At 46.3% G+C, this 142098-nt stretch overlaps 4 protein-coding genes and 3 long non-coding RNA genes across 9 annotated transcripts; 3 read left to right on the top strand and 4 right to left on the bottom strand.

Annotated features, from left to right (window-relative positions):
- The first annotated feature begins 2984 nt into the window (after window positions 1-2984).
- Window positions 2985-35314, top strand: DCTN4 (dynactin subunit 4). The gene is made up of 13 exons (XM_081286909.1): window positions 2985-3186; window positions 6322-6392; window positions 8392-8570; window positions 12760-12803; window positions 14896-15003; window positions 16564-16637; window positions 17281-17393; window positions 17695-17804; window positions 22494-22567; window positions 25578-25632; window positions 26749-26856; window positions 28575-28672; window positions 32696-35314. Exons 1-13 carry the CDS (start codon window positions 3052-3054, stop codon window positions 32907-32909), a joined length of 1383 nt encoding a protein of 460 aa, XP_081143035.1. The 5' UTR covers window positions 2985-3051; the 3' UTR covers window positions 32910-35314.
- A 2049-nt stretch (window positions 35315-37363) lies between these two features.
- LOC308649769 lies at window positions 37364-44712 on the bottom strand. The gene is made up of 4 exons (XR_014022165.1): window positions 44284-44712; window positions 42705-42776; window positions 38060-38129; window positions 37364-37507 (listed from the first exon to the last, which is right to left on the bottom strand). It is a non-coding gene; the product is annotated as an uncharacterized lncRNA (long non-coding RNA).
- Window positions 44093-54233, top strand: RBM22 (RNA binding motif protein 22). The gene is made up of 11 exons (XM_081295577.1): window positions 44093-44307; window positions 44742-44795; window positions 45745-45774; window positions 46494-46626; window positions 48497-48597; window positions 48763-48935; window positions 49679-49879; window positions 50870-51034; window positions 52551-52639; window positions 52805-52936; window positions 53960-54233. The coding sequence occupies exons 1-11, from the start codon at window positions 44254-44256 to the stop codon at window positions 54088-54090; spliced, it is 1263 nt and encodes a 420-aa protein (XP_081151703.1). The 5' UTR covers window positions 44093-44253; the 3' UTR covers window positions 54091-54233.
- Window positions 54234-56573: 2340 nt separating this feature from the next.
- Window positions 56574-70096, bottom strand: MYOZ3 (myozenin 3). 2 transcript variants are annotated; one of them, XM_081286800.1, is made up of 7 exons: window positions 69931-70096; window positions 68656-68717; window positions 63406-63560; window positions 62421-62474; window positions 62173-62299; window positions 61642-61804; window positions 56574-58837 (listed from the first exon to the last, which is right to left on the bottom strand). In XM_081286800.1, exons 2-7 carry the CDS (start codon window positions 68714-68716, stop codon window positions 58669-58671), a joined length of 729 nt encoding a protein of 242 aa, XP_081142926.1. In that variant the 5' UTR covers window position 68717; window positions 69931-70096; the 3' UTR covers window positions 56574-58668. The 2 variants fall into 2 exon arrangements, with proteins under 2 accessions (XP_081142926.1, XP_081142925.1); XM_081286799.1 differs by having other exon boundaries at window positions 62400-62474; window positions 69931-70088.
- A 2073-nt stretch (window positions 70097-72169) lies between these two features.
- On the bottom strand, window positions 72170-108735 carry SYNPO (synaptopodin). Of its 2 annotated transcripts, XM_081288589.1 has the most exons (3): window positions 107964-108735; window positions 80009-82410; window positions 72170-74850 (listed from the first exon to the last, which is right to left on the bottom strand). In XM_081288589.1, exons 1-3 carry the CDS (start codon window positions 108379-108381, stop codon window positions 74185-74187), a joined length of 3486 nt encoding a protein of 1161 aa, XP_081144715.1. In that variant the 5' UTR covers window positions 108382-108735; the 3' UTR covers window positions 72170-74184. The 2 variants fall into 2 exon arrangements, 1 of the variants encoding a protein (XP_081144715.1); XR_014021305.1 differs by lacking the exons at window positions 72170-74850; window positions 107964-108735 and adding an exon at window positions 102360-105430 and having other exon boundaries at window positions 82274-82410.
- On the bottom strand, window positions 82419-99533 carry LOC308646071. Its single transcript, XR_014021315.1, has 3 exons — window positions 98915-99533; window positions 92493-98247; window positions 82419-92103 (listed from the first exon to the last, which is right to left on the bottom strand). It is a non-coding gene; the product is annotated as an uncharacterized lncRNA (long non-coding RNA).
- Window positions 100619-107988, top strand: LOC308646062. Its single transcript, XR_014021312.1, has 3 exons — window positions 100619-102301; window positions 107219-107430; window positions 107853-107988. It is a non-coding gene; the product is annotated as an uncharacterized lncRNA (long non-coding RNA).
- Window positions 108736-142098: the final 33363 nt, after the last annotated feature.

A 142098-nucleotide genomic window follows, 5' to 3' on the forward strand; every position in this document is an offset into this window, starting at 1 on the left:
TGAGGAATGTGACATATCCTGTCCAGGCACTGCTGCAAGTAAATTGTTTTTTGGCAAAGAAAACATGTGGAGTCAGTACAGTGGGCCCATTTTATAGAATTATTCTCTTATCCTCGTGTTTCCACATACTCATCCATCTGTCCCCAAACAGAACCATAGAGAATGTATAAAGGCAGAAATGGGGGGACATTAAATCACAGGATTCCACCCTATGGTGGTCAACTTTTACTCCAAAGAATGTTAACTCTTTCACACTTCCAGGTTTGCCAAGTGGATTCTCAGAGGTATCTCAAAACTGTTTTCATGTATTCATTATATATATGTTAAAAAGTTAAAAAGATCAAGGGAAGGCCTCAGCCTAGGTCACTGGAACACAGATCTCCCAAATCTTCAGAGGCCAAAGCTAGGGCTCTGTAGAATTTGAATTATGGAAAATAGAATCCAGGCCCCTTGGAGGTGGGAAGAAGAGCCTGGCAAAAGCCAGGCGAGGTGTTTTAGTTTTCTGCCATGGGAGACTACTATGGCTTGGATCTGGAATGTCTCTCAAAGGCTCAACTGTTGAAGGCTCAATCCCCAGTTCAGCAGTGTTCCCAGGTGGGGTTTGGGGAAAGTATATTAAATTATGAGGCCTCTGACTTTATCAAAGTATTAATCCATTGAGGGATTGGGCTTTGGGAAGTAGTGTAAACTATAGGAGGTGGAAGCTAGTAACTGGAAATGAGTCCTTGGGGCATGCCCTTGGGGATTATATCATGTCTCCAATCCCATGCATGAGTACTAGCACTCTCGCGCATTTTTGCTGGCGTGCTTGCCCTCTGCTTTCATGTTATCATGAGATGAACAGCTTTCCTCGGCTTCATCCTTTTCCCAAGATGTTCTGCCTCACTTTAGGCCCGAAGCAATACAGCCAGTTGAACACAGACTGAAACTTCTGAAATTGTGAATTAAAATAAATCTTTCCTCCTCTAAGTTGCTTTTCTCAAGTATTTTGTCCCAGTGATAGAAAATTGACCAACATAGAAACGTTCCACATTCAATAACACGATGGCCACAAAATTCCTGATATTCTGCTAGTGAATGCTACGAATAACCAGAAGGCAGCAAAGGTAAGGCTCTCCATGCCCAGTCTCAAGGTCAAAGACAGCAAATTTAAGGAGTGATTATCAAAAAGAAGTACTTTTCCACTTTAGTAGGCAGCTTCTTATAAATTTAAATTCTTGGGTCCCATCCCAAAAATTCCTATCTGGGTCTTGGGAATCTACATATATAAATCTATATTTGTAACCTTCAGTTATAAACCCTTTAGGTGATTCCTATGTTGGTGATCTGGAACCACACTTGAGAAACACTGCCCCAGGATCTTGACTCTAAGCCCTATGAATGGAGAAAGTATCTCATTTATCCCTGGTTCCCTCCCAAATACCTGGCATATCCCAGAGACCACATACATTGTTCATTTAATTGTTCAAAGCCAGTCCTCAAGAAAGTGTTTTTTTTTTTTTTTTTTTTTTTTTTTTCACACGGAGCCAGCTCAAGTCTGTGGTCTCTCTGCACCTGCAGATTCTAGGACTTCATTTTACCAGGGGAGATTAGTTCAGGAAAAAGCATCCAAACTCAGCAGAGGCTAACTGATAAACCATAATGCCGAAGAGTTCTTTAACCCAAAGAAAAAACTGCAAATCAGTAGGCTAATAATATATTTTCTCATAAGAGCAAAATCTACTTATGAAATCAGTGCTAGGCGATAGCTTGGTAAACAAGTAAATGGAATTTAATAACTTTTAGGCTTAAATTGATAAAGTAAGACATAATTTGTGAGATAATATATATGAAAGCACTGTATAAATTGAAAGGCATTATATAAACTGTAAGGCATTATTAATATCATATTAGAAAATAAGCTAAAATAAGCTGTAGATATTTTACAGGAAAGTAACGCACATAAACTCCGAAATCAAACAGAACGGGGTTCTACCTCTCTCTATGAAATCTTTTTTTTTTTTTTTTTAAAGAGAGAGAGAGAGAGAATTCTAAATATTTATTTTTTAGTTCTTGGCAGACACAACATCCTTGTTGGTATGTGGTGCTGAGGATCGAACCCGGGCCGCACGCATGCCAGGCAAGCGCGCTACCGCTTGAGCCACATCCCCAGCCCTCTATGAAATCTTAAGACAAGTCACAGCGCTTCCCTAAGCCTCCTTCTCCTGACTTTTTGTGAGAATTCAATGAAAGAATGTACATTAAGTTTGACACAGTAACTTGCACTAATGTTTTCAATAAAGATTTGTTTTCAGTTCCCTTTCTCCTCTATTACCAACACTAATGTCAAATGGGTAATAATACAACACGACACTAGTATAAAAAGAAAATCACAGGCATGGCAGCAGGCAATATGGGATCTAGTCTCTGCTAAGCATCTTAGGTGGTCCTTCAAGCTTTGGTTTACACTTCAGAAATGACGTCTGCCAACTGTTCGTGGATTTAGTTTTTTCATTCATTGATACTTATTGAATGCCCACAATACAGACTTAAATCTAAACACGGAAATAAATGTACCTACTCCGCGTGAGGGTGCATAATAAGTTTCAAACAAAATAATATATGCGAAAGTTTCCTAGGAATAATTGACAAGACTGACTGAAGAAAGTGCTGGTCTTAATTTTCCAGTTCCCAAGGAATCTGTCTCTTTGAGACCTTTGATCGGTCTCCGGCATTTCTGCCTTCAAGGTGAGGAAGGTCCTTCTTCTCTGGAAGAAAATGAAGAAAAGGGAGAGCGCTGAGCCTGTTTGGGTTTGAGCTGCAGGTCTGGGCGTAATCATAGGTCTGAGCTAGCTCCGGGCAGCCGACGCTCACTGAAACTCCGCCGAGCCGGACCTGGGTGGGGACGAAATCTGGGACGCCAGCTGCGGGCCAGCACTTTGATATTCAACCAGAGCAAACCCCAAGTGCGTCAAATTCCACGTAGAGAGACGTAAAGTAGGCGGCGAGGATGCAGCCGGCTCTGTGATCACGTGAGGCGGCGGGAGGGCCGTTGGCTCCTCCCTCTCCAAGATGGCGTCCTTGCTGCAGTCGGAGCGGGTTCTCTATCTAGTCCAAGGAGAAAAGAAGGTTCGGGCTCCGCTTTCGCAGCTCTACTTCTGCCGCTATTGTAGCGAGCTGCGGTCGCTGGAATGTGTGTCTCACGAGGTAACAGTCGTTCCATAGAGAGTGTGTGTGTGTATTGGGGTGGGGGGGGTGTTCATTCTAGTCACTGCGACTGGTGGGGAAGTTCCGCCTGGTGGAGGCGGGCAGTTATTTTACTAGCTTACTGATTGGCTCTGTCTCCCGTCATTCAGCTTGGCCTGCGATTTTATATGCTTATAACCTGTCACTTAGAAAGGAAGTGCGGCCCCGGGTGGGGCTGAGCGGATCTTCTTTTTCTAGAGCGGCCTCTGGTTGGACAAATTTGACTTAGACTCTGGCTGTCTCCTGTGGGCCTTGGTAACTGAGTGGGCTTGGGAGAAAGATCTGGGATGCTTAGTTCAGACCACTTGGACGAAATACCTGTCGTTGCAGGATTGATGGAAGGGAGAGGCAGACATTCTCATTCATGGTCCTCCCAGCTTGGAAGGTCCGCCCTTGTTTTAGCCAGGAAACTGGTTGCTCTTCAACCGGTTGTTTCCTGGCTCAGGTTAAGGCCTACCGCAGGGAAGAGATTAAATTGAGTGGGTGGGTTGAGTGAAAGACACCTAGAATAAAGTGAGAAAGAAGCTCAGAGTTATATTCATGGCGCTTCTCTTGATGGTACTGGTGCTATCCTTCCCAAGCACAAGTGGTCAGTGTGAGAGAATTGCTCAGAAATAGGAGACCTGGCCAGTAAAAAAAAAAAAAAAAGTCACCAAATAACAAAATCCCAAACTTTCAAAGCACTTGACACAATTTAATCATTCAGTGAGCTTTAGGAATTAAATGAGGAATAAGACAAACCCTGCTGTTGATAACTCAGTTTAGTGAAGAAAAAGCTGATAATAATAATAGTTATATTTGTTGGGTACTTGCTATATGGCATATGTATTATGTAATCTCTTCAAACCAATGGGGGGAAAAACATTTTGCTTTAAAAAAAAAACATTTTGCAGGCAAAGGAACGAGTGTTTGCCTATGTCACACAGATAATAATTTGGTGGTGGAAGAAAGAATCAGGATTTGGACCTAAACAACCTGACACACAGAATTTTACTAAAGATCTCTGGACTGTCAGAATGCACCTGAAATGTGTCTTGTACTATAAACTATTTTACACATTCACAGTTATTTTACTGGAGGTAATATTAAGATGAATCAAGGGAAGCAACTGGAAAACACAAGAAAAATCAATGTCATATATATAATGTATTCTCCATTAGCACTGTTCATGTATCTCCTTGGCAGGTCCTTTCTCTCTTAGATGTTTCCCTATTCCATCTCAACCCCAGAACTTACTGGATCAAATTTCCTGTGGCAGATATTACAGAGTTTAGTCTCCATGATCTCTAAGGATCTCTTCAGCTAAGACATTTCAGACTATAACAGCATCTTTTACAATGTGGTGTGTACCTGTGTTGTGGAAGTCATTAGTTTAGGAAGGATGAGGCTACTAAGAGTCAGGAAGTCCAGTAAGCACTAATGGAAAACCTGGGCCTAGATCTGCATGTGAAGGGACAATTTGGAAAAGGGGCAATAAGGAATTAATTGCATTTTGCCTTTTATGATGTCAGTGTGTATTAGCTTTTCATTGCTGTGACCAAAATACCTGACAAGAATAACTTAACAACTTAGGAGCAAAAGTTTTTTATGGCTCATAGCTTCAAAAGTCTTAGTTCATGGTTGACTAACTCCATTTCTCTGGGCCCAAGGTGAGACAACATCATGGTGGAAGGGTGCTGCAGAGAAAAGCTGCTCAATTTATGACAACCAGGAAACAGAGAGAACCAACCAGGGAGCCAGAGATAAAATATAAATCCCAAAAGCATGCTGCCAGGGACCTAACTTCCTCCAGCCATGACAGTCATCACCCAATTAAGCCATTCAAATTATTAATCCATCAAATGAATTAATCTGCTGAGTAGGTAGCAGCTCTTATAATCTAATCATTTCAACTCTAAACTTTGACACAGGAGCCTTTGGGAGATACCTCGATCCAAACCATAACACAGTGGAAATATTAGTTAGCAATATTGTACTTTATATCGAATAGCAATTGTAGTGATCTTTTCAAATTGGGCCTATTTATAGCAGATGGTGAAAAAAAAAAGACAGTTTCTATCACAGTAATTACATTCAAATTACTATCTTTCCAGATGGAGGTGAGTAGAATTCTATAATTGTCGAATAGGATCTACCTGCATTAAAGAAAAGACTTATTCGTGGGCTGGGGATGTGGCTCAGGCGGTAGTGTGCTCGTCTGGCATGCGTGCGGCCCGGGTTCGATCCTCAGCACCACATACCAACAAAGATGTTGTGTCTGCCGAGAACTAAAAAATAAATATTAAAAAATTCTCTCTCTCTCTCTCCTCTCTCACTCTCTCTTTAAAAAAAAGAAAAGACTTATTCAGATCTTTCAGATCTTTAAAAAATATAGTGAATTTAATGTTTGGACTGTGCTTTGCATTAAATATGATAAGATTATCCTATTTAATTTTTCATTTTAAAATAAACCAGTTAAAGCAATTAATTTACGTTTACAAAATATGTTACTTTACTGATGAGAAAACTTTTTTTTTAAGTCTCCCTCAGCAGTTAAAGTGTATTCAAATAAAGCTGAACTAGTCAGGTGCAGTGGCACATGCCTGCAATCCCAGGTACTCAGAAAGCTGAGGCAGGAGGATCACAAGTTTAAGGTCAGCCTGGGCAGCTTAGTGAAATCCTGTCACAAAATTCAAAAAAATTTTAAAGGAATATGGCTGGGGATGTAGCTCAGTGGGAATGTAGCCTAGTAATGGGACCCTGGGTTTTATCCCCAGTACTTCAAAAGAAATAAAAATTTAAAAATAAAGCTGGACTAGATAAGAGGGTATTTGATCACAGCTTTATAATTGCATTGTTTAATTAATCTGTTCATTAAGTTATCATAGAGTTATTCATTTGAAAACTTTAAATTATGATATAGACAACTTTTGACATATCTAACAATAAAAGGGAACAGAAAATATTCAAAATGAAAAACAGAAGGTTTTTTTTTCCCAGATCAGTGATATTTCACCTTTTGCTGGGGTATTTTAAAATTCGTAATTTGACATTTCTACAAACTAAACTGAGCTTCTCTTTTTTTTTTTTTTTTTTTTATTTCTTATTTGCTCTTAGGTGGACTCCCATTATTGTCCCAGTTGCTTAGAAAATATGCCATCAGCTGAAGCCAAACTAAAAAAAAATAGGTAAGAACATAATCAGTTTTTCTGTTTTCCTCAACTATTTTTAAATAGCTGGTAAGGAAGCACATGGAATTACTTTCTTTTTTTAAATTGCTCTTTATTTCATCACTGCCTCAGATCAAATGCCCTTTAATTTTTTTAAAATAAACTTTCTATTTTAGAACAGTTGCAGATTTAAGAATTATTGTAAAGATAGTACAGAGAATTCTTTGTCACCTCCAACCCAGTCTCCCCTGTTGTTAGGAAACCACATTATATTAGTCATATATCCTTGGGCTTCTCTTGACTGTGACAGTTTTTTAGACTTTAAATATGATGACATTAGGAATTTTGAGGAGTACTGGAGAAGAACTTTATAGAATGTACCTCAATTAAAATTTGTGTGATGTTTTCCTCGCCAGACTGAGGGATATGTTTTAGGGAGGGAAGAGGACCACAGAGATAAAGTACCATCTCTCATCACATCGGATCAAGGATGAATTAACTGTCCATATGATTTATCTCTCTGGATGTTAACCTCACTTACCTGGCATGAGCTAGTGTTGTCAGGTTTCTCAACTGTAAGGCTAGTCTTTTTTCCACTCCTTTTCTTTACTCCTTCGAATAAAAAAATCACATCATAGCCCACACTTAGTGGGAAATTTCCCCCTTCTTAATAGCTTTCTGCATAAAATATTTAAAATTTATTTTGCATGAAAGATTTATCTCTTCTCTATTTATTTATTTATCATGTAAATCATATTTCACTTTGAGCTCATGAATATTTATTTTATACCTTGGATTGTAATCCAGTACTGCTTTATTTATATTTTTGCTTGTTGGTTTATTTATTTATTTTGCCCATGTTGTTCCAGCTTTGGCCATGGGGCTCTTTCAGTTTACTTCTGTATTCCTTCAACATACCCCTATAATTGGTAGTTAGGGGAAAGTGTTCTGTTCATTAGTTTGAGTGCTTTATTACTAGTACTACAAAATACTCCATGCTTGTCTCATGTATTTTTCTGTGTCTGTCTTATAACTGGCCATTTCTCAAAGGAACTTTGGTTCCTTTTATTGGAGAATAGTATTAGAAACCAAGATCTGGCTGCTAGACCTGCTCATTGCTACTGGATGATAGTTTTTAGTTTGGCTCGAAAGTCCTTTTGCTACCTGTCACACTTCTATACCTTTATGGATGTGTTATTTATTTTTCCTGCCCCAAGAAAGAGCTCCTGATAACCAGATGCTGTTTTGTTTGTTTCCTACATGTTAATTTTATCATTTTATACTCAGAGGATCTCTGTGAGGTGGATACTATTATACTCACCTAAGGATAATATACAGATGGCAAAATGTTGCAGATAATGGAAGTGATACAAGACTAGAGGTATTGGTAATCTCAGGTGGTGGGAAGGTTAAAAGCAGCAAGGCACAGGACCCCTAGAAGGAAAATCTTGGCTGAGGCTAGGAAGAATAGCATCTGAGAAGAAAAAACCCTGAAAGCATACTGTTTCTGAATCCTTGCAGTTTAGTGGCATTGTTTGGTTTCTGTTTCAGCTCTCTGGCACAGCAATCAAGCCCTTATTTTCTAAATCCAGTTTCACAACTCTTTGAGCTGTTGACTCTGTTTTCCATCATATAATTGGGCTCTCCTTTCAAGGTTTATGCTGTGACAGTTGTCTTTCCCTTAGAAATCTTTGTAACCTGCTAAGCATAAAAAGATTCTGAAATAATGAATTCTACCTGTTAACAGTGATTTCCTCTCTGGAGCAGGATTGGATCAGGTTCTAATACTTCAAAAGCTTTGGTGATAATTGCATACATTTTTTAAAATAATATATAATTCTTTCAAAATGATAAAGTTGAAAACAGGCCCCAGGAATAATTTTTTATCTTTTTTCTTGGGAGATATTCCAAATTGAACATGTACTCTGTTGAATTCCTAACATGTAGAACAGTGTCTGGTACATAGTTTGATAAATATTTGTTGAATGAACAAATGGTTGTGTTTGTCACATTGCAGATGTGCCAACTGCTTTGACTGTCCTGGCTGCATGCACACACTATCCACCCGGGCAACAAGCATCTCCACGCAGCTCCCAGATGACCCAGCCAAAACAACCATGAAGAAAGCCTATTACTTGGCCTGTGGATTTTGTCGCTGGACATCTAGAGATGTGGGCATGGCAGACAAATCTGTAGGTGAGTGAAGTGGACTTGAACATGAGTTCATAAAATGCAACTGTCAGCTCTGTATTCATCCATGTATATGAATCTTTTTTTTTTTTTTAAACATGTTTGGATACTCCAGAATGGATACTTGGATATGGAATTGCCAAGCAGAAGAAATAAAAGCAATTTAAAACTTTTATAGATGTTGTCAAATTGTTCACCATGATGGAAGTGTATGGGAGAACCATTTTTCCTTTTTTGTAGCCAACACTTTATATAACCAAATTTAAAAATTTTTGCCAAATAAAGGAAGTTTTAGCGGGGCGTGGTGCTTCATGCCTGTAATCCCAGTGGCTCAGGAGGCTGAGACTGGAGGATCCTGAGTTCAAAGCCAGCCTCAGCAACTTAGTGAGGCACTAAGCAATTCAGAGAAACCCTGTCTCTAAATAAAATACAAAATAGGGCTGTGGATGTGGCTCAGTGGTCAAGTGCCCCTGAGTTCAATCCTCAGTACACAAAGAAAGGAAGGAAGTTTTAATTTGCATTTCATGAGCATTAATGAACTTGAACCTTTGACATATTTATTGAACATTTTTATTTCCATTTATGAGAGTTGCTGTTCATAATCTTTGCCCATTGTCCTTCTGACTTTTCATTTTTTATTTGTAATGGTTCCACATTTTTGGTTATTCGTTTATAGTCTGTGATATATGATCCAGCTATTTTTCTTGTTTTCAAGTAAAAGAAACACCCAGAAATCCAGATAGATGTCTCAGTTTGTTACTCTGTAAGTGAATGTTTTATATTAGCCTTTTATATTATGAGCCATTAAGGATTGGAGAATTTTTATTTCAGAACTTAAAACTTATGATGACTTCTAGAAGCCTATCTCTTCTGGGGTATCTAGAAGTGATAATTGAATACTCAGAACTCTTAAATAGTATAGATAATTTCATTTCCTCCATGATGTCATTGGTGCCTAAGAAGCCCTGAAACCACTTTTATTTATTTGATTATTTTTAAGTACTTCTCTTTAATGTACAGAGAAAAAATTATAATGACATCATATAGTAGTCTTGTCAAATTGCTGTGGAGAAGAAATTACTAGTTCTAAAGAAGCAAGTAGCTAAAACATATGGATTTTTTTTTTTTTTAACCAGGGATTAAACCCAGGGTTACTTAACCACTGAACCACATCCCCAGCCCTTTTTATTTTTGAGACAGAGTCTCCCTAGGTTGCTTAGGGCCTTGCTAAGTTGCCAAGGCTGGCTTTGAACTCGGGATTTCCTGTCTTAGCCTCCTGAGCCACTGAGAATACAGGCAAGCACCACTGTACCTGACAAAACATTCAGACTTTTAAAAATATTTTTCATGACTGCCTTGAGTAAGACAGCCTCTAAAATACGAATATTGTGCTACAAGGTGTTATTTCAACCATTTTTTGCAAAAGAGTAAAATGCTACCATCAGCAAGGTATTTTAAAGTCCTTTTTGTTGGGGGGGAAGAAATTATTTTTAAATATAGAGTATTTGTGTACTTATCCAGCCTAGGAAATGAAACATAACCAAAGCAGTTTTAAGACCTCTTGTAACCTTTTCCCTACTTTATTCCTCTTGCTCTCTGCCTCATCTTCCTCTCCAGGAAATAATCTCAATCCTGAATTCTGTGTTTGCTAGTGTCCATGCTTGTCTTTATACGTCTCTGTGTAGCCACTAACAAATAGTATTTTTTATATAATCTCTATGTAGCCACTAACAAATAGTATTTTTTAATTTTAAGCAAGGAGAAATATACTGTATAGGTACTGCTACCACATTTTTTCCTCAACATTGTTTCTCCTACATGATTGATTTGCACATGACTTAACCACAGTGTGCTTTATTCAGTTGTTTTCAGTGAACATTTAGGATATTGCAGTTTTTTGCTGTTGAAAACAGTGCTGCTAGAAAAATATGTATGTGTTTATTCAGGCACAAAAAGAAGCATTTTTCTGCCATAACTGGAAGTAAAATTGCCCATCAGAAGATGTAAACTTCCTTTGTTCTCCAAAATGCTATACCAGGTTTTAGGGAAGTTTTTTGGTTTTGCTTTTTTTTTTTTTGGTACCAAGGATTGAACTTGGGCACTAGACCACTAAGCCACATCCCCAATCCTTTTTTTGTATTACATTTAGAGACAGAGTCTCACTGAGTTACTCTTACCAATTTAGGGCTCTTTAAAGTTTTTTCCAAATTTATGGTGTGAAATCATATTTCATTATAGTTTATTTTTATTTAGTCTTGAGATAATTACATATAATGAAGCTTACCAATTTTAAGTGTAGAAATCTGTTCTGCTTAATAAATATGTAGTCATAACCACCACCATAATGATGATACACACCATTTCCATCACTCCAGAGTTGTTTCCTCTATTTCCTTTAATCAGTTCCTTTTCTACATCATTGGTCCCTGACTACCCTGATACACTTTCTTTTCTTTTTTTTACCCCCTTCTTACTGGAGATTAAACCCAAGAGTGCTTAACCACTGAGCCACATACCCAGCCGTTTTTATTTTTTGAGACAGGGTCTCTTGCTAAGTTGCTTAGGGCCTCACTTAGTAGCTGAGGCTAGCCTCGAACTTACCATTCTCCTGCCTCAGCCCCTGAGCCACTGGGATTACAGTATGCACCACCACACCTGGCTGATATGCTTTCTATCACTATGATTTTACCTTTCCTAGAAGCTTATATAATTGGTGTCTTGTAGTCCATAGTCCTTTGTATCTGGCGTCTTTCACTTCAGCATAATATTTTGAGGTTCATCTATATTTTTGCTTCGTAAGATTTCTTTTTTAGTGTTCCTCTTGTTTGGCTATAACACAGATTGTTTATCCATTCTTCATTTGATGAATGTGGGTCGTTTGGCAGTTTGGGCTTAAATGAGTAAAGCTGCTGTGAACATTTGCTTACAAATCTTTGTGTAGGTATATGTTTTATTTTATTTTTTTAATTGAGAAAATACCTAGAAGTGGAATTGCTGGGTCATGGGGTAAGTGTAGCTTAACTTTAACTAGAAACTGCCAACTATTTAACAAAGTGTCTGTGCAGTTTTGGATCCTAATCAGTAAAATAGGAGTTTTAATTCCTTGACAATCCTTGACGCTTTTGATTTCTTCATTTTAACCATTCTGGTACTTGAATAGTGATTCTTCATTGTCTTTAGTTTGTGTTTTTTTTGTGTGTTTATATGCTATCTATTTAGCATATTTAGTGAATTTGTTAGAAATCTTTTGCTCATTTTTTAACAGATCTTTTTCTTTTTTTTCTTTTTGTCTTTGTGTTGAGTTGTAAGAGTTGCATATTCTGGATATAATTCTTTGTCATATATGCATTTTAGAAATATCTTCTAAAGCTCCCCAGTCTGTAGTATGCCTTTATATTTTTTCAGCATTGTCTATTGAAGAACATAAAATTATAAATTCAGTGATGTCTAGTTTATCAGTGTTTTTTTTTTTATACTTTGTGCTGTGTCCAGTTGAAAAAATTTTATCCACTGTCACTAGGATTTACTTCTATGCTTTCTACATGTTAGTTTTAGCTCTTAGAGTTACTAAGTTCTTGTTCTTTTCAGGATAAGTTTTGTACATGTTGTAAGCATTCAGATTCTTTTTTCTTTATTTCATATGTGGTTATTCAATTGTTTTAGCATCATTAGTTGAAATTTTTCATTATGATTTTATTTTCAATTCTCTTGAGTAATCTATTTTTTTATAACTCGAAGTAATAGAATATAGAATCTGTATAATAATGCAGATAATAACTGGGTTTCTGGAATTAGGCTGCTTGCTTCAGTTTAAGCCTAAGACTACCATTTACTATCCATATGACTTTAAGCAAGTTATTTAATCAGCCTCAGTTTTCTATCTGCAAAAATGAAACTAGTAATAAGAGTCCCTTCCTTAGGTTATTATGGGAATAGAAAGAAATTTAATACTTTTCAAATGCCTACTGTGGAGGCTGTGCGTGCTGTAGGAATGAAAGAGGTGGGCATTATCAGCATCATTATAGCTAAAGAAAAAAAATGTTTTTCTGAGCATGCTGGTCTATAAAATTTATAGAATTCTTTCTGGGATTCTTGGACTTTGTCTTTAAGTTTCATTTTATGGCCTACAAATGACCTATTTTTATGAAAATGGTCAAATAATGAAAGTCTCATTTAATGTTTCTTTATTTTCTAGCTAGTGGTGGTTGGCAGGAACCAGAAAATCCTCACACACAACGGGTAAGTAAAGGGTCATATGACCAAAAAAAAAAAAAAAGAAAGAAATAAGAAAATATAGAATAAAAGACTAAACATCTTCCATTTTATCTGTGCATATGACCTATGCCTAGAAGTCCATGATGTCTATTTTGTTATGTTTTACACATAGAAAATGCTTCTCGTTGTAAGACATTAAATCACAACCTCACTTCTTTTAGAAGTTAATGGAAACATCTAGATATAGTTTTAGTTCTGTGTTTGAGTTATATGTCCAAAAAAGGAAAGATAGCATTTTTTCTTTTCTTCACATACCCACCAGGGAGTTAAAGTCTCATTTGTTATCAAATATTTTTGGAAATATAAACATGTAGACATTTCAACCACTGGAAATACTACTGATTTAGAAAATACCTTTGGTCTCAGTAGTGGTTGCTTATAGGATCATGACTTGAGCATCCTTTAGCAATTTGTAGTGAATTGATCTGTGTATTATACCTGATTTTTTTTGTAATCCTCTTGAATTAGAACAATATGAGTAGGGTAATGAACTGCTATAGAAATGAAGTGTCCTGTCAGTACAAATTAAACAGTAATTATTCATCTATAATATCAGCAAAAATTAGAAATATGAAAATATCCTGGGTCAAAGTGTGGGGAAATGGGTTTTCTTTGTTGTACTATTATAATATTAGTGTAGGTTGATATAGATTTCTTGAGCTCCTGGCTGTATATACTTCTTGGATTCTTGCATGAATTATAGAAATGCTTACATGTATGCATACGCGTGTGCACGCACGCGCGCGCACACACACATTTCAGACATAAAAAGTGAATAACTATATGCCAAGGACCATATTGATATATAGTCCCTACTTTCATAGAGTTTAAGTCTAATGAGGGGGGAAAGTCAAATCAATCATTCATATAATTCCCAGATAAAGAGAAAACCATGGTAAGTAATGTGAAGGAGAGAAATTGTGCCATGTGAACATGTGAAGGGGTGAGGGACATCCACTGAGAATTGAGGACAACAGGCACAGAGGGGAAAGAATGTAAGGCAGGGAAACAAAATATGCAAAAACGTTGTAAGTGAAGGAAGCAAAACATATGGTAGGTAAGAAAGGGAGTGTCACTAGAGTGGAGCATAGTCACAACAAAGAGGAATTTAGGGTCTGACCATGCAGGACCAAATTAAGGAGTTTGAGAAACTATTAAGTGGAGGAGATAACAGGATCAGATTAGTGTTCCTAAAAAGTAGTTACTGCTGAATTCAGAGTACAGTCGTGGGCACCATAAGTCTAGTTGATTCAGTTGTAGGAATTGGTTAAATACCTTATAGGGTATCTCTTTCCAATAAGTTACAACCTTTTTTAAAAAATGACATTGATCTATTTGCACTGGATAGAAAGATGAACCCAATGTATTTGTACTGGATAGAAAGTTCAGGATATTTGCAGTGAAAAAGAATGTTATAATTTTCATTCCCTTTTACATGGAAATTCAAGTTGTATGTCTATACACAGGTGTTTTGAAATTATGCAGAATATAATGTGCTATGTCTCTAGTGTATGAGAATGATATCCAAACTGATAGTAGTGGATAACTGAGTAAAGAGGTCAACTTAGGCACACAGAGATGAAAGAGAAGTTTTATGGTTTATTTATGTTTATATATTATTTGAACTGTTTGTAAATAATGTATGCTGCTTTATGATTAAAATACTTTAAAAGTAAGAGTATGATGGAGGAGTATAAAATAGAATATGAAATGTCATATTCTTGGAAATAAATGATTCATGCAGAAAAAAATAGGAGCAATTGGAAGAAGAAATAAGCAGTAAGATAAAACAATGATGAAAAAAAGAACCTGAAATTTTCAAGTCTTTTTATTGCCCATTTCTTTCTGTGGTTGAACTTGAAGGTTTCATTTCGATTCTAAAAGCAGATCATGTAATGAAGAAATTCTCTTTAAAGAAAAAGCACATACTTGCCCATCTTAACTAATTTGTCTTCTCTGTACTGATTATGTAACTAGTCAATATGGTTTATCTATTTTGTATGTTTCCTGTTAGCTTTTTTTGCAAAACAAATACTAAGTCTTTGATTTATTACAGATGAACAAATTGATTGAATATTATCAGCAGCTTGCTCAGAAAGAGAAGGTTGAGCGAGATCGCAAGAAATTGGCACGACGTAGAAACTATATGCCTCTGGCTTTTTCGGTGAGGATTTGGTACCAAAAAAATGGACATTGCAAAACTTGTGGGACATAACATTTCAAAAAGTGGCCATTGTCCTAGATTCCTGAGTGTTGGGTAGCAGACGTTTGAGTCCAAAGGACATTTGTGTTTTTTTCACCATTACTTCTATCTTTTGAATATTTCCCCTCAAAAGGCTACTATTTAATTTTATAGGCACCGCCTAACTCTACTTGCAACTTTTGTGTATTCGAGAAAGTCTGAGAAGAAGAAGGTGGGCAAGTGGTAGATTTTATTGAGATTACCCGTGTAGCCTACCTTTGACACCCTGGTAGTAGTAGTTTCCCAACTCTATAGTGTTTTTTTTGTTTGTTTTTTATAGCTTCCCATATTTCTCCAAAATCAGAAACACTGACTTTTACACAGTGCAGTTGAGTGGTTAAATAGTAATAGATACACATGCAATTTTTTATAGGAATTATTTATGGAAGTTATTCTTTAATCAGTTTTTATACTAGTAGGCAGAAGCAAGAGATGAAAGTTTTGAGTTTTTGTTGTTGTCCCCCAAGTTTTATTTGCTTTTATGGAACAATTTGGTTTCTTTGTGCTTGCTTGAGACCCAACAGATTGACATTCAATAAAGAACATTTATTGAATGTCAGTGATGTGTCAAGCACTGTGCTAAGCACTTTGTTTGTATTATTGAATGTCAATGATGTGTCAAGCACATGCTTAGCACTCTGTTTGTATTATTTTATTTAATCCTCACAACAATCTTGTGGGACAGATAATGTATCCCCATTTTACACTTGACATAATGAGAGCTGGCAGGATGAAGTAACTTGTCATACTGTATCGACATGAGAATGAGTTAAGCCATTAAAACCCTAAAGATTGGTAAGGTTCATATGAAAATATTTAGATTGGAATTTAATAAAACATTGACATTTGCAAAGCAGCCAGATTTTTTTCAAGTCCAAAGGTATAATCAGCACATGCGGTACTATATATTTAGGAGAGGAATTTGAATTAAATGCATTATCCTTCCAACTTTCCCATATACCTGCCTGCTGTATGAGTTTGCTTCTATCTTATGCTGCATTTTTTTGTCTCTGTTGCAACCTGCTGCTATTTGGGGGCTCTACAGCAACATACTATTCATGTAGTGGTAAGTTCTGTTTTATAATTCTTGCTAACCCTGAAGAAGTTAGCAGATGGTCTCTGGTGTTCCAGGATGAAATTCATCACCTGTCTTAGACACTCCACATAGTTCTTACCTGAGCCACAGCTTAGATTTTTTAGCTTAATAGCAAAAACTCACATTTAATTCACTTTTACTGGTATTAATGTAGTTTCAATCTCCATTTTGGTGCTTTTATTATTTTAGGAATAGAATAATAGTGTGGGTTTACAAACCACTGTCTTTAAAAGCAGCTTTTAAATTAGTTTTTGGGTTTGGTTTGGTTTTGTTTTGTGTTTGCTTATTTCCCTAAGCTTCTCATGCTATCCCACCCCAAATTCTTTGTTTCAGTGAATACAATATATAAATGGATTTTCTAATAGGGATTTTTGAATTTTGTTTAGGACAAATATGGTCTTGGAACCAGGCTTCAGCGACCCCGAGCTGGCGCGTCCATCAGTACCCTTGCTGGACTTTCGTAAGTTTGAACATTAGATTTTGAAAAGAAAAGCAGGTATCAAAATTAATATTTAAGGAACTTTTTTTTTGCCAGGCCATGGTGGGTACCAGGGATTGAACTCAGGAGTACTCAACCACTGCACCACATTCCTAGCCCTATTTTGTATTTTATTTAGAGACAGGGTCTCACTGGGTTGCTTATTATATCAGGTTACTGAGGCTGGTTTTGAACTTGTGATCCTCCTGCCTCAGTCCCCCGAGCCACTGCAGGTGTGCCCCCAAAAAGAGAAAAAGGATATATGTCAATGGGGAAAGAGATTTTCATACTTAGAAAAACAAAACAAAACAAAACCAGATGTGGTGGCACAGGCCTGTAATTCCAGCGGCTCTAGAGGCTGAGGTAGGTGGATCATGAGTTTAAAGCCAGTCTCAGCAATTTGGTAAGGCCATAAGCAATTCAGCAAAATGCTGTATCTAAATAAAATATAAAAAGGGCTGGAGATGTGGCTCGATGATTAAGCACCCTGGATTCAATTCCCAGTACCAAAAAAAGAAAAGATCAAAACTAATGAATATTCTACAGTAGAAGAATATGTCAAATATTGATACAACTTGGAGGATGATCATATGGATCCTTGGGAAATTAATCTCTTATCTTTTAGCCTTAAAGAAGGAGAGGACCAGAAAGAGATAAAGATTGAGCCAGCTCAAGCCGTGGATGAAGTAGAACCTTTACCTGAAGACTATTACACAAGACCAGTAAATTTAACAGAGGGTAATTTTACACTGTTTCTATTATACACATACTTACTTTTTGTTATTTATATGCCTGGTGATTGAGATGTTTAACGGACTAGTTGTTAGTGGTAAAATTATACATAGAAAATAAAATAGATGTAATCATTTGAAGAACTATAAAATGTCAATCAAGTTTCTGAATTGTAGTTTTTTGAACGACACTATCTATAATGGTAGTATTGCTCCATGTAACTACTGACTACATAAGTCAGATTTTGAAAGTCACTAAACTAAACATTTTTAAAGTCACTAAACTTAGTTTCTGCCTTTCACGATAGTGACTACCCTTCAGCAGCGCCTCTTACAGCCTGACTTCCAACCAATTTGTGCTTCACAACTCTATCCTCGTCACAAACATCTTCTGATCAAACGGTCCCTGCGCTGCCGAGTAAGTATTCTTTTCTGTAGAGTTGGCATTTGTACAAGAGAAAAGCAGAAATAAATAGAATTGGTATCTGACCAATGTGGTAAATACAGAAAACAGAATATATGAGGAACCCAGTCATTATTTCAGTTGATCTGCTTTCAATATAAACTCAAACCTCACAATCCTATGGAGGTAGATACTGTTGTTATCCTACTTTACAAATGTGGAATCTGAAATATCTGAAGGTTTAATGCACAGTGCTAATCCCTGAAAGAGTGTATAGCTTTTAGGTTGGTAGAGATGGGGGAAAACACTAATACAAAATAAAAAATTTAAAAGAGAGCAAAAAATAAGAAAAATGAGCAAAATTCAGGCTCTAGAAATCTATAGGACAAACAACATCTGAATCTGTACAGTCCAGCATGGTATCCACTAGTCACATATGGACTGAGCACTTGAAATATGATAGTGTAACTAAGACATTAAATCTTTTGCTCATTTAAATAACCACATATGGATACTGAGCTAATGTTACCAAATAATGCAGCTGTTGGTTAAGAGCAACCAAAAAAACTGCACAGACTTTATGTAGATCCTGATTTAAATTAAGAGGAAAAAAAGGGATCTTGAGAGGAAGGGAAAGAGGAAAAAATGAAAGAAAATGTATGAAATCTTTGGAGAAATTTAAACACTGACAGAGTTTTTGATGTTATTAAAGAATTGTTCTTTTTTAACCAGATGTGATGGTGCATATCTATGATTCAAGCTACTCAGGAGGCTAAGGCAGAAGGATCAAAGTTCAAGGCTAGCCTCAGTAACTTAGCAAGACCCTGTCTCAAAATTAAAATATAAATGGACTGGGGATGTCACTTAGTGGTAAAGTGTCCCTGGGTCAATCCCCAGTACCCCCCCAAAAAAAATTGTTGCTTTTTTTTGGTTTGGTTTGGTTTGTTTTAGAGACAATAATAGTATTGCTATTTTTAAAAATAACTTTATCTTTGGGAGATACTGAAATATTTATGGATCAAATGTCATGATGTCTGACATCACAAAGCAAAGCTATTAAGGATAAGGAGTAAGATGAAAGAATAGAAGCAGCAAGATTGGGTATCAAAGTAGTGATGGTTGAAGTTAGATGATAAGGACCTAAGAATTTGTGATACTGACTCTATTTTTGCATGTTCGAAAATTTCCACAATGAAGAACCCTTTTTTTAAAGAAAATAACAGGCAAAATAACCTATATATTGGTGGTTCAGTTAGAAAGCATGTAGTTAGATTAAAAACCAGATATTTTACTATTTACATTTAATACTAATAAACTGAATGCTTCCATTAAAAGATAAAGATTACCACACTAATAAAATGAACAAAATGAAACCACTCATCTTTATGCTGATTACAAGAAACACAAACATTGAGAATTCAGAAAAGTTGAAGTTACAGATATATGGAATAAGATATATTTTATAGACTTTTATAAAAGAATGATAATTTATTAAAAAAATATTTAGTTCACTAAGAAACTAAGAGACTACTTTTTTTTTTTTTTAGTTGTAGGTGGACACAATACCTTTGTTTTATTTATTTATATGTGGTGCTGAGGATCGAACCCAGGGCCTCACACATGTTAGGCGAGTGCTCTACCGCTGAGCCCCAGCCCCACCCAAGAGACTACATTTGTATGTACCAAATAAAATGAAACTCAAAATACATGAAGTAACGTTTGAGAAAATTACATAAATAGACATAAATAATCAGTAACTGAGACCAAACATAAATAATCATTAAGGAATATGGAATCTTTGGACAATTTTATAATCCTGACCAAATGAGCATATATAAAGCATTTACCTAATATCTGCAGAATATGTACATTGATTTTAAATAAACACAGAGCACTTATAAAAAAATGACTATATACTGGATTGTAAAGTAAGTCTCAACATTTTTCAGAAGATAAAATTGTTGAATTACATGATTTAATCATAATATAATTAAGTTAGACATCAGTAAGTCCTGTAGAACAAAGCTTAGAAATTTATAGGTATGTGTAGCTGTGTGTAGAGATACAGATGTAGGTAGGGGTATGTGTGTATATTAAAAAAGTTAAAAGATCCCTTTCTTAGCATCCATTTCAAGAAGTTACAATAGCAAAGTAAATCTAAAGGAACCAGAAAGATGAGCAGGTACTATATTAATGAGTTAAGAAAACAATATAAAATGCAAACAAGAAACAAAATCAAAAGTCACTTCCTTAAAAAAGAGTAAAAATAATAGTAAATTAAATTAATAGATATTGTCAGTTATGTATTATAGCATTAATATACTAATATCTACCAAATGTAAATAAGCAGTTAACCTTTTGTCCTATCAGCCTTACTTCTAGTATTCTACCATGCACTTCCATAAGAATCAACCAAAATAAGCAGAGTTACAGTATATACACCCAATGTATGCTATAAATTTATTAAAAATAATGTATTAATATGAGACATATTTTAAGTAGAGAAAGGGTACATGGAAGATACATGGCTTTATATAAGAAGGGAGAAAAACTAAAGATATGTACAAACATGAAAAAAGAAAACTTTGTATATTATATGTATACATTTTATGTGTATATATACATATATATACATATGTGTGTATACACATATACATATACATACTTATATGTATGTGTATATACACACACATATGTAGATATATATGTAATACCCTATCAGAACAGAATAGAAAAAGTAGAAACAGAACTATGCATGTGAGAAAATTTGATATTTATAAAATATGGTGTTGCAGGTCATTGGGAAAAAGAATAAGATGATTAAATTTTGTCAAGTTAAATGATTATATGAAAAAAAATTGAGTTCATACCTTGACATGAAAGTCAATTTCAGGAACATTTCAAGCAAATGTGAAGCATAAAACCTCTAAGAAGAAAATATAGGTAGGAGAGTGTTCCATAAATAAGACCAAATCGTCAAATATGTAAATTTCTGTAGAGTAATTTTTAAGTTAAAAATTTTTTATTATAGGGGCTGGGGTTGTGGCTCAGTGGTAGAGTGCTTGCCTCGCATGTGTGGGGCACTGGGTTCAATCCTCAACATCACATAAAAATAAATAAATAAAGATATTGTGTTAATCTACAACTAAAAAAATTATTTTTTTAAATTTTTTACTATAAAGTAAAAAGCTGTATATTCGATCACATTAAAAGTAAATTTATGCTCCCATCCCCAAAAAAACCTATTATACAAAAGGCCACAGACTGAGAAGAGTAATTTATAAAGTATTTAATTAACAAACAATTAGTACCCAGAATATATAATGAACTTTAGCAAATCAGCAAAGAAAAGATAGCCCAATATAAAAAATAACCAGTAGATAGTAACATATAAATCATAGCCAAGAAATCCTAATAGCCAGTAAACCTGAAAGATATTCAAACTTACACAGTAATTAGGGAAATGTACATTAAAACTACTGTAAGACACCACTTCATAATTATCTGATTATCAAAAGCTAGCAGTTTGGCAGTATCTATTAATAAATGCATACACTCATTGACCTGGTTTCAGGAAATTATCGTATAGATACGTGTATACATTGGAATGTAAATGAAGTATAAGAATACTCATTGCTGCTTTACCTGTATAGCAAAATAGTGGAAATATACTATATATCCATCAATTCATGTCTGGTTAAATAAATTAACAAAAATTGTTAGAGTGGGACTGAGAGGCTTTTCTTTGTATGCTGGAATGCAATTAATACCAAGCTAGATTAAGTGAAAAAAAGCAGAAGGCAAAAGAATGTATAAAATGTTCTTTTTTGTATTATTGTAAAGAAAGAAAGATCTTATATCTTTATGTGTATAGTCTTATGTAGATTTAGTTTGGCTCTGGAACAAGGAACAAGGGAGGACACAGGTAATGGGTAATCTTTACACTGGATACCTTTTTTGTACAGGTAAAAAAAAAAAAATTTAGACATCATTACCCTAGGTGCATGAATGACTGCACATATGGTGTCACTCCACAACATATAACCAGAGAAATGAAAAGTTGTGCTCCATTTTGTGTATAATGAATCGAATTACAATCTGCTGTCATGTATACCTAATTAGAATAAATCAATTTTTTTAAAAAATTGAACTAGTTTTATATAATTCCCTTTTTTTTAAGGAGATAGTAAAGAGTGCCCAAAAAAGACAACAAAAGTGGTAAATAATCATTATGGTATTTTGAAGCATGGGATTATACTACTGGAATTATGCTACTTGGATTTAAATTTTACTTTCCAACCTTATTGGCTCTGTGAGGTTGTACAGGTTATTTATGCTTCTTGTGTCCCATTTTAATCATCTGTAAAGTGGGAACATTATAGTACTTATACCCACATTATAAGTTTATGTGATGTTTAAATCCATTTAATCCAGTGAGCACATTTTTCAGCATATACAGTAAATACTACTTGCTATGTATGAGTGATTTCAGTAGTTTTTAAGTAGTATAAAGGTATAATAGTATTTGATAGTGTGATCACTTGTCTTTTATAATTTTCAGTTAGCAATAGAATACACTGTATTTCAAAACAGCCTTACAGCAGAATAAAAGAAAATTCTTACTAAATGCCATCCTTCTGAATTTATCAGCTCTGTGGATCAGCAAAGTATATTCTTGTTTTTCTCTGATATATTTCTTTATAGAAATGTGAACATAATTTGAGCAAGCCGGAATTTAATCCAACATCTATCAAATTCAAAATCCAACTGGTTGCTGTGTGAGTATTTGGGGTTGGTGTTAAGTACCTAAGTTTGGGGATAATACTTTCAAAAACTAAAAAATAATAAAGTATAACAAAGAGTATGCCTGAAGCAATGTTAATTTTGAGTGGAATAAAAGTGATTAAAGTAGTGTTAACTCACTGAGGCTTATCAGTAGAAGGAGATTTTGTAAATAAAAATCACCCATCAAATAAGAAAAATATTTTGAAAAATTATGAAAATATTGACTAAATGTAAAAAAATAAGCATTTCCTTCCAAGCAAGGAAAGAAACCACTAAGGAAACACCTTTGACATTGGCAAAATGAAACATGAGCTGTAAAAGATAAAATTAACAGACAGTAGAACAGGAAAGAGTATTTGGCACTCGTGACAAGTTAATAGCCCTGGTTTGTAGAATTTTCACCAATTCCAACATAAAAATAGAAGTAGTGAGATGGGTTGTAAGGGTAAAGGGTTTGAACAGGCAGCATGAGGAGAAATTCAAAATGGCCAGAAGATACATATGAAAAAATGCTAAGATTTAATTGGAAAGGATTTAAAAATAGCATCTAATGCTCATGAGAATGTAGGTAAATATTTATTCACATACATTATTGATAGGATTATGAATTGCTAGAATCTTTTTGGAGAATGGTCTGAGAATATCAAGACAAATTACAGACTTTTTAACCCAAAAGTGCTATCTCAGGAATCTATTCTGTAGAAACAAAAGTAATACATAAGGATTCATTTTACACAGATATATCCTAAAAAATGTATTGTAGCATATTTTTTTTAAGTTGATGCACAGTCTCTCTCTCTCTTTTTTTTTTTTTTTTTTTTTTTTTTGGTAACAGAGATTGAACTCAGAGGTACTTGACGACCAAGCCACATCCATACCCCTATTTTGTATTTTATTTACAGACAGGGTCTCACTGAATTGCTAGGTATCTTGGTTTTGCTGAGGCTGGCTCTGAACTCCAGATCCTCCTGCCTCAGCCTCCCAAGCTGCTGGGAATACAGGCATGCACTATTGCTGGCATATATTGTAGCATTTTAATGGTAAAAACTGGAAACAATTTTCAGTGTCAAACTGATTAGCCATCAGTGAGGAAATTACTTATTAAATTGAGGTACATTCCTACAATACATTATTATACAGCAATTTTTTAAAAAGCCATTGGACTGGATGCAGTGGCAAACACCTGTAATACCAACTACTTAGGAGGCTGAGGCAGGAGGATTCAACTTGGAGGCCAACCTTGGCAATTTAGCAAGACCCTGTCTCAAAATGAAAAACTGAGCTGGGGCCATAAGTCAGTGGTAGAGCACCCCTGGTTTCAGTCTGCAATACTACGAAAAAAGGTGGGGGCGACAAAAACATTGGGAAGTACTAAACTGGTGAGTTAGGAAGTTAGAAGAGTTAGGTGTGGGGTCTCTCACTCTATTTGTCTAAAGTTATTTCCCTCATCTCTGAAATAGGAGTAATGCCTCCCCATGAGGTTGTTGAAAAGAATTATATAAGCTATTTTATTTGCATGTCATGTAACTCTAACTTACCATTTTAAAATATGTTGTTTTAAAAATTAAAAAAAATACATATATATGTTCTTTTTCCTAATTACTCTTTATTTAATATATAACTGGTTAGGATTAAGAGAACTACAAAAATGGCACATGTAAATTCTAGGATTAACTACTTTCTTAATTAAGACTAATTTCATACAGAAACCCTGAATGGTCGACCATGTTTAGCATCACTTTCTTAAGCTTGCTTTGAGAAAAAGTGCTTTTTTTTTCCTTCTATCATCACAGTAGAATCACCTGGCAGTCTTAATACAGATTCCCTAGCTTACATACCTCAGACCAACTGAATCCAAACTCTTTTTAGGGAACCCTTGAAGTTCAGTTAAATTATTCAATTAATCCTGCTGTTTTCTATGACAAATATGTAGCTTGAATTTAAAATATCTTATTTCCTTGATTATAAGATGTGGGTTTTTTCACTTTTAGTGTTGCTGCAGGAGATTTTGTCTTATGTTAATATACATGCACAGCTAACATTTACACGTTTCATTGCAAACACTTTTTGTACATATTATTTAACTTTCCTTCACAAAAGATAAATGCCATTATTATCCTCATTTTATAAATGAAAATTTTGGTATCAAGAGATTGAACCCAGGGGCACTGAACCACAGCCCCAGCCCTTTTTATATTTTAAGACCAGGTCTCACTAAGTTGCTTATTTGGGACTTGCTAAATTGCTGAAGCTGACCTTGAACTCCTAATCCTCCTGCCTCAGCTTCCCATGCCACTGGGATTACAAGCATACGCAATATTCTTTTGTATTATTCAGAAAGGCAGCATAAAACATAGTGATTAAAAGCAAGGTCATTGGAATTAAACTGCCAGAGTTTGAATTCTGGAATTTACCATGCCCAGTTTCTTCAATTTATTCATTTATTTATTTGATAGTGGAGATAATCCCATCTCGTGCAGTTGCAGTGAAGATTGCATTAACCAGTATTTATAAAGTGCTTAGAACATGGCCTGGCATACAAGTGCTATTTAAGTATTTGGTAAGAATGTGTTTTTGTAGGAACTGCAGTGGCACAATTGGTTAGTGTGCAGTACTTGTAAGAATATGTTTTTATAGCCTCAAAACATATTAAATGAGATTTGGATTGTATAAGCAGTTGCCTTCTAGAACTATAAAAATGAAATAAGATCAAAAAATATATATCTAATGAGGAAAATATCAGTCATGAAACATATACAACATAGGCTATAAACTAGCTCTGTACATATAGACTCTGTAACTAAGATTTCAGAAAGCACTTGCTACCAGTTGGGTTTTCGTGTCTTATCTGTTACTGTGGTGATAAGATTCTTTAAAATTTTTTTCTCTTATATTTTCTATTTAACATAAGAAATTCTTTATTTATTTACTACCTTTTTAAAAAGTAATAATAATTTCAAGAGATTCCGGTGAACATTAATGCATTTTTCTATTCATCAATAGCAATTATATTCCAGAAGTGAGAATCATGTCAATTCCCAACCTTCGCTACATGAAGGTTAGTACCTTACTTATTAGCAGAAAGAATTGACTGATTATTGATGTGTGCATGTGTGTTTGCTGTTGGATACAGTGAGCAAGGTGTAGAAAAGGAGTCAGTTTGGAATAATAAAGAATGAGACTTTAAGTTGTTTTAAGCTGGGATTTAAGCAGCAACTTCGGAATGTATATAGGAGCAAGATGCGCATTCTGTAAAGATAGATTTGTAAGTGAGGGAAAGAAAGATGATGGTGGACCCCATAGGCATCTCTCACTCTTCCCAGCCTGGAGATGCTTCATGGTCTTACATGTGTCTAAACATCTGTACCAGGAATCAACTAAATTTCTTCTCTACTGTAGCCCTTTTCTTAAAGTCCTGGTGTATGCCCTTTTCCTCCACACTCCTCTCTCTCACACCTGTGTCTCTCTGTCTCCAGTGAATTATAATATATTCTGTAATATCTGTACAGCTCTTTCCTTTCATGCTGCTAATGAAAACATTTAAATGTAGTCTCTTCATTTGAAAAAGTATTTCGCTGATCTTGAGAATAGCAAACAGAGGTAAGTCACCATGGTTCAAGAAGCCTTAAAAGGGTCTTATCGTCTTGGTGTGTCATTTTTTTCTGTGTTAATACATCTTGCTAGGGCTGGGGTTGTGGCTCAGTGATAGAATGCTTGCCTGTCATGCATGAGGCACTGGGTTTGATCCTCAGCATCACATAAAAATAAATAAAGGTATAGTGTCCATCTACAACTAAAAAAATTTTTTTAAATACATTTTGCTAGCCTGTGGCTCCCATATTTTATTTATGAGGTCCTCCTCTTTTTAGTCTCTAAATGGCCATCTAGGTGGGATGAATATGGATAATACACATTCCTGAGAATTTCTGGAGCTAGTAACTGGAATCTTTCATTTCCTCAGTGAAGTAGCAGGTCCAGAGAACATAGCCTACTATATAGATAATAGAATGGAGATCACTTAACACAGAGAATGCAGTAATGTAGAGGTATAGGTAGGTCTCATTGCTTAGGAGAACTGGAATGATTTTGTGAAATTCTTGGTGTAGCAGCTAAGAAAGTGGACATAGGTGGCAGCAGTGGCACATGTCTGAGAGATGCTTTTCTCATCTTCCAGGAGAGCCAGGTCCTTCTGACTCTTACGAATCCTGTGGAAAACCTTACCCATGTGACTCTGTTTGAGTGTGAGGAGGGGGATCCTGATGATATCAATAGCACTGCTAAGGTAGGAATGTTTTGCCTCATCCTGACACACCCTAACTTTGTCTATGGGAGCCTCATTTGACCTGGCTTAAAAGACTCTGCACTGTCATTTCCACATCTAGTCAGCATCTTCTATTTCCACCTTCTAATTGTTTTTCTTTATCTCCAAACATATTGCCACTGCTCTGTTGGAAGCTCTCATGATTTCTGCCCTAATTTGTGATAGTACTTTCTACCTGACCTCACCATATTTCACATACCCTGCCTCTATTTCAGCCCATCATTTGTATTGCCACCAGGGTGATCTTTCTAAAATCCAACTGCACAGCATGCTGATCATTTATCATCTTTCTGGCTTTAGAATGAAGTCCAAATTCCTTGGCATAGCAGAAGAGCTCTATAATAACATCACTACTTTTCTTCCAGCCTGACCTTCCTCCAGATTCTCAAATTTAGCATTCTCTAGATATTACTACATTAATGATTGTGATCCAAGCAGATCCAGTGAGTTTATAAACTTACATACTGGGGAATGGCATATACTGTTCATTTTACATAGAATGCCTCCTTACATATGTCCCTAGGGTAGATGCCCTTTCAGCCTCAGTCTAATGCATACTCATTCTTCAAGACCCATATAAAATATCATCTTCTTTTAAAGGCTGGGATGTCTCTTCTAGATTTCATCTACTTAAATTGTGCATAGAACTTACTAAATATTAAGATGATGTTTTTGACTCTTTAAAAATTAGTGTAAGTTGAATGAATGAAATACATCCTCCTTATATTTTGCTACTCAGTGATTTTTCTAGTACTGGAAATTTGGGGACAAGAATTTTTCTTTAAAGATCACTTATTACTGATTTGTAATTCAGCATGATATTCAACAAAAATTGGTAAAAAGGATACCTATATCTTTAGCTGTTATTCAAATAATATTACTAAAGAATTTCTTTATCCCTTTTCTTCTGTTTTTAGTAATTTCCTTACTAGCATCACCTCCAGAGAGGCACTTAACTGTCCTTGCTTCATTTTTTTTTTTAATAATACTCATAGGACAGAGACAGAAGTGAGTGCCTGATACAGATACCCAGCTTGAAAATATATATGCCCTCACTCTCTGTTTCTCTATATACCATCCCTGCTACATTTATATCCATAATTAGAAATGTGGTTGGCATTGTTTATATTACACTCTGAGACAGCAAAGTTGAGGCCTAATTGCTACATATAGGTAAGTCTGAAGCCTGCATGACCATAATATACTCTGTCCCTTGTCAGAAAATGTTGTATTGAACTACTGTTTCTCTTTTATGTTTTTTTAAACTGTTGGCGATTTCAGATATACCAAAAAATAGTATAATAAACACCATGTACTAATGTATCCCCTTAGGAAATATTAAAATTAAAAATAATTAAAAGGAAAAAAAAAGAAATGAAACATTAAAGATATAACTAAAGCAATCAGTTCTCCCTGTTGATATCCCTGCTTCAGCTCCAGTGAAGAAGTAAGCAATCAATGTATCATTCCCATAGTTTCTTCATTCTTATTTATTGAAAATACACATATTCCTAAGTAGTGTTTTTAAACTTTGTGTAAGTAGTATATGCTATATAAGTCCTGAAACTTGCTGTTCACCTCTGAATGTCTAGAGCAGTATAATACTTGTCATGTTCTGTTGTATGAGTGTGCAACACCACATTGCTCCTTTCTGAAGCAGGTCTGTCTGTGTTCTCCAGGTGGTGGTGCCTCCCAAAGAGCTCATTTTAGCTGGCAAGGATGCAGCAGCAGAATATGATGAGTTGGCAGAACCCCAGGATTTTCAGGATGATCCTGAGTGAGTGATCTTTTTGTGACCCCCAGAACACAATTGGCTGATATAAGATGTCTATTTACATGCCTAAATTTTCTTATCTGAATATTGAAAATAACTTTTTTTCCTTTCCTGTTTATAAAAATAATCACTGTGTAAACTTTGGGAAATATATCTAAAATCATGAAAACAAAAATAAAATTACCCTACCATCCAAGATGAGCATCTTTTGTATTTTAGCGTTTATCCTTCCTAATATTTTTTCCATCTTTGGGATTATTCTGCGAACAATTTTTAGCTTTTCTTTTTGTTTGTTTGTTTCTTACCAGGGATTGGTCCCAGGAACATTTAACCACTGAGTCATCCCAGCCCTTTTTATTTTATTATTATTTTTTTTATTTTGAGACAGGGTTTCACTAAGTTACTAGGGCCTTGCTAAGTTGCTGAGGCTGGCCTTACCTCAGCTTCCCAAGTCACTAGGATTACAGGCATGTACCACCATGCCTAATCAGCCTTTGTTTTTTTACTTAAATATATTTTCTCACCTTAATAAAAATGTTTCATGTACATGTTTTTAAAATGATTTTGAGTAAGATAAGATATTATTCGATCCCTGTAGATTTATTATTGGATTTGTTCCTCACTCACAGCCCCTTAGAATAATTCATAGTTCCTATTCTCATCCTTAATAATTGAGAAGTAAAATAATAAACTTTTCCTTGGATAGGGAATTCATTAGTAGGATCCAGTCTAAAATCAGAAACTGCATCCATTTTTTGAGCAGAGAGAATTTAATACAAAGAATTGTTAACTTGGCTACTTAAGAGGTTAAAAAGATCTCTGATGCAGCAATTTTATGAAGCAGCCACCACCCTTAGTGCTAAGAGCAAACGGAAATAGTTAGAAATATTAAAATTCAAACTAGAAGAGAGGATTTAAAGGCTTCAAACTCTGAATTATAATGAGATGCAAACAATAATTACCATAATTTGGACAATACCCATTGTGTACATATATTGAAATACCACATTATACCTCATAAATATGTACTGTTTTATTACATGGTAATAAAAAAATATTTTTAAATTTTGCAACATAGAATAGATAGGATTTAATACCAGATCCCAGGTACAGAAAATATTTCTCATTTTGTAATTAAATTCGAAGACCCTTGTTACTCAAAGTGTGGTCTATGGAACAACATGGGTGTCTCCTGAGAGTTTATAAGAAATGTAGACTCAGGTCCCATTCCTGACCTACTGAATCGGAGTGTGCATTTTAACAAGATCCCAGGTGCCTTGTATGCACCATAAAACTGCAGATTTATTCATGTAAATTTGTAGCAGAGCTGGCACTTGTCTTTTGCAGTGATAGCACAAGAACACCAGTATGTAAAGAAAAGCATAACACTTATCTCTCTCCATTTACAAAATAGTGTCTCTGTAGCTAGTGAACTTGCCATAAAATCACAGCACACCAGCTTTCTTAAAAAAAAAAAAAAAAAAAAAAAAAGTGCTAATGCCACTGTAATTTTTAATTACTGTAATAAAATTAAGAGTTCAGAGATAGTAGTAGAATCTATTTTATACTAATCAAATTAAATTTTGCTTGCCAGTAAGTGAATCCTCCTGCACATTAAGTGGGTATTGAAAATTCAAGGTTAAATCTTTGAAAAAAGCTGAATAATAATCAAAAAATGTTTTAGAACAATGTTTGAAATGGAAATTCTAACTAACCTGATTTGATTGTGCATTGTATACATGTATCAGATTATTATACTGTTCCCAAATACGTAGAACTAAAATAACAATAAAATTCAGAATTATTAAAATTTAGAAACTTGAAAGAAGCACCTCATAGAGCTAAAATTCAGACCTAATGGAAAGTACAGGAAACAATATCTTATTGGCATCTCAGAGTGGCATGATAAAGCTAGTCAGAAAAGAATTGGAAATCTTACGTGAATACTGCCACTATCTGGGTAGAGCGATGCTTACAAGAACCACAAGCAAACAGGAAACTGAAATGGAGAAGCAAGACCCTTCTTCCTCTAAGCTTCTGTCTCCTTTAGAGTCCCCTGTTGACAGAACCTAATAGGGAGCCAGCCTACAAAGCGGAATCCTGTCGAAAAGCAAGGTAGAAAAAGCTGGGTTTGGAGCTGAAAAACAGTATCATGACAAACAGTCACAGGGAACATTTAAGGTTTTTTTTATAATAGAATGGTTCAAAAGCTCCCTCCTGGGGAGAAGAGAGAACATGGGATGGGTTGGAAAACTAAGTGAAGGCAAAGGTAAAGATTAGTACAGAGATAGTAAACTTCCATTAGCTTCAGAAGATACCAGGGCAGGTATTCTGTTTTGTTATGTGTGGTATTAAAGACTCCACCCCCAGAGGATCTCTTTAGCAGGTCTAGCTAGAGACCAGAAATCTGAATTTGTTTCGTTTTTTAAAAAACCTGCTAGATATCAGGGGTTGCCTGGAAATTAAAGACAATGAAGGCTTTTTCCCTTTTACTGATTTTTAACTTTTTTTTTTTTGCAAGGATTCCGTTAGTTATTGTAATACAAAATGTGTTGAGTTGATATAATTTAGAATGTATTCTCTGAAATCCTTGTTTTATGTGGGTCCTTCAGTTGGAGTAATTAGGTACAGACATTTGTTAAGCCAGGTGAATGTCTGAGAAGATCATCTGAGATACCAAATTCCAGTCTGAATACATAATAGATTGGTTTTAAAAAATACGTTTTATGTTGTTATACTTAACAGAACATTCAGATATATGGATATACTATATACTACTGTATAAATATGTAAGTTCTTATTCCAGTAACTTTTCTTAGAGTAACAGTAAATTGTTCTTTTAATTGCCTTTTTACTTTTTGAAGATAAGTTATTAAAGAACAAACTTCAGGTACAGGTGAAGGAAAACTGAAATGGGAACCCTAACCAAAGAGACTTTTCTGTTCTAAAAATTCCCAATTTGCACAGGTTTTATAGAAACACACTAATTGAAGGCATTGCCTTAAAGCTTTGTGTTATTAAAACTTCAGACATCAGCCTATGACTGATAGAAATATTATGTGCACGAAGGTGAATGTAAAGGTAAATGGATGTTTACACTCCATGATTATAAGAGAAAAATTGGCAGCAACCCCAGCATACCAGTTGTGATAAATTCATGATGGACTGCTATGCAACAATTGCATGAAATGTAGAAAATTTACGGACACCAATATGGAAAGGTGTTTAGTATAAACCAGAGACAGGGGCGGAGGGAGGGAGCAAGTTAGTCAGCTTTTTCATTGCTGTGACTAAAGGACCCAACCAGCACAATTATAAAGGAGGAAGAGTTAGGACTCAAAGTTTCAGAAGTCTTAGTCATAGAAGGCTGGCTCCATTACTCAGGGTTCAAGGTGAGGCTGAACCCCATGGCAGGAGAGGGTAGCAGAGGGAAGTAGCTCACATCACGGTGATCAGTAAGCAGAGAGAGAGATACTCCACTCTCCAGATGTAGATATATATCCCAAAGTCACGCCCTAATTCCCACCTCCAGCCACACCCTACCACTAAAGTTACCAGTTTTTAATCTCTATCAGGGGATTAATTCACTGATTGGGTTAAGACTTTTACAACCCAATCTTTTCTCCTCTGAACCTTCTTGCATTGTCTCACATGTGAGCTTTTGGGGGCACCTCAGATGCAAACCATAATATAGTATGTCCCATTTGTGTTGGTTAAAAAAGCAGAAAAGTATAAGCTCATGGGAAAATATCTGGTAGGTTAAGAAATAGTGTTTTGAGTTGTCTCTCTGTACTGAATAGAAGGAGAAGAACTTATTTTTTCCTACTTGAATGTTTCTTGACTGTATTTACTTTTGCAGTATTAAGAAAATAAAGAGATCAATATTTACTAGAGAAATTCTTCATTGTTGATAAATAAAATGGTAGTCTTATCAGGGATTCCCCATCGTGCCATAAAATGACTGTAAGTCATAGTGGTTTGGCTGACTTGTGACCTACCTAATACTCTACTTTTTTCTTTCCATAGCATTATAGCCTTCAGAAAGGCCAACAAAGTGGGTATTTTCATCAAAGTTACCCCCCAGCGCGAGGATGGTGAAGTGACCGTGTCCTTCAAGATGAAGCATGATTTTAAAAATCTGGCAGCCCCAATTCGCCCCATTGAAGAAAGTGACCAGAGCACAGAAGTCATCTGGCTCACCCAGCATGTGGAACTCAGCTTGGGCCCGCTTCTTCCTTAAAAGGTTACTTTGGTGGGCAGATTCCACCTAAGACAATGTCACCACAGACCTGTGTTAAAACATGGAAGCTCCTGCTTCATTAGGCTTTGTTTATCATGATGTACCCATGCACTACTCGGTCCTCTTCCCAAGAGTGGGAGCACAAGCCAGGCATCGGGAACACAGGGTAACTGCTGTTCCTCTTGCTGTCACCTCTATTGACACCAGTCAATCTGTGTTTCCCTCACTGAGCCCTGCACGTTGAATAACAGCAACATAGCTCCATCCCAGTAAAGGGGATGGCTGTTCCTCAGAATGGTGTTATATTTACCACCTGAGAAACTGACTATACTATCTCTTGATCTGATCTCACAAAGGATCATAATCCGACAGTTGAAACTTAACAGTGATATCCCAAAGGTGGACCTGCTATTAATGATCCAGCATTGGTCTCAATGTGCCAGCTGCTTTCTGCATTCCAGTATATATCATCTAGCCATCTAAAACTTACCCCTTTATTTGCCAACATGGCTCTCATTTTGTCATAGATTTCTGTTTGGCAAAAGAAAAAAAAATAGAATTGACATATTACCTTTAGTTTTGTGATGTTTGGAAAAACCTGTGAAATAAGGCACTCTCATTTACCCTCTTTCTAGATGAATATAGGACACTAATTTATCAGTTGCTTTTAATTTTTTTCCCAGAACAATATGAAGCTTTTCCTTTTAAGAATGTGAAAGAAGCAAGGAATTACATGTCATATCAAGAGGGTAGCAAATTCCATTTGTTTTAAGTTTTGCCCCAATACCTAGGAATGAATGCTGCCACGGGAGACAGTCTTTGTTCTTACCGCTCATCCTCTCTTTTCTTCTCTGCCTTTTTAATTCAATAAATTGTTCTGAGTATTTGGGACTTGAAAAACTCCGCAGGAAACCTGAGTGGACAAGTTCACTTTGAGACTGTAAAAAACATTTTAAAGGTTAGATTTTTAGTATGACCTGAAATAAAGTACTTTCCACTGATTTGAAGAAGAAATGAACTATTACAATGTCTTGAATCCAAAATTGGATATTAAGATGGGGGGCAAAAAACACCCCTCACTGAGTCTAAGCCTTTTGTCATATGGTGTATCAAATAAGACCATTTTGATTGTAAACCATAACATAATTCAGCAAGTAGCCCAGAGTGCTGGCCTAACAGCAGACCTGCTGTTTTCACCTGGGTCCTTGCTGGGTTGCTAACCTTAATTTCTGTGATGTTTTCTCAAATGAGACTTAATACAGTAAGTAGACCACCAGCTGCACCACATTTTCTCAAAAGTATTCTTGGTGTGTGGTCAACAGACTTTTGAGGAAAGAAAAAATTCCTACTTACCCTAGTTTTGTTTTTAATTTTCAGTCTTAAAAAAAAAATAAGATATATAATCTAGAATAGAGATACATAATACTTGTCAACTCTCCTTGAAAGACAAAGCTATTTGGGAAACTTTTGAAGGACACTAAATTGCACCCTCAAGGTCAATTTTATGAAGCAATATTCTCACAGCCCAATATATTGTGCTGCAACATAAGGGAAAAAATACTCATCTCTAATATTGTGATAATAACTAAAATTTAGCCTCTCGGGAATTGGGGCAGGGAGATGGGTATTATAAGTTTGCAGACTACAAAAAGAGCTTAATTTTTCGTGATCCCATAGAATGTCAAATTAATTTTTATTTCCCCACGTACTAGAGTCTGTTGTGAAACCACTGCTTCATATTTGCCAGTGGAGGAAATGGGCAACAAAGGAGAGAGTAGCTTCATATGTTTACACATTTGCATAGGCTGCTTGCAGTTTTATGTCATGCCTTTATGGCTTGTAGCTGGTATTTGTTCCCAAAAGTAATAATGTTGCAGTAATAGGTCTCCTCACTCCAGTATGATACTGAAACATAAAAACATTTTTGATCATAGAATTTTTTTCTTCTGAAGTCAAATTAACACAGAATAACAAGAGCCACTGGAGTAATGTTTCCTTGAGATGGGTTTTAGTGCAAGTTGATAATTCTGTGTGTTCATAGAGATGATTCAACACCTGCAGCTGGTTAGGAATTTCATCTGTTGCCTTTCTTACATTAGATCAGGTGCAAGGTTTTTAATGCTAGTGTGCACCACCACAGGAGAGTTAGACCTCGTCTGCACTGGAAACTAAAATTTTGGAAATATAAGGCTAAGTTAGTTTGGATTTGTGATTTGATTCACTCACCAAAGTTTTATTTGTTTCAAAGTACATGTTATAGGCATAATGAGCTAAGTGTCATGCATATTGTGAAGAAGCTTCCTTTTTGGTCCCTTTTGAGAATGAGAGGCACTCTTTGGTCTTCATGAAAGGTTACTGTTTTGCCTTATTGCTTAATGTAGTGAAATAAAGCAGACAAAGCTTGAGTGTATCTTTTGTTTCATTTCACAACTGGTTGGAAGTAGCATGGCTGAAACTGAGAAGATGGATGGTCCCTCCCCTTTATTTACATGAACTAAACTAAAACTTCATATAAGGGTAGTTCATTGTAGGTATTGCTTGAGCTACTTATACACATATTCTTATGACCATTATATAATTGTTGTTAGTTATCTGCCAGCTTTTATATCCTGGGTCATTGTTCACAACAATATCCTTTCAAATGTACAAAATGGTCCTGCTTACACAAGTAGACACTCATCCACTTTTTGTGCCCACATAACCCTTCCTGTTGCTACAATTGAGTTATTTCTGTTTCTCCTCTTAATACTCACCTCATCCTCTGAACTATTCAAGTATATCACATTAGCTTAAGCTTCCTTCCTTGTCTGTATCATTTCTGTTGGCATGACTCTCACATCTTAGAGAAGTGGACTTCGCACTCCTGCCACAAAGCCACCCATTGCTTTGCTCTCTTCATAGCAAAACAACTCTTACCTTCCTCCTGCCATCCTCACCCAAGCCCATTCCAGTTAGGCCCTCACTCCTACTGCTTCATCAAAACTTCCCCTGTCAAGGTCACCAGCAATCTCCACACTGTTAAATACAAAGGTCAGTTCTCAGTACTTAATTAGGTAATCTATCTGTGGCATCCAGCAGTTGATCTCTCTCTTCTTCAAAGACTATATTTGCTTCCAGAACACAACACTGGTTTTCTTCTGCCTGACTGGGAACTTGTCTCTCATATCCTTTGCTAGTTCCCTCCTATCTTCCCAGCCTTGCAGTCCAGGTCTCCTTTCTTAACACTTCTTTCTGTGCTTTTTAGTGGTATCACCTCATTTCCAGGCCATCTCCCATATTCAAGTACCACTTCTACAATATTCTCTGAAAGTCCAGAACCATGGTCTGGATTTCTCACCAAATCTGTTCTCCAGGGGTTCCTAAGTTAAATGGCAACTGTATTTTTCAGTTACAGTAAAATAAATAAATAATAATCCCTTGCTTCTTACATGCCATATCCAGTAAGTCAGTAAATTGTGCCAGCTGTCCTCACACCCTGACCACTTGGCACCATCTCCAACATTATTATCCTATCAAGTCACCATCATCTATATACACCCCTAGAATGTTTTTCCAGTGGCATAGAAATCTCCCTGGTCCCTCCACCTACCTTAGTCCACTTCCAACACGAGGCAGAGTGACTAAGTCATTTCTCTGCTTAAAATCCATGAAAGTCATCTTAGCTCACTCAACAACAGTAAACTATAAAATTCCTATGGTGGCATATAAGGTCCTATATGACCTGAAATATTCTCCAACCTCTTCCCAAAATCTATCTCCTATTCCTCCTTGTGCGCATGCCACCCCAGTCTCCCCAGGCAGGCACTCAGGGCCTTTGCACTGGCTACCTCTGCTGTCATAGATACACATAGCACCCTCCCTCACCACAAGGTCTTTGCTCAAATGTTGCCTTCACGTGGCTTTCTCTGACATTGTTTCCTATCCCCCTTGGTTTCATGCCTGCCCCCCAAAGCATTAGTCGCCCTCCAACATAGTATACTCTGGTTTGTTTTCTGTCTTACCATTCTAAAACAGAAGCCCCATTAGGGCTGGTATTTTTGTTTTTCTTTATAACTGTTAATTTTACAAAACAGAATGATGACAAGTAGTGGGCACCCTCTCTTTTTTGAACAGATAAATACTATCCCTATGTAGCTGCTGTATCTGCTTTATTTATTTAGTAGTGCTCGGGATTGAACCCAGGGCCTTGTGCAGGCGAGGCAAGCACTTTACCAACTGAGCTATATTTTTAATAAGCTTTTAGAACAATTTTAGGTTCACAGAAAAATTGGCAAAAACAGATTTCCTGCATACCCTTTGCCTCCACATGTACACAGCCTCCCCCACTAAAGCTTATAACACCATTGTGGTACATCTGTTAAAACAGATGAGCAAAAAAATAATAATAATACCTAGTGTGTTCAATAATGCCTCATGTGATTTTCATTGCTGTGGCCAAAATATCCAACAATAAAAACTTTGAATAGGAGAAGTTTATTTTGGTTCGTGGTTTCAGAGGTCTCGGTCAATGGTTGGTTGATTCCATTGCTCTGAGCCAGAGTGAGGCAGAACATCATGGCAGACAAGTGTGGTAGAGAAAGCTGCTCAGCTCACAGCATCTGGGAAGCAGAGAGAGGAAGGCAGAAGCTGGAGGAAAAAGATAATCCTAAGGGCATGCCCTTAGAGATCTAATTCCTCCAGCCATGCCCCACCTGCTTGCAGTTCCCACCCAATACAGTAATCCTGTGGATTAAACCACTGATTAGGTTATATCTCTTAGAATCTAATCTTTTTTACCTGCATCAGTGCAGGAGCTTCTGAAAGACATCTCATATTTAAACTATAATACCTAGGAATAAATCTAACCTAGCAAGTGAAAAACCTCTACAATGAAAACTATAGAACACAGAAGACACTGAAGAAGACAAAAGGAAATGGAAAGACCCTGCATTTTTGGACAGGCAGAATTAATATCATTAAAATGGCCATATTATCAAAGTGGTCTACAGATTCAATGTAATCTCCATTAAGATATCAGTGACTGGGGCTGAGGCTGTAGCTCAGTGGCAGAGTGTTTGCCTAGCATGTGTGAGGCACTGGGTTTTATCCTTAGCACCACATAAAAATAAACAAATGGGCTGGGGATGTGGCTCAAGCGGTAGCACGCTCACCTGGCATGTGTGCAGCCCGGGTTCGATCCTCAGCACCACATACAAACAAAGATGTTGTGTCCGCCGAAAACTAAAAAAATAAATAATAAATTTTTTTTAAAAAAATAAACAAATAAAGGCATTCTGTCCATCTACAACTACAAATCTTTAAAAAAAAGAAAAGAAAAAAGATATCAATGACATTCTTCACAGAACTGGAAAAAACACTCCTAAAATTCATATGGAAGAATAAAAGACTCAAAATAACCAAAGCAATTCTGAGTAAAAAGAACAATGCTGGAGGCATCACAATACCTGATCTCAAACAATAGGGTTATAGTAACAAAACACCATGGCACTGGAATGAAAATAGACTTGTAAACCAATGGAATAGAAGACAAACAAACTCACACAGACACAATGTCTGATCCTTGACGAAGGCACCAAAAACACACACCAAAGAAAAGACAGCCTCATTAACAAATGGTGCTGGGTGAAATGAGTGTCCATATGTAGAAAAATAGAACTAGATCCCTATCCTTAACCCTGCACAAAATGGATTGAAGACCTAGGAATTAGACCAGAAAACTTTGCAACTGCTAGAAGAAAATAAATGTCAACACATCTATAGGCACAGGCAAATAACTGCCCTCGATAGGACTCCTAAAGCTCAGGAAATAATACCAAGAATTAATACCCAGGATGGCATCAAATCACAAAGCTCCTGCAGAGCAAAGGAAATGAGTGTGAAAAGAGAGCTAATAGAATGGCAGAACATCTTTGCTAGCTACTCTTCTGACAAGATTCATATTGAGAATACACAAAGACTCAAAAAACTGAACACCAAAACAACAATCTAATCAACAAATGGGTAATAGTCACCTCTCAAGAGAAGAAATATAAATGGCCAACAAATGTGTGAAAAATATGTTTAACATCTTTAGAAATCAAGGAAATACAAACCAAAACTACACTGAAATTTCATTTCACTCCAGTTAGAACAGCAATATCAAGAATACACATAAAATGCTGGCAAGAATGTCAGGGGAAAGAAATGCTTCTACACCATTGGTGAGACTGTAAATTAGGAGAGCCACTGTGGAGACCAATAGGGAGGTTCCTCAAGACTAGAAATGAAGCCACAATTTGACCCAGCTACACCACTCTTTGGTATTTATCCAAAATAATTAAAGTGTACATACTATAGTGATATGTGCACGCACACCTGTTTATAAAACGCAGCACAATTGACTGTAGCCAAGTGTCCATCAATAGATGAATGGATAAAGAAAATGTGAGTTTTCTTCAGTCATAAAGAATAAAATTATGTCATGTGTAGCAAAATTGATGGAACTTGAGAGCATTATGTTAAACAAAATAAGCCAGACTCAAAAGTCAAGGGTCAAATATTTTCTCTCAAATGTGAAAGCTAGAGAAAAAAATGGAGGAGGGGGATCTCATGAAAATGGGAGTGAAAAAAGGTAAGCCAAGGGGAGGAAGGAAGAGTGGGGTATGAAACTGACCAATTACATCCTGCATATATAAAAATCACAATGAATTCCACTATTATATATGGTCATAATACACCAATAACAAAAACCCTAATAAGCCTACATTGACATATCATTATCACCCGGAACCCATAGTTCACGAATTCATTCATGTTGTACATTTTGTGCATTTAGGCAAAGATATGCGATAGGTACCCACTATTACAGTACCATCCTCTGTGCTCTGCCCATTTATCCCTCTCATACCCCAACCATAAATCTTTTTACTGCCTCCATAATTTTTGCCTTTTCCAGAATGTTATAGTTGAAATCACAGTATGCAGTCTTGCCAGACTGGCTTCTTTCACTTAGTAATATACATTAAAGGCTTTTCCATGTGTTTTCATGTCTTGATAACTTGGTTGTTGGTGTTTTGTTTTTGTTTTTTGTTTGTTTTTTTAGTGAATATTGATCTTTTATCATTTAAAATATATATACACAAATATGTGTATGTGTTGAATATATGTATATATACAGGGAGGAGGGGGACAGAGACTTTGTCAAAAGTCAAAGGGGACCTGGCACAGTGGTGCACACTTATAATGCCAGCAGCTTAGGAGGCTGAGGCAGGAAGATAGTTCAAAGCCAGCCTCAGCAACTTAGTGAGGTCCTAAGCAACTCAGCGAGATCCTGTCTGTAAATAAAATATACAAAAGGGCTGGGGATGTGTCTCAGTGGTTAAGCGCCTCTGGGTTCAGTCCCTGGTACAAAAAAAAAAAAAAAAGCCAAAGGGCTTCTTACTTTATGCTTTCTTGTTCTGATATTTTTGTTTTTGTTTTGGTACCAAGGACTGAACTCGGGGCACTCGACTACTGAGCCACACCCCCAGCCCTATTTTTTTGTATTTTATTTAGAGACAGGGTCTCATTGAGTTGCTTAGCACCTCGCTTTTGCTGAGGTTGGCTTTGAACTCATGATCCTCCTGCCTCAGCCTCCCAAGCTGCTGGGATTACAGTCGTGCACCACTGTGCTCGGCTGTTCTAGTGTTTTTTATACCTAGGATTCTCTTCCTGCTCTCTGAACTGTTAGGATTACTTCTCTGCTCTCACCTAAATGTGAGAGGTTTTTGTTTGTTTTTGGTTCTGGGAATTGAGCCCAAGTGTGCTTTCCCACTGAGCTTTACTTCTCCCCTATTCATTCATTCATTCATTCATTTAGACAGTCTAAGTTGCTGGCTTCAAACTTGTCATACTCCTGCCTCAGCCTCTGGAGTCATTGGGATTACACTTGTGCACCACCACCCCTGGCCTAAATATGGTCTTAATTCACAAAACTGTACTTCTCCAAGGCAAGTACCTCTTTCTTCCTTTCATTGTAGAGTTTCATATGAGCCTAGCTCATTTATTGGACAGTAGATTCCCTAGGAGCCAAATCCAGGTCCCTTTGCCATCTATTTCTCCCACACACTCGATTCAAAGGGCAGTGTACAGCAAACTCCAAAACTCAAGCTAAGTTGCTTGTTGAATGGCAATTCAGTCATATGCCACATGACATTTTCAGTTAACAATGAACCATATATGTGATAGTGGTCCCCTAAGATTATATTATTTAATGAGATTATAGCCATCTTAGTTTGTGTAAGGTACACTCTATGATATTCATACAATAACAAAACTACAAAGCAATGCATTTCTCAGACTTATTCCTATCATTGAGTGACACATTTTCTGGTAGTCAGGACAGTAAAGTATATTTCACAGTATTCAATTCCTACACAAAGCAACAACTTAAAGTGTTAAATGAAAGTAACATTAAATAATATGGAAATCAAATGGTGGAAGAGTTTTTTTCCTTCTTATTCTCATGCTCCCATCCCCTTTGTGGTTAAGTCAAAGGAAAAAAATATCAGCACTAATGATGTTTATAACATCTAAGAATAAAATGTCCATACTATTATGTTTGTAATAGCTGATACATCCTTGTTTTCTGGGTTTTTTGTTTGTTTTGTTGTTGTTTTGTTTTTTGTTGTTGTTTTTATCAGACTTCTGGATGAAGGCTTTCAAAGTCAACAATAGCACTTGCTAAATAACACTGTTTCACTGTCATTGTACTTGTTTTTAAGGCCACATTTGCAGAAGTGATAGAAATATTCCTCTTAAAATAAATTTAAATAAAATTGGTTGACTCCAGAGTTCTACAGAACTTCTGACTATCATGTAGACATCTATAAAGAATCCTACCCCCACTCAAAACCAAAGAGTGAACAGATGACAAAATCATTACTGTTCTTGGATCTATTGGAGATCTCATGTGACACAGCAACCGAATGGCCTCAATTCCAAGGACAGACAGAGCCCCCAAAGGAGAGAGAGAATGTGCAGACTGCTTCACCTATGGCAGATGTGGGGGACGTGTTAGCCAACATACAAGCAGGTAAGAGGAAATCAACTGAAAAGTTAAAGAATTTCTAAAGGTCAAATACAAGCTACACAACAGCATAACATTCTGGGAGTGCAAGACAAGAAGGGAGCTAGTTTGTGAGCACTCACAAGCTCTTTTAAAACCTCCACCAGGTGTTCATGAGAAAAATGGGCAAGGTAGGAGCTCTAGAGAGTCTTGCTTGGTTAGGAGGGATGTAGGAGGGTTGCGTGTGAGAAAGGTTGTAAAACTTTTCCTCCCTGCCCAGGCCCTTCCCTCATAATGAATGAAAGCCCTAAGCCACTGACAGAGGAACAGAATATCCTGTCTTCCCAGATTATCAGTGCCATTAAAGGGTTCTGCCCAACCCAGAGGCATAGACAGAGGTTTATTTAGGAAAGTACATATATATTGAAGAAAGAATAGGGCAATGTCACAAAGAAGACACCTTTGTGGTAAAACAAAGATTATGCATTTTATCTCTAGAGGGACAGACGGCCCTTAAAGGTCTGTGGAAAGGACAGAAACTCTCCCCTACCATACCAGGCACAGAGTTTAACTGCTAGAGGGAAGAGGGGAAAGAATACTGAGTAAGGAACCATTCCTAAAGCCCAGACACACAAGGCCTAAAGACTTAAGCTGCATTGAATTAGAGCAACAGAGAACCCCTTTATCCCTCCTTCACTAACAGCCTAGTCAGCAGCTAGTAACAACCATCAGTGCTTGGGGGATGGGCAAAGGCACAAAAGGAAACATACCTCTACTGAGCAGCTATGCAGAATAGCTATATGCTCAAGGATGAACTTTCGGAAAAGTTCTCCGGCCCCAGCCTAAAGCAAAAAAAAAAAAAAAAAAAAAAAAAAAAAATGCTAGAGGATGTAAAATCTATGACACTAAAAGCAACCACAACAACAAAACCCAAACTCACTGTAATCCCAGCCTAAAGCATGAGGATCTCAAATTGGAGATCAATTTCAGAAACTTTAGCAAAACCGTGTGTCTAAATAAAAAGGACTGAAGATGTAGGTCAGTGATAAAGTGCTCCTGGGTTCAATCCCCAGTACCAAAAAAAAAAAAAAAGAAAAAAGAAAAAAAAGAAAAAAAGAAAAGAAAGAAAGAAAGAAAAGAAAAAGAAACAAAAACCAGCTCAGTTCCTGAACTGATCGACCAAATTCCAAATAACGGATCTATCAGGACATAATCCTATGTAAAACCAGGAACACAGGCAAAGGATGGTTGCTGTGAGCTGAGTGTAGGAGTAAGTGAATCTTCTACTGGCACCAAGGAGCTCCTTGGAGATGATGGAACTATTCTGTATTTGTGGTGAATGGATGCAAAAATTCAAAGATAAAAACTTACCAAATATAAATTATACTTCAAATAAACTTGATTTTTAAGTTATAAACTTATTAGGTTGTTTAATAAAAGTGACACTAGAATGGCTTGAAGATCATAAAACTATTGGCAGAACTGTTCAGTCATTCCAAAATTGAAAAAATGTATAAGCCCAGCACGGTGGCGGCACGGGAGGCTAAAATGGGAGGTGCCAGAGTTCAATCCCCGGTACTAGCTCTAAGAAAAAATTATATATATATATATATATCCCAAGACCTTCTTGTGTCAGAATTCAGAAAAAAAAATAGTATTAATGCCTTTGCAGTTGTGTTTCGCCATTTTAGCTCCACAGGCAAGGGCCGGTTACTTAATCTTCGAAATCTGTTTCCTTATCTATAAAAGAGGAATCAACATACTATAGGACACCTAGTTAAATATGATTTTTAGATTTTAAAAAAATGACACCAACTTTAGTATAAAATATGTATCAAACGTATTTATGTTGAAAAAAATGATTCCTTGTTTATCTCAAATTCGACTTCACCAGACGTTCTCTATTTGTCGGCTAACACTGGCAACCATACAGAGAGGTCATTGTGAGAATTAAACGAGACTGGCACCGCAAGACGTTCCCCCAGCGTTTGTCATGATTACCGCCCAGTGGTGGCCTGGCCCGTTTGAACCCCAGCCCCAGCCCCTCATTCAGCATCTGCTCCTTCACTCTGCGCGTGGCTTTATCCCAAGTAGACACCAACACGAAGGAAGCGTTGAAGCGTAGGACACAAAAACCCCAACTATTAAGCGAATGTTCCAAGAGAGGTGACGTCACGACGCACAAGGCCCCGCCCCGAGGGCGGCACTAGGCGCGTAAATAAGACGTCGACAGCGGGGCGCCAGCCCCGGGCCTGACGGGATTGTGGCGGTCCTCTCTCCCAACTCGGAAGCTACCGCTGCCCCCCGGACGCTCTCAAGATGGCGACCTCGCTGGGTTCCAACACCTACAACAGGCAGAACTGGGAGGATGCGGTGAGTGTACCCGCCGGAGGAGAACGGCAGGAGGCGGCGAAGCCCAGCCTCAAGCGGGAGGGCTGACTGAGGCTGCGGCGCGACCGAGGGAGCTCCAGGGAGGACCCGATGCTGCGGCCTAACTCGGCGGGAGCAGGAGGCTGGAGCGTGGCCCTCCTGCGGCTTGGAGGGAGGGGACTTAGCCAGGGTCCCAGGACAGCCGCCTTTCCATCCCTGCCCCCTCCAACCTTTTCCAGCTGATTTTCTTTTCTCGCGCCGCCTGCCGGAAGTGCAGACAGCGCCCCCTCCCGCGACCCGGCCCGTGCTGGACCTGGGGTTCCTCCTGCCTTTTCCTCCCGGCTCTCTCTCTCCGCCCTCCCCCGCCCCCACGAGTGGGACTGGGGTTCCAGGATCTTTGGAGCTTGATCCTCATCCATATTTCTCATTTTCACCAGGATTTCCCCATTCTGTGCCAGACTTGTCTTGGAGAAAACCCGTATATCCGAATGGTGAGTGATTTCGCATGTGAACGGGAGTTATTGCATATGTTCTGACATTCTCTGGAAAGTGTTTCCCTTTCCGTCAGAAGAAATGATGCTTTTTCACTAACCCAGAGTGCTAGATGATTTGCAAAGGACTGTCATTCTTACTCTCTCACTTAGGAATTTAGCAGTGATCCTGTAATGTAGGAATCATAACGACTAATATTTGTTGAGCATTTAGCTAGGAAATACGTCTATTCCAGAGACCTAGAGAGCTTATGTCTTCTCATATGGCAAGTAAGGAGTGGAACTAGGATTTAAATTCAGATATTCTGACTTCAGAGACCTCAGCAATTAGGAGGAGAACAAGGATTACATTCCTGACTCCTAAGTCATATGCAATTCAGCCACTGTACTTAGTAGTCTTTCGTGTAAGAGACACTATTCTTAAAAAGACAAGGGTAAAAGAGCAATAGTAATTAAGTTAGAACTCCATTATTGTGATTAGTATATGTTGTATGAATAACTTATGGAAACAGAACCTTTACTCTCTATGCTCTCTATGCCAAGGTATCTGCATAGGCTAGAGTAGTTATCTTCTTACCAAACTTTGTGAAAGGGATCAGCCATAGCTATATCCTGATTTAAGAACTGTAGAAATCATTAGGAATTTAGTTCTTAGGAGCCAGAATGAACCTAGGAGTTATGGCTGTGCAAAGACATTTGCCTGGTATTAGATTCATAGACTCTTGAGAGAGAATAACTCAGAGTATGTTGTTTGAATATTTCCTCTATCCTACTCTCCCTTTTGGGGGAAATATTCTAACTAAACTCTCCTATTTAGTTTGGTTTTGGTTCCCCCCCCCCCCTTTAGGATGCCAGAGATCTCCAGACACATTTCTTGGGTTGTCTATAGGGTAAGCATAGACATTCTTCCTGTAACTAGTTCTTTTCTTTCTTTCTTTTTCTATTTCAGACCAAAGAAAAGTATGGGAAAGAATGCAAAGTAAGTATGTCTGTTAAGAAATAATGATATTTTTTTTCTTTTTCTCTACAAAACTAGCTTTTACATACTAAGCATAAAAGTCAGTACTCTATAACTTTCATATGTCACCGATATATCACTGGCTGGTAACTATTTAGTGTGGGAGATAAAAAAAATGACCTTGTAATGTATTGATTCTTGACCTAGTGATGGTGAATAGGCATTGAACATCGGAAGTCTGTATAATAAGTGTTGTTATGATTGTGCATGTGAGCATTTTAGCTGAGAAGGAAAGTCATAGCTGACATAAGATTCTCAAATGGTTATGTGATATTCCCTATTTCCTCCTCTCTCAGAAAGATTGAAGGATTATTTGTCTTTGTTGTTGTTTTGTGGTACTGGAGATTGTACCCAGGGCCTTGCTCTTGCTAGGCAAATACTCTACCTCTGAGCCACATCCCCGGGCAGAGTCAGATTATTAATGTTGCTCATCTCTAAGGTGGGAGGACTTTTAACTATTTAAATATTTTGTTTCTATGCTATGTGGATTTTTTTAACTATTGGCAAAGTGTGCTGTAAATTGTATTGAAACAGTTGGTATTTAAACAGGTGATTGCTAAGGTCTCTTCTAAATCCTAGATTCAAGAATCCTTTCTTGAATTCCCCGTTGTTATTAAATCTCCTGGGTTGATTATCCAGATCGGAACCCATAACACTCTGTGGCTCTTGTTTGTGTTCAGATCTGTGCCAGGCCATTCACAGTGTTTCGCTGGTGTCCTGGAGTCCGCATGCGCTTCAAGAAGACTGAAGTGTGCCAAACCTGCAGTAAACTGAAGAATGTCTGTCAGACCTGCCTCTTAGACCTAGAGTATGGTATGTTTGCCATGTCCAATAGCTCTGTAAGTGTAAATGTTCCCTAAACAACAAACTTGTCTCTCACTTCTCTCCCTGCCTCTGGCTCTGATCCTACTTTGGAATGTCTGTTGTGGTCTACTTCTCCCAGGAGTAGAATCATAATTAATCCACTCTAGAGTCCTGAACAATATAGTAGGATCTTAAGGAACAGTTGGGAAGTAAAAGAACTGACCTATACCTCCATCTCTGTAGCCAAGGTGAGGTAAAAGACATTGATCCTATAATAGGAAATTCTTGGCCTTGGGCTTTTTTCTTCAGCCAGAGCTTTTTTCCCACAATCCCAATCAGAAGCTCAAAGACTAATTATGCTTTAAACTTTTATCTCAGCTGGGTTGTTAGAACCAAAATACTATATTATTACTGTTTTATAACAGCTACTTTGGGAATTATTTTTTTCTTTTAAACTGTAGGTGACTTTTTAAGAAAAGAAATTTGCCAACAAGAATTCTATATAGCTAAATAAGAGGGGAAAGGAAAACGTGTATTAATATATGTTAAGCTCAGAAAGGACTCTGGTAATCAGACTCCTAACCACATATTGTTTAATAGTATTTATATGTTTATGAGAATTTTGGTCCTGAAGTATAATTACCCTTGTGTGTCTGTGACTATCTGTAGAATCTGTAGGATCAGCCTTGAAATAAATTTCTTTAAGATAAATTTTACGTTTATTTTAAATAAGTTGTGTTAATAAAGTTTAGATACATTATTAATTTTCAGGTCAAATATGACTATAACCCAAGTTTATTTAAAAGATTTTCTAGGGCTGGGTTTGTAGCTCAGTTGCTTATCATGTGTGAGGCACTGGATTCAATCCTAAGTACCACATAAAAATAAAATAAAGGTATTGTGTCCATCTACTATAAAAAATATTAAAAAAAAAAAAAAGATTTTCTAATGCTGGGTGTGATGGCACATGCCTGTATTCCTAGCGACCCCAGAGGCTGAGGCAGGAAGATCATGAATTAGAAGCCAGCCTCAACAACTTAGTGAGGCCCTAAGCAACTTAGCGAAACCTGGTTCTGATCCCACTTTGGAATGTCTATTGTGGTCTACTTCTACATAAAAAGAGCTGGGGATGTGGCTCAGTGGTTAAGCATCCTTGGGTTCAATCCCTAATAACAAAACAAAAAGATTTTCTAAAATATTCACTCCATCAAATTTTATGGCAGCTTAGAAGTTTAGACAGTTCTTTAGAATGCATGTAGCGGTATCAGTCTGGTGGTGCTGAAGAATTTAAATAAAAATATAGTAAAGAGGGCTGGGGATGTGGCTCAAGCGGTAACCTGCTTGCCTGGCATGAGCGGGGTGTTGGGTTTGATCCTCAGCACCACATAAAAATAAAAGATGTGTCCACCGAAAACTGAAAAATAAATATTAAAAAATTATCCCTGGGCTGGGGATGTGGCTCAAGCGGTAGCGCGCTCGCCTAGCGTGCGTGCGGCCCGGGTTGTTCGATCCTCAGCACCACATACCAACAAAGATGTTGTGTCCGCCGAGAACTAAGAAAAAATAAATAAATGTTAAAATTCTCTGTCCCCCTCTCTCTCTCACTCTCTCTAAAAAATAAATAAATAAATAAATAAAATAAAATAAAAAATAAAGATAAAAAAAAATTATCCCTCTCTCTCTCTCTCTCTCCTCTCTCTCTCTCCTCTCTCTCCTCTCTCTCTCTCCTGTCTCTCTCTCTCTCTCTCTAAAATATATATAAAGTGTCTGATACCAAGTAGGACAAAGAGAAAGGAAGAATTTTTATTCTGTTTGTTTATTTAATATGGACATGTTTTTAAATATATTTGAGGTTTTCTTCTCTATTCCTTTGTACCAGGCCTGCCCATCCAGGTTCGTGATGCAGGATTGTCTTTTAAAGATGACATGCCAAAGTCAGATGTCAACAAAGAGTACTACACACAAAACATGGAAAGAGAAGTATGCTGGCACTTTCATGATGTATTTTTCGGGGGGGGGGGAGGTGGTGTTTATTTGTTTTTCTAGTGCTGGAGATTGAGCCTAGACCTTCTTGACTTCTTGACTTTTGTATTTGATTAAAATACTAATAAATTGACAGTCTACAAATTTGTCATCCCCATATAGATTTCTAATTCTGATGGAACACGGCCAGTTGGCATGCTTGGGAAAGCCACATCCACTAGTGACATGCTGCTCAAATTGGCCCGGACTACACCCTACTACAAAAGGAATCGGCCCCACATTTGCTCCTTCTGGGTAAAAGGAGAGTGTAAAAGAGGAGAAGAATGTCCATACAGGCAAGAGCTGAGACAAACTTTCAGTATTTGCTTTTGCATAATGAGTTTGTACTTTAAAATTTAAAGCTCATGAAGCTAGTGTACTGCCTCATAGAACTTACTAAATTTAGAAGAGCTTGATTAAATTATGAGTTTGACTTATACTGAAACTTGGGAAACTACATTGCTATGCAGTGTAAAGTAGATTCTAACCCTGAAAGTTTCTGCATAAGAAAGGAATCCTCACTGTCATCATATAATGGCCTAAATCTCAATGTAGAGTGGAAGTCAAAATGAGCCAGACTACAAAAGGGTGTGTATATTTCCAGTTAAGACCACCAAGCATCTGGATTAGGAGTTCTTAACTTGAGTTTGATTAACTCCACTCCCCTAAAAATTAAGCAAGCCATTTTTCTGGGGCTAGGTCCCTAGCTTTCTTCAGAGTCTCAGTAGATACAAGACCTCAAATATGTTAAGAACCATTGACATAGAAAGGGGTGATCACTTGCCCCTTTTTATTTTGAGATGAATTGTGCCAAGAGTATTTATAAGGAAAGTCTCACACCCTAAATGACCATTAAAATGGATTTTAGGAGACTGGGAAAGACTGATAGACTAAAACCCTTGGTATCAACTCTGTTTGATAATTATATTTCGGTATGGCCCTGGTTTCTAGTTCAAAAGGCATAGGACTTTACTATGTAGTTATTATTGGGTAATATCTGCATTTTTTCACCTTTATATGCATTATTTTTTTCTCATAGACATGAGAAGCCTACAGATCCAGATGACCCCCTTGCTGATCAGAATATTAAAGATCGGTATTATGGAATCAATGACCCTGTAGCAGATAAGCTTCTCAAGCGGGCTTCAACAATGCCTCGTCTGGACCCACCGGAGGATAAAACTATCACCACACTATACGTTGGTGGCCTGGGCGATACTATTACTGAGACAGATCTCAGGTTTGTGGGTATAATTTTAAGAACTATTTTGCTTTTAACTGCCTTAAAATTATTTATTTGCAAAAACACAAGAATGATCATCTATATAAAGTACTTTTTTTTTAACTGTTCTGTAGTTAATATCATGCTGACTCAAATTTTTATAAAATTATCTTTTATGAAGCCAGAGGAATTTGTAATGTTCATCAGGAGTGCTTATCTATCCTTGTATATGATAATAATTACATGGAACCTAATAGCTGATTAGAATTTTTAAAGAATGGCACACTTCCAAGTATGATCAGTTACATAGGGGAGGGAGAGCTTTGTGATTCTAAAACTCTTATGGTTTAAATTGTTGGCTTTTTTAAGAGAGACTGGTATTTCATAAATTTGTGTTATTTTTGGCTTGTATTATGCTTGGCTAGATGAGACATCTGGGCAGATAGTAATGGAAATTACCTCTTCCAAAGAGATAAAGTGGAGAAGAAACTCCTGTAAGTTTATAACCTGCCCTTGATAGCCTGTCTCCATTAAACCCTATCTTAGTGAACTAGATAATCCCCAGGGGTTGGCAGACTTTCTATGAAAGGCTAGAGAGTGAATATTTTTAGACTTTGTGGGCCTCATACAGTCTTTCTCTCTTCTATTTTCCCTTTCAACTTTATGAAAAGAAAAAAACCATTCTTGGTTCATGGGCCATGAGCACTGTACTTTGCCAACATTGTATATAGGGCTTAGGGTCCTTAAGGAATTTATTAGAGCCCCCTTTCTTCCATGGGAACAACACTGAGATGTTTGAGAACCCTGCTTATTCTTTTTCCCCCCATCTTAGTAATCTGCAATTACAGAAGGGCAAGATATGGAGGGGAAACAGCTGCAAGTAGTTAGGTACATAATCATGGGGCCCACCTGCCTAGTGGTGAGTCAGAGAAAGACTTCATATCCATTGTCAATCTAGTGGGCACGTCTGTTTTGTTGACCTTTCTCTTTCTGCCTGTGTCCCTTCAGAAATCATTTCTACCAGTTCGGAGAGATTCGAACAATCACGGTTGTACAGAGACAGCAGTGTGCTTTCATCCAGTTTGCCACAAGGCAGGCTGCAGAAGTGGCTGCTGAGAAGTCCTTTAATAAGTTGATTGTCAATGGACGCAGACTCAATGTGAAATGGGGAAGGTAAGAATGGACTATATATTGAGACTTTTTTCCTTTTGGTACCGAGAATTGAACCCCTGTGCTTAACCACTGAGCCACATCCCCAGCCTCAGCCCATTTTACATTTTATTTAGAGATAGGGTTTGAGTTGTAGGGCCTTGCTCAGTTGCTTAGGGTCTCGCTAAGTTGCTGAGGCTGGCTTTGAACTACTTGTGATCCTCCTGCCTCGGCCTCCAGAGTCACTGGGATTACAGGCATGCACCACCGCACTTGGCTATATTGAATCTTTTAATAAATTATTTCATTATTTGGAAAGCAGTAAGCTTTTGGTAAATAGGCTTTAATCAACAGGATCTTTAGAAAGATCTTAAGAAGGTCATTCTCTAATTCCCATGGGGTGTTAGAAGAGTTCTGCTTTGGAAATGTATTCAGGGTTTTGCTGTTAGTAATCTGCCTCTGTGAAGGTTCATGTTTTTTTGACCACCTATCATAGACCAATTATATTGCCTAGGCATAAAATGATAGATAGATTCAAGGGTTTATAGAATCTATAGACCTAGATTCTACTTCAGAAACTGGGGGAGAAGATAAAACAGAAGAATATCTATTTTAAGTTTGAAAGTGATGGTTACATAAGAAAGACACAGTAATTGTGTAAGAGATACAGATAAAACACTCTGAATTTTAAGTTCAGAGGGAGAACTTACTTCCAGCTTGGAACCAAGGAGGAGGTGACTAATAGCAACAGCTCTTATGTGCTAAATAAGCACTTTGCCAAACACATATATGTTGTGGGAGACCAACCTCATATGTGACTGAGTTAACTCCCCTGCTGAGCGATGTGGCGTCAGGCATCCATGCTGCTAGACTGCCCTGCCCTTCTAGGGTTTGAGTGATTATGTCTTCCTACAGCCCCATGGGTGAAGCTATGCTCACCTGTTCCTTTGTAATATAACCCCTTGCCCTGTTTATAGGGTGGAATCTTCCATGGAAGTGCCTTGTGTGTGTCCCCTTCTCTTACTATGCCCCTGGGTGTGGCCTACCCAGATGTTAGTCAACCTGCTGACAGTGAACATCATGAAGATAGACTCAGCCCCCTGAAACCTGACCCCTTGCCTCATTTGAATAGATTCTCCTCAATAAAAGGGGTCAGCACATGCTCTCGCTCTCTCTTCCTGCGAACCCTTAAGGTCAGAGGAGCCGTCACAGCAACCCCAAAGAAAAAAGTATTTGTATCTCTTGTGTGGTTATTTTGCGCAGCCCAGTTAGCCCAGTTCAACTGGATTGACCCCTGAGCCTTTTAGTCTCGAGAACAAAAACCTGGCAAACTGGTTCTAGAAAGTTTTGAACCCAGATCTTTCTGCCTTCAAAACCATCGCTCTTATCCACTCTGCACTTCGGTATTTATGGGAAGACTGCTTGCTGAAGAGGAGGCAAGGAGTGAAGGAACTCCATTTGACTGGGGAACTTGACAAGCAGAGGTATGAGAGAAGGTGGGACAAGGTGCTAATGTCCTGTGTGCGTGCATATCTCCCAGATCCCAGGCAGCCAGAGGAAAAGAAAAAGAGAAGGACGGAACCACAGACTCTGGGATCAAACTGGAGCCAGTTCCAGGACTTCCAGGAGGTAAGTGCAGACTTGTGCTAACCACTGAAGCTATTTGCCCAATGTTCCTCTATTAGAAGAGAAGCAACTCTCACTTCTAGAGAGCCCTTTTGAGGACATTAGGTGATAGAAACAGTGTTGCCAATTGTCTTCCCTTCTGAGTGTTGCCTGTTTTCTCTTCTCCAGCTCTTCCTCCTCCTCCTGCAGCAGAAGAGGAAGCCTCTGCCAACTACTTCAACCTCCCTCCAAGTGGTCCTCCCGCGGTGGTAAACATTGCCCTGCCACCACCCCCTGGGATTGCCCCGCCCCCACCCCCAGGTAACTTCCTTCTTCCTTCCCGGAAGTTCTGTGAAAGTCCTACACCTCACCACCATGTCTAAGACAGTGAAATCCTTTGCATTTGCCCTGAAAAAGTTTATAGGTAATGCTGATAGGTTGAGAGTTCTAATATTTCATTTTTTTCCTAGCCTGCCAAGGAGAGGAAAAGCACCAGTTTTCTGAAAATTTGAATATATGTGTTATCAAGATAGGAATTACTGGGATTACAGTGATCTGCCACTAATTTGTTATCTGTTCTGAACTAAATCCTAACTGATGCCCCTGTAGCACTGTTGCTCAAAGTATGGGCTGCTCTTGATTGTCATTTCACAAAGTATTAACTATCTACAGTAAGGTCTTTAGCTTGTGCCAGGATGTAAAGCAATGAGCCACTTTTTTTCGTTAGAAAGTCTCATTCCAAAAAAAAGATCATTCATAAGCAGCATACTTGATCGTGTAATTGAGTTACATTTTGGCTCCACATCTTTATCTTGTCCAAGGTAGTAATAAACAATTTAGAGAACTAGCACTTTGTATAGCGCACTGCTCTAGAAAATGTCAGTGACAGTATGAACAGTGTAAGCAAATCCCATGTGGCCAATTGTGTGGCAGAGAGCACATATCTTTAAAGTGGTGTCTGAACACCTTTCATCCTGGTATCAAGCATTGAAGTTAATGATGACAGGGTCTTGCCATTGGCCTGATTTCTTGTTCACTTCCCACATCCTGAATGAGTCTTGTTTGGTAGGATCTGGCATGTTTGATACATAGCAGAGGTTCACATGATATGCTAGCAGAAGCCTTGAGTCCTGAGGAGTATTCTGGACTGAGGGGAAACGTTTTAAAACCAAGGAAATAATACACGTAGATATTCCCTAAGCAAGTCTGGTGGAGTGATGTTCATTTAAGCCCATGTCAGCTTTGATTTATATGTAGGTAGTTTTGATCTTAGGAAGATTCAAACATATGAAAGGTTGTCAAAGGAACAACAAACCTAACAAATTTATTCTCTCCCATGTACAGGTTTTGGGCCACACATGTTCCACCCAATGGGACCACCCCCTCCTTTCATGAGAGCTCCAGGACCAATCCACTATCCTTCTCAAGACCCTCAGAGGATGGGAGCACATGCTGGAAAACACAGCAGCCCCTAGCACATTGCCAGCATTCTGGGGCTCCATGGAAGAAAGGGCGCTTTAAAATCCCAGTAAATGGATCTTGGAATAAATATATTTTTCCTTCCTTCGTAGTTTCCATGGTAGCTGAATGTGTTCAGATGTGGGCAGTTGGAGAAGCATAGCCTTGCTTCCCTACATATATTGAAAGGATCAGTGGACCTCAAATAAACTGCCACGAACACAGCTAGTTACCATGATTATATTACTAAGAAAACCTACTGCTAGTCCCCTAAACCTGTATGGGGGCGAGCAGATGGGTAAATTGGAATAGCCAATGGAGTTACCATCCCAATTATATGTTCATTTTGTACCTTTTGGGGTGGGGGCAGCAAAAATTGACCTGCGGTAAAAAACCTTTTGACCATTTTTATGTCTATTGGGTATTTTCTTTTTTTATCATCTAAAAAAAAAAAAATAGTACTAATCATCGTAGTGGCATAAGTGTGATTTAACTCTTCTGAAGTCACATGCTCAGACAAGAAGAAACCAGGACCCAGCACAGCCCAGAATTTTTCTTTTCTTCATTTTTAAAAGGAATCTGATAGTTTTACTCCTCTGTGTCACCAAAAAAGGGGCAAAAGTAAGAGTTACTTTTTATTCCTATCAGAAACACAAATTTTATGCATCTATCATTGAAGAAATCTGGTATCTGGAATGAAATTATTTCAAAGAACTTCCCATAAAATTCCATCTGTAACAAACTAAAAGGCAAACTTTGGAGTGTGTTTGAACAGAAGACTCATGAGCTACCACTGGAACTCTGATCTTCAGCATTCACCTTCATGTGTCTTCAGCGTCCCCTGTGATCCCCTGCTTCTGGGCAGAGGACTGTTGGTCTTAGAATGTTTGGATATAACTGAATTGTAGATGATAAGGGAAATTTGATGTTGTGTTGTATTGTTTTTAAATGATTAAAACGGGTCAATTTTCCAAATATTGTTGGCTTATTTCTAGATTTCTGTTTTGTTCGTCCTTCAGTAGTTAAATTAGTGGAAGTTAAAAGACAATTTATACATAAATGTGAAGTTTTTAAATCTTGTTTTAGACTGTCTTGATTTTTATCTTTAAATCTGTTTCATAATGGTAATAAAGACCAGGTCTTTTTAGTTCTTGTGTCAGAAGTTGGTTGTGAGGTTAAAATAATGCACATATCCCAGAACCTGACATGTTGATAAATGCAGCCTTAAAAGGCATCCTTATACAAGTCATTTTAAAAGGAAACAAACAAGGGGCCAGGATTGTGGCTTAGTGGTACAGTGCTTGCCTATCACGTGCAAGGCCCTGGGTTTGATTCTTGGCACCAAATATAAATAAATAAAGGTATTGTGTCCCAACTACAACTAAATAAATATTTTTAAAAAGGAAACATGAAATTTATGTAATCCCCCTTACTTAAAGCCAATCCTATGTCCCTTTTATCTAAAATGTCTACTTACAGATGACCATGCATCAGAGCAGAGAACAAGTTTCCCCTTCTGCATTTTCAATTCCATGCAGGCTCCCCACCTATTGGATGTTCTGCCACACTCGGGGGGTCTCCCCTAGTTAGTTCACTGACCCACACTTCAGTCTTCTCTGGAAACCCTCTCATAGACACACTCAGAAGTGACAACCAAGATTAACCATCACACTTCTTCAAGATGATTTTCTATTATGTTGGAAAACATTGCTATTATGAGCATTTTCATATTCTCCATGTCTTCTAAACTATTTCATATTTTCCATTTTTTCAACTGTGTGATGCTTTGTAGGTACTCTTAGTTCCCTAATTCCTCATGTATGTCTAATCTGCTATTAATCTGTTCATTAACTTTTTTGAAAGGCATTGGTAAAATATGCACAGGAAAATGCGTAAAATCGGTGTAAAATTAAATATTTTAAAGTAACATTCATGTGATAATCACCCAGGTCTAGAAGTAGAAAACTTGCAGTTACCCCAGAGGCATTTATGAGTCTGTTCACATTTGTAAATCCTTCCTTCCAATTACTACTATTCTGACTTTTATCTTAAACATTTCCTTGTACTCATAAACATGTATTTGCCGTATCTTACCATTATATTTCTGAGATACATCCATGTGGCTACATGTAATAGTAGTTTGATGTTCATTCTCTGCCGTGTCTAATGTCAGGTTTCTCAGTGTTTGGGCTCATTTTGGCCCTTTTTTGTTTATATAAAGAACAAAAAGAGGCAAAATAGTTTCATTTGAAGGTTACTTTCCCAGATTATATGAAAGGTTAATTACCTGATTTTTCAGGATCTAAATTTTACTTGCTGAATGAAGAGTAATAGTCCATTAAAACAAAGATATAGCCATATACCTACACACGGGTATAAATTCACAGAAATTTATAATTCTAAAAGGACCAAACTTTCAAGTGGTTGTCTCTAATACACAGGAACAGAAACGAATGCAGAAGGGTGGGAAGAGGAATGAATGTACATGAGAGCAACTGTGTTGGGCAGATACTTTCACATTTTACTTTTATTTTTTACAGTAAGCCTTTTTTTAACATCAGCAATTCACATGATCAGAGGAAGGGAATGAGGATCCACTTTTGACTGCAGGAGTCTCCCCCAGTTTCTTCTGTGCCTGGCAGTGGTAGTTACCCTCCAGAGCACGGTAGAACCAACCCAAGACAATCCATGTCCCCTCTTCTACTTGCCAGACACTTTGATGCTTGGTCTTACGCTCATAAAGCCTAGCTCTAAACAATGGCCCTTAAATCCTAGAGAACACACCATTGCAAACAATCCTAAGAGTCTGCTGGCCCTTTGGGATCCAGGAAAGGAACAAAACTCCAGACCAAAAGGAAAATGCAACCACTCTCTCATCAGGCCTGGAGTTGGAGAAGAGGAATTCCCATCCAAAGGGACCCCTGCAGTGATGGGAGGGTTTCCTTCAGGTGGCAGCTTTTCTGACCCCAATGCCATCCTGGCAGCTGACTTCTCAAGCTACACCCATTGCAAGAACCATAGATTCCGGCCAAGAACGGTGCTTGCAAGAAACCTAACAATGACTGAACCCTCATGACTGTGACCTGCACCCCCTACAGGAGTTTCTCTACTCATCTTACAGATGGAGAAACAGAGTCTCAGGTGTGAAATGACTGGCCCAAGTTCACAAGGCTTGCAATGGCAGAATCAGACCCCATCCCATCCCATCAGGTGGCCCAGTCTCCACTCAACCTGTGAGCTCCAAGGCAAGGCACCACCATCAGTGCTTTCAGAGTGAATGGGCATTGGCTTGGCCACCCAATATAGTAAAAAGAGTAAAACAGGTCCCCATTTTGACTCTGCCCCCAGCTAAGACATTTCCCTCTTTTCAGCTTGAACATTCACATCTGTAAATTGAGAACAAAAATACCTTTCTCTCAGGCTATATTGAGAACTAGGAACCAGGTGTGTCAAGAACCCAGCCCAAGCACTAGACACTCAATAAAAAGCACCACCACCACCATCCTCCTTCCTAGAACTAAGGGACCTACTCAGATGGAGGGTGGAAGGGAGTCCTTATAAGAACTTCATTCCACTCCTCTCTTGTAAAGTGCCCAGTAGGGCAACCCCTCCTTTGGATCTCCATGGCCACACCTCTATCCAGGCCTCACCCCTTGCAGACTCCCTGGTTCTCAGCACTACTCCTCTTCAATGTGTCCCCCACAGCAACCAGAAAAATCCATTGCTAAAACCTCCCCATTTCTTAAAACCCCACTTCTGGACCTCACTGACCCCTAATATAACCTCTCTCTTCCCCAGAACAACCTGCATCTATGCTCAGTGCCACACCCCACCTCTGCACGTGCCGATCCACTTGTCAGGAAAGCCCTCCCATCGCACCTCTTTCCTTAATGAATTCGCCTTCCTTCTGCAAGACCCCACTCAAATCCTCTGGGAAACTTCTGGAATCCCACCCCACCACCAGGTTTGGGGACCCTTCCCCTGCTCCACGACATCCGGTTCCTCCATTGTCAAATGAGCTGTAGAGAAAACTAAGGTGATTTACTCCTTCGCAAATCGGCTCTCTCCACCATCTTTTCCTCCTGAAGGCCTGGGCCTGGCACACTGTCTGGCACATAGTAGGTACTTAGTAAACACTTAGAGCATGCACAGATGAAGACCAACTGCAACTCAGTAAAAGGGAAAACTTTCTAATTATCAGAGATATCCTCAGGTAGATGGGCTGCTAGTGAGTGCACCACCATCAGGGAACGGAGTGTAAGCTGCATGGGTGTGGATTCCTAAAGACACTAACTGTGGCCCCGTCGCACAGGAATCACCTGGAGTATTGGTTACTGATAGAAATTCTCCACTCACGAAATCCTGATGCTACAGGTCTAGGGCAGGCCAGAAATCTGTGTTAGGACCAAGGTCCCCAGGTGATTTTTGAAGCATATCTGCATTTGGGGACTATTGAACTTTGTGACCTTTGAGGCCATTTGCAATAATGGTTTGTGTGTGAAGGCTCTTCATAAACTGTGAAGTGCTGTCCACGAGTCTTGGCTTCAGATACTACCTGAGCCTGGAGACTGAGGAATTGAAGCTTCAGCCTGGGACTACAGCTCCTCGGATTCTGGGAGGTTGCGGACCCAGCCCTGAGCCACCCTGTTGAAGCTGGGTCTGAGGCGGAGGAGTTCCAAGCCACTGAAGGGCTCCGAGACAAAAGGGGTGCCTGCCCTGGGAATGGTCTCTCCCATGAGGGGTCCTCCAAATGGCACTGGGGTCCTGGGAAAAGAGCAACAGGAAAGGTGGGCTGTGTGGAGCAGAGATGACAGAACACTGACATTCAGGTCACATGTGGCCCCTACCTGCCTCTCTCTGGACCTTGTATACAGCAAAGATTTTTCACTATGGTTAACAGGTTTCTCCAGTTCTGCCCTCTACCAAGTCTGCCCCTAGTGGGGAAGGAGTAAGAGATTTTCCTTCCTCTTGTTACCTCAACTTAGAACAAAATACCCACAAATTGGAGAGAGAAGGAAGGATCCAAAAGAGCAGCAAGAATCGGGGAAATGCAAATCACCACAGAGATTTGCTATTTCTCCCCCAAAAGACTGGCAAAAGGAAATAACTTGATAATGAGGCAACATTGATGAGGGTGTAGGGGCGGTTTCACTCGTAGTCGGGTGGTTAGAGCGCAAATTGGTGCTGCTACCTTGGAGAACAATTCAGTGGGATCTTCTGAACCTTGAATCTATGTCAACTCTGTCACTCAGCAACTCCATCTCTAAGCGTGGAGCTCAGGGAGGCTCATGCATGTAAGCACAAGGAAGTAGACATGAATGGTGTATTAGTGACAAGCAGAAACAACTCAGATGTCCCCTGGCAGAGGAGCGGACAAGACAGAAATTGTGTGTCACAGGACAGAATTCTTGCAGCTTAAAAGGAAAGAACTAGATTTACAGGTATCAGTGTGGTAGATTTCAAAAGCGTATGTTGGATGAAAAAAAGCCAGTTACAGAATAAAATACAAAGTATCAAAACACTTGCATACTCACAAACCAAAGCCACAAGCTGTATAGTATGCCATGGCCTTAACAATGTGTTCCAAAAACACACAGGCCAACCGCACAACAGGGCTACCTTTAGAAAGGGCCCTGGGAAAGGGACCTGGGGGACAGTAAACAAAGGGCCCTGCTTTTATTTGAAGTTGCCTATTTTTTTTTTTCAAAGAGAATGAATGTGTGTGATTTTAAAACAATGTTTTAATCCTAAGGAAAACATAAAGCACTGCTCCTGTGGTGTTTGCCTGCAGCAGGGCCAGAGGGGAGAGGGGTGGAAAGACACACCATGGGCCAGAGCCTGGGATCCTGCCAGGAAAGCACTGCTGCCTGGACCACCCCAGCTTTGGCAGCAACAGCCAGGCCCTGCGGGAACAGGCTGGGCAGTGTCCAAGCCAAGCAGGCCTCACAGTCGGGGCCTTGACTGGAAGCCCAGAGCCCAGCATTCTGAGTCCCACTGGGCCCCCAATACCGCTGTCCCTTCTCTCTACGCCTCAGTTCCTCCTTCTGTCTCAGATGAGGTCTGGGCCCAGGACTCCCTACAGCCTTCCCCCTGCTGAAGGCTGGTGGGAATGTGCCTCCGCCTGTCAATCAGAGGCCTGAGATGGGTAGGAGATGTGCCCAGAGCCAGCCAGCCTGGAAGCTGGCTGCCAGCACTGTGTCGGGTTTTAAATAGCAAGGCAGGCGGGATCTGAGGGCCCAGGAGGAGGACAGGGCCGCCCTGGCTGGCAGGGAGGTCAGAATGTCTGCCAATGGCTCGTGGCTCACACAGCGCCTGTTGGGCCTGATTCTTCCCATCAGGGCCTCCCTGGGTATTGTCACCTTTCTCCTGAGCCATCTCTTCTCAAGGCTGATCACCCCCCCATTCCCACCCTTCAGTCCTCCCTAAAAGTGCCTCAAAACGTCCTAGCCAGGCCCTGGAGTGCACCCATCTGTCTCTATCAGACAGACACAGTGTCCACGTGTGGTCTGAGGAGGTGCCAGAAGAGCTGGACTGTGGCCTCCTCTCTGTGGACACTTCTTTTCCTCACTTAATATAGCCTAAGCCAAAGGAGTAGGTTCAAAAATAGATGTGGACTGAGGAAGCCAACTGCAACTGAAATGCACCCCCAGTCCAAAGCCCGCCTCCAAGTCAAGCTCCAGTCTTGACTCCTATGGTCTGCTTTTGGATTCCCAGGGCAAAATACTATTGAAGTTCTCCCTTTTTAGCTCTTCCAACCATCATTTCAGCCTGCAGTAACAGTAGTAGTAGTACCTGTAGCTAACGTTTATTGAGAACTTATTACTTGCCAGAACTTTGCCTATGGCTTCTCATGTCATCCTCATGGCAATGCTGTGAAGTAGGACAGGTGGGGCAATGGAGACTCAGAGAGGTTAAATTGCTTACCCAAGTTCACACAGCCAGGCCTGGAGTCTGCATTTAAACCCACATGGAGAACTTATGCACTAAACCAATCATCTATGACACTCCTTTGTGGCCCTGACCTCTGGCCCCACTCCCAGCTTTGGGCAGCCTAACAGCCACGTTTGAGGTCTCTTCCACACCCTTGATGCAAGTAAAGAGAGGCTGGGTTGGCATTGGAATGGGGAGATCTGGGGCTCTCCAGGACAGAACTTGATGTCCATCATAGAGGTGGCCCACAGCAGTGAGAACAAGACACCAGCCCTGGAGTCAAACAAACCCAGGCTTGAATCCCAGTCCTGCTGCTCCCTCCTTGTTCTGAGACTTTGGGCAGGTCGTTCCTGAACCTCGGTCTCTTCATTGGCAGAACAGAGGAAATCAAGGCATGCAACCCCATCTTGTGGGAATACAAGAAGACTGGGGCACGTTCACCATTCATTCTTCCTACGTTTATGAAGCACCTACTAGGTGCTGAGGCACTGTTCTAGCAGGACCTCAATAAGTACATATGAAGTGCTGGAACTAGAACTTGCCTGTGGAAAGTACTAGGAAATTCGGGCTACTGCTATGGTACCCTGTGCGTCCTGGGCTCTCCCCCAAACTGCCCGTGCCGCCCCGCCTGGCCTTACTTGTTGAAATTCCGATAGTCTCGCAGGTTGGGGGTGTAACTAGGGCCATCGCTCAGGTAGTCCCGGTAGCTGATGAACTCCTGCCACGGGCAGCGATAGCCCTTGGGGATGGCGGTGTGGTTGAACCTCTCAGGCGGCACGCCTTTCAGGGGCTCCGCATAGCCTGCGGGAGAAGCAGCTGTGGGTGCCCCGCGGGAGGTGAAGAAGCGGGTGCCTGGGCTGTGTCTCCACCGCCCCACTCCCATCCCCACCCACCTGACGAGGTTGGGGGCGGAAGGCTGGAGTTAGGAGGAGTGGAGAATGGAATGTCAAAGTTGCTCCAGCAAAGGGGACCCTCCCTCATCCCAGGAAGGACCTGAGCAAGTGAACCTAGGGTTCTTCTAGTTTGGGATCGGATTCTGACTCGCTGTGTGACCTTGGGCGCACTGCTGCCACTCTCTGGGCTTGTGTTCTGACCTGGTGTGTTGGGGGGGGGGGCGGTCGCTCCCTGCGTTTCAGCCCTGGTGGCCAGGACTCAAAGCGGCCACTCACCTGGCGCCAGAGCGCTTGGGCTATGGGCCGACACCGCTGCTGGGTGGGAGTCCTCGGAACCCCCGGGCAAAGCTGGGAAGACGTGGAGCTCGGAGCGGTAGTTCGGCCCCTCGGGGCCATTGGCAACCTGGGCACAGGACAGGGCGCTCAGAGGCTCGGACAGCTACAGACAGCTGCCCCGCCCCTTCCCGCAGCTGCCCCTCCCGAGGGTCTCCCTCTGCGCTCACCATTCCCCACTCCGCGCTCACCATTCCCGCCTCCGCGGTTCCAGTTACTCTCCTCTTGGCGCTTCCGGCCAGGATCTGTGGGGGTGGGAGGATAAACCACAGGGAGGCTCAGGGGGTACGGTGCCAGGGTTCTCCTCCACCCAAGAGAGAGAGAGAGAGAGGGAAAGGGCAAGCACAATTGCATTCATCTCCAGAGCATGTTAGAAGGATGGATAGTTACAACACTAGGCTCAGTGCCTGGAACAGAAGAACGCTCGCTGTTCCCTGCACTTGTCATGGAGTCTCAACAAGATGCTTCCCTGAGCCCCAGTTCTCTTCTCTTTCAAGTGGGCATCACCATGATGATGGTATCTACCTCTGAGCACTCCATGCAAGGATAAACTGGAAAGCGCTTGGCTAGCACTGTCTGGTGCACAGCAGAGGTAGGTGTTTTGGCATTCTTATTGTTCCCGTCACATCGTTCCCTCTCCGTGGCCTCTTGTGTGGCTCAGAAATGGAGTGGAGTACGGATAAAGTACTTCTGTTTTCACTACAAGTACCTGAAACTGCCTGCAGCCTTTTCCAAGCCTGGGAATAAACCATTCCCACCCTCCTTTTCTGCCAGCAGATTGTTCCATGACCTTTTTCTTCTTCAAGTAGAAAGACAAAATTTTAAAAAGCATCATGCGTTTTCCATCTTAGATCAAGCCGAAGTCTGAACTAACTCCTGCCCACTGCAATTTAGCCCAGAGCACACGGCCAGCCGGCTGTTCTTTATCAGTTTCTGTACCCCCAGGACTGCACAGCTCCTCCTCCCAATTCACTTTGTGGTTTGTCTCTGGGAGAGATGCCTGCAGGAGAACCCTTTTCAAGAATCACACAGCAAAGCAGGGGCTCAGTTGGATGGGGGCACCCCAGTCTCCCCAGCTGCAGAGACTCTCCAGGAGCCAGAGGTCCTTGGCCAGGCTCTCTGTCTGGCTCTTTCTTGGCCTCAGTTTCTCCATGAGCACAATGGAGACCTACTCACCGCCCGCTGACTCTCCTCCAGCTCGAAGGTGAACCTTTGCACCCGGCGCTGCCTCTTCTGGAAGAGGAGGGATCCTGGGTTGTTGCGAAGTGACAGCTCCTCTATCATCAGGTCCTGGGGCACGCTCAGCTTCTTCCCCAGGTCCAGCGTAGGGACTGCCGGGAGAGGCCAGAGAGAGCTTTACTACCCAACCCCCAAGGCACTCCTGGCCACTGCCTTGAAGGCACCTGTCACAGCATCGTATGCTGTGTACCAGAACGGCTGCTCCACTCACACTTGATGACGCTGGGAGTCGCAGCGTTCTGGACTCCCTGCCCACCTGATGATGGTTTGCCCTGCTCAGAACTGAATTATTTGAGCATGATACTCTGTTCTTTGGCCATTTGTACCTATGTCATAAATCTCTCATGCAGGTTCTTGCCCACCGTGGTGAAGGTGTGAGAAATGGTCAGATTCTAAACTTTTTAAATAAACCACAGGTGCGGGGTGTGAGGAGAGAGTTAACTGCAAGATTTCTGACCTGAGTCAGCAGAAGGGGCTGAGCGAGATGGAAAAGGATGAGGGAAGAGAAACACCAGAAGTCTGATTTTAGACATCTGTCTTTTAAATTTTTTTTTATTATTATTATTTGTGGTGCTGGGGATTGAACCCAGAGCCGTGTGCATGCAAGGCAAGCACTCTACCAACTGAGCTGTATCCCCAGACCCTTAATTTTTTTTTTTAAGAGATGGGGCTTCATATGTTGCCCAGACTGACCTTGAACTTGTAATCTTCCTGCCTCAAACTCCTGAGGCATGTGCTACCATGTCCAGCTCTCTTTTAAGCTTTAAATAGTCTCTTATTATTATAAAAACATAAATATGCATTTTAAAAGTTAGAAAATTTAGGCATAAGTTAAAAAAAAAGAAAAAGAAAAATCATTATCTGTCACTCAAAGATTGCCAGTATTAACGCTGCAGTGTATGACATTTCATGTCCTTGTTTTTTTTTCTTTCTTTCTTTTCTTTTTTTTTTTTTTTTTTTAGAGACAGGGTCTCACTGAGTTGCTTAGGGCCTTGCTTTTGCTGAGGCTGGCCTTGAACTTGTGATCCAGCTGCCTCAGTCTCCCAAGCTGCTGGATTGTAGGTATACGTCACCACACCCGGCTTCAAGTCTTTTAATAACTACATATTCATATGTGAGTTCTTAGTGAAATCATAGCAAACATGCTTTGTAACTTGTTTTTATCAATTAAAGAGACATCACTTTTCCAAATGAACATATTTTGTTTTTTTCTAATATATCTAGTCTATATTTAAACTCCCAATTGTGTTCAAAATTCAGTTTGAGGAGCCTTGCAGACATCCAAGAAATGCTGAGTAGGGCATGTGTCTCTGATGTTCATGAAAGAAAACTGACCTGCAGATTTTAAAAAATCAGAGACTTGTGAGCTTATAAATGGTATTTTGTTGCTGTTGTTTTTCAATGCAGAACATTACATTTCTTTCCCTTCTGATGGTTAGGATTTGTCATCTGGCTGATGACTGTCCTTAGTAGTGTGGGATCCATCCCCCAAATCTGTGCTTTCCCTGCCGACAAAATGCAAACTTTTACATTTGACTAAGGAGAAAAGCTTTTTGGTGGACAGAGTGAGAGGAGAGCAGAAGGCATGTCACCAGCATGGTCAATGTTGTCCAACTGAAATCAGATACAGGGCAGGAGGTGTAGCTCAGTGGCAGAACACTTACCTAGCATGGGCAAGGCCCTGGGTTCAAATCCCAGCCAGAAGAAAATTAATGAATTAACTAACTTATTAAAATAAAATCGGAATCACACAGGCTCATGTGCCAGCTCTATAAAATTATATTTTAAACCAGGAAGCTGAAAAAGATCAGGAAGAAATGAGAAAAGATAAAGAGAGTCAACACCGAGCCCTGAGGTTTCCAACATTTAGATGAGAGGAACCTGGAGCCTGGGAAGGAGCAGTTAGCTGGTGAGGGAGAAAAAAAAAATCTAAAGAGGATGGTGTCCTGGAAATTAAATGCTAGAAGATTTCTGGGATAACAAAATGACCAAGAGGTCAAGTGCTGCTGAAAATTGACTCTCGTATTTAGTAACATAGAGTCCCTGGTAATCTTCACTAACACTGTTTCTATGGAGCATTTGGGTGTGAAAGTCTGATTGGAGAGGGTTCAAGAGAAAATGGACAGAGAACAAGCTTACACATCCCACAGGGGAGCGGTGGGCACGGCCAGGACTTGGAACGTTCTACATACAGGGCAACTGGCCTGTTTTCTTCAAACAAGTCAATGACATGGGGAAAGGGGGCGGGTTGTTTTAGATTAAAAGAGATTTAAGAGGCATGGCAACCAAATAAAAACTATGACCCTTGTTTAGATCCTGATTAAAATAAACTAGAAAACTGGAGAAAGCTGAATATGGGACTGGCTAGTAGATGTTGTTAAATCATTACTGCTAATTTTGCTGAATGTGCTAATATTTTTTAGTGGCATGTAAGGAAATGTCTTTTTTCTTATTTTCATGGATGCTGAAGAATTTAGGGGATGCCATGAAGTGCTCTTTGGTATTTGCTTGGGGATCCAGGAATAAAGGGTGGCACCCTCTACTTACGTGTGTGTTTGGAAACTGGCATATGACGTGTTAAAAAGACAGAATGGGAAGAAAAGCTTCGACAACGGCTTGCAGAAGCTGTGCTTTCAAGGCCTGTGGCAGCAGGCTGCATGGGATCCAGGGATCTTGTTTGTAACGGGGAGATAATGGCCTGAGTGTTAGCTGTGGGGACCATCTGATAATGCACAAGGGAGAAATGCTGAAGGAATGTCCTTGAGCCTGAGAAGGGGCAGAGCAGGGTGTCCTGTCCAGCTAGAAGGGCTGGCACCAGACAGGTATGAGGAGCGTTCATCACCCTCTCAGGCAAAGAAGGATTGAGAACAGATGCAAGCCAGTGCACAGATGTGGCAAAGGGGGCTTGCAGATGTTTTCTTTGAGCTACTATATTTTTCTCAGCGAAAACTATAGTAGCAAGGTCACTAGCTGAGAGTGAAAGTGGGGGAAGAGGTACTGGAGGCTTTGGGTCGCCAAAGTCACCTGAGAGAGTAAGTCATCTGGAAGGGTGTCCAGGCTGGGGAGAGGAATGTAGCTGCCAGCAGCAATAAGGGCCACCCAGGTGCTGTGGTTTACCTGCACAAGACTCCTGGGCTCTACTCCTAAGGATTCCACCCTCACGACCCCCATTAAAGGTTGATTAAATATAAATGACATGTTCACACACAGGGGAACTTAGGGGAGGGAGGCAGTAAGATAAGTCAAGGTAGTGTGCAAAGGAATCCGTGATATGTTGCTAAGTGTAAAAAGGAAGTAGCCGAAGAACACAGTAAACAGTATTTAGCCTATGTGTATGTGCATCTATATAAACATATCATATGTAGACAGAAGAACTTACACAAAAACGTTAACAGTGATCATCTACAGATAGTTCCATTATGAAGAACTTTCACTGTCAAAGTCGTTCATGGTGTTTTCTCTGAATAGATTTAAAAATGGATGTATTCTGCCAGATATGGTGACACATGCCTGTAATCTCAGCAGCTCGGGAGGTTGAGGCAGGCGGATTGCAAGTTCAAAGCCAGCCTCAGCAACTTAGAAAGGCCCTAAGCAACTCAGTGAGACCCTATCTCAAAATAAAAAAATAAAAAGGGCTGGGGATGTGGCTCAGTGGCTAAGCACCCCTGGGTTCAGTCCCTGGTGTGAAAAAAAAAAAAAGAAAAAGAAAAAGATGTATTCTCTGCATAATCACATAGAAGAAGCAATTTTGGAGACAGAAATTGCAAATCAAATTTCAGCTCTGTTACCCAGAGGTGTGCAGAAACCTCACTCCTTGAGTCAAAATTTTTTTCATCTGCAGAATGGGAATAATATCTAACTTGTAGAATTGTTTTGGGGCTCAAATGACAAGATGCAAATCTCCTAGCACACTGACCCAGTAACCATCCAATAAGGATGGTGTTTTTATTATTACTATTTTTAAATGACTTTTTAAGTGGTGAGACCGTGAGATTTCTTTTTCTTTCCTATTTTTCTTTCATTTCAAAATCTTCTTTAATTAGTGGCTTAGCAATTCTCAACTAGTTATACATTTCAAGTGTGGCATAAATGATGTGTGTCAATGTTTAGAGGACTCTAATTAATTACTCAGACAACAGAAATGAGGAGGCACTGCCCGACTCTTCCTACTGAAGTATGAGTATCTCACAATGTTTGCATATTTCAGCACACAAAATCGGGGGGGGGGGCTAAAAGAAACACAACACCAACAATAGGAGGCAAGAACACACAAACTAGCTAGGTTAAAGGTTTGCATATAAAGCACAACTTGATTGATTGCTTCTTAGGACTGACAGAGGCCAACTGCACAGGGGCCCTTGGACAAGCATTTCTCAGAGGGAGCTCACTGTCACCAGCTTTGAAGTCACCTTAACACTTGTCCAAAAGGCAAATGTATGCCCCCCCCAAAGGTCTATGAAATCAGAGACCCTGGGGGTAGATGTTGTGAATCTTTATTTTTAATCAAAAACATGGAACCACTATGACCCACACTAAAGCTTGAGGGTCCCCCCTGAGTTGAATTCATTTTTAAAATATTTGAAATGCTCTAATGTAGACCAAATAAGCAGACTTCAAAATTATGGCAGGAGTTCATGTAGAGGTCTTACAAGGTTGATAAACATGGTTTTAGATGATTTATTCTTTAGATGAGCCAGCTTTGAAGTAAGATGGTTTGAGTTTGATGGAGTGGCCTGCTCTGGCTCTCCTGCCATGCTATCCCCCACCACTAGTGTTGAGCCCTGGGCTGGGCCGCCTGGGTCATCCTGAGGCCCATGAGAGGCCTGTAGGTACCATTAGCAGGAACAAGTAGGCCAGAACTTGTGGCTACAGTTGATCTGGGACCAGAGCCTTGAAGGATTGATTTAAGGCAGAAGGAAGGCCTTAGCTGGGACCAAGGCCAGGGTCATCTTGGGGTCAGAACCCACTATGGGGCATTTAACCTCAGCTCCTGGCCTGTGGACATAAGGGCAGGGCCCCTTCAAAGCCTCAGGAAATGCCTGGGCCCAGGTGGCAGATTCCACAGGCACTCCCTCAGGGCTCTGGAACTCACACCTGCTTGCTAGACTGGGGCCAGCAGGCCTGAGTGACCACAATCTGGGACCAAGAGAGGAGTTTGAGGAAAGCATAGGACTGGGCCCATCTTACCTGGTCCAGCAAGGTCCCCCATGACAGCCATCACTGGCTCCTTCTGCTCCTTGGGGATCATCCTGTGGAGGAGACACTCCCACAGATAGGCCAGGCTGTCCCCTTCCTCCCTGAACCTCTCCCTCTCAAGGCTTCCTCCAAGTCCCCGGTCCATCCAGCCCCAGCCCTGGACAGTCTTGACCCACCCCCAAATCAATAGCAAGGGTGAAAGGGCCTTTCAGGTCTTTTTTTAGAAGGGAGGAGATTGAGACTCAGGGAGGACAGGGGAGGTGCTTGAGGACAGACAAATTGGGTCCATGTTGCTAGGGAGGCACTAAGAGCCATCATGGGTCCTCCCCCAGTGCCCACCCTGCACTGACTTCCACAGTGTTCTTTTCTCCCTCAACCCTCCTCTTCTTCTTCCTCCATCTCCCCTTTTTCATCTCATGGGCACTTTCCAGGAATCTTGGAGACCATTTGTCTTTAAAATAAGCCCTAGAGCCTCAGAGAACCCTTGCAGGCCCCAAACCCAGATTACCCAACTTTTTCCCAGGGAAGGAGGCAGCACCCTTGGGTTCTCTGGCTGACCACCTACCCCAGCCCCCCTCTCCTTTGATTCCAGGTCTTACCATATTCCTTCCCTCAGGAAAAAATTTGCCCCTATCTGTGTCCCCCCCACACATACCTGCAAGGACCCTGGGTTAGTCAGTGGACACTAAGCTAAGCAACCTGCAACTGTGAACAAGTAGCTCTCCAGCTCTGTGCCTCGGTTGCCCCCTATGTGATTTAAGAGGGTTGGGCTAATCATAGGGATCCATGCTGAGCTTTGGGGTATCATGAACACTTAAAACTGTAAGTAAACATGAGTGTGACCACACACATTTGGGGTGATCAAGAGTTGATAGAGAGTGCCCCCACTCTGATCTTTAGAATACCACAGTCCCCAGATCTATTTCTGGATAAACACTCCCCTTACCAGAATTGACAGGTGCTGGGAAGGGGTCCTATTTACAGACAGGAATCAACTTCCCTTCGCTGCCTAATGACCCTGAAGTTCTGGGCAAAGCCATCATCTATCCCCAACCTTTAATCCTAGTCGCCCCCTCCCCATTTAATGGAGAGAACCTAGAACTTGTTCCCATCCTCCCAACCAGGATCCAGGCTTTCATGAGGCCCCAAACTCCCCAGATCCTCTGCAGGGCCCTGTCCCTGCTGGGGGAAGAGGTCCTCTGGGAATCGCCTAGCCTCCTCCACCCACTCCCCACGGCTCCCCCAGCTCCCTTAGGATCCTGGTACCTGAGAGGGTGAAACCACAGTGGTCAGGAAGGAGTATCCGACCCTCAAGATTAACACCTCTGTCGGGAAGCTGAGAGTTGCGTGGTCAGTGTCTGTCACAGTCGGCGGTCAGCGGTCAGTGATCAGGGTGTGCCCTGTAGCCAGCTCTGGCTTCAGCTGACGAGAATCATTCTTGCCTTGTCGTGGGTCACAGCCTTATTTCGGGCTGCAACAGGAGCTGGGGCCAGATGCTAAAAGAAAGCACCAGGCCCTAGGGAAGACAGGTGCTCCGGCAGCAGGCCCTTGCAGACAGAAGGGCTTGCACCCACGGGTACACATGCACAAGCGCACATGTCCAGGTCACCTGGAAATACTGAGAATCAGCTGCTGCTCACTTCAACTTGTTAACTGTCATGTTCTTAGGCCTACAACAGTTTTGGATAGGAGCTCAATAGATATCTGTTGGATAAATGAATGTGTGGATGGATGAATGAACTCTTCCTGATATTTTTGCTTGACTTATCCTTTGTCTCCTTCCTTCCTCCTCTCTTCGCTCCCTCCCTCCACCTTCTCACATTCTCTAAGCCTCTCTCTTGAACTGAAAATAATAAGCCAGGGCCCTGTCCTCAAAGAGCTCTCTCAGGCCACAAGCCTTGTGATGCATCATGGGAAAGTCTTTGGGAGAGCCCAGGGGAGCAGGGGAACCTGTCACCAACTCAGCCTGGAGGGTGAGGAGGCTTTCCACAAAGGGAGACATTTGACTTGGGCCTTGAAGGATGAGTGAGAGTTCCTGGGACAGAGGTGGGTAAAGGCAGTGCAGGTGAAGGACACAGCACTGGTAAAGATGGTAAGAGGTTGGCCAGTAGAACCAGAGCCAGGGCTGTGGGGCCATGGTGTGAGATGAGGCCCAACTGGTGGGCAGGCGTGAGATCACAGCAGGCTTCTCAGAAGGAAGCTGTTATGAAGGCCGCTGAGGAAACTCACTGGTGAAGTGGAGTGGTCAGATTGGCATTTGCCACAGATATCTGGCTACCAAGGGGAGCAAGGTGAGACAGGGATGGCTAGCCTGGGCAGGGACAGAGGGGATGGAGAAGAGAAGGGGCATCAAGGGTACTTGGAGAATCCACAGGTCTCATTGAGGGATTGAAAGTGAAAGGGGAGAAATGGGAGCTGCCCCTGACTTCTGTGTCTGACTCGGGAACTAAGGTAAGAAACGGGCAGGAGCAGGGTGGGGCGGGGGCAGAGACAGCTCTGTTGGGAGGAGCTCAGTTTGAGATGTCGGGTACTAAGGTGAAATCAACTGTAAGCAGTACTTTAGAGGTTCCATCTGAAGTTGTGGCTGGGTCAGAGGCATACAAACCACTCCTGAGAAAGTGTGGGCACAGGAGGGACAGGAACACCCATGCCTATGTTTTGGTGAAGTTGTTCCAGGGCATAATTCTGACACCTGGTAGGGACAGAAGACTGGAGTCTGCTGTGGTCCTGTCCCCTGGGCATCTCTGCTCAGTGTCTGCTGGGCCTGAGCATCTAGAGAAGAAAGGCAAGTGATGTCCGCCAGGAAGGCTTGCCCTCACCTGCGAGTGGGCCACAATCTTCTTCTTTAGGCAAAGGATATGGGAGAAGACTACTCCTGAAAGTCTGGGTCCTGGCCTCACTAGTGTCCAGACTCAGATGTGACTCTTCATAATGGCTCCTGTTCCGGCCCTGGATCCCTGACCTTCCACAAGGAAGCAGCCCCAGAACACCCTGACCCAGGTAGGCCCTGCCCACTCCAGTGTCAGTGACATCAAGTCAGGGCCTGGACAATATCACCCTGAGATATTATCTGATCTAACTCTCTCATTACAAAGATGGGGAAGCTGAGGGCTGGGGCTGTAGCTCAGTGGCAGAGTGCTTGTTGCGCATGTGTGAGGCACTGGATTGATCCTCAGCACCACATAAACAAATACATAAAGGCAAACTACCCATTTTTTTTTAAATTTAAAAAGAGGGGAGAGTTGAGACCTGCTGGAGTGGGCTCACTCAGAGCCACCTAACTAGTCAATGATGGAACCAGGATTTCAACCCAGGGACAACACAACTTCTATGGTTCTAAGTTTTTCCATTGTTCACCATCTCTCCTCAGGGCTGCATACCCCCAAGTTCTCAGTCCATGTGTCTCAGATATCCCCCCCCCCCCCCAGTGTCCCATGGACTATGCCACATCTGGGGAGAAGGGAAGGGCTTTAGCTAAGCCAAAAATGACACAGGAGGCAGAAGAATGCAGGAAGCATTTATTTAGCTGAATTCTACTGGAGATTAGAGGCAGTACACAAGCAATCTCTTATAACGGTTAGAGGAGAGGGTCAGGGAGAAGGCAATCCTAAGGAGAGAACAGTCAGAGAAAGAACTGCAGCTTCCCAAGGCTGTCTCCTGCTGGCTCTGTGGAGAAATGCATTTAGAAATGGTTCCTCTTTGCCACGGCATCAGCCAGAGGCCTCAGTTTCTCTTCTCTAGGAGGAGGTACTCATAGCCCTGGTTTCCTATGCTACAAGGGTCCCTGCAGGTAGGGGGCTTTGATAAATGTAGTCACTTATTAAATGAGGAGGAGTCCCATCTCATCTTCCTACCAACAGGGCATATGTCCCCAGGCCCTAAGAACCCTCTGGGATCACTCCTTTATTCCAAAGTGTGCCCCATCCCAATCCTGATTCTCTTCCATCATGACCCTTGCTTTCCCTAGCCTTACATGGAAGATTCTATGACTAATGTTACTCTGCTGGGTGGGTAAGTCTACCCTTAACCCCAAATCATACTGTTCCTCACCTTTAGCAACATCCTAATATTCTTTCTCCTACATATACTTGATCCTCAACCAGTTTCAGCTACCACTCTGCTGCATCCTGGCAAAGTATTCTGAATCTGATCATCTGAACTTCTAGAGGACCCCACCACTCAGCTCTGGAAACTACAGAACAGACACATTCCTCTCCAGTTCCCTCCTAGGGACTAGAATCAGCTAAGAAGGATGGCTAGAGCCTATAGGTAGGCTCCTCATCACTGGGACCAGGCATGAGCTAGGCCAGACTGCAATGATAAAGAGTTGGGTGGGACAGTGCCTACTCTTCTGGTTATGATAAGGACACTGGGGCTGTGGCCTAAAACTGAAGAGGGAGGCACTTCCTAAGTGGCCAGAACCTAGGCTGACTCTGGCCTAATCCTTCACTTACTACCTAAGCTCATCTGCCCCTGAATTCAAGCTCAGCCGATCTGTGACAACCACCCTTCCCACTTCCTAATACCATGTAACACATCTGAGGACTGGGAGAGCCCTTGGAGGTGATCTGAGACAATCTATCTCCTGTTAGACTCTCCTTTGTGCATCCTGGCCGCAGCTTCCATACTTTATATAACAAGGTACTTTTTGCCTCTCTCTTTCCAAATGGGCAGCTCCAAACTGAGGGCAATAGGTAAGGCCAGAGGGTAATTCTATTTCTTCTTCTCTCTTCAGCCCAGCTAGAGACCAGAACCTGCCATGAACAGGCCCAGAAGACAGGCAGGTTGGAGGCCCAAGACTGCAGAAAATTATTGTCCTGGCTGCAGAAGAGATGACCTGAGATGGAGAAAGTAGTGTGACAAGACCCAAGAAGAATCTTCCTGCTCCTTTTCTCCAGAGGAACTAGTAAGGCACCTTGAGCTGGCTTGGGAGATCTCTCTAAAGGTCACTGGGTAAAAATAGAACTTGTCTGAGAAGTGATGGAAAACAGCTGCTCCTGCCTGGGACTTGGTGCCAGGGAGCTGGGTGGTCAAGTCAGGGCCTGGACTGGGGACATAGCCTAGGTTCTTATGAATATACCCCTTATTTGCTCCAGAGAGCAAAGAGCCAAGAAGGGGTGTGGAACCCTGGAATGCAGCAAGTCCAAGGGTCCATATGCACAACTGAACCCTCCAAGGCACGTGTGTGTGTGTGTGTGTGTGTGTGTGTGTGTGTGTGAGTGTTTGAAAGAAGGGGAAATTTAGATGTTTGGCAACGGCCTTGTCCAAAGCTGCATTAAACAGATGAGAAAGCTGAGGGTCAGACAGAGGAAAGGTCTAGCCCAGGGTCATACCACTGAATGATACAGCATGGATTAAAACCCAAGCTTGGGTACCTACTCCATCCCCAAGCCCAAAACGCTCCTTTCTGACCACTTAGCTCTGGGGCTATTCAATGAGGCCAGATCCGTTGGGGTCGTGGTGCGGGGATTCCCCAACACTGATGACTTCTCTTACTGCTGGGCCCTCCCGGGTGGGGCTTTAGGTGGTGCAGGAGGTCTCGGTGGGGAGGCTGCCGCGTTTGAGCCTCAGGCTACCGTTCCATCCTCGGGGACAGATGTTGTAGCCGAGGATGCCAGGCGATTTAACCCCAGAGTCCTCGGAATCAAGGGACACGTCGGAGTCCGTGGGTGAGCGGCGGTAGGGAAAGGGCCTAGGCGGCGCAGGCACTGGGCTCCGGGGACTGGCGCAGGACCCGGGCCCGGCCAGCAAGGGGCTCGGCGGAATGGGCGTGAACGCCGCCCCCCTCGCTACCCCTGGGTTGGAGCGGGTGGGCTGCGGCGAGCGCATGCGCGGTGGTGGCGGCGGCGGCGGCACCCCGGGAGGAGAGAAGGGCCTCAGACTCTCGGCGCCCGCTGGCCGCGGGGAGGCGCTCTTGCGCCGGGCCGCGTTGATGATGTTTCGCGCCAGGAGCGCTTGCAGCTGGCGGCTGGGCGGACGCACCTCGGTCTCGGTTCTCAGCGGAGATACTGAACGCTCGCTCCACGAGGGAGACATGGGCGGCGGCGGCAGCGGCGGGGGGCTTCCCATGCTGCTCCCGCGGCCCGGCTCCCACGGTCCTGGGCTCACCCAGCCGTCCAGGCTGCTGGGGGGCCGGGACGCGCTGGGAGTCCAGGGCGGGGAAGTGGGCAGGCTCTCTTGGCGGTCCTGGGGAGAAAACAGAGAGGGTGAGGGCAGGTTTTTAGTGCTGGTTTTGGAAGGGACTGAGTCTGATTTGTATTTTCTATAAGGATAGAAATGCACTGACCAAAGTCAGGCAGAACCTGCAATGAAACCCAGGTGACCCAACTCCCAGCCCAGAATGTTTTTAAAAGCCCACGCTATCGGGGTCAGCCTCTGCTTTTAAACGGAGGACAAGGGGAAGGGACGATGATGACTAGGGTTAAAGAACGCTAGCTTTGGAGACAGACTTGTTAATTTATTGGCAAGCTCTTGCTCCCTCTGGGCTTTAGTTTCCTCCTCTGTAAAATGGTACACTGTAGAGTCCTTGTGAGAGAGAGAGGTGACTCGTGTAAAAGACAGTTACATGTATTAGCATATTGCTTATAGGAAAGTGCTCAATAGATGTTAGTTACCATAAAGAGATAGTGGAGAGGTACATATGAAACTAACCGAAATGGTTACCTGTTAGGAAATAGTTTTATCAGTAGAGTCAGAGCATACAGCCTCAGGGGAGTGGGTCCGAGGCTTTTTAAGGTATTACTTTCTATAGAAGTTTAGATTTTTTTATGTGCATATATTATCTTTTTCAAAACAGTTAAATTTAAGGGCTGGAATGTGGCTCAATGATACAGCACTTAGCTAGTGTGCACCAGGCCCTGGGTTCAATTTCTGGCACACACACACAAAAAAAGAGTTAAATTTAAAACTATTAGCTACTATTATTAAAGTTGGACTTAATGAAAGACTCCCTCAGCCCCAAACCATTTGCTATGTTGCTATAATGACCTCCTTATTTTTCCTTGATGCCTAAGATGGGAGGGAGTTCCTACTGACAGATGAAAGGCCAGTCGTCTTCCCTAGGCAGCACATTCCCCTTTGTTGGACTTTTTGCTGGCACCAGGAGAGGAATGTGACTCCAGGTGGTGAACATGCTTGAGGCTATAAAGCACTACTTTGCCATGCACTCTGCCATACCTGTTTCCTCCGTTCAAGGACTTGCCTGTCTGCAAGGTTGTTTCTCATCCTATATCTCTCGTTGATTCCTCACAACAAAGTGGTGAGGAGGTAGCGGGCATAGTCACACCCAATTTCCTAATGATGAAAATGAAGCTCAGAGGTGTATATAGCAGCCCAGTATATTCTGCCATCCCCCCTCCCCTGAAATGTATGTGTAACTCTCTGCTGCTCAAAGGCTACCTCCCGTGTCACCAGTTTTATCTGGCTTGGAAGTGGAGGACTTGGAAATCCATTCCAAGCTTATATTTCTCTAACCATGGCACTGATGATCCTGTTGATCCAATCAGATTCCAGCAATAACCAGTCTACTAGGGCTGCAATCCAATCCAAATTCACCAACAACCATCCATCCATCTGAGTCCCTAGTTAGTCAGTCCATTCATTGGTTGCCTCGTACCCAATCAAATCTAGACCCACCCACAAGATCATTCTTTTCTCCAATCAGCAATCAGCCACAGTCAAGCCAGTCATCCTTTCAGCCTATTGAAAAATCTAGTTTCTCCCAGAAAAAGGAAGCAATAGGCAGAGATTATACTGTTCTCCAAACACAAGGCAGCAGTGCTAGTTGAGCCCAGACTCTCGGAATAGAGCCCTTTAACCTAAAGAGGAACGTCATGCAACAGCCTGGAGAGGAAGTTTTTCATGGTGCCTTGGACTTTAGAGACCTCCTGAGGACATCCAAGCTTCAACCATGAATAGAGAGGTTACAACTCAGCATGAGAACCCTCTTTCAGGGTCAGGAGTTGTGCAGAGTTTGAGCTGGAGACCCTGAGAGCGGCTCTATGTCTGACACATCCGGGGAAGTGTGCATCGAGCCACCTGTGGAAGCAGAGCCCATGTCACAGGGAAAGGAGCTTACAGGGAGGTCCTGGCCACATAGGAAGGAGTAGAAGCTCAACCCAGAGTTTCAGGGTGTGCTCGGGCATGTCCTATGCCCAACTACCATGCCCTCCTGAGCAGGAAGGTGGGGACAAGAGCTCATGACCTGAGAAGAGCCATCAAGGCAGAAGAACAGGCTCTTCAACCAGAAAAGGAGGCCGGGCCAGGGGGAGCTACAATAACTGTCAAAAACTCTCAAATGTTGTCTTTGCCTTTTGTGGCCACAAGGGGATTGCCGGGTCCAACAAGAAGAGGGAGTAACAGGATTAGCCAGGACCCTGAAAGCCAGCAGCTCGAGCAGAGGGTGGGATGTTGTGGGTAGTGGTGAGCAGCTCCTCAGCCTCTGGAGGACGGCCAGGTCTGACCTCATAATAACTCCATGTCCAGGGACTGACTCTGCATGGGGGTTGGGGGGGGCGGTTCACAATACAAAAAGGCTGCAGAAAATCAGAACTGTTCACTTTCTGCCAAAGTAGAAATGCACCATATATGCCGATCTACTTGGAAATGCACTAGGGGAAAATTCAGAGAGTAGCACCCAGTCAACCCTGCCCCAGTCCCACAACAGAGCACATGTTTGGGGTAAAGGCAGAGCAGTCAGCCATTGGCTAGCATAGACCAAACAGAGCTCCCACCTTCGACACTCCTATCAGCACAGAAGGAAAAACTGAGGCCAGAGATGGGAAGGGTTGTGCAAGGCCACACAGGAACCAGGTACACATCTAGCAGTTCTTCCCTCTCCAGCAGGGGCAGAAACTTGGTGTTTTGAGGAGCCAGGCGGTGATGGTGATGAATGTGGGAAATCGCCAAATTTAGATAATAGGAAGGGGGAGGGGACGTGTAGAAACTGAAGAGCAAATGCTCTGGTGAAAGGCATTTCAATTTCATTTTTCAAGAACCCAAACAAGGGCTGGAGATGTGACTCAGTGGCAGAGAGCTTCCATAGTGTGCACAAGGTCCCAAGTTCAATCCCCAGCACCAGTAAGTAAGTAAGTAAGTAAGTAAGTAAGTAAATAAATAAATAAATAAATAAATAAATCTGGGCCATAAGGGGCAGCATGTTTCCCCCCTGTTCAACGGCCATTTTGGTCAGACTCTGAGGGAAGGAGGAAGCAGAACAGGAGTCTGGGTCTCTGTGAATTAACCTGGGGAAAAGACCTCAGCCTTCACTACCCAGGTAGCACCTAACTACGTAGCCCTAGCAGATCCAAACACACGAGGACACACTACACTCACACACAGTAGCTGACCAGTCCACTCCACGGCCCAGGCCAGAACCAGGAGCAAGGGAGCCATGACCCAGCAGCAGCAGAGAATAAAGAAAGAAGCAAGATGGATTTGAGGCAGAGTGTATTGAGAACAGGAGAGAAAACAAAGTTGGGAGAAGAGCTCAGCCCAGCCATAGGATGGAAGGTGGGCTCCTCCACGGTTGGCCCCCCAGGGTTGAAGGGAGCAAGGGTCCAGGGCAGGGGGCTTCACCCTGTTCTGGGGGGGATGTGGCATGAAGGAACTAAGCTCCTTTACAGCTCCCCAAGCATGCCCCCTCAGTTTGTGGTTCATGCAGAATGAGCTCACTGAGAAGGCACCCCTGTTCCCATGGAGACGAGCCCTGAGCTCACGAAAACTGCAGGCTCAGCCCAGCATGGCACCGCCTCCACCACCCCTCGCCCCTCTGGGAGCCCAGAAATAGGACTGGGAAAAAGGAAGTGGGTGGTCCTCGGCCCCCAGTCTTGGGCAGCTTCCATCTGAATCCTGCGGCTGGTATCTGTCTTTTCTTATCCCCCACAAAGTGTAGTTTGGGGGATGCATCATATCAAAGGGCGTAGGGGGGTGTGGGGATGTCTGGCTACTTGACTCAACACCTTCACTGTGTGAATGGGGAAACTGAGACCCAAAGATTCACACCAAGTCATTTCATTAGAATCCAGGTCTAAGTCCAAGACTTCCCTCAAAGCCTTAGGGTCTTTACTGTCCCTTCCCCCGGAGCTGCTGTGGGCCTATCCCAGCCAACATCATTTCCACAGGCAATTCCGACCTAAGTCACCCCAGCCCAGGCTTCTGAGCCTTTGGCCTCCTGCAGCAGCTCATCCCAACCATACCTCACCAGGTCATCCTCACAGACATCTAACTCCATCTATCCTGTTTCCTTTTTCTGTCTTCCCAGGGACTATCTTGTCACTCACAAGCCCTTCCTCGCAAAGCACCAGCCTATCCTTTCAATCCTCACAGCTTATCATGGGGAGGAGCCTTTATTGTATAGATGAGAAAACTGAGGCTCAGAGAGGGAAGTGACTTGGCCAAAGTCACACAGCAAGTGGAAGGCCTGGATGGGACCTCCTCCTCTGCCTTTCTCCCTGGGGCCTGAGCCCACGATACCTCACACAGGAGCTGCCCTCCTAGCAGTACACACACATTTGTACATCATTCCCTCAGGGATCCCCTGGGATGTCCCCCGCCCCCCAACAGAAGGGCAAGCCAGGTGGAGCAAGACTGAGGCCTAGGCCAGGAGTCTTCCTCAAGTGGAGCCAGGTCTCAGAGAAGGTGCAGAGGCAGCTGGGGAGAGCAGGAAGAACAGCAGCAGACAGCAGTGGTGGGCCAAGTCCGCGTCCAGCAGGAAGCCCCGGGAGAGAAGAAAGGGTGGAGGCCAGGCAGGCTGTCTGAAGCAGTGGAGAGGAGACGTCCAGAGGCAGAGGGAGAGACAGGCCTGCAGAGGGGAGAATCCAGCAACAGGAAGGAAGATGCCAGGAGCATGGGCCACCTGGGGAGGCCTCCAGCTGGCTGAGCAGGCAGACCCCTGGCTGGCAGAATCCTCGGCACTGGTGGCTCTGTCTGCTCCAGAAGTCCCCCTTAGCATCCCCTGTCCTGGCCATTCCCCAGCGAGTCGCTGGCCTCAGACTGGCAGCCCTGCAGCTCGCCAAGGCTGGAAGAAGCCGCTTGGCCTTATCATGGCCTGCCAGCGGGAAGCTCTCTCTGTGACCCTCCTTCCCACCCCGACATGGAGTCCAGGACCCCTTGTAGTGGAGAAGAGGCTGCTGTAGCTCAGAGAGGGGGATGCAGCTTGCCCAAGGTCACATAGCTAGCTGGTGACAGTGCAGACCTTGAACCATGGACTCCCCATCCTCCTCACTAGGCTCTGGGCTGCTTCCTGCCACCTGTGCTCTCCACCTGGCCCTTGGAGAAGGGGCCTGGACAGGCAGTGGGACCCTTGTGGGGTCCGTTACTTGAAGCAGAAAGAAGGCTTCCACACCTGAGCCTCGATCCCTGCGTTCCGGGTAGAGAAGGAGGGCCTGGGAGCCTGCTTGGCGCGGGGAGACCATGCCCGGGAGGGAGACACCGGGGAGATATCGCTGCTGTAGGTGGGGCTCACGGCAGTGGGCTGGAGGCCGTCCTGGCCAGGTGAGGTGTAGAGGCCTGGGGAGGATCGCGAAGGCCGAGGCAGTGCAGGAGACGGTGGGAGACCCGCCTTGGGCAGGTTGGGCACTAGGTCCAGGGAGCTGGGCTTGGCAGGGGAGGCGGCTCTTGGTGAAGAGGCTCTTGAGGAGGCAGCTCTTGATGAGGCAGCTCGAGGGGAGGCCTTGGCAGGTTCCTTGATGGGTGAGAGGACAAAGAGAGAGGGCCGCATCTGGTATGGGGGCTGCTGCTTGGTGGGCTCTGGGCGTAGGACCCCATTCTCAGGCAGGTAGCCATGGTAGAGGGAGGCAGGGGGCGTCCGCGCTGGGCTTAGGGATGCCACGCGGAAGCCGGGGGCATTCGTGGAGTATTTCCAGGAGGAAGGCAGGGACATGGTGGGTGAAGGGCAGCGGGCCAGCTCAGTGTGGCCTGAAGATTCAATGACATACTTCTCCATCCGCGACTGGCGACGGGCGTAAAGCTCAGCCCCCTTCCCGGAGGCCTCCGAGAGGTTCTGGTTGGGTTTGGGCTTGGGCTTGGCCTGGATACGGGGCGACTTGAGGCAGGAAGCCCACTCGGGGACAGCCTCCTCCGCGGCTGCAGGGCTGCCCCTGTCCCGAGGGACTGGCTCCTGCTGGAAGTTGGACGCCTCGGCCCCCAGCGCGAAGGGCTCCTCCTCCACGCCGGCCTCGCCTTGGTCCCTCTGCCTCCGCTTCTCATCCGCGGTCTGTACCAGGTCCAGCAGGTCTGGATTGGGGGTGACCTTTGGCTTCTCCACAAAGGTGAACATGGATTTTCGACTGCCTCTGCGGATCATCGACTCCTCCAAAATGCCCGTCTTGCTGGCGGGAACCGCCTGGCCCTTCAGATGAGAAGGCTTGGGGTCGGAGCTAGGGTACAGGGCAGAATAAGACGGGGGAGACCTAACCCGGGAAGCCGGGGGTGCCGCGGACAAAGTCTCTGCATAGGTGGGCGGTGGGGTGAAGTTCCCCAAGGGGCGTCTCTCCAAGGCCGGGCTTCGCTGCCCCACCAGCCTCCTTTCCACCATGGGGCTGTGGGACATGACATGTCTCTGTGGCCGGGGACTCCTATCTACCATGGTGGGGTGCTGGGGAGCAGGGGCCTTCTCCCCAAAGTGTCGTCTCTCCAGCATGGGGCTCCGCTCTATTTGGTTAGTGCCCCCTGGTGCCTGGATCCCAAAAGGCCTGGCCGTCCTGTTCACCACCGACTGGGGCTTGGCCAGCGTGAGATGGACCTCGCTGTACACCTTGGTGGGTGTAGTGGCTGCTGGCCGTGCAGTCATCTCTTGTTCCGTTGACATCACTAGGGTGCTGGGCTGCACATCGATGAGCAGGGAGCTGGACATGAAATCTGAGGTCAGCGGCCCAGAGCCCTGGATGGGAGTAGCTTCTCTGGAGCAGGTGCTGGTGGCAGAAGGTAGAGTCGAGACCTTGTCAATCAGGAGCATACCGGATCTCACCTCCTCCAGCGGTGCCTGGGGCTGCCCATCTGCACACAGGGTGCTGGGTTTGGAATCTGGCACCGTGCCATTCTGTGAGCACTGTGCCTCAGCGGAATTCTGTTGGGTGCTAGAACGCGGCAGGCTCTGGGGGGTGACGGTTGCTGGGGGATTCTGATTGACATCGGTGGCTGGCAGGTTGTGGTTGCTGTTAGGAGCTGGTGTGGTGAGCACCGCACTGGGCGAGGAAAGGTTTTGGTTGACATCTGTAGCTGGGCTGTGGACTTCCGCTGGAGGAGGGCTGGGCGAGGACTCTTGGGTCTCTCGGTTCTGGGACAGATGAAGCCCATTGGCGGTCAACAGGGCTGCGTTTTCCTTTAAATAAACCACCAGTGGTACCTCTTCCTCCTCACTGGCCATCTTCTCCAGGTGCTGCAGCAAGCTGGTCTCTTCTGAGTACCCCTCCATCCTGGGTGCAGAGACCCCTCTGTGGCGGGTCTCGGGGTCTGGGTGCCTGGAAGGGCCTGGCTTGGGCAGCAAGGTGGAACTCAAGTTGAGACCTGGGGCATGGCCTGGGGGGCTTGCAGAGGGCTCTCTGGGGGACTCCTGGACAGGCTTCTGTACCCTCTGGCCGTGGCTTTCCAAAGTGAACTCGTTCACTCTCTGCCGGCGCCTGTTGAAGAGCTGGACACCTCGGGAATTGGAGCTGGGAGGGGTGGTCAGCTGGGCTGCAATCTGCTGGCTCAGAGCCTTGGCCTCTTTCAGATCCTTCTCAGTGAAGCTAGTGCTCCGGCCCAGTGCTGCAGGGAGGAACAGAGGCCCGGTTAGGAAATGGGAATGCAGCGCCACAGGGGCATGCAGACAGGTGGTCATCCACGCCCTCCTACACATGACCTTTTCCTCTAGAATTTGATCTTTACTCACAGTTTCCTAGAACCAGCTCATGACCCAATTGAAGATACATGTCCCAACTTAAACACTACCACCTTGGGGAAGCCTGCTGTGATTTCCTTTTCAGTATTAACTGTCCCTTCATTTGGATTGCCCCCAAAATCTGTTGATGCAGCACATCACCAAACTGAGCCTGAACACCTTGTTCTAGAAGTCAAGACCCCATTGAGCGCCGATGCCTCCTCCACCACCCTCTCCTCTCCACACTCTGCTGCTTTCTTTTTGTCCCTTGAAAATGGCATGAGTGGTCCTGCCCCAGAGCCTTTGTTCATGCTATTCCCTCGGCTTGCAATAAGATCTTTCCCTAGATGACACTCCCTGATGGTTCCTTCTTGCTACTCAGGTCTCAGTTTGGATGCCACCTCTCTGGAGAGGCCTTCCGTTCTCCTATCCCATCTCTCTGCTTTATTTTGTTCCTAGCATTCACCACAATTTGAAATGGTCTTCTGTGTATTTCCTTGATTATCATGGTCTCCTCACCTAGAGCATAGCTGCAAGGAGATGATGGCCTTGCCCAACTCGCTTATCTTTCTAACCCTGTCCCCTAGTGTGGTGCCTGGCCTAAAGTGGGCACAGAGTAAGATCGCTGACGGTAGGGCTGGGGTTGTGGCTCAGTGGCAGAGCACTTGCCTAGCATGTGTGAGGCACTGGGTTCAATTCTCAGCACTGCATATAAATAAATAAAATGAAGGTCCATTGACAACTAAAAAATATTTTAAAAAGATTGCTGACCGTACAAAAGAGTCCCAGGAGTATTTTCTATGTGCCGTCATCCCTCCCTCTCTTTCTCTCTCTTTTTTCAGTATTAGAGATTGAACACAGGAGTGCTCTACCACTGAGCTACACCCCTAGCTCTTTTTTTATATTTTATTTTAAGAAAGTGTCTCCCTAAGTTTCCAGACTGGCTTTGAACTTGGGATCCTCCTGCCTCAGCCTCCTCAGTCACTGGGATTATGGGTGTATGCCATCACCCCCGACTCTATGTCCCTTTCTTAGGTTCCTTTACACTTTCAAGCTCATGGTAATTTTCTTTGATCTTATAGAGTTGCCACTAACATTTCTTTATAGAATAGGTGATACATTCACATTTCATTTGTAAAAATAAAGACATAAAAATGGTCTTCAGTGAAAAGCATCCATTCCTGATTACTCCACATCACAATCACAGAGCCACTGTCGTCTGTTTCTTCTATGTCCTTCCAGGGTTACTTCCTGTTTTTATCTAAATGGTCATTTAAAAATTCACATATTTTAACATTAGAAAAGTATTAAATCAGGCTAATTTAGCAGGGACCTCACTAGAACATTGCATCCTTTCATTTGCCCACCACGATACAAATGTTAGTTGCCCCTGTTTTGCAGAACAGAAAACCAAGGTTCGGAGACTTGTAAGTAACTGACACCAAGGTCACACAGCTAAGGGTGGCAAAGCTGGAATCAGTTCACAGCCCACGCTCGAAGTCCCTTGGGAAAGCAGGAGGGGGACAGATCAGTGCAGGGTGCAGGTCCAGTCTGGCTCACTGTGGGCAACCATTTCTCTTTCTCTCCCCAGTGCCCACTTGGTACACAGTCAGTGCTCAATTTGTGCTTGTTGAACAACGCACGGACAAATGGACACATGAACAAATGAACCGACGGACAGATGGATGGATCAGCCTGTGGCCAGGGTCATGGGCTTTGTCAATGGCTGAGAAAATTCCTTCCTCCGTCACCCCTTTCCCCGATACTGTGGGAAGCTAATTAGTTCTTGAGGAATGTGACCCTGCCCTCCCTCCCACTTGCCCTCATTAGTGCTGGCCATGACGTGCTGAGTGGGTCTCCAGGGACAGTCTTTCTAGGCACCCTGCCAGCCTGGCTCAGAATTCCAGAACTCTGGGGGCTGCAAGGGCCCTGAGAGAAGAGCTACTTCATTGCCACTCCATTTTATAGATGGGGAAACTGAGGTCCAGAGAGTAGCTCAGGGTAGAGCCTCTGACTCTGGAGTCAAGGGGGAGGCCAATAGAGGATCTATGCTGGTTTCACTGGATCCAGGCCAAGTAGCCACAGGCTTTGAGGCCCCAACACCTTCTACCCTGCTTCCCTTAAGGCCTGGATCTCCCCCACTTGTTGGACACTGTGAACACGCACAGTCCACCCCACCTGCCCACGATACCTGCAGCCCCTGGGAGGACTTCTCTCCTGTTTGTGTCACCTCATCAGTAAAAAAATGAAGGGCGAGAGCGGGGGATATAGCTCAGTGATAGAGCACTTGCCTTGCATGTGAAGTACTAGGTTCGATCCTTAGCACCACAAAAAAAATAAATAAATAAATAAATATATTTTTTAAAATGAAGGATGCAGTGGTGAACGCCTGTAATCCCAGTGGCTCAGGAGTCTGAGGCAAGAGGATCACAGGTTCAAAGCCAGCCTCAGCAACTGCAAGGCACTAAGCAACTCAGTGAGACCCTGTCTCTAAATAAAATACAAGATAGGGCTGAGGATGTGGCTCAGTGGTTGAGTGCCCCTGAGTTCAATCCCCAGTATCCCCCATCCAGCAAAAAAAAAAAAAAGAAGAAGAAGAAGAAGAAGGGTTAAAACCAGGCTCAGTGGCTCATGCCTGTAATTGTAATTCCAGCTACTCAGGAGGCAGAGGCAGGAGAATCGCAAGTCTGACGCCAACCTGAGCATCTAAGCAAAACCCTGTTTCAGAAAACCAGAGGGCTGGGATTTAACTCCGTGGTAAGAGGGCCCATGGGTTTAATCTCCCAGACCACAAAAAAAGAAAGAAAACAAGGTCCAGCTAGGATGCCCCCCAGGGAGCTGTGATGCAGGACACCAGCCACACAGGGGCCAGGAGAGGCTGCTCCGCCCATGCAGTGTGTGTTCCTGCTCTGCTTGGAACCCAGACCTCCTGCCTGAATCCAAGCCATTTGCTAGCTGTGTGACCTAAGCAGGCTCCTGCATCTCAGAGCCACGGTCTCTGTAACTGAGAAGGGGGTGAAAGCACTTGATGTCAGTGTTGGAAGGTCACATGAAGTCATGAATACCAAGGGCTTAAAGTCATCAAGCCCGGGTGGACAGAGCAGAGGGCTCATGCCACCCTGGGAAGAGTTGGCAATTGGTGACCCTACACTACTCCCTGAAAGGGGTCAGATGTGCTTCTAGCAAAGGAGATTTGCCTTTGCTAGGATACCACAGCAGAGGATCCCAGAATTATGGGGAAGAAGAGTTTCTGACCCCAAATCACAGAATCTCAGTGGCAACCAGCACAGGGTCCAATTCCCTCACAATTTCTGCATCTCCCAAAACACACCCCTTGACATGGGTTCCCTACCCTAGGGAAGTGCTGTCCACCCGTGTACATTCTTCAGTAATAAACTGCCACTCACTTCCACCACTAGGTGTGTCTCCGCACCCCCAGCACCACACAGATATGAAAGGTTTCTCCTTCCAGCCTGACAACCCTGCACACATTCACAAATTCAAATCACAGGACAAGGTCAGGATAATCAAGTTCCACCAATGTTTCTTATGACCCAATGGCAATGACAGCAGCTAAGTTTTATTGGGCACAGACTATGTCCCTCTACACATAGTATTTAATTCTCCCAACAATCCAATCAGGTACCAATGTGTTACTATGCATGTTTTAATGATAAGAAAACCAAGGCTCAGAGAGGTAAAGTGAGCTGCCCAACATCACAGAGCCAGAAGAGGAGTAGAGCTGGGTTCACACGTAGCTCCATATGGCTGCAGAGTGCCCAGCTCCTGACTGGCAGGTGCCCACAGAGTGAGACTCATAAGAAGTGCTTCAGGGTGGGAATCTTCAGACCTCCCAATGGTCTGCATCTTTCTGCTTCAATCTCATCCCACAGGCCGGCTCTAAAAGGCCGTGGATTTAGAAAATCCTCAAATGCCAGAGTGTGACAGGCCCTCAGGAATAAGCTTGTCCTGGGAGGCTCAGAGGGACAGGGTCACAGAGGAGGACATGCGCTCAGCACCCAGGTCTAAGTTGGGCTTCATGCACAGCCCAAATGCTGCTGCTGACCCCTTCCCACACCTCTCTGAGCTTGTAACTGTCCCTCAAGGCACTGGACGGAGACAGGAGGAGCAGCAGAAAAGGTCAGAGGGAGTGAGCTCTGCCCCCCAGGACAGCTCCCGCACCCCCACACCAGCCTGCAGTGACTGCACAGAAAAGGAATTCAGCAGGAGGTCTGGACCAGGCCCAGCCAACAAACCAGATGATTTTTGCCACCCTGCACAAACAAAGCTGAACGAAGGGGGAGGGCTTGACCAAACACAGCCACCCTCAGTCCCTTGTCCAGGGCTCCAGGGAGCAGCTCCATCTAAAATTCCCCAGCCTAGGGAGAGGAAAAGGAGGAACTAGGGAATGCAATTGACCAAATTACGTTGTGTGTTTGTACAAACCCGCAGCAATGAAGCCCACGGTTACGTATAATTATAATGCACCAATAAAAAAAAATCTTTAAAATTAAAAATATAATTTAAAAAATTTCCCCAGACTAGGGAACCTGTAACAACAGTCACTTGGACCAACACTGGGCTCCTTAGTGTCCGAGAGGCAAGAGAGGACCAAGGGCCACAGGAGACAGACACCTCACTGAGCCCTCAATCTGCCTGGCTGGGGCCTGCACCTGTGTAGGTCATAAGGTCTCAGCCTCTGCAGGGCCAGGTTGGGATGCTAGCCCTTTAAAGACTCACCCAGGATGTTGGATCAGGCCCTAAAGAGAGGAAGGGTGGAGGGCAGATGCAAGGAAGAGCTACCTGAGGTCAGCAGACGGGGTCCAAGAGGGTAAGCCCCCAGGTGGGGGAGGAGTAGATAGCCCCAAGTGCTGCTCTAGGAGGCCTGCAGCAGTTGCCCAGTCACCCGACCTCACTACGGTGCCCTTAATACTCCTGGCCTTCCAGCCTTCCAACCCCAAGAAATAAATACTGGTCATTCTCCCATGTTACACATGAAACCCAGGCGGAGGTACCTGCCCAAGGTCATTCCACTTATACGTAGCAGAGCTGGAATTCAAAACTCAGAAAAGTCTGGCTGCGAAGTCTCATGTCTTAACCACTCTGCCTTCCAGACCAGCCCAAGGGAGGAGCATCAATAAAGGCTGCAGGGCTCCCGGATGATGAGCTGCACAGCCCTGTTTCCTCATCCCATGATGGATGCCTTCGGCTGTGCCCTCTCCCCTGAAAACTCAGCTGCCTACAACAACTCGTGCATTCTCTCCCTTCTTCCTCTCAGTGGGAGAGCTGAAAACTCATTCTTACTAAGGTAGAAATGACTGATAGGGTATGAAAAACTAGTGGAGTGGAAAGACCATGAGGTTGGGAATCAGGAGACCCCAGGTTCTAGTTTTTCCCAGCAGAGACGAGAGCTTTCTCACATCCCTCTCACCCTCTGCGGGCAGCTGCCTGTGTTGCCGTTTACTGAGGCTGCCTGGACCCAGACCCTGAAGGAAGGGGGTGCGGCAGGGCCAGGGAGGCCAGAGAGGAAGTTTGGACAGGGAGAATTAAAGGAAATGCTTCTTCACACAGCTGCCGTCAATGGAAATGTCCAGGCCCAGGTCGAGAGGGGCAGACAGGGAGCCAGAGGTGGGAACAGAGACTGGCGTGGGGCCGCCCATTGTGGAGTCTTGGCAGCAGGCTGGGTAAACAGGCTGGGTAAGCTGCTCCCCTGGTGGGATCAGGAAGGAACCAATGGCTGGCCTCTGCACAACCTCTGGCTTGGCTGGGGGCAGGAAGATGAAGAGGCCTGAGTAATGGCCTGGCTACCTAGCCAGCCCCGGCCCAGCATCCTCCCCACCGAAAGGAGGAAATGACACATTCGCTGAGCCCCAGGAGCTCTCCAGCCCTCAGTGGACAGGGGAGTGCAACCCGACTGAGGCCAGCAGATGGCCAGATCTCCTTGCTGGAGAAAACTGCTACTTGGGTGGGAAGAACGGCAGGCACAGGGACACAGGAGTGGAAGTGGGGAGCCCAGCCTGGCCACCAGTGGGCTGATGGAAGTCACCCGTATGCATCCCCCTTGATGCCCAAAAGGGAAACTAAGATCAAGAAAGGGATGCCACATGCCCTGAGTCACACCCCCAGCCACAAAGGCACCTCTGAGTGTTCCTCTTACTCACTCTGGCTGGGTCCTTCCTGCAGCCCCGCTTCCCCCTGGGTGCTCCCGCTGGCTGCAGAGACGCGGTTCTCAGGGCCTCCAGGAAAGGCACCCAGTCACCCAGTCCACGAAGAAGAGAGGAAAATCCCACCTCGACAGCCACACGGAGAAGCTGGATATGACTTCTCTCCTCCACAGATGACTCAGCCCAGCTCTTTATCAGGAAAACTGATTTTGCAACAGCCTTTTAAATGGCCTCTCCACCCCCAGCCTCTTCCCCCGCCAATCAACCCACCCCACGCAGCCAGATTCACCTTCCCAGCTCCACTCTTATTTCTCTCCTGCTCAAAATCCTTGCTATCTCCCCAGGACACGGGGGATGGGGGGGGGGGATCGAGAAGAGGGTCCAGCTCATTCTGACATTCAAAGCCCTTGACGTCAGGGCCTGCGGGAGCTCACTAGCGCACTCTCTGCGCCCTAAGCAATGGCGGAGGGAGTTCACAGCTCAGAGTTCCCACGCCTGCCCTGGGACTTCCTGCTGGCAGAGCACCTTTTGCACAGACCTCCCCTTCTCTGTTTCACATTCTTTTTATGTACCCTAATCCCCCAGCCTCCCGACTGACTCAAACCCTACCGCCCCTTCCCCAAAGCCTTCCCTGACCACCCATGTTTTATCCGCACCATTTTGTGCATTATTCATTTTAGTTAAAATTACCCTTCAGGCTGCGCTCACCACGTGCCAGGCCCCATCACAGGCCCACGACTCACTGAGCAACCCAAAACTGGCTCAGGGGGCACAGTAACTTGTTCAGGGTCACACAGTCTCAGAGGCACAGTTAGCTTTCAAACCCAGAATAGCCCATAGAGCCTAGGGCCTGTCCCAGGGCCTGCACCGCGTCTCCAAGGTTTAGCTCTGTAGCCATTATGATCTGGGTCTTGGCCACCCCCTACCCCCAATAGACTATAGGAGCCTTGAGGGCAGGGTCTCAACCATCTCCCTCCTGTATCCCACCCATCTTCCATAGCCGCTTGCAGAATAATAATGAAGTTGGTCGGGATGACGGTAGCCAGCGTTTTGGGAGCACCAGATGCTGTAAGTGAGGGGTTCAATATGTTTTTCTTCGAATCCTCACAGCAACTCATAAAGGCACTTGCTTTACGGCCGTTTTAGAGATGAGGAGGCCAAGTGCTGGAGAGTTACTAACTCATTCAGTGTCTCACAGCCTGCAAGGGGCAGAGAGCTGGAGCAGGGACAGTCTGATCCCAAGCTTGGGCGCCTTCCTTCTGGAGAGCTCTGCCTGCAATGTGCACTCTCCCCACTCACCTGTCCCAGCTGCCACCTCTTCCAGGGAGCCCTCATCAATCCATCCAGACTCCAGCAGGAGTGGGGCTCAGAGGAAACGGCAGGCTAAGAAAGCTCAGAAGCCACTGAGGAGGGCGGCTGGGTCTGGTTGGACTCTTGGCTTTTCTCTGCTGACAGGGGAATGGGATCAAGGAGGGCACAGATGGGGGAGGAGGAGAGACAAAGATGTGGGGTCCCAAATCAACGCAGGCTGAGCTGGGGGCTATCCCTACAGGCGATAAGCACTGTCCAAACTGCTGGGTTACCAGGACCTGCCTCAGTGTCCTGGCCAGGAACCAGGAGTCAGGACCAGAGCATCCTTCCTGCCTGTTCTGCTGGCTGAGTCACTAATACAATCAGTAGATTTTAGAAAGTTAGAAACTTAAAGAGGCAGTTTCAGTTCTAGGCAGATGGCAAACTGGAGGTCGGTTTCCCAGAAGGCCAGTGTCAGAGCCCAACTCCCAGCTCCCATCTCCTTACCGGCCCTTTGGATGCCAGGCCTGCCTCCAAGCCCCCTGCTATTGTGTTACTCCTCCACCCCAGATCCCTGGAAGCCTTGGGAGACTAACAGGACTATTGCACTCCAGCCTTCCAGAGAAGACACACCATCCAGGAGATGCAAAGGTGGCGAACCAGGGCAGAGAAGAGGTGGATTCCCTGAGTCTGTGTTTCTGCCAGGAGCAGGCCAAAGCCTAGGTCATCTGTGAGTCCCCACCATTGTCCGAGGGCCCAGCACACTCTGGGTCCTGCACAACGATGTGACTCTTCCCCTTAGCTGTGCCAGCCCAGGGCCAAAGCCAGTCTTCCTTTCTCTAACTGCCCCCAGAGAGCAGAGGTCTTTACCAGGAAGGCTTCAATAACTGCTGACTAAATTAGCCACTGGGGAGGAACACTCCCACATCCAAAGCCTCAAACAGCTTCATAATTGCTCCACCATTTGTCCCTGGAGCCTGATTCTAGATCCTTCAAGATTCTAGACTGGAGATCTTGAGGATGGTTCTTCAGGAAGGGGGAGCGGTGGTGGTGGTGGTAGTGGAGAGCACCAAGTCTGAGGGTGGAGAGAGAGATGAAACCTCAAGTTGCTGTGTTGGACCTAAGAGGCAGAATGTTCCATAAGGTGCCAGGAGAACATGGAGTCCCAGAGGGAAATTAATTAAGAGGGAGCAATCAGGAAGGCTCCCTGGAGGGGGCGGCATTTACTGCAAGTCTTGGAAGATGATCTAAGGATCTAAGCAATGGGAATAGCGCTGCAAGGGGTGAAAGGCTCTAGGTAATCCCCACACTTCCTTACCCACCCCCATTCCCCAAATCTAGAGCAGCTGGAGAGGAAGGGACCTTTGACTGGACCACGCCCATCGGGTTTGCGCAGAGGCAGAGGCAGAGGCTGAACGGGGTGAGGCAGGCACAGTTCCACCGGGCCATGAGTATTGCAAGGCCCATGCCCCCGAACCCAGGCGCACCGTGTCCCTGCCCTGGGTCTGCGGGTGGGTTACGTAACGCCCACTGCTCCAGACTCCGAGCCCGCGGGACCCTGCGCCGCCTCCCCTCTCCTGCCATCTGTCTCGGCCGCTTCCTTCTCATAGAAGAGGCCGCTGTACCGCCGAAAACGAAGGCCAGCGCCCTGCGGTAAATTCCCCACATTCCTTCCTCCCAGAAAAATAAATAACCCGGGAGGAAAAAACGCAGGAGGAATGGTAATGATGGCCCAAGCCCGCTGGGGACCAGCGCGGGCTCGCGGGGCAGACAGCGAGGGGGCCGGCGCCCTCCTGGGACGCACTTTCTCAAATGTCGCTGGAGCACCGACTTGGGCTCCGGAGGACGGACCCGCCCCCTCGCCCCGCGCCCCCGCGGGACCCCCAGGCAGCGCGTGTCCTCGCCTGGTCCCAGCTCGCTCGCACCTGCCAACGAAGACACCGGCTTTCTTGGGCGGATGACGAGGGGTCACCCTGGGCAGACGTGGCAGGGGCCGATGCCTTCACTTCACTCAGGCTGCTGCCTCCGTGCGCACGTCTGTGCGTGAGCGATTCCACCATTACCATTTGTATGATGTCTGATTTTATCCTGGCGTGCTGCTAGGTAGGGAGTGCGCTTCTCTCCATTCTGCATATGAGGAAGCTTGAGGCTCAGAAAAGTCGGGGAATTCACCAAAGTATTTGGCCAGCGAGTTGAAGGCGGGTTCCTGGGCGCCTGCCTTTCATTCCTATATCCCTCCAACTGCCTACTCCTCCCCAGACGGCCCTCCTTCACCAAATTCAACCCGTTCTTCTCCTCTCTGTGGTTCAACAGGGCATCCCATTCAACCTGCTGAGCTCCCTTAGGTAAATCACTTCACCTCTGTCAATCTCAACTTCCCCATCAGTAAAACAAGAACGAAACTATCTGCTTAAAGAGTGGCTACTGAGCAAATAAGATCCAGACATGATTTAAAAGTATAAAGCACTGTGCACACCTGAGGGGAATTTCAACTTTGGCCTTTTGCATACCCCTACCTCTGCATAACTCTCCAAGGCTGGGGCTCTAGCTGTCTCCTTCCCTCTTTCCTCTTCACCAGCTGGGTCAGGGTCTGTTCTCCCACTTCTGTTCACATCAGTCACCTCCTGGTCCCCGCCCCCCCCCCACCATCCCTCACAGCATCTTCTGCACAGGAGACCTCAGCATTGACTTTTATCTGGTGTGCTGTAAAGAGAGAGAGCAGGTTTTGAATCCCTGGCCCCCAGGGGCAGACCCCAGAGGGACTTCTGGGAGGGAAAGAGCAACCTGTGCTGGCTGGGGGACCAAAAGGGCTCCATGGTTCATCACCAACCATCAACAACTGGGAGCTGGCCAGCGGCTGGAGGCTGCCGACCCTGCCCCTTCCCAGGAGTTCTGGTCTCTCCCGGAAGGGCTAAATCATCCAGTCCTGCTCTCCCCTTTTCCCTCAAACTATAAAAGAAGACTGGAGGTCAAGACATTTGGTTCCACTGTCTGTCCATCACAGTTTGGATGACATTTGGCTAGTCCCTAAGCCTCTTTGAGGCCCAGTTTACTCATCTGTTCAAAGGGACAATTGGACTGAACCAGTGAGTCCCAAAGTATGGTGCCCTGTCTCCTCTGATGAAAGCAAAAAAGATTTCAGGTGGAATCCTAACATTTAAAAGCCTTGATAGCTATGTAAGTTTCAAATGCATATTGGAAAATATACACCAAACCTGTGGTCTCAGGTATATTACTACTGCGGGGGAGGCTAAAGTGGATATTTCAGTAACAAAATTAGACAATTTAAAGAAAATAAATCCAGGTGGTACATGGACTCATTCATTCAACCCATAGTTATAACGACTAAGCACCAGGCACTGTTCACAGCCATGGAGAGAAACAGATCCCCCCCCCCCCCCCCCGCAAAAAATCTGCTTGTTCCAGTAGGTACAGAAGTGGCACACACTGTAATCCCGGTTACTTGGGAGGCTGAAGCAGGAGGAGTGCAAGTTTGAGGCCAGCCAGAGCAACTTAGTGAGGCCCTAAGCCACATAGCAAGGCCCTATCTCAAAATCAAAAATGTTTAAAAAAGCGCTGGGGATGTGGCTCAGTGGCTAATCCCAGGTATGAATGAATGAATGAATGAATGAATGAATAAATAAATAAATAAATAAATAAATAGATGCATTCTAGTAGGGAGCCAGGATAATAAATGTATGGTTAACTCAGAAGGCAAATGCTATGGGGAAAAAAAAAAAACATGGATGGAATGTACATACGGAGTGGGAAGTGGTTTGTAAAGGTAGATACAGTAATCAGAATTGTTCTCACTGAGATGGCACATCTGACTGAAGGACCGAGGAAGGTGAGGGAGTGAGGCATGGGCACATCTAGGGGAAGAGAGGCAGGCGGAGCAGCTAGCACTAAGGTCCTTGAGGCAGGCTACACCGGGCAGATTGGAGGATGGTATGGCGTTGGAACACAAATAAGGAAAGGGGGTTCTCTAAGTGGAGCTCTACTTCTGCTCTTTGAGATCCATAGGATCCCTCTGGGTTGCATCCATTGGCTCTCTCCCTCTCACTTCCTAATGCTGGAGAGACTCCAGCCAGCAGCAGCACAGCTCTTCTGCACATGTGCGCATGCGCAGAAGGGCTGCTTGCGTCAAGCCTGCCTTACATGCATGTGTACACTACACGGCGGGAGCAAGACGCACACACATACGTGCGCACGCTGAGCACCGGAGGACATGCACATGGAGGAATGTGGGTATAGTGCATCAGGTGCCCACCTGTGGGAGGTTGCCTTTTCCCTCCTGCCAGCCTGCCCTGTAGACAGGTGGCAAGTTCCCAGACAACACGTGCCTCGAGTGCACGTGCTTCTGGAGAGGGGGAAAGGGTGGTGTGGCTTCAAATTCCTGTCTCAGTATCTCTGAACCTCAGTCATAGTCTCCCTTCCCAGGGGTCCATCCAAATCTGCCACCTAATGCTCAAGGGACCCAGGGATCATGCTGCTGAGGATAATGTCCCCTTTTTACCCCTACAGCGATGAAACAGGATAAACCATGTGAAATGCCTAGCACAGCATTGTAACGTTAGCAGCGACCTTCAAAGTCTCCCCATTCCTTTAGATGCTTGGGGACAGCTGAAGAACAAGAGAAAAGGACCAGACCAGGTGCTGGAGGCCTGGAGTTTAGCCTCAACCTGGTCTCCAACTCAGTGCGAGGCCTCGCTTGGCATGTTCCTTCCCCTCTCCTGCTCAGACCAGAAACTCACAGGTGCATCAGAATCCCTCAGGGCATTAGTTCAACATGCAAATCCCTGGGCCCCAACCTAGGCCCATGACAACACAGGATATGCATCGGCTCTCACTGGCCTTTAGAGTCAATAATTTTATAAATAATCTATAGTAAGTGAACACATCTGTGTGGTCAGCACATAGAAAAACTCCATAATGTTAACAAAACACACATTGAATAAAATATATTGATAATTACATATAGTAAATGTATGCTGTTCTTTGAATACATGCAACACTTTTGTAATTTTCCTAGCACTGTTTATCTATCAGAAACAGAAGCAGAAGCTGTATGTAATGGTGCATGCCTGTAATCCCAGCTACTTGGAAGGCTGAGGCAAAAGGATCACAAGTTCGAGGCTAGACTCAGCAACTTAGTGAGACCCTGCCTCAAAATTAAAAAAAAAAAAAAATGAACGGGTCTGTGGATATAGCTGGGTGCTAGAGCATCACTGGATTCAATGCCTAATACCACCAAAAAAAAGGAAGGAAGAAAGGAATGAATGAATAGAGGCAGAGGAGGGACTGTCAGACTGTTTTACAGACTAGAAAACTGGGACAGAGAAAGGCCAAGGAACCTTCCTGGGATTTCAGCACCCAGGGACACAGGTCTTTGGCTCCCAGCCTCACAAGATGTGCCACCTTGGGGTCTCATACACTCGCCCCCTATGATTTTGACCTCCAGCCCACAGCACAGCAGACCCTCCATCCAGGCTCGTGAAAACTAGACACACACAACTTCCTCAGCAACTCAGGATCCATTAAGAACAGGACAATCTCAACCAGCTGACTTCCCTTCAGCAGAAAGATCCCTCTCATGGGGCAGAACAGGGGTTCCCAAAGCCTTCCCTTCACACCACCATTTGATCTAAGTTACTTGTTTTGTCCTAGCCAATCTGAGTCCCATCTGATCATGAGCAGTGGTGACTGTGAGCAAGCCTTGTGTATGCTGAGCCTCAGTTTCCTCCTCTGTTAAAGGGTCTCCTAATTCCTGCCCTCCTAAGTGGTTGCACAGACCAGCTGTGCCAAGTGCCCAGCATCAAGCCTGTGCACACGCAGTGGTGATGACGGAGCACGCTGACTCGCTGGCTAACGTGTGAGCTTCCCGAAGACAAGAACTTTGTTTCATTCATCAGGGCGCCCACGCCTGCTGCATGTAACCCCTGCTCCATAAACATGTGCTGAGTGAATGAAAAATGAAATCATGTCACCAAGCAACTTTCTCCCAGTCCTAGATAACCATTCTATTCCATTTCCCTGCTAAAGGGCCAAGGAGGGAGGGATGGGCTGTGGGTCTGGGAAGTTGCCCTCCCCTCCGCACAGACACACTGATGAAGGCCATTCTGTGAGGGCCATGTCCCAGGAGGCCTGAAGGTAACCCCGTTGACTCAGAAGCATAAATAATGCACTAGTATGTTCTCTGCTCACCATCCTGACACTCTAAGAATAGCACCGGCTACCCTTTCAGGGACTCCAAAGGGAAGAGGGCAGGACACCAAGATGGGGACAAGCAGGAAAGCTGTCACTGGGCTGTGGACTCTCACACAGCCCCACTGCAAGTGCACCTTTACAAACTCCTAAGACAGAGAGCCCTGGAGGTCAGAGCCAAGAGGGCTCTCAAAGGCCACCTGGGCAGGAGTTCTCCCAGGGGTCAAGAGAGGCCCAAAAAGATGCCCCCACCCCCATAGTGTTTATCTTTTCCTCCTCCCCCTGATGCTCTTCCTAGTAATGTCTATGCTTCTAATTTACCCCTCCTCACTCCTGGGATGAATATACAGTGGCTAGGTCTCCTCTTATGTATTTCATATTAAACACTTTGGAGAGGGAAGATTGTATGGATTTTAGTCTTTTTTTTTTAAGTTTAAAAATGACTGGCCCAGGGGCTGGGGTGCTGGCTCAGTGGTAGAGAGCTTCCCTCGCATGTGTGCGGCACCAGGTTCAATCTTCAGCACCACATAAGATAAATAAATAAAAAAAAAGAATGACTGGCCTAGAACGGTGCTCCTCATAATTTAAGTACCTAGGAATTGTCCACGGGTGTTGTTGAACTGCACATCCTGATTCAGGAGGTCTGCGGTGGGGCCTGATTCTGCATTTCCAACAACAAATTGTCAGTGATGTGGACACTTCATCCATGGGCCACATTTGAGTACAGAAAAACCAGGGTACTTCCTGTTACAGATGGGGAAACCAAGGCCCCTAGAGAAAGGGATATGGCCAAGAGCACATGGCAGAGCTGGGCTCAGTACACAAGCATCTGGACCTCCTTCCCAGGGCTTTGGCTTCAGGGGCCCTCAGCTACCAGATGTCATTATTCTGCCAATTCTTGAGGCCCAGAGAGGGACAGGGCTTCATTCAAAGCCACAGAGCCAGTGTGTGGTGACACCAGACCTCCCTGGCATAGCTTAGAGACAAGAGCTTCGCTTCAGGCCCACCCAAGCTCAATGGGAGCACCATCTGCCTGGAGACTGGGCAGGGGTGGAGGAGAGGAGAGGGTGCCTGGAGAGTGATGAGCCTCAGGCCCACAGCCAGTGGGAGGTGGGTGGGGCCTCCAGTAGGAGATCTGAGTGGGGCCCGGCAGCTGGGCATGGGGGAGCCAGCTGGCTCAGGAGGGCTAGTGGCATGCTTGCTCCCCGTGCGCGTGACAGTCTATTTTTTTAATCGGTAGCCTCCCCATCCCCCAACTCCCAAAGAGGCCTGTATCAGGAGTCAAGCTCTGGCTGAGATCAGGGCCACCCTGGGGATCATTGGAAAGGCACCCCAAGTCCCATCTCTCCATGCTTAGCACTAAGCAGCCCCAAATGCAGAGCAGGCGAAGCAGGGATGAAGAGTTCCCTCCTCTGTGTGGCCTTGACTGGTCCCTGGACTCTTCAGCCTCAGTTTCCCCTGTCTATACCATGATGGGGCTATGCCAACCCCCAGGGGAGCACTATACCTCGAGCGTTCGAATCTACTCCAGCCCCATAACATTAACAATGCTCACTCATCAGGCCCTGGCAGGGCCTCCCATGCTCACGGTGCCCACAGGGCACACTTAATCCTCACTGACCTAATCCTAGGAGAAGAGGGGAAGGGAAAAAAAGATGCTGAACTGGTTCAAATGCCAACCTCAGAGCCCTCTGCCTCAGACCTAGTGAGTTTCCTCCTTCCAGGACCTGCGGAACAGAAATGATGCAGCTCAAGAACGCTGTGTGTTCTCAAGCAAGAGACTTGGTCTCTCTGTCTTTGGCATTCCATCTAAAACAAAAGAGTTTGTGTTGTATACTAGTGGAGATCACAGCCTTTGGTGTCAGACAGCCTGGATTGGCATCTAGCCACTTACTAGCTGTGTGAGCCTGGGAGCTCACTTATCCAACCTTTGTGCCTCAGCTTCCCATATATAAAATGATGATAATGCAGTACTCACCTCATAGAGTGGTTGATGTGTAAAGATCTTGGAATAGAACTGGGGATATAGCTCAGTTGGTAGAGTGCTTGCCTTGTATGCACAAGGCCCTGGGTTCAATTCCCAGAACCATAAAAAAAAAAAAAAGATCCATTTTATTCTAGAGGATTAGGTACAAGGGTCTCAGGGAGCCCACTGTCTTGTATTGCTCATCCAATTGTCCCTTCCTTGACCCCATGTTTTCGGTGCCTTTCACACCTGTGATCGTAAATCCTTACTGCCCATTTCACAGCAGCTCAGAACTGAAGCTTGAGAACTAAAGGTTTGCCCAAGACCACCACCCTGTTAGCCATTCCTGAGGCTCCATCCAGACCCCTTCCCGTTGGGCTTGTGTCCATCCTCCCGCCATCAAAACCTGTTCCTGGAAAAACATCAAATAATTTACACTGAGATAGGATGAGTCTTGGGCCCCAGTCCATCTCCTCAAAGGATTGCTATTTTCACAGAGATCAAAATACGATAATACTATTAATAAGGAGCAGCTCATTTTTAAAGCATTTTCACTCATTTCACTTTTATAACAACAGTATAGTACAATCAGAAAAATGAGAATTTATACCCCAATTGATTCAAATGTATGAATCACCAAGATCATTGTAATGTCATGTGTAGCTAATAAAAAAAATAAAAATAAATAAATTAATTAAAAAAAACAGTATAAGGGTCTATTATTGTCTCTGTTTTATAGATGAGGAAACAAAAGTCCAGAGAGCTTACATAATGTGCTCCAGATCTCTAGCTGACCAGGACTGGAAGCCAGGGGTCCTCCACAGCCCTTGTGCATTAATCTCAGGGAAGTGGGTAACACAGGAGCGGATGGACTCTCGCTCCACCTGCAGCACCCTGGGAGGCTGGGAGGCAGGGCAGGACAGGGTCAGCCCAGTACCACACCAGCCTGCCTCACCAAGTGGAAAAGATGAAGCCAGGACCGAGGAATTCCGGGCAGCAGCCAGTGGTAACGGTTTCATTCCAGAGAGAGGGCTTTTTGTGAGCCTCTGGAATTGCAGGGCCAGATTGACTCCTCCTCTGGCCACACTGAGCAGCAATTGAACCCCAGTGCCCTAGGACAGGGCATCGTCACAAAGGACTCTGTACACACACACACTGGCCTAACTTGCAGAGACTTCCCCTAGGCCCTGGGTTGAATCCCCAGCACCACAAAAAAGATCTCAGGCCCAACTCCTTGGGGACTGCAGTTGACAGCATGGGGAGTTGAGGGATATAACCAACACCCACCCACTCCCATTAGGCCATTTACCACCCTCTGCCACACACTTCCTCCCAACCACACTCCCTCCCATTCTTCTGGACCCCAGGAAGCTTTGATCAGCCTCAAACACCATTTAGACTTCTGTCCCCCCCCCCTTCTTCTCCCCGCCCAGAAAGACCTTCTCTAACCACTGACCCAAAGTAGCTCTTCTTGCTGTTCTTAAGAGCACAACATTTTTTTCCATGCTAGTTTACCTATCTGGAATCACCTTGACATGTACTTGCTTCCTTGGTTTTTCTTTTCTTTCTCTTTCTTTCTTTTGTCTTATCCCCTCAATTAAAATGCAAGCTCCTTGGGGGCAGGAACCTGCCTGTCCTATTTACTACTACCCCAGTTCCAAGCACCCACCCACCCATGGCTAGCCAGAGACACCCAGGTCCCTAGAGGGCAAGCGATTCGCCCAAGGTCACATAACCAGTAAGCAGGTGGCAGAGGTCAGCCTGGCACTGCAGCCTGAGCACTTGACCTTTCCCCACTCTCTCCCCGCTGACCCTCAGCCAGCCTGTCTTGCCCCTGCCTCCTCATTACAGTAGGGTCACAGCCTGCAGGTCCTTGCCAACAGTGTCCCCTTTATTTGCCTGGGGACCCATAATGCCCCTATCTAGGAAGCCCTGCCTGCTTCCCCTCTGTCCCTCATCCCTCCCTTCCTGGCATCAGCGGCTCCGATGAGCTCATGTCTGGAAGGTTGGGAGCTGCCCTGAAGGAAAAGGTGCCTTCCGGGCCAGGACTCTGGGGCTGGAGGTGTGCTGAGACTGTGGGAAGGCAGCCCTGGCAGGGGGACGGAGCCTGCTGACCCCCACCTAGTCTGCCTCCTGGAGCTCTGGAGAGCTCAGGGAGACATTCCTCCACACCAGATCACCATGACAAGGTGTGGAAGGGAGATGGAGTAGGCTCCTCCTGTGCTTCTCCCCTCCCTCCAGATGCTCCACTGTCACTGTGTACCCTCCCACCTATCAAGAATTTGCTCTTTCCCAAGGAGAAAGTCTTCTGCCTTCTACCTACAGAATCGCCCTGGGCAAATTGCTTCCCTTCCTTGGTCTCCATCTCCTCTCCCCAACTCAAAAATGGAGACTAGGTAAAATGACTCAAGAGGCTAGCCAGGAACCAAGCACCAGAATGCCACAGGTTTGTGCTCCCCACCCCCACCCCACCCCCCAGCTTAGGGAAAGAATAGAGAAGGGAAATAGCTGACCAGGGAGAGAAAGAGTTCAAGACCTTATTTTAACTACGTAAATGCTGTGATTGGAAAAAATCACAACTTAGTTCAAGTGCTAATTGGCGGTGGGGGCCCTGGAGTTGGCTGGTGGCTTGCAAAATGGGAGCAGACCTGAAAGGTCGAGGCCACAAGCCAGGGTGACATAGCAGCAATGATTTATGTAGGAGAAGTTCTTCAAATATCAAACTTGACTGATCCTATTTCATCCTCGTGCACAGATGAGAAACTGAGGATCAGAGAGAAGGAATCATCCCAAGATCTCATTGGGAGAATAAGGCAGCAGATGCTCCTACCACGCAAACAGGGCGTTTCCAACTCTCTTGAGGGGGGGTCTCAGCCTCTTTCTGAAGCAATACCGTAAGTAGTTGGGGGAGTGAATCATCAAGTTCAGTTTGTGCCTTCACCCCTCAAGACGTAATGGGGGTCAGTCCTGGGGCTGGTGAGCAGGCAGGCTTGGGCCAGCAAGGCTTCCACTCCCTTGCCCCAGTGTACCCTCCTTCCCCTAATTAGCATCCCATCTCACCCTCCACTTTCCAACAGGACAGGATTGGAGCACTGACTATTCCTACAACCACCAGCACTGTCCCAGTGCAGCTCCCCCCCCCCCCCCAGTGACCATCCTGCCAGCCTTCCCACTGGGAGCCCCAGAGAGCAAGGGGCTTACTCCAAGATCATGCAGCAAGCTGGTGTGTTCCAGTGCCACCTGCCAATCAGGGTAGGGTGGAAGGGGGAATGGGACACATGCTGCTTTCCACTCAGTTCCTATCCCTTCTTTGAAAATTCAGACATGGAACAGAGAGGGTCCCTGTCCCCATCCCAAATAAGCATATAACTTGGGGGTAGTGTGGGGAAATGAAAGGAGATCTTTTCCCCAAATTCCTCTAAGGTCTTGCCAGGACCATGAATGATGCTTTCCCACCGCCTATTCCACAGCACGGAGGTTAGAAAGGAGCCCCGCCCTCCACTCACTTCACCTTTGGGGCCCCGATTCTCAGCAAATAGGGGCAATCGTAAGGGTGTTGTAAAAATTTGATGTGAAAAGCCCAGGGGTTTCCCTCAGCGGGAGGGCACTCTGGAAAGCCCATGATTTCCCCAGGTGGGGTTGAGCCCGGTGGTCCACAGCGTAGCCGGTTTCGCGTTTGGCGTCCCCGAGCTCCAGCCAGACCCCGGTGCCCGGCTGCCCCGCCCGCGGGAGGTGGGGGTGCAGGCCCAGCGCAGGCCGTTCCGCTGCCCCACAGGCGCCCATGTTGGTCCACCCGGGCAGCGCCCCACCCGCCATTCCCCTGGATCAAGCCAGCCGCACTTTCCCAAAGCGCCCGTGGGGCGCAGACCCCGGGCTTCTTGCCATCCGTGAGCCGGGGGCTGCCTTGACCCGCGATCAGCTGGAGGAAAGGGGCGCGAGGGCTGGTGACCCCGCACCCCAGAGAAGAGCTTCGCGTGGTCAAGCGTCCTGCGGCTCCGGAGCTGCGGGAGAACCCGAGATCCCTCCAGCCTCCACCACACAGGTGGGGAAACTGAGGCCCAGAGTGGAGGAGCAACTTGGCCAAGGTCACTCCGCGTTCGGCGACTGGAGCCCAGATGTGCCACCGCCTCCAGCGCGGTGCCACCAACTGCGCAGGTGGGAAGGGCGAGGCGCCAGGCGCCCGCACCCCGCCAGGCCAGCGCCCCTCACTCACCTCCAGCCTCTGCGCTCGGTCCCCGAGCTCCCGGGCGCCGCCGCCTCGGCACACCTGGCCGTGTCGGTCAACGCGCCCCGCCCCGAGGTCCCCGCACCCCTGCTCCGCGCCAGGCGCGGGCTTTGCGCCCGAAGCCCCCTCCTCGCCTCCGCCACCACCGCCGCCGCCGCCGCCGCTGCCGCCGGGAGGGCTGCTCGGACCGGAGCCGGGAGATGCGAGCGGGCGGGCGGGCGGGCCCGCAGCTCTCCTGCCGCCCGCTCCCCGGGGCCCTAGCGCCGCCCCTCCCGGCCGCCCCGCCCAGCCCCTGGGGGTACGACTCCCCTCTTCGCTGGCTCAGCCTCCGGTCTCCAGGCGGGTCCCCCTTTCTCTCCCTTTTTCCTCTCTCGCAGTGCCTCCCTTTCTGCTGCCTGATTGCCTGTCTCTCCCATGTCCTCATCATTTTCCATCTCCTGGTTTGTCGGTCTGTCCTCAAATCCTATTCTCTTTCTGACCCGACGTGTTTGGCCGGCTCATTTCCCCCTTGTCTTTCCCACTAGTCCCTCCTCCCTTAAATCTATCTCTGGGATTCCGTGGGGCACAAGTGACACCACCTCCCATACCAGAAAAAGTTCCCTCGGGGCCATCTCCCACCACTTTCATCTCAGCCTTAATAACCAAAATAACTCTTTACCCTGGCAGAACTAGGCAAATGGGGACTGAGGAGGGTTGCCACCTCGCTCACCATCAGCCAGCTGCTGTTCCCGATTTACTAGTGGGTCAGCAACAAAGGCACGGGGGCTGTGCTTCCATCTTTCCCTGAAGGGGATTCCGTTCGCATGGAGCTCAGCAGAGTCTCAAGGCGGTGCTCAGTCTGCTTCAGAGTCCCCCATGGGGATGCTATTAAAAGCCCACATTCCCACATTCCAGTCCCCCTCCCTAGGGGAGAGGTTGGTGGGCTTGGAAACAAGACTAAACAGTCACCCTCCACTCTTCCAAAAATTCTGAAGTAGATTACACTTGGAAAAATGCTGGCCTGAGCAAGAGTACAGTGGTGCCCACCTGTAATCCCAGCTACTCTGAAGGCTGAGGCAGGAGGATGAAAGGTTCAGGCCAGCCTCAGCAACTTAGTAAGACCCTGTCTCAAAATAAAATAGGAAAGGCTGAGAGTGTAGCTCACTGGTAGAGTGCTTGCTTATACTGTGCGTGTTAGGCCCTGGATTTGATCCCCAGTATAAGAACAACAACCAAAAATTTAAAAAAAAAAAAATGTTGGGCTGGGTTTTCACAAGTTTCCTGGGTTTCTCACCCTTTGAACCAAGGTGGTTCCACTTTCATCTGTCTTTTGTATCAAGAGCTCTGTGTTTAGATTTCTGCAAAAGGAAGTTAGAAATGTGCAGATATAAGCCCATCCCACCCAAGGTTTTCTGAAACACTGACCTATAGGTGTTGGGGGACTTGGTTGTTCCCTGTTCACTGTGGGCTGGCTCAGAGTGCAGGAGGTCAGGTGACGGAGGAGACAAACCCTCTCTGGCCAATCCCTTCCCACTGCCTGGTCTCAAGGGCCTCAGAGAATTCCTCTAACCCTGTTTTGCTGGGGTTGGGGGCAGAAGATTGGCAGCAGGTAGAGTATTGCTTACCCTGAGAGAGCGCTTTGCTGGAGAAGTGGTTGCAGCCCAGCCTGTGGGAAACCAGGAAACAAACTGTGTGGGTGAGAGGGAAAGAGAGACAGAGGCTAGGATTACTGCGTGGGTGGGTATGAAAAAGAAAGAGATGGGGAAAAGAAAGAAGGAGAGAAAATGGTTCTGTCTGTACGTAGGTGTGTGACCGTGGGTGTGCAAGAGTGGATGTGCCTGTAGGAGAGAATGGGAACGCAAGAGAGCTTTCAAAGTGTAGGTGTGTAGCAGAAGAACACAGAAAAGAACAAGCTTTAACCTGTATCTGTGTATGAGAAAGCGGGCACATGTCTGCTATGTGTTTTCAGGTGGAACTGTTGCTCTGTAAGCAAATCTAAAGCACATGTCCACATGTGACAGGCATGATGGGTGACAGGGCCTTCAGGAGGGTGCGTGCCAGTGTCTACCCATTGTCCAGATGTGTGAGTGCCTGAGGGTATTCATGTGTACAGCACTGTATCTATGGATACGTGTGTATGTGTGAGTGCACAGTGAGGTATATTGGTGTGGGGGTGGAAAGGGCAGTGGGCAACTTTCTGCTCAGCCTGAGCCTGAAAAGCAAGGACCTTGTCCTTGACCCGTGACTACTCTCAGCTTGTAGCCTGGGTGCAGGCTTTTCTAGTTTAATCAAAATCAGTGCGCAGCCAGGAGTGTGACTCATCTGACAGCCTAGACCCCCACTCTCACCCCAAGACCATCCTGAGGCTCAGAACAGTGTCCACTAGAGTGGTGAGGCCTCCACACCCTCTAAATACCCCCACTCCCAAAACATAAAGGTCACCAGCAAGGGAGACGCCACCTCAGCAGTGGGTCTCAGGCCTCCCCCATGCATCTGAAGAGGAGAGAGAATGTGGTTTGTCCAAATCCCCCCACCTACTCCCAGAGCCTGAACAACCTTTTACCAGCCCCAGGTGGGTGGAAGAACACGGCCTGCTGCCTCGTCTCCATGGAGACAATGCAGCCAAGAGGGTGTTTAAAAACATGGGGCCAGACCTCTCAGGGTTCAAATCTCAGTTCCTCCACCCACGGATTGTGAGAGTTTTGATGATTCCTTTAAATTCTATATATCTTAGTTTCCTCATCTGTAAAACAGAGATAAGAGACGTATGAACTGCAGAGGGCTGTTTAGAGCATGAAATGAAGTAGTCCATACGAAGCATCTACACAGTGCCTGGCAACCAAACAGTGAGGTAGAAGCCAGGGTTCCAGCCTTTAGCTTTGCCACCAATTTACTGTGTGACTTTGGACAAGTCGATTGTTCTCTGGGCTTCAGAGCCTCCCTCTGCAATGATAATCTCAGTGAGCTCAGTTATAACCAGCTGAGACTTTAGAAAGGATGGCTCCAGCATGGGGCTTTCTTGGTGAGTTGTGGACCAACTGGTTTGGCTAAGACCTGATTGTGAGCCCTGTTACATTTTCCTTCCCACATATATGCTCCCAAGTTGGAGGCAGCTGGTGACAAGAAACTTGAGCTTCAGGCTGCTGCCCACCTAGGCTGCCTGCAGCCCCTCCCCTTCCAGCCTGCCAGATGGTATTCAGACCTTGGAGAAATGGTACCAGTACCCACTGACCCCAAGTGAAGATCTCTGCAAAAGATGCCATGATCATACTTAAAAAACACCAGGGAACACTCCAAGAGGCAGGTATAATTGCAAAAGGATGGGTGTAATTGTCTGATGATGCTTATAATCCTTTGGCAGTAATGGAGGAAGCTTTAAAAGGAAGCCTTAATCCACTAATAACCTGGCGGTACCATAGGCTTTTTAGGCAGAGGGAAGCGACTCCGGCCACACCCTTTCCCCAGGGAGCAGAAAGTCCAGTGTGGGCTCTGACCCAAGACCACCTGAATTTTGTCTCTCCTGCAAGACCCAGCTTCCTTCCTGTCCCCACCTCTGAGAAATCTACCCATTCTATCTTCCTGAGGTCACTCCTGTCCCTAGAAATGTTCAGACTAGAACTAGGTGACCAGCTGATTGGACATGAAAGGAAAAAAGAACCAGGCTGTTCAAGGCAAAGAACAGCATCATGGTCTCAGTGCAGGTACTGACTGTTGCCTTGGGCAGGCGACTTGAATCTGTGAGCCTCAGTTGCTTCATCTGTAAAGAATTATTTCAGAGAGTAGAGAAGGAGAATGACCCCAACGTGGGACACTGATGGGTTACATGCAAGGTCATCCTTTCTCCTCTCCTCTCTACCCATGCTCTTCCACCCCAGGTTTCCACAGACAACACACACAATTCCAGAACACAGTGATGGCTAAGAGCACATGCCCGTATTCAAAACACTGTGGTTGAAACATGTCCTAGCATCTTGCTAGGACAAATGCCCCGCATCTCGGACAAATCCCTTACATTCTCTGAGCCTCAGTCTTTTCATCTGTACAATGGAGATGATAACACTGCATCCCTGGGGGACGCCATCCGACTGAATGAAGTAATACAGGTAAAGCTCTTTGCACAACAGGCTTAGCACAAGAAACCTCAGCAAACAGTCTACTTGTTGAGTTGATGATGATCATTTCAATTGTTATCAATGTCCCCACATACATATCCAGATGACTATAAAATTTCCAAAACTTTGCCACCTCCAAAGTCAGTGCGACCTCACAACAGCTTTATGAGGTAGATAGGATTCATAGTTTTATTTCACTTTCACAGATGAAAACACTGAAAGTCACCAAGGGACTTGCTAGGGTTTGGCCAGTGAGCATCAGGCCCAGACCCAGGATCCCTGTGTCCTGACCCTGAGCCCTGGTCTATGTGAGGAGAGGCAGCAGAACCTGGGGTCTCAGGCTCCAGGGGGCCCAGTTTGGACTGGCTCTGGAGTGGGGGCCCACCTCCCCAATTTAAGTCTGGTGAGCCTCGCTGGTGCCCTCCTCCTGCCCCGGAGGCACTGAAGGCCCCTCTTTGCTGCTGCCCAGCTCTCTGGGTGACCCAAGTCTGGGTGGGAACAGTGTTCATGGGGGGCGATCAGAGACTGGAGAGAATTATTTCAGAGAGTAGAGTAGGCGGGAAGGCTGGTGAGATGCCAGCCTGGGCGTCAGCAACGCCTGCAGAGAAATGAAGTGTTCCTTCAGTTTCCTGACGCACGAGCCCTCCCAGGACTATGTCCCCCACAAGCCCTGCACCCCTGAGATCTGCTGGCAGCAGTTCCTGCCTGAGCTGAGCATGGCCTGGCTCACGTCCTCCCCATCTGGACCCACTTCAGGTTTCCATGGGCCCCGGTGGTGGAGGTGATTCAGCGTGAGTCTCCCTGCCCCGCCCTGCTCTGCAGACTCCAGTGCCAGAGGGGAAAAGGATCCTCCTGCCTTCCTTCCTCCATGCCACACCTGCAATGCTCCCCACACGCTGTCACTGGATCCCACTGTAGCCGGGTGACATGAATTGTCCTTTGTCATCTCTAACAGATGGGAAACCTAGGTGAGGAATATGGACCCAGCTCAGCCACTAATTGGCCAAGTAACCTCTGTCAGTCTCTTGCTCACTCTGGGTCTGTTTCCCCACTGGGATTGGATTAGATGAAGGGCTTTGGTGGCTAGCTTGAGGGCAGGGACCACATCTGCTTGTCCAGTCTGCATCCTCATATGCCCAAGTCACTTGAACTCTCTTCATTTAATGAGGGGTCCTGCCCCATCAGATGATTGGGACTTTCATGGTCATTCATTCCCTAATCATTAAAGGGCAGCTGAGACTGAGAAACGGACTTTTTTCCAACCAAGCATGATAACGTGGTTTTCTTTCACTGCTTGCTCACGTGCCCTCTTTGGCAGAAAAAGAAGTGAAGTTAGACACTGTACAGCTGGACCTGCCCGTAACCCACAGCTGCTTCTCTCTCTCCACAGCTGCCAATCTGGGCATGCTTGAGGGACTTCGACAGATTGTCATGTTTCCTGGGAAAATATACAGAGGAACCCCTGCTGAAGGACCTCTGGGGAGAAGGAATGCAAGCTTACCTGGTTTCTGGGCCACCCTGGGCCCAGGGCCGGGGCTGGGGCTGACTGTCACCACCTGCCGGGCCTTCACCACATCCCAATCCTGGTTGGCCCTGTTGTCATGCTGGGACCCCTCTCGTGCTTCCCTGGAGCAGCTGGATGGCTGAATGCCCAGGGCTCTGGACATCTGTGGCAGCCCTTGGGTGGCTCTGCAGGCAGAGTTGTCCCTGCTGCTGTTGCTGTTGCTGCTGCTGCTGGCCACCTTGTTGTCTTCCAGGTCCATGGGCCCCACCTCTCCCTGCAGGCCCTCTTCACTGCCGCTCTCCTCGGCCTCCAGGGCCAGGCACCTGTAGCTCCCATCGGGGATCTGGAAGGTGCAGGGGGTAGGCCTCCCTTCTCCAGGCCCCAGGGGCTGTGATGGGAAGTGAGGGCCCAGCATGAGGCTGCCTTTCCTGATGAGCAGGCGCTGGCCCTGGACTGGGGCAACTGCCTGAGCGCTGCTCTGGGCTCCTCTCGGTGGTGTCCTCCGGGTCTCTGCAGATCCACCTTCACAGAGTTGGAGCGAGGTCCAGCTGAGAAGTAAGATAAGTCCTTTCTGAGCTGGGTGAGGAGGTGGGCCCCCAACACCTTCTTCTTAACCCTTCTTGACCTCTGGAATGAGAGGGCCCTTCAGGGAGATCTATCTGTACAGGGAGAAAAGGAACCACGCATGAGACAGCTCACCCAGTGTTCTGGGCTGAATTCCTAAGACCTGTCCATCTGAGGGTGGGCCTGAGAATTGACTGGGGTTTGAGGTAAGGGCCCCACACATGCACAGGGAAGTGTTGCCCAAGCTTCAGTCACTCAGCATTCTAGATTGGCACCATATGTGTGTGCTACCTGACACTCTACGGACTTCATTTTTTCCTTCAATCAACTTATATAACTTACTTTAATACTTTAGACTTTCTTAAGCAATAATTACAGAAAAATCAAAAGTGTATTGTGCTAAGTCATTTCCCCTGATTCACATTAAATAAATATCTAGTTATTTTTAAATATTTATCTGAGCATGACTGAGAAAGAATTCTTTGACATTCCACCCAAAGTACATACACAACAGTAATCACAGGAACAGCGGGTGAGGATACAAGACTGGGGACATATACTTTCCCCCATAATGTTCCAGAGGCCTTACCACAGGCCCAGAGCAATAAACCCAGTAGACCATGGACTGAAACCTCTAAAACCATGAACCAAAATGAATCTTTTCTCCTTTAATTTTCTCAGGTATTTGTCCCAGTAACAAACACTAACCCAGAGGGGTCACCATGGTGTGCACTTATATGCCTGGGCTCTGAGTTTGACCTGTGATGGTCTCTGAACCTCCACTTCCCCACCTTCAAAATGGGTATTGTAATACAGGTGGATCATCCCTAAACTGGAAATCCAAAATCCTAAACATTTCAAGACCAAAACTTTTGGTGGGAACAACAGGATACCGCAAGTCCACATTCCACGCCTGACCTCATGTGACGGTCGCAGTAAAAACACAGGCACACTAAAAATACTGTGCAAAATCTTATGCATATATGAAACAAAAATGAATTTCAGTTTTAGACTCGGGTCTCCTCACCAAGATGCCTCATTATGTATATGCAAATACTCCAACAAAATCTGAAAACATCAGAAACAGTACTGGTTCCAAGTTTTTCAGATAAAAGATAACTCAACCTGTCTCTCCAGTGTCACATTGAAAGTTAAACTGTCTCAGTGTTCCACTGAGGGTTAAATGAAAAAATGCATGCAGAGGACTGAGCACGGTTTCTAAAGCATATCTTTGTACATTTTGGCTATTCTCTCTTTCCACAAAAAGTTCTTAAGCTCTTATTCTATTTCAGATATCATAAAAATTCCTGGGGATTTAGTGATGATAAAGAAGATATGGTATTCTGCCTCATGAGCCTTAAAATCTGGTGGTAAGAGCTGTGAATGATAATAAGGACAATAATAATAATAGTATGATTATTTATAAACGTTAAGAGTGATGAGAGTCAGCGGAGAGGGGACAGAGGCTTCCTGAAGAGATGGCGAGGAGGAGATAGATGGGAGAGGTTCTTGGGCGGAAGAATTGGCCAGGCCTGGAAGCAGATGGAGAGTGGGTGTGGAGGAAGGGGGAGGAGCCCAGGATACAGCGCAGGTCCCCAGCTCTGGTGACAGAGTGATTTTGTTAATAGAGATCAGGAATACACGGGAAGGAGCTGGTGGTGTTCAGTGGAGCAGGGAGATGAGTTTGATTTTTGAATTTTCAGGGGGAGGTGAGCAGTAGGTCCACAGATGGGGGAGAGTTCCAGATTGGGATGGAAGGTTTGGAAAGCATTTGTGGGGGCGGAGTGTGGAAGCAGACGGGATCCTGTAGGTTGAGCAGGTAGCACTTCAGAGAGGGCTCAGGGCCGATTGCACTTCATCATATTGAATGACTTGATCCCTCATGACTTAGCTGTGTGGACTCTCTAAGTCTCATGCATCCTGTTGGAAAATGGGGAGAGAGCCACATGCCATGAAATCTGTAGACGTGGATGACCTCAGGGGCTGGACCGACCTCAGTGGCAGCACTCACTCCTCCATCCCGAGCAGAGGTCATGCACCCCCGCCCCACTGCAGCAAGCTGGGTGGAGGCCTTGGCTGTTGGTTGGGGCTGGGCCAGGAGAGTCTGGTAGGCATGCCGAGAGATAAGTGCATCACCAGGCGCTGGGACAAATCAGAGCCAACCAGGGCAAAGGCAAACATACGTCAGAATCAGAAAGATAACCAGGCACCTGTTAGAGCAGCCTGGGCACCGGGAATCAGGAGAAAGTCTGGGGAGGAACAGAAGCTCCCAGGCTGAGCACCTACCCTGATCCAGGTGGGTCCAATGCTTAGGTTATTACCATAAATTCTCACAAGCCTCCAAGACAGGCACTTTATTATTATCTCATCTCAGAGGTGAGGACGTCAAGGCTCAGAGAGGTGAAGCAACACATCCATTAAGGGACAGGGCTGGGATTGGGACCTAACTGTGACACCTTGACAGTAATGCTGGAGCCAGGGACACAGAGGAGATGGCAGCAGGCCCTCAGTCCTCTCCTGGAGCGTTCTCACTCACCAGCTGCTGCCACACTTCTCCCATTTGAGCTTCAAAGATCTTAGCATCTCTTGAAGGGCCAGGAGAATTCTGAAGAGACCTAAATGGCTATGTGATCCTGGGCAGATGGCCTTGCACTCTGGAGTCAGTTTCCCCAAGGGCACAATTTAGGGTTGAGACAGATGGTGCTGGAGGGGCCCTATGCTCTGGCGTTGCAGGATCCCATGATTCTAAGCTCTGGAGTCAGCCACCCCCACCGCCACCAGAGCCAGATGGCAGGAGGCAGAGGGAGTGGGCGAGGGGAGGGGGCAGGGCTCTCCGACTCCCTGCAGGGGCCTCGCCTCACTCTATCCCTGCTTCTGTTTTGCTGCATTTGACAGTGGCCACGGTTTCCAGGAAAGAAGAGAGAGGCGGAAAAGTTAACTTTCCGCCACCCACACAAATATTTTTGGCTGGCTGTTGTCTTTGGGCTGCCAAGCCAGGAGGGAGGGGTTGGCAGGAGCACTCCAATTCAAGCCTCCCTCCCCTGGAGGGAGGACTCCCAACCCTGCTGGAAGGTGTGGGCAGGCCCTGCACAGGCCTGAGCCCTGGAACACCCATCCTTGGTGCCCAGGACCCAGTGATAATGGTAACTGCCACTTCCAAGTGCTGGGCCAGCCCCTGACCATTCACTCCTGTGAGGCAGGTGGATGAGCACGGTCCACAGATGAGGAAACTGAGGCACGGGGAGGAAAACATAGGGGTGAGGGGCAAAGCGGGGTGTGAGTCAAGGTTGCTGGGATCTGTGCTCCACCTACTGCTCTCTGGCTGTGGACTCTGTCTCCAGGGGTCCCCACAGCCCCTAAGGCTGCTGAGTTGGATGGCAGGCCCATCAGTGTGAGCCAGTCCCCTCCGTAGGCAAGAGAGGACCACCTCTGGCCTCAGCAGAAGTGGAGAGGGTCCTTCCAAGCTCTGGTTCCATTTCTACCCACTTGCATACCCCTCATCTAACCCTAAAGCTCTAAAACTCCTGAGCTTTGGCAGCCAGGGCTGGTAGAGCCCTCAGAACTGCTGATCTCATCTCAGAAGGGAACACTGAGGTTATATAAGGTTATATAAGGCAGGCTCTGGGGCACCGGTTGTAGCACCAGAGGCACAGCTGAGCATCAGAGGCCCCGTGGTCTGAAGGCCTGACTGGACATGCTGGGGCTTCTGTTGTTGGCTTCTGGATGGGTGGGCCCAGGGATCGTGGCCTTGAGACCCTCACATTCTTTCCAGGGCTTCTTTTGGAGTGGGGGAAGGGCACTGGCTTGGAGTCAGACCCAGGTTCTAATTCCGACTCCACCATCCGGTGGCTGCCTGATCCTGGGCCAGTGCCTTATTTTTCTGAGCTACAGTTTCTCTGCAGAACAGGGTTTGAAATGAGGCCTACTTCCCAGGGTTGTTGCAGGGATTAATAGAGAAAACATAGGCTCATTGCAGCACCTAGCAGGGCAGGAGAAGGCACTGCTGTGTGCTCACCCGCTGGGGAGCTGCTCCTTGGAGCCTGTGCTCAGGCTGCAGTGAGCACAAAGCATGTCCCGCCTCCCTCAGGTGCCCCACAGGCGGGAAGAGCATGGATATAGCTGCAGAGGAAGCTAAAGGGAATGAGGAGCTCTGAGCAGCAGGGCACAAATAGGTACGTGACAGGGGTCGGCCATGGAGTCCTTGTTTTATCTCTTTTGTGGCCTTGCTGGGTCATGCTAGGGAAATCACAGCATCTGATTTCACACATGGAAGACAAAAGTAGGCTGAGAGGAGAGAAGTAGCCAATTCACTCCTTCCAAGGCCCTTCTGCCAGAATTCTCCCTACCTGACCTCCCTCCACCTATAGTTTTCTTCCTTGTCTCTATACTATTATAGTCTGACCCCTTTTCCCAAAGTGCAGCTCTGAATGTGTTGCTCACCTGCTCAAGAGCATCCCGTGGCTCCCCACTGCTCACAGAATAAAATCATGTTGCCAACAAAGGGAAATGCGAATTTCAAGGCAGATTTCATGATTCTTGATTGAGGGGAATGAAGGAGGGTTTCCTCAGGAAGAATACCTATCAAGGCCCAGGGAGAACAAGAAGGCAGGGCCACTGGGGATAAATCCAGTGTAGAGAGTCTGAGGCAGCAGCATGTTTGAAAAGATGAAGAGAATTAGGGCTAAGAGAGAAGGGGGCCAGATCGTGACAGGCTTGGATGACCTGGACTCTCTCCTGCTGGCTGAAGAGAGATGATGAAGAGACTGTAGGCTGGGGAACTGGGCAAGAGTGTCCCATGGGTGGGGGCTGAAGGCAGTGAGGCCAGAGCAGATAGCAGGAGGCTGAAGCAAGGGCTGACCTAGAGGGATCCCTGGGAGAGGAGAATGTTGGGGCAAGCTCCTCAGCACCTGGAACAGTGCCAGGCGGATAAAACAATGACGATGATCGTAGCTGACGGCCATGAACGTGTACTCTGTCAGGTGCTATTCCAGACACTGAGTGTGCGTGAACTCATCGGATCCTCATCACGAGCCTGGAAGGAAGGTGCTATTATTATCCCCATTCTACAGATAAGGAAGTCGCGCTTCCAGGCCTGCCAAGCTCACTCAGAGAGCATGGCCAAGTCCTGCTTCATATCCTGATCCTGATTGTCTGGCTCCAGGTATCACTCATCTACCAGCCTGCATTGTCCCAGCCACAACGAATAAATGAGAGGATGGATGAATAAAGAGAAGGAGGGGAAGATGGAAGGATGGAAGATGGGGAAGGAGGACTCTCTCCAGAACCTTGTAGGCACCCATTAAGTGAAACAAGGAATGTGGAGAAACCAAGGTAGAGCTGTTTCTGTATCCCACGGTCAAAATGATCGCCCCAGGGACTGAGGTAGCTCAGAACAGGTTCAGATGCCTCAGGGCGCCTCTGCCTCCCCACCCCCCAACTGCCAGCAGCAGCGTTAGCCTGAGGGTGTGCGAGGGACAGTGTCTGGCCTGTCCAGTTGCTCCTGCCACTGGGAAGAGAACTTGAGCTGTCCTCAAGGATCCGATTTGAGAGGACGTTCCTCCTGTTCCTCTCCCAAGGGAAGTACAGGAGGCGAGGGAGGGGCTTCCTTCTACCTGGCGCCCAAGGTAAGATCCCAAGCCCGTCCCCACATTAGCACTGCCAGGCACAGGGGAATTCAGCCTCTGCCACTTCTTTGCTATGCATTCTTGCAAGTGTCACCTCCTGTCACTGGGCCTCTGTCTCCCCAATTGGAAAAGCCCGTGGCTGACGGGAGCAGAGGCAGCCAGGGTTGATGCTGCTCCTGACTCCTTCTGGCACCTGCCCCCACGCCCTGTCTTCCAAGGGATGAGTGCAGTCACAGAGGAATGTGCAAGTGGTGACCCCACATTGCCAACCCAGCTCCTCATCCTGCAGGATGAACTGAGGGGTGCTGGCCTCTTCCCTCCCTGTCTCAGCAGCCTTCAGCCTCTACAGTTGGCAGCACAGCCCACCGGGACCTCTCCTCCCTTCTTCCCTCCATTCCTGTCCACGTCTTGCAGCAGAAGGGGCCAGTGGTGGATGGGCAGTGTGTGGAGCCGGGGGAGCTCCCCAGGGAGCAGCAGAAAACCCTCTCTGGCACGAGGGGCCGAGAAGAACTCCTGGCTGGCCCTCTGGGTGGGCTCGAGAGCCCCGCGTGCCAGCCAGGTCTCAGCTCAGCCTCACGAGAGCTGAGCAACTTTGGATGAGTCATTTCATCTCCGTGAATGTCAGATGCCCTCTTGGCAGCACGGGGGACTCAGTCATTCATTTATCCCCTCGTTCACTCAGCACACACTCACCCAACGCCTGCTCTATGCCGTTGCTATTTTCAGCGCCGGCAGTACACAGTGAACAAAAGAGAAAGAAACCCTGCCCACGGGAAGCTCACATGTTAGTTGGGATGGACAGATAATAAATAAATAAGAAAGCATATCAGATGGTGCTAAATGGCATGGAAAAATAATTAAGCAGGAAAAAAGATGGGCGGGGAGGCGGGGTGCTGTGGATCACCACCGTAGAGGAAACCGTGAGAAACCTCGACAGATGTCTTTCTGGGCTTTGCTTGGCATGTGTATTTCAAGTTCGCTATTATGTTAAATTCTCATATGCAACTGTTACAAACATAAAATCAATATTAGGTAGCAAACTCAGAAACGTAAGCCCTGAAAATTCCCTGGGAGTTGTATTTTTTTTTAATATCTTTATTTTATTTATTTATTTTTATGTGGTGCTGAGGCTCGAACCCAGTTCCTCTCTTGTGTGTGTGTGTGTGTGTGTGTGTGTGTGTGTGTGTGTGTGTGAGCCACAACCCCAGCCCCAGGGGAGGTGAGTTTTTATGCTAATATGTCGATTATACAATTGCTCACCACTGTAGAACCTTCTATTCCACGATGACTATGCTGACCATTTAGGATATGATGTTTTTGTAATCTATATATAAACATACTGTTTCATATATTAGCATTTTTTTTTTCCTTGAGAATATTCTCTTCCAAGTTCATTAAATTGATAGGGCATCTCCTGAAGAATGACATCGTACTGGGAAAGTTAAATAAGTGCTCAACGAGATGGTGCGATTGTCCCTGTCATAAAAATTACTTTGGTGAGGGGGTGACTCAGGACACAATAAGAACAAAAGCCGCCACCTGTTGAACATGCCAGTGTGCTGGGCACTGTACTGGCCCACAGTGTCAAATGTGACCTTGTTGATTCCTCACAGTAGCATTCTGGGATTACCTACTACTATTCCCAATTAACAGATGAGGGAAGAGAGACTCAGGCCCTGTCCAGAGCAAGGAAATGACCAAGCTGGAACCTGACGGGTGCCTGGGACAAGGGGTGGTCCTTGGGGTTCCTCATTTCATGCTGCACAAAGAACACGTCACTTTGGCATGGCTCTGCCACACCCTCTATGACTCTGGCCACATCCCTCCATTCCTGGATCACTGTGACCCCCACTGTACAATCACAGGGCTGGGCTTGAATCTCAAAGCCCCCTTCCAGCTCAGGATCGCCTGTGGAACCTGACACCTAAGGACTCGAGCCCGATCCAAATGGACTCACGGAATCCAGCTTGTTCACAAATCACCTAAGTCCCCTGCACGTCACATCTATTTCTGCCCCGCTGGGTTTATAAATACATGGGCCAGGGAACCAGCTTCAACAGAACTGGAGGAACTGAAGTCATGGCTATAAATACAGGCCTGAGGCTGGCTGGGGTCTGGTAGGTTGTGTCAGGTCCAAGGCCATCCTGGGAAAGCACACCCAGGGGTCTCTTCCTGACTAAGGGAGGAAATGGAGCCCAGATAGGGAGGGACTTGCCCAAGGTGAGGGGGCCAGTGAGGGTCAAGGGTGGGCATGGAGCATAAGGCCCCCAACTCTCAGGCTTATTACAGCCACCCTCACCCTGCGCTATGGGCTCAAATGGGGGTTAGCCCCATTGGAACCAGCAGCATGACAGTATGATTGAAGTTTCTGATACTTTTGCTGATGCCACATTTCATCTGTTGTATATGTTGGGGTTCTCAAATATTCATTAGCTAAAAGAGTCTAGGATAAAACATCCAGAGAATTCCTAACCATTTCTCCCACCCACATGATAGGACTGAGGCTACCCTGCTGACTTCTCAGAAAATCTTTTCCCACCTCTGCACCTAGGGGATGTCACTTGGTAGCTTAGCATAGGCGATGGTGGGAGTAGTTACACCATGGAAACGGGCAGATGATGAAAACCAAGGCCCTTGTTTTCCCTAGAGCACCCGCTGTGGTGATTATCAGCACGGCACTGCTTAAAACCCTGGCCAGCGAATCCCAAGCAAGCTCGTGTCCTGGAGGTCTGAACTTGAGCCAGTTCCTTGACCTCGCTAAGCCTCATGGGTAATGGGAACCCATACCACACCTGTATCACACCTATTGTGAGGACTACCTGAGCATGTGCCCCAAGGGATAGTACAAGGTTCCCAAACTTGCCCACACATTAAAATCACCCAGGGATCTTTGATATGTTCCCAAACCACTGCCACACCCAGGGGAGTTTAATCATAACCTCTGGGAAGAGGATCTGGCCACTGGCAATCTTTGATGCTTCCAGGGTGATCCCCGTGTTCTTTGGGAGCCACTGGTTCTTTGCAAGCACTCTTTGGCTCTCTTAGGACCACAGACAGGAGGGGACAGTGCAGACCCTACATCCCTGCTCCATTTATTAATTCATGGGGTTTCCATTAAAAAAATCAACATTAAGGGGCTGGGGTTGTGGCTCAGCAGTAGAGCGCTCGTCTAGCACGTGTGAGGTGCTAGGTTTGATCCTCAGCACCACGTAAAATAAATAAAATAAAGGCATTGTGTCCAACTACAACAACAAAAAAATATTTTAAAAAAACAACATTAAACAGGGATGATAGGCGGGAGGGAAAGGGAGAGAGAAGGGAAATTGCATGGAATTGGAAGGTGAGCCTCAGGGTTATACACAATTACATATAAGAGGAAAGGAGGGGTAGGAGAAAAATTATACAAGTGGAAGAAACGATTTATAGTAGAGGGGGTGGAGAGAGAGAAGGGGTGGGGAGGGGAGGGGAGGGGAGAGGGGATAGTGGAGAATGGGATAGACAGCAGAATACATCAGTCACTAGAAAGGCAATTTGTAAATCAATGGAAATGTAACTGATGTGACACAGCAATCTGTATACGGGGTAAAAATGGAAGTTCATAACCCACTTGAATCAATCTGTGAAATATGGTATATTAAGAACTATGTAATGTTTTGAACAACCAACAATAAAATAAAAAAAAACAACATTAAAGATAGTGAGTGTTTGTTTGTTTGTTGTTCCCCTGTTAAAGTCCTAGCTGGCTGAAGGCATGCAGGAACCTGAGAAGGAGAGGTCTTTGTCCCCTCCCTTGCAGCTGTGGACCTGGTCACCAGCACAACCCAGAGCAGATGGGCCTCAGGCTCAGACCCCCTAGGAGGCCTCACTTCATTGTGGTACCCGGCTGGCCAGCAGGGATATGAGGGGTCTCGATCAGCCTCTCCTCCCCTCTTAGAGAGTCAAGCTGGGTCTTCTCAACCCACAGGCCAAAGGTTCATGAAGTTGGCTGAGCCTAGGAGGCATCAAGCTCTTGGCCTGGAGGATTAAGTCTAGGGACATCAGTGTACAGTTTATGCCAAGGGCTTGGCACCTCTACCCAGGGTCTTCCTGGACCAACAACAACCAGTGGTAAAAATAATCATACAAGTGGATGACATTTATTGGGTACTTCCTGTGCCCTAGGGTATTCCACAGTAAGGACCCTGAAAGGCCATACAGTATGAAACTGTGCTGTCCACAGCCACATGTAACATAAGCACTTGAACTGTGGCCAGTTGGAGTCAAGATGTGTGTATAAAGAATACACACCATATTCCCAAGGCTTAGTATAAAAAGGACAGTTTAAAATGTCTCATGAATAACTTTTACAAGTTTATTGCTTGTTGAAATGATGTTATTTGGTTTTTAAATAAATGCATTATTAAAAAATGATTTCACTGACTTTTTATAAAACCTTTTATTGTGACGGCTAGAAACTAAAGTTACATATGCAGTCATATTATATTTTGGTGGCTAGCACTGGTACAGAGCCCAGGGGGGTATGCTCTCTGATGCCACACCCCTGGGCTTCAAATCACATTCTGCATTCTGCCATTTACCAGCTGAGAGACTTTGGATGGGTCATATGACCCCTGCCTCTCCATTTCCTCATTTGTAAGAGTTAGATGATAACAGTACCTACTTCTCACAGCTGTGGCGCAGGTTCAACTGTGCTGGGCATGGAGAAAGACTAGGACCAGGGCCAATAGCACACACCTGTAATCCCAGTGGCTCAGGAGGCTGAGGCAGGAGGATCACAAGTTCAAAGCCAGCTTCAGCAACTTAGCAAGGCGTTAAGCAACTCAGAGAGACCACCGTCTCTAAATAAAATGCAAAAAAAGGCTGGGGATGTGGCTCAGTGGTTAAGCACCCCTGGGTTCAATCCCCAGTGCCAAAAAAAAAAAAAAAAAAGATTAGGACCCAGGACCACATGGTACCGGTAGGTGATTTTCTTAGATTGTCACATGTCCCAGTAGATACAGAGCTCCCTTCACCAGTGGGGAACAAGCAGAGCCTGGGAAGGACGTCATCAGCTTTCCCTGGACAAAGTCCAAACAAGGAACCTGGGACTTTGCACTGGGCAATGGTCTTTGAGGATGGCATCCAGCAAACACGCTAGGCAGGAAGGCTGGCCTCCGCCCCTGCTGGCCTCCGCCCCTGCTGATATCCACCCCTGCCTGGCGTCTGCCACTCATCCTCCCTTACCTGCCTCGTGCCCTTTTCCCTTCCCCAGATTTCATTCAGTCCAACTGAACGGGATAAACTCCTACAGGTCCCACTGGGCCGGCATCCCACAGGACGCTGGGGAGGACAGAGGGAAGGCAGCTGTGCTCCTGCCTTCAATCACTCTAGAAGGGACAGGAGGGCATGATGCAGGGACTTGAGTGTCTTTGATCAAGGTAGGAGGTGACAAGGCTGTGAGCAGCCACTTAACCATTGGCCTCCATTTCCTCATCTGTAAAATGGGGCCAAGGACTGTGCTGGCACCCAGGCTCTGTTACAGGAATGAAATGAGCAGATGCAGGAAAAGCCAGACACCACTCGAGGCCCAGGGTTGGGCTGGGGAAGACTGTTATTCCATGCCCTGTGGGTGGACCGTGGAGGTTTCCTCAGCCATCCATGCATTGGGCAAGTCGTTTTGGAACGTGGACTGCAGGCAGGGAGTGCTCTGAGAGCTGGGGGCCTGGGGCGGGGCCCGTCCTGCACTGCAGAGCGCTGGGAGGAGGGCAGGGGAGACGAGCTAGGAGGCTGCTACCCCTGCCAGGTAACCTTAGAAAATGAAAAGTACTCCCAAGGCGGCAGGGCAGGAGGACAGTGTCACTTCCTCCTCTGGTCTGGCAGTCACCGGGTCCCTAGACCTACTCCACTGCTGGCCTGGTATCTAGTAGGTGCTCGATAAGTGCATGAGAACAGATTGCAAACAAGAAACGTCCTGGGGTGTGGGAAAGAGAGGGGCGGATTCTTCCTGGACGCCTTCTCGGATGGGGGAGTCAGATTTTCTGTCCCCCGGTGCCCTGCCAGGCCGGGAGCCGGGAGCCAGGGCTGCAGACCTGCTCTGCCACCTCCTGGGAGCCCTCTGACTTCAAGACAGCTCCCTCAGTCGCCGCAGTTTGCTCTTCCATAAAGTGAGGGGGTAGACAAGGTGCTCACCAAGGGCTCCCCGACTTTGGGAGTCTGGGGATCTCCCCTGCCTAAGACCCTGTCCTGGTCCTGGGGCAGAGGGACAGTGGGATGGGCATGTGAGCAGAGGCCGTGCGGCACACAGAGACTGGAGGTGGCAGGGCCTGGCCAGATCTCCCCAGGGGGCAGGCGTCCTCAGCACGGAGCATGGAGAGAGCCAGGAGCCAGGAGTCGCGAGTCACGGACTCAAGGTGGTGAAATGTTGGGACAGGTCAGGAGCAAACCCGTGACAGTTGAACCCCTTTCACTCAGACACCCAACCCCAGCTTGTTCACCTGTGGGTGAGGGGGAGCAAACTCAGGCATTCCATCCATAGAATCCCCCCCTTTTTTTGGTACTGGAGATTGAACCTAGGGGTGCCTACCCACTGAGCCACATCCCCAGCCCTTTTTCATATTTTATTTAGAGACAGGGTCTCACCGAGTTGCTGAGTCTGGCTTTCAACTTGAGATCCTCCTGCCTCAGCCTCCCAAGGCACTGGGATTACAGACATGTGCCATGTGCTGCTAAATTCCCTTTTCTATAAAGGTGACATCTCCCTCCTGGAGGCTCCCCATTCCCACCACTGACAATCCCATCCTTAGAGGATATCCAGAACAACTCACCCCTCTTTTCTTTTTCCTCCCTCCCTCCCTCCAGCTAAACCTCAGTACCCTTGCCTACTCCATACCGGAAAGAATTTTCAGAGCTCTTCGCATGCTCTTCCTGCTCCCTGCAACCAGCCCCCTTTGTCAGTTTCTCAGAATTGAACTGAATACAACATTCCAGGAAAACCAAGCCTGCACAGGGTATGGCAAGACCATGACCTCCCTTCTTCTGAGACTTCTACCTTTATTAATACACCTAACATCACACTAGTGTTTGTTTGCTTGTTTGTTTCTTCTTCTTTCAACAATTCTTTCCCTGCTAGATCTTACTATGGTCCACAAAGACCTCACGGTACAATTGGTATTCTTATGCCATATCTTCCACATTCCATATCTGTGCAGTTGGCATTTTTAGCCCAATGGAGGACTTGACAAATATTTTAGTTAATTTGACTCCCTGTGGGCAAAGACTCTCAGTAAGGGATGAAGTCAAGACTCAAGCCTATCAAAAGAAGAGACCCCCCACCACCACCCACCAGGCCGAAACAAAGTAACAGGAGAGAAATGTGTTGGGTCAACTGTTCCCGACTTACTATTAAGGAAGCTCAGTTGGGCAATGTCCAGCCGAGTAAACAAGATACTGGACGGGTCAGGTCCAGGGGCCAGGTACAGCCCCCGGGCTGGGGCAGGTAGAGGAGAGCAGTCTGGGGCAGAGGCTGCAGGAGGAGGCGTGGGGCGCAGGCCGAGCTGCAGGCCTGAGAGTTCCGCACCCCCGCCTCCCCCACTCCTCTTCACTGAAGCCTCAGCTTGGCACACACCAAGACGTCCTGTCCTCATCTGTCCATGCTCTGTGACCAAGGGCAGGTCACTCCCCACCCTGGGCCTGAGAAAGGTCAGATTCTATTGCTGCTTCACAGGGAGCCATGGCAGAGGTGAACAGCTGTTCCCAGAGCAAGAGCCTGGTGCCCCAGAGAGTCGAACGGTCGTCAGCCTGTACACCAGTCTGCCTCTGGGTTACACGCGTGTGTGTGCACTGCGTGTATGTGTGCACATGTGTTTCTGGTGCCATGTTTTGGAGTAGCTGCTAAACAAACTGTGTTACCCTGGGAAAGTTGATTTCCCTCTCTGAGCCTCAGTTAGGGCTAATCTCAGTGCCCACCTCATGGGGATCATGAGGATTAAATTAGTCCATATCAGAGAGGAGTTAGAGTCCGGCGCAGGGTAGGGGCTCACTACATGGTGGATGTTCTCCTTGCTGCAGTGAAGGGGTTGACTTGGTACCAATTGTTGGCACGGAGGGGCGGGAAGAGATTGAGCTGGAAGGAGTTTCAGAAACCCTCCAGCCTGGCAGCGGCCCTCCAGCATGGAGCCTCTCCACTGTGTGTCTGTGCACATGTGTGAGTGTCTGCACGTGGGTCTGCATGTGCACGTGTGCATTGTTTTACGTGTGCATGTCTGTTTCTATGTGTATCTGCATGTGCCTGTGCGTGTCTCCGTGTGGCTGTGTATGCATCCGTGTGTCCACGTGCGCATGTTCAGTCCACACGTACCTCTATGTCTCGTCCATACGTGCGTCTGTGTGTGCACCTGTGTAACTGTCGTCCTGCGTGTCTATGATTGTGCACGTGTGTTGTGTGTGTGTCTGAGTATGTGTGTATCTCTGTATATCCATGTGTGTGTCTGTGTGCCTGTGGGTCTGTGTGTGTCTGTGATGTTGGTACATCTGTACGCCTGGATGTAGCTGTATGTTTGTGTCTTTGTGTGTCTCTGTGTGTGTGTCTGTGTGATGTGCACATCTGTTGGTGTGTGTGTGACTGTGTGTACACACACTCACATGGCGGGCTGCGGGGAGTGGCCCTGGTGGTGGCTGGGCTGGGTCAAGCACCCCAGTGAGTGAGCTCCAGCTTTTCTGTTTGCTTTCCTCCTTTTCCCCTTTAACCCATTGCTGCTTCCAGGGGAGCAGGAGGGAGCAGCCGCCAGGAAGGTCCCGGCCCTTCTGCCCTCTCCGCAAGGTCTTCTCACCTCCCTTCTCTGGTCCCCGCCCACACAGGCCCCCTCCCTTGCTGAGACTCAGTTTCCCCAGCTTCCTCGTTCTCTTCATACCCTTCAGGTCAGCCCTGTCCCCTCTGCCCGCTCTCAGTGATAGTGAGGAGCTCCCTGTGACCACCTGCCATCGCAGGAGGCTCGAGGCAGAACATTCCAGGAGGCATTCCTTACGGCAAGATTCGAGACCCCAAAGGGCCCCACTGGGGGTCCCGGAGTCTCTGGGCGCCTGGCCTCACTGCTGACAAGGGCTGAGCCGACAGGGAACTATGCAGGGGATCAGTTTGAGGAGCAAACTCCTCCAGGTCCCCGTTCAGCTAGTGTTTGCGGAGCACCGAACCGTGTGCCCAGAGCTTTCGGTGGGCTCATTTCGCCTTCTTAGCCACTGTGGGGTGGGTGCAGCCCCTGCTCAGCTGTCCAGATGAGGAAACCGAGACTCGGGTGTTCAGTAACCTGCTGGAAGTCGCGAGCCAGCAGGGGCAGGGCTGGGACTGGACAGGCCTGGGAAGGAGCTGGCACTCTTCCCTCATCCTGCCCAGGGCTGGCGTCTCCCTGTGCCTCTGTGGGGGATGCTCACCTCCCTCCTGAAGCTGGCGGGGCTAATGGTGGGACTGATACCTCGGGCTTCTGTTCACCCCGGGCCAGCCACAGGGTGTGCCAGGGCTTCTCTACTGTGCCCTCGTGACCCTTCCTGACGACCCATTTCACAGGTCGGGAAAGGAGAGCTCGGGGACACGCAGAGCCTGGCAAGCCCCACAGCTGTGCCCGAGTGCAGAGCCCGTTCACTGGAGTCCGTTCTGCTTTTTTTATTTCTTCCTCACACGACAGCAAACTTCCGTCTTGCTTTGCCTGAGGTTGAAACTGTCACCAGTAGGAGCAGTGGGACTTTATAGGGACACTCCCTTGTCAACCAGTCCACAGTGCCTCTACCAAACCCAGGAAAGCAGAATCAAGATGCAATCTAAGGAAGTGGGCGTCCAGTGTCACTGTGGGTGGGTAACTCTGGGGGACTCCGACTGCTGCTCTCTCTGAACCCCTTGCGCAGCCCGCTGCGGCCGACTCCCTTACTTCATGGTAGCATGAACGGCTTCATCTTCTACATGGTGTTTCCTTGGGGAGGAGCCGCCATTTCAGCTCCCATGTTCCCACTCCCTGGCCAGGCAGACCTCTATAATGATGACCAAGCCGCCCAGGGCAGCATCAAGCCCATCTCTGTTTGCCCTTGGCCTTGGGTGTAGCTGTTGGTGGTTCAGCAGGACTCACAAGGACACTGAAGGCCAGTTCAATTGTTAAGTTCCATAGGCAGGGACTGTGCCCCTGACCCTGGCCAGCTGCTTCCTCAAGGTTTAAAATAGCTGGCATGGGCCCCTGGGAACATAGGCCTAAGGAGTGTGGGCAATTTCCATGCTTCAGGGAGCCCAACCCCCAAACACAGGTTTTTTCCAACCAGAGAAAGTACCCATCTGGAGGAACAAGAATCCCCAGGGCAGAGCTAGAGAATCACTTCAGCCTCATCAAGGACAACCACCTGAGGTCAGAGAAAAGAAGGGCCAGAGAGGGTAAGGAGCTTGCCCAGGACCACACAGCATGTTCGCAGCAAAGTTAAAATGAACCTATCCCTGGTCTCGTTACTTGGAACCTGCTACCTCCCGCAAAGGGGTCATGAATTCACCCCTGGCCAAGAGTGCTATTCATGTCTTTGAACTTTCACATCCCTACCTGTTACAGGATGAGACAAGAAAGAACAGTTCTAGAAGTTGCCCCTTCAGCCCCAGAGCAGAACAGGGCTCCTCTAAGGAGCTGGTAATGAAACATCACCAGGGAAGATCCACACGCAAGCAACCATCAAGAAATAATAACAGCCACCATGAACCGCGCAGGAGGGAGAGGGCTGTGTCCTCAAGGGTGGCAGCTCCGACAAGTTCAGCCTGGAGAAGTGACTTTTCCCTCTGCCAAGGGTGGGGGGCGCGTCCAATAGCCCCTGACCCCTCCAGTGAACCCCACCTGGGCCAGTCCTGGATGGGCAGATAGATTGCAGCCAGGTGGCCTGCAGCCCAGGCTGAATGGCAGGAAAGGCGAGAGCCAGGGTGGCCTCCCAGCTACCCACCACCCCTACAATTCAAAGCATGGCTGAGGCTAGACAAAGTACTTGAAAATTTTACTCAGAGGACACTCTCTTTCCCAAGGTCCTGCCTTTAACCTTGTGCATCTGACCCCCCAGCTCTGCTCGGACCACCCCTGCCCCTTCCCACACAGCATATGCCACGCACACCCAAGGTGGTAACTGGGCTTTCTACTCTGTAATCACAGAATTACTGGGCTGCTAATTTGTGGGGGCCAAGAAACAGTCTACACAGAAGATCATACCCCCTGGCCCTAGACAGCCAGAACCAACACTTTTCTTGCGGGGGGAGAGGGTATTGGGGATTGAACCCAGGGGTACTCTACCACGGAGCTGTATCTCCAGCCCTTTTGATTTTTTTGGACATGGTCTTGCTAAGTTACCCAGGCTGGTCTTGAACTTGTGATCCTCCTGACTCAGCCTCCCCAGTGACTGGGATTACAAATGTGCACCAGCACACCCAGCAGCCACACCCTTAAAAAACGTTTGAAATGGTGAAAGCATGAAGAGAGCCCAAGGCCACAATGGACAGGACCCAGAGGACTTTCTACTGGTCCCTAGGCTTCATTCGTCTGAGCAATTTAAATCTACTCACTGGTTGGACGTTATGCTACTTCTATATTTGCCCCCAATGTGGGTAAAGTAACACACATTCCTTATTAAAATGAAAACTCACAGTCCACAGGGCGTCGTAGACGAGCTGCCAGAGGTGTGCCCACTGGGCTTCGGAAACACCACCCTGGCCCAACCCTGCCAACACCGAGGGGAAAGGGGGCCGGGATGGGAAGGGACCTGTCCAACATCCACAGCAAGGCACTGGCAAGGCCACCAACAGAACCAGCTCCCAGCAAGGCTCATTCTTTAGGGAGAGATTCTCCAGGGTCACCTGGGCCCCTCAGGAATGAGCCCATTTGCCAGGGAACCTGAGCACAGGCCCCCCAATTTTCCCCTACTCCCAGGAATCCCTCGGGATGGGTCTGGACACCCCCACTCCTTGCCACGGTCTCCCTGACAGCGATGGGCAAGTTGTCCCTTGCACAGGCTTGGTTTCCTCACCTTCCAGGGCTACAGTGACGACGCCAGACTCCTGGAAGGCAGAGGACTACGCTGCAAACCAGGAAAGCAGATGTGGAAGGTGGGATTGTCCTCACCCCCTCACTCTGCTTCTCGGCGTCTCCCTCTGGGAGGTGGGCAGAGCCCGTGCAGGTGCGAGGAGACGGACTGGGATGGAAGGAAGGGGACGGAGGGAATCGTGGGTGGGAGGCAGCCCATACCGGGGTCCCACCCACTCAGCTGGACTGTCGCCTCCCCCCAGGCAGCCAGCAGACTCCCAAGTTCTAGGTGACAGGTGAGAGTCTGCCCAGCACTTGTGCCACAGGAGGCCAAGAGGGAGGCCACACTGGCCCAGTGAGTGGGGACACTCCTCCGACCTGCAAATGGGCTCATGTACGTAGACTTGTGCATGTGTACACACACATACACACACACATGCACACATGCACACACGACCGACATCCCCGACACTCCTGGACACACTCTCGTGGTACAAAGGCAACGACCCCAAGCCGCCGGCACAGCCCCTCACCCACTCCGGGGCACACATGGGGCCATCCTGCCTCTCGCTCCCCCCAGTCCCAAGCCCCAGGCCTGGCGGCGTCCTGGTCCCGCTGCCTGGGAGACACATGTGGTTTCAGTTAGCGGCAGAGCGGGCATTTCCGTCCCAGACAGCGGAGCCCTGCCAGGGCCCCAGCCCCACTGGAGCCCTCGAGAAGGGCCACCTCAGCCCTCGCTCCCCACTGGCCATCCCAGGGACCCTCAGCCCCTCTCCCCTGGAAGACTGTGCCATTCCTTCCTGCAGTCACCCCTCACCTGGAGCCAGACTCTGCACCCACTCAATGGGGACCGGCTGTGCCCAGCCTGCGTCCACGGCTGCCCCGCTGCCCGCCAGCCTCCTCACTCCCGCTCTGTCTCCAGCAGGCTGAAGGGATGGGAGGAGGGCAGGGTGTCAGGGGGCGGGCGGGAGGGAGGGGAGGGGGCGTGTGGAAATGAAACTTTAATAACAGAGCCCCTTTTGTTTCCGAGCATATGGGATATTTCATACATACTGAAGACATTAGCCGTCTATATTTTTAAGGGCTCGGGCTAAAGGATGAATAAATACAGCCCATATTCTGCTCAGCAAACACACATGCAGGGCGCTGACTTCTGGAGCATTTCAAACCCAAAGAAAAAGCCTCCAGTGACACGGGACACTTAAAAATAAATATGCTTCCAAACCTCGGGCTCGGCTTGCCCCCCGCTCGGAGCCACCTGGAAGCCCTGGGGCTCCGTTTCCCCCACAGCACTCCCCCGCCAAGCTCCTACACCTTCTGCTCCATGTGGGAAAGAAGTCCTGGATTCAGCCCCCTCTCCCAATTTCTTTTTCCAGGACCCCAGACCCCCATCCGATCCCAGAGCGTCAAAGTTCCAAGAGAGCCTGGAAATCTCTGTGTTCCTCATTACAGAAACCGGGGCCAAGGCGCAGAAAGGGGCAGGGACTTGCCTGAGGTCACACAGCCAACAAATCAGGATCTTGGGCCAAGGGGCAGTGCTTCTTCTTTCGACAGGAGGCATCCCCCACTTCCTCACCTCGGGGGTAAAGGTGGGGAGACCCCAGGGCCTTGGAAGGAAGACCAGCGTGTGGGCTGGGAGTGTGCCCGCCTGCCTTTCCCACTGGTGTACTGCTCTGGGCACCCCCCAACTCCGGGCACCCATCCAAAGACGACGTCAGCAGGGCTGGGAACTGGGCCGGCCCCAGGAAATCCCCTTCAGGCCTGCAGATCCCAACAGGCCGAGAGGCCTCAGGTGCAAGAGCCTCCTTCCCTGACAGCTCCACTCCTGGTCCTCTGGTGCCCTCCATCTGTCCTCCGGGAAGGAAAACAGACGCCCAGAGGAGAATGGACCTTCAAAGTCACACAGCAAGACGACAGCAGGCAGAAAACTGAACCCGGATCTTCAGGCCTATGCCTGGGGCCTGGCTTTCTTGCTCAGCAGATCTCCAATTCTCTCCAGCTGGGACCACTTCCTCCTAGTCTGCACAGAGTCCCCCCACCATGTCTAGCCATCCTCCAGAGGTGGCCTTAGCTCCCTCCTCCTGTTCATGCGCATTCAGTCTCATTTTACTGTCCAGTGTGCACTTCCTAAGCGGGTAGCGCGGCACTTAGAAAGTGTTCATTAAAAACACAAACCCTAGAGGATGCCGATAGGGACTGAGTTTTTGCTGTGCCTAAGTCTGTGCCCAGCATTGAGGCTGTGAGTTACCTTGAGATGAGCCCACAGCTCCCCACGCTCACAGTGCGGATGTCACCTCCATCTTCAAGGGTGGCTGCTCAGGGATCCTCCACTCACACTTTGCCTTGGGCACCGCAGTCACTCCCATCAGGGGCAACTGAGGCTCAGAGCACTGCAGAGCTCCTCAGGCCACAGTGGTGGTGAGCGACAGGCTGGGCCGCCAGCCAGGTCCTGAGTCTGGAGCCGGTGCACATGACCTTCTTGTGGCTCACTTATTGTTTGTCCCCAGCCTTGGGCCTAGAACTGCACAGCACCTCTCTGAGCCTCTCTACGCGTCATAGCCCTGCCAGGCAGAGCGCCCCCAAGCCCTCCGTGAAAAGGGGGCACTGGCACAGGAGCTGGACACCTGGCTTTTCGGCCTCTTCGGCAGCCATCGAGCTGTGAGTGGTCCCTTCTCTGAGGACGTGGTTTTTCTCATGGATGAAGCAGAGAGAACCCATTTCGCCAGCAACAATCACATGACACAAGGATGTGTGAAGGGCTTGGCCCGGTACGTGGTGATTTCCCTGTCTGGGATCTCGTGATAGATGGATCCTGGCACTAATTCTGTCTGGGTTCCAACAGGCCCCGACAGGCCTCCTTGCCCATGGGTGGCCCTGCACCAGCCCCCAGAGCCAGCTTCCTGAAGAAGCCTTTCCATCTTGACACCCCAACAGTGAACCGACAGCAGCTCTGGTTGCCCCAGGACAACTCATGGGCCCAGGAGAGCCTTCAAGACCCCTGTGAACTTGGACCCTCTCTTCCCCACCCAGACCCTCTACCCACATCAGCCTGGCCCTCAGACCTCCAGGACACCACGCACTGTCACCTGCCCATCCCTCCCACCTCCGTCACCAACTCACTGTTGAGGAAAGTCCACGCCCTTTGCCGCTTGGATGTGGAATCTGTTGGTGAACACAGGGGCCTTTCTAGATCAGGACTTCTCTAAATTCTGGGCTGGGTCCTGCGTCAGGAGGTTTTCCAGGGCGAGAGACTACAGTCTCGATGTGAGGTTTTCATAAAATAATAATAACACTGCTGTTGGTGAAGTGCTGGTTCTGCTGGCAACCTGCTCAGTCCTCCCGTTCCTGACCACCGTGGAAGTAGGAGGGAGGCTACGCTGCCGGCCTGAAGCCCCCCAGCCTGCACCACGGAGCTGGGATGCAAGTGTCACACCAACCCGCAGCCTGCGCTCCCCACTGCGCAAGACTGACTCTGGGTCAGCCTTTTCTAGCCCCAGTGACGGCTCGAGTCCCGGGGGCGTAGGACTCAACCTTGGACCCCGTTTCTGTCTGCAGCAGAGCTGAGCAGTGAGGTTTAGATGAGCGTGAGGTTTAAACCCGCTGTCACCTAAGCCAGGTCACCCCTTGAGCAATATGATGATCCCCCACTCCTGAGACCATCGTTGTTGGTTTTTTTTAACATATATATATATATTTTTAGTTGTAGATGGGCACAATACCTTTATTGATTTATTTATATGGTGTTGAGGAATCGAACCCAGTGCCTCACACATGCTACCACTGAGCCACGACCCCAGTCCCCCCCACCCGAGGCCACCATTTTGCTCTTAAGTGCAGCGGGAGACCCAGTCAGCAGTGTACTGTGGCTCACAACGCCTGGGTGCCCGATCCTCCTGTGTAAACTGATGTGGGGGAGCGGGTAGCAAACAGCCACAGTGACCAGGAAAGCAGTCCTTGAAGTAGGGGTTCAGAGTAAGAGGAGATTTGATCACAGGAAGTCCACTGTCCCCGACTACTCAACTCAGCAGAAGCCACAGGAAGACAGCAGGATCATCGTGGTTTCACAAAGCAAGTGTACCAAGACACAGCACTAGGTCCCAAGCCCTCACTGTCTCAGCCTGATAGTGCCAGCCTGACCACTGAGGGTCCTGTCTAGGGTTCAGGATGTGAATAGGGACATGAGGCCCATCACCCCTTGCAGACTCCATAAGCTGGGCATTTGGGTGGGGCCAGTGGATAAAAAAATCCATATACCAAGCCAGGTGTGGTGGTGCAGGCCTGTAATCCCAGCAGCTCAGGAGGCTGAGGCAAGAGGATCGTGAGTTCAAAGCCAGCCTCAGCATCTTATTGAGGCCCTAAGCAACTCAGTAAGACCTTGTCTTTAAATAAAATATAAAAAAGGGCTGAGAATGTGGCTCAGTGTTTAAGTGCTCTGGCTCAATCTCTGGTACCAAAAAAATGTTTTAAAAAATCCATATACCATCTTCCCTCACCCTTCAGCCTCAACGTTCCGGCTCAGTCTTTGACCTGGGGGCATGAGTCAGTGCAGAGGGGAAACCTCTCCTATGTCCCCTTCCCCTGCTCAGCAGAACACTGCTCATTAGACTCCGTCTCCCCAGGGGAGAAGGCACCCTGGACTGCGAGAGAGATGGATCGCAGGCCCCGAGAACCCTCATCTCTGGCAAAACAGCCTTCACCAGGGCCCCCTTAGACACATGAGCCGTCCTGATGGAATCACCGGTAATTGAGTTGCTTTGGGGGGTAAATTCCATCCAGATGTGGAGGGTGGGGTGGACTTCCTGAGCAAGGCCGGAGCGGGGCACTGATACATGGGGGCCAACAACCCAGGAAGACTGGAGAAGAGCATCGTCCTCTGACAAGCCAAGGGGCACTTCCAGGCCAGGGTCTCTCCCCGTCCCCCTTGATGGACAGAGGGGAAATCGGAGGCCCAGAGAGCAGAAGAGCCAAGGAGGCCCACAGTGACTGGAGGCCAGGTCTCTTCTGCCTGGGGGTCTTAGATGGAAGTCGGCCTTCTTCCCCAGAAATCCTCATGGAGCCTGGGATCAGGAGGTCAGTGGGAGGGGGGTCAGGAAGTAGGGAATCTGCCACAGGGAAAGGCCCTGATCACCTCCAGCTTAAACCCACAGCCTGGAGTGGGCTGTACTCTGCTCGCAGAGATGATGGGGGTGGGCTGTGGGGAGAAAGCTCTCTGGCTCCAGGCCCCAGACGACGTGTCCCCAGCCCCCACCCGTGCCCTTGCACATCCAGGACAGCCTGTGGCCTGGGCCTCTCGACCCAGGGGAGGCCCTGCACGCTTCTCTCCTTTGACCTCCACGGGACCACATACCTTCCTGGCTCCTTTGGGCTGGCTTTACTGGAAGGCAGGAAGAGGCCAGCCAGGGGGGGGGGGGGGGCATGAGAACTTGGAGAGAATGAGAGGAAATGAGGGGGGAGTGGACTCGGGTGGGGGGAGATTAAGCAGGGAATGTTTGCCTCCTGCCTCATGTTTTGGCTGCCTTAGTGTGAACACGTCTAGGCGCCTTATCGGGAAGGCCAGCACAGTCTGCGTTAGAAAGAAAATAGTGTCTGCTGCGGGAAAATTACATCTTGATAAAATATCCCTTTGGAATGGCACTGGGGTCTCTTATCAGCAGGCAGCTGGGCCCCACATACCTCTGCCTGTCCCTGGGCCTTGGAGGCCTCTTTTTTCTCCTCCTTCTCCCCGGTCTCCCCACCCTGCTAGCTCCTCAGACTGCAGCCAGTGCCAACATTTGTCAGGGCCTCCAGAAGACCCACCTTTAGTCCTGTCTCTGTCACTGATGCTGTGTGACCTGGGTCCAATTCCTTGCCCTCTCTGGGCCTCAGTTTCCCTTCAAAAAAGGGCAGGAAGGGAGGAATGGACCAGATGGTTTCTTAAAGATCCTTCCAGCAGTGACAATCCTTGAGGCTGACATTTTTGTGCTCTGTGATTCTGTGTGGTATGAAGTTTTCCAACCTCCACCCAAAATGCCATCACATGCTAAATGTCTCTAATCTAAAATGTGCAAATCTCCTTTACTTCCATGAGACACGTAAAGCATTTGCTTAAGCCCCGAGCAAAGCTACCCAACTCAGAAGAGGGTCCCTCTCAGCTCTCCCTGGAGAAATCCTGCAGCAAGATAGGGCTTTCAATGTGTTTAGAACCAAATATTTTTTTTTTTTTTTTTGCTCTCAAAATACATCCTACATGAAACCCACAGGGAAAAACAGGTATGTGAAGCAATCGTGCCTGTCCTGACCTCCCCCCACGTGCGCCCTCCAGGCCCCTGGCCCTCTGCCACAGCACCCAGGACCCCACTAAACCCCCTGGAGCTCCTCTGGGTCAGTGGTAGGCGGGGCGCATGCAGGAGTCCCAACTCCACCACAGTCTCACTGTGTGAACGTGATCAATTTTATCACCCAAAAAGCTGGAGGGCTGGCGCCCCCTCCCCGCCCGTGCCCACCTCCCCAGGTTGTTGACAGATCAATAGGAGAGTAAATAGGGAAGTGCTTGCAGGAGGAGAGTGGTTGGCAATGATTAATTACATATTTCGAAACAGCTAGTAGAGTGCGTTTTGAATGTTCCCCACACAAAGAAATGATAAATGTTTGAAGTGAGAGATATGCCAATTACCTTGATCTGATCATCACACTTGGTATACATGTACTAAAATATCACACTGGAGCTCGTAAATATGTATGATTATTGTGTCAATTAAAAGGAAAAAAAAATAGAAAAGTGCTCTGTAAACCTAAGAGCTTATGAAGATGTTCGTGGAGGACTTGGAGTCTGCGAAGGCGAGGCCAGGGAGGCCTTTTGACTCGTGGCCCTTTATCCAAATTCTTCCTCATATGGTTGGGGAAAATGAGGCCCAGAGAGGGAGAGGGACTTGACAGAGGTCACACAGCCAGTGAGACAGTAGCAGACCAAGGACAAAGGAGAGGGCAGGGAGGTGGCGAGACCCACTTCTTTGGTCATCTGTCAGGAAAGCCTATCCATAGGTTGAGGAAACATTGGCTAGATTTAGAGATTCTTCCCAGCTTGAGGATTCAATGCGGCCTTTCCAAGATGCTCAGGGCCTGGCCTCCCCTTGTCCAACCTCCTGACAAAGTAGGGAGACAGCCCCTTTCAGTGGCAGCTGAGTCCAAACCCTGACCCGCGATTTTGTTCCCTAAAGACTTTCCCCAAGACAAAAGCCACATCCTTACCCTCATGTACCCCACCCCCACCCACTTGGGCAGCCCCCCAGCCCCGCTGTCTCGCACGGCACCCTCCAGCCAGGACTCCTGGCCTGGGCACAGGGGCCACAGACAGCCCTGGTCCTCTGGTGGTCTCGGTGCAGGACAGAGCTAACACATGTGACAGCCTGCAGGCCGGAGAAGACAGGACCAAGCCCAGGGCACTTCTGCCACCCAGCAGGGACATCCCCTGGCTCTATCTGCCTTCCTGCTTTCTTGTTCCTGAGCCAAAGGTCGCCAGAGCTGGCAGCCCCCTCAAGACCACCGTCAGCACCTGTGCTGCCCCCAGATCACCATCACTGGCCACTGGCTGCCTGTTGCCCCCCCAAACCCAAACACAGCTCTGGATCCTGCAACTACGGCACTCCAGTTGGCACTAACCAATTAGAACAGGCACAAATATTTTTACTGTTAAAAAAAAAATCCAAGCACTATATAAAATATAGCTAAGGCCAGGAAAGGGGAGGAGATTACCCAATGTCACACAGCAAATTAGGAACTGAGCAAAAACCAGAACCCAGGTCTCCAGGGCTCCTCCTACAGTTCCTGCAGACTGAGCATCTTGAGAAAGCAACTTCTCTCTTTGTTCTGCTTCTGTGAGGCCTCGGGCCCCAGCCTTCCCCCAGGGCCAGCCTATTCCTTGCTCTTGCATGAAGACAGAGCATAATGTAGGAGTCCCCAGTTTGGGGTCCAAGACCAAGCCATAAGAAGGAGGGCTCAAAGAATCGGGTCTACTCAGACTTCAGTGGGCTCTCAACACAGTGGGCTGGCAGATCTCAGAGAGACTGTCCTGGGGCAGGGACTGTGTCCGTCTGCAGAGACACTGGATAGGCCGGATTTCTGCTGTCCAAGGAAGAGCTTTCTAATGGCCAGAGCTGCCCCGTGGCAGGAAGAGAAGGCTTGGTAGGTGGTGAGCTTGCCCCACTGAACACAAATTTCAGGTTCCTGGAGGGAACGGGCAGAGACAGGAGGAGGTGCAACAGGAGATGGCCTCAAAAGCCCTTTTCTGTCCCCAGAGGGTGTGATTAGGACAAACACACAGTCATTCACGCCCATATGCCAGTCACTCAGACACAAGCCCCTCTGTCCTCTGAGGGCAGGGTCAAGCCTTTATCCCTGAGGAGTGTCCTCTGTCCTCAGTTGTGGCCTTGCACAGCTGACCCCTCAGGTCCAGCTCCAGAGCCTCCTCCTCCTCCTCCATGAAGCCATGCAGAAATCCCCCTGTTGGAATGTTCTGTCCTACCTCCAAAGTCCCACAGAAATACACTTCGTTGGGCTAATCCCACCTTGAATCAGAACAGGCTTCCTCGAGATTATTTTTGGTGGCATAGGGACACCCCATGGAAACATGGACTCTCTCAGCAGTAAGAAAGTTCTTCCTTTGAAAACTTTCTTTCATTCTTCAAAGGTAGGATCGCCAGATTTAGCAAAGAAAATAGAGGATGCCCCATGAAATTCGAATTTTGGATAAACGGAGTAAACATTTTTTAGTTTTTATAAGTTTTACAAGTATAGCCCATGCAAGATTTAGGATAGACTTCTACTAAAAGGTTATTCCTTGTTTATCTGACATTACAGTTTAACTGTTTACACCTTGTATCTTATCTGACAAGTGGAATGGAGAAATTCTTAGCTGGGTGCTAGCCTGTCTTGAAAACAGCTCTCACATTTATCAATCTTCCCTCGTCCGAAAGAACAGGAATCCCAGGCACTTGGTAAAATTTAACATCATTTCATTTTTTCTTAATATATTCTACTTAGATGGTGACTATGTAAAGGAAGTCAGATAAGTCTTCCATTTACAGTAGTAATATAACGTTCTTTGAAATAAATGTATTCAAGTTTTTCAACGAGACTCAATTTAAAGAAAAATGTCATGTAACAGGCCAAACATGGATATGACAGAAAAATTGGAAGGTGGAGCCCTGGAGAGTGAGGCTTGGAATGTCTGAGAAGGTGGTTCTCCTCTTCCCCCCTGGGCTCCAAGGCTCCTTCCTCCTCTGCCTTGGTCCCTTGTGCCTAGCGCACAGCTCCAGGGCTGGACTTCTCCAGGCCCTGGGGGACACACTTTCAGGAAGTACTGGGGGGCTCTGGAGAAACCGCAGCCTGTGCTATAATTCCAGGGAAGAGGATTCAGCCCGCTCCCCATTGCTGAGTTCCCTGGAGCCCCTTTATACAAAACAGCCTCCCCAGTCCGGCTCAACTTCAGAGAGGCTGTTTCTGAGGAGGCAGCCTCTAGGGACTTCTCAATGTGTTTCCAAGTCAAATCCAAACCTTTTCAGCTTTGCCAGGAAACCACCCCCACCCGTCCTCTCCACTCGGGCTGCCTCCAGGAGTCAGGGCTGCAGGGCCGTGTCCACCAGACTCCCACCCCCACCTGCCAGGCCTTCCGGACCAGACGGAGTCATGCCCCCACCCTGGGCCTGGCACCCCTCCCTCATCCTACTCCAACCCTGGGGCTCAGAAGGCAGCCTTTGAATTAGAGGTGTGAGGTTGGGGGTGGGGGCAGAGAAGGCACTAATTCTCCAGATTGCAGTGAAGGCCCAGTCCCTCCTGAAGGCCAGGAGAGAGGAAGTATATGAGCAAGTCCGTTCTGCACTGGCCCCCGCTTAGAAACCCTTCTCCACCCCCTTTACATCACCATCATCAACAAGAGCTCTTCTTTCTGAGACTCTCCATACATCAAGCACTTGCTAAGTATGTCCCACCGACCTCATTTGACCCTTGCAGGGACCCTCCAAGGTGGGAACTGCTATGGTCCTGTTTTAGAGAGGAGCGAGTAGAGGCTCACCTAGGTTAAGTAACTTGCCCAAGGTCACAAGTTATTAGGAACAGAGCCTAGGATCTGACGAGGCAGCGACTGCAGACGCCCACACATCACCGCCCTCGGTGGCAGAATATCTGCACCAAACGAGTTCAAGGAAGCAACCAGGGAAACAGATCGAGAGTGACAGAGGCTGCCAGGCTCTGTTGGATGCTGGCAGCTGTGGGACTCTCCCAATTCACCCTGCAGCCTGCACAGCCCCTGCCCTTTCTAGGCCTCTGCCCCCCCGCCTGGGCTCCATCGCAGGGCCTTGCAGTTTGACAAGACTGTGATGGCCCCTCTGCTCTCTCCGGGACCCTGCAGTCCCAGCTGGAGTGCAGCCAGGGGAACACATCGAGGAAAGGCCTGGGGACCATCTCAGGCTTCACTCCCTTCTTGATCCTCAGCAAAGATGTGTCTCCCCAAGGCGGAGGCAGGCTCCGACCCAGACATCAAAGGGCCTGCGCGGCTGGCGCTTTGATGGGAGCCTTGTAGAGTAATAGGAAACATGAGGATGACGCTGTGCCCCAGTCAAGCGCGAGGCCCCAAGAAATGAGAAGAAGAAACTTGGCAGCCTGCTCACGGGCTTTGGCTGAACCCAGCCCGCGCAGCTGCCGGCAGCCTGTCCTCTCCCCACCAGGCCATTGGCTGCTGCCCCTGGGGGAGACAGGTTCTCGCATGGCTGAGGGAACTGGGCCTCTCCCCACAGCAAGGAAAGGTCTCCACGAGGCCCCTCTCCCAGGCTCCAGAAAGCACTACAGAGACCACCAGGGTTCAAGGTTAGGAAAGAGCTCCCAGGCCTCAGGATGGATTCATTAGAAGACCCTCCAGCCTGTCTCAGACCTTGAGACTGTGTGGCTCATAATCCAGTCATTGGCTCTTTCCACTCCCTGCCAAATGCATCAGCAGCAGTGAACTGGACCATGGAGGTGACAATTTGGTAATATCTGCTGAATAAAATGCACACACCCAGCAACACCAGTTCTAAGAGGTTACCCAGCACATGAACCAGACCGTGTGCTCGAAGGGAGACGCCAGGAAGTATATTCACTGCAGGGTTATTTGCAAAAGCAAAAGGCTAGAAACGATGTCAATGTCTATCAGTAAGGACCAAGTAACAAAGTGCAGAGCATCCATCGCAGCAGGCCAGCTTGAAGGGGTAAAATCAATGACACAGACCTATGCGTGCTGCCAAGAAAAAGCCGTCTAAAGTCCACACCGGACAGAATGGCGTGTATAATAAGGAGGATACCATTTGTAAAAAAGGAGGGCTGGGCTAGGGTGTAGCTCAGTGTACAGGTACAGCACCTGCTGAGCATGTGCAAGACCCCAGTACCACAAAAATAAATAAACAGATAAACAAATCAATAAAAAGGAAATGATGGACTCATTGAGTCAATATAACCGAAAATATCTCTCCAAAGATGTGCATCAGAGTGGTCCTCAGTGGAGGGGAAGGGAGTTCATTTGTACGGTTTGCTTTTTTAATCATTTTACAATAAGCATTCAATATGAATTTTTAAATGTCCAAAGCCTTTTTAAAAATAGAGTAATCATGGAGGATAAAGTCCAAAGGCCTCAGCCTGACTTTTATGGCCCCTGGGAGTGTCACCCTGCCTCTTCTCTCTGCCCCTTCCTGTACCGGACTCTTGCATGGTCACGTGGCATGGTCCTCCCTGGGCCCAGCAGCAGAGATTGAGATGCCCTCCTCGCCTGACTCTGTAGCCCTGTGTCTGGGCCTCCGAGCACCATGACTGTCCTTATTTACCAACAGGAGACCCTTTTCCTCTGGGCTGGGACAGGCAGCCCAAGGCCAAACGCACCCCCAGTTTCAGAGGCAGGGGCTGCAGGAGTCCTGGACAGTGAGGAAGTCCCAGGCAGGACCACATGTTCTCTGAGGGGCTTCCACCACTGACCACCCCCAGCACACTGGCCAGGCTGCCTCAAGTAGGGATGGAGGCTGGTCCTCTACCACAGACCTGGGGCCTCACCCCACACCTGCGGCAATCCTTCTTAGATCCTTGTGGCTTTGAGGAAGGGATGAGGAGGGGCATCAGGACCCAGACCTGACAAAGCCCAGAGAGGCTGGCCTTCTCAAGAATGCAAAGGAAACACTGCATGTTGGATCCTTGGGGAGAAAATGGAGGTCAAATAACTTGTCCCAGGTCACACAGAGACTTCAAGGCTGGAATGAGGGATTTTGACTCCTTTCCCAGAGGTTATTTCACACAGTGGTGAGAAAATAAGGATTTGGGGTCATCTAATTTGCTGTGTGACCTTTGACAAATCTCACAGAGTGAGTCTGGTCTCTGATATGACAGAGGTGAGCTCTGTAATTGTCCCTTCTGACGATGTGGAGGCTGTTACATTCAAACCATGCGAATAAATAATACCTAATGTTAGCAGTTAGAGTTTCATGCTCATTGATATTCTAACAGTCTAACATCACAAGTTCCACCCCCACGTCCTTCCGTCTACCCTGCCATCCACCCACCCACCTATCCATCTACTGACTTATCCAGCATCGATTCATCTAAGCATCCTTTCCCTTAACCACCCACCCATCTATTTGTCCTCCTGTTCGCCCATTCACCCATCCATCCACCTACCCCCCGCATCCATCCATCCATCCCACATCCATCTACAGGTACCTGTCCCCATCCGACCATTCCTTTGTTCAACAAACATTTCTTGGGTTCTTACTCTATGCCAGTGCCTGAGATCTCCCTGGTAAATATTACAGAAATATTTCCTGCCCTTTCAGAGGCTGCAGCTAGAAAGGGCCCAATGTCAATCAAATGGTCCCACAAGTGAGGGTACAAGGACAAACCGAGAGGAGGAGCAGCCCGACTGCAGATGGCTATTCTAGAGGAGTTGAACCATATCCTTGAGGGTGGGGCAGGTTTTCCAGATGAGGAGTCACTGAGCTGAGACCTGAAGCACGAGGAGGTGTTGGCTAGAAGAGGGGAGATGGAGCTCAAGGAGGGCCACAGGCTGGAGCTCCGCAGGCTTCTACCTGGGTCACCTACAGGGTCACCTACAGGGTTCTCCCGTAGTGTCGCTGATTCTTCCATTGATTTGGGGATGTACCTGAGCACATCACTCTGCTGGCCTCAGATGCTCCACTCTACAGAGAGATGACTAATGGGGGCGGGGTCGCCCTTCTCCCGTCCCCACTTTCCAGCCACCCCTACCACCCTCTGCAGGCCTGCCAAGGGCAGCCTCTGCCTGGACTCACCTGGGTCAGCCTGGCGTACTGGCCTGCAGCCACCGCGTACACAAGGGAACTGGATTCTCACGCATCCTGAGGACCTTGAACCTGGTACCTGTGCCCGCCCCTGATAGTGTCCCTCTTCGGGGGTGGCACAGCCACTAGAGTTCTCTTGGCTCCTCCTTCCATGAGGCCTGGTTTATGACACTGAAGAGACCTTTGATCAGCTCAGGGCCTCCTGCAGCTCCTCTGGCAGAGCCTCCAAGGGCTTCCTGGACCTCGGTATTGGGCCACACTGACTTGGTGGCGCCTCCTTTGAGAAATAATTTGAAGGATACCAAGAACACACCTTGCTTCCCCAGCCATCACCCCTTAATTGCTGTGTCCCCTCATTGGTTGCAGGGACTCACAAGGATCATTTCTGCCTCCATATGTTGGCTTAGACAGTGCCCACTTCCCAGAACACTCTCCCACCCCCCATCATTTTTTTTTTTTTTTTGGCAGTACTAGGGTTTGAAGCCAGGTGCTCTTTCTCCTGAGCTACTTCCTCAGAATATTTTATTTTATTCTATTTTATTTTGAGGCAGGATTTTATTAAGTTGCTGAGGCTGGCCTTCAACTTGCAATCCTCCAGCCTCAGCCTCCTGAATCACTGGGATTATGGGTATGTGCCACTGCACCCAGCTCCTCCTATCCCTTTTAAGTCTTGCTCACAGCCCAGCTCCTTGTCAAAGCCGTCAGCCAGGGCAGAGCAACCTGGTGGGAGAGCTTGGGTTTTGAAGAAAACAGACCTAGACCTTGGCTGTCTGTGAGCTTTGGTTTCCTTCCCTATAAAATGGTAACAAGATGGTCATCACGGTATCCACCTGTCAGGTCATCAGGACAGGTAAGAAGGAGAATGCACAGGAGTGCCTGGCAGACACGCGCTGATGCCTGGGGGCCGGGGCCTGTGTCAGGGCTGCGCTGTATTCCAGAGCATTCCAGGTCTGAGCCATGAGTTTGCGCCGCAGTTTACACTGCCTTCCACTCTTCTTTCTGGCAAGCCGGTACTGGTTCCCAGATGGAAGCCCTGGCCTGAGCAGAGCGGCCTCAGCCATCTGGCCTGGCTCTGCTGCTCCTTCCTGTGTGGCCTTGAGCAAGCCCCTTCCTTCTGGGCCTCGTGGGAATGGATGAGCAGCCTCAGCTAGGCCTCTTCTCGACACAGGTCCAGCATCCATCCCAGGGCCAGGCACACAGTAGGTAGATACTCACGGTTGGCTTGAGAGGGCAAACCGGGAGCAAGGGGAGAGGCCTGAGAGGGAAAGAAAGGGGACTCTGAGACATGGAGGGGGTGTGGCGGCTGTCACCTTCCAGTTAAGAAGCTCAGGTTTGGGACAAATTCTTGTCTACACAAGAATCCAAGAAGGTAGTTTATAACCCAGATTTACTGCATCTCCAGCAGCCTAAATCTGGACAAGTCAGGTCTGTTCAACTGTGTACCAAGGGTTGGGTGAGGCGAGGCGGGGACTATGTGGCAAGCGCTGAGCCACCACAGCCTGGGCAGGAAGGCAGCAAGCAGCGGAGGGACCAGGCCAGGGAGAGTCCAAGTGGGGTAAGGGCAGTGTGTGTGTGCAGGGCGGGGCTCCTCAGCTCAGCACTCCTCTGACCTTAGACAAGTGATTTCACCTCCCCCACGTAATGGAGTTAACAATGGAAGGATTAAACAATGCCTGGGAAGGGCCTGGCACATAGTAAATGCTCAATAAATCAATGAGTGTGCTATTAAAAGTATCATTCTATTATTGTGTATCTTCATGCAATGACGTGAGTGCCTGTGGCATTGAAAGTGCAGGCTTCGGTGTATGTGTGTGTGTGTGTGTGTGTGTGTGTGTGTGTGTGCGCGTGTGTGCGTGCTTGTGAACATGCATAGGGCAAAGCATGCGACTGGGAGTAGTTGATCAACAAGTTTTCAAGCAAAGTTAAAGGTGAATATGTGCATTCAAATGTCACAAAAGTGCTGGTTCCATGCAGTCGACAGGATTCTTGAGTTTCTGGAAGCCTTGAGTCATCACCCCCAAGTCTGAACTCCTCCTCCAACCTCCTCTGAGTGTCACAGCTCAGGCCGCCTCATCACACATCCTTGTCCCCAGGGAGGAGCAGCCAACTCTTCCTGAGCTGCCCACTTGAGGGCTGCCCTGCTCCCACCCTAGCCAGGTCTCCCACTTGTGGCCAGAAGCCAGTCTGACCCCGCACGGGCCGGTGCCTGGGGCAATCACTCATGACATGGGCATCCTAATTGTGTCCACCAGTCCCCACCCGAGTTGCAGAAGTCCCTGCCTCCAGGTGGGATTGAAAAGGAGGCACCGTATGAACCAAGGATCTGGACACTGGCTTCCCCAGGTCCCGATGGGAAAGTGCGAACCAGACAGGAACCTACTCTCCTTGGAGACTCCTAGGGAACCCTGGGACCACAGACGCAGTCCAGGGCCCCTGCAGGGCCCATCAGCCACCTTCCTCCCCAGGCAGGGCCAGCGCATGGCAGACACAGAGAGGATCTCCTGAGGGAAGGCTGAAGGCCGGAGGGGGGTAGGAGGGCCTGCCCAGGACAGTGCAGCTGATTCATATGACTTAGTCTTTGAACAGTTTTATCTCTTGGAATTTCTTCCAAGCAAACAATCCACATGTGTACCAG

The sequence above is a fragment of the Spermophilus citellus genome (assembly GCF_964194105.1).
Source record: "Spermophilus citellus genome assembly, chromosome: 1".
In the NCBI taxonomy this organism is placed as follows: domain Eukaryota; kingdom Metazoa; phylum Chordata; class Mammalia; order Rodentia; family Sciuridae; genus Spermophilus; species Spermophilus citellus.

Excerpts from the sequence above, each read along its gene's own strand:
- MYOZ3 (XM_081286799.1), bottom strand. The coding sequence starts at position 68,716 with ATGATCCCCAAGGAGCAGAAGGAGCCAGTGATGGCTGTCATGGGGGAC. Across the intron at positions 62,300-62,399 it reads TGAGCGCGGAGTGGGGAATG|GTTGCCAATGGCCCCGAGGG; the intron begins GTGAGCGCAGAG and ends TCCTGTGCCCAG. Across the intron at positions 58,838-61,641 it reads GACTATCGGAATTTCAACAA|GACCCCAGTGCCATTTGGAG; the intron begins GTAAGGCCAGGC and ends CTCTTTTCCCAG.
- RBM22 (XM_081295577.1), top strand. The coding sequence starts at position 44,254 with ATGGCGACCTCGCTGGGTTCCAACACCTACAACAGGCAGAACTGGGAG. Across the intron at positions 44,308-44,741 it reads GGCAGAACTGGGAGGATGCG|GATTTCCCCATTCTGTGCCA; the intron begins GTGAGTGTACCC and ends CATTTTCACCAG. Across the intron at positions 46,627-48,496 it reads CCTCTTAGACCTAGAGTATG|GCCTGCCCATCCAGGTTCGT; the intron begins GTATGTTTGCCA and ends CCTTTGTACCAG.
- SYNPO (XM_081288589.1), bottom strand. The coding sequence starts at position 108,381 with ATGCTGGGCCCTCACTTCCCATCACAGCCCCTGGGGCCTGGAGAAGGG. Across the intron at positions 82,411-107,963 it reads CAGGGTGGCCCAGAAACCAG|CACTGGGCCGGAGCACTAGC; the intron begins GTAAGCTTGCAT and ends TCCTCCCTGCAG. Across the intron at positions 74,851-80,008 it reads ACGCAGGGATCGAGGCTCAG|GACCGCCAAGAGAGCCTGCC; the intron begins GTGTGGAAGCCT and ends TTTTCTCCCCAG.
- DCTN4 (XM_081286909.1), top strand. The coding sequence starts at position 3,052 with ATGGCGTCCTTGCTGCAGTCGGAGCGGGTTCTCTATCTAGTCCAAGGA. Across the intron at positions 8,571-12,759 it reads CATGGCAGACAAATCTGTAG|CTAGTGGTGGTTGGCAGGAA; the intron begins GTGAGTGAAGTG and ends TTTATTTTCTAG. Across the intron at positions 22,568-25,577 it reads AAAATCCAACTGGTTGCTGT|CAATTATATTCCAGAAGTGA; the intron begins GTGAGTATTTGG and ends ATTCATCAATAG.